Below are 125,845 nucleotides of genomic sequence, written 5' to 3' on the forward strand. Positions count from 1 at the left end.
CAGCACAAACACAATGCGCAGCTCTTTATTGACAACCTCAGAAGCTTGCAGAAGGAGTGAATGGACCTTTATGCTGCCAAAAGAACAAAAGCCCAGTCACAAAAGACCGTCCCTTCTGTCTAAAAACTGTCACACAGCACATTAAAAATTCAACGTGTCTACATTCACCTCTACCTCAAAATATGGTTCTGCCTTTAAAGTAAAAACCTAACTACCAAAATAATGAAATACTAAACACCAGTTGAATAATATTTCCCAAGGCAGAAAGTGTGGGTGTTCATGATTACCTAGAGATTTTCTGCACAATCTAGTGAGACCTTCTATTAACCAGAGACCTTCTGCTTCTGCCCCTTGTACAAACCATGCACTTGTACAAACCTGATGATTTTTGAGTGTTCCTTTAGGCTACAGGTGCACACCTGTGGACCTTGAGTCTTCTATGTGCTGTAGAAGCCAAAGAATGCAGAGGGCAAAGAGCAGGAGTCACACTGTTTTACATTCTTGGTGGTGTCCTTGATCTGGAGCCAAGCACACACCTGGATGTACTGAAGATCTCAGGCAGCACTCTGACCTTGTCTTCCTTCCTGACTTCTGAGTGTTCCCTCAGGTAGTCATTGGATTACCTGAATCTCGCCCATTTCTTGTTCTTTCACAGAGTTCGCTCCTGTAGAACAGGGACCACATCCTACAACATCTAAGGGAAACAACACCTAGGTAAGGAAGAATATGATGAAATTTGGCAGGAATAAAAAGAACAGAGCAAGAACTGGGTACCCAGCTCCAGAGGCCAGAGGTCAAAGTTTATAAGGACCAATTACAGATGCAGCCCAGTTTCCATTCTGGCCACTTAAAATAAAAGATGACCTGAATCCAAGGAGGAATACCCTGGTGAGAGATTTAGAAGTAGAGATGGGAGAGAACAGACTTGTCCAAATCAGAGACAGGACTTGCTGGGAGCTTGCCAGTCCCCAAGAACAAGCAGAGGTGGAGTCATGGCAGAAAGGGGCTGTTAGACCCAGAGCCTGGACTGATGGGTTGAGCACCCTGAACCTTCAAGTGTGTTGGTAAAAATCTGAACTAAAGTATGTAAAACAGCTGACTTGTCAACTGACACTGTTCAGGTTATTATTGACCCCACAAGGTCATCATTCGCTTTTTCCCCTTCAGATTTATTTTGTTTGAACATTTACTATCTGAAGCTACATTGTGTCCTCTTCAAACAGCAACTCCATTATACTCATCTTCCTTAAGAAGTTTTATAAGATATCCATGAAAAATAGAATAGAGTTAATTTAGATTAAGTAGAGGGGAGGGAAGGAAGAGGAGGGGATATGGGGATAGGAAGGACAGTAGAATGAAACAGATATCATTATCTTATATACATATATGACTGCGTGACCCGTGTGGTTCTGCGTGTACAATCAGAAAAATGAGAAATTTTATCCCATTTATGTATGATATATCGAAGTGCATAAATGCATTCTACTGTCATGTATAATTAATTAAAACAAATAAAAATTTTAAAAAAGAATTCTTACAAGATATTGATGGATTACTATATGACTTTTTACTAGGGAATTTCATGGTGAATCTCACATTTCTCCAACACGTGTAACTGAAACCACTGTGAATTTAAAATGTGTTACTTATTCAATGGTGCTGCAATTTTGCTTTGTTTTATTGATAAGTTCTCCTCTCTTCTCTCTCTCTCTCTCTCTCTCTCTCTCTCTCTCTCTCTCCATCTCTCTCTCTTTCTGGATATACCTCCTCAGTCTCCTTTCTTAAGAGGCTTTTCTTTCTCCATTCAATCTTTAACCCTTAGAATTCCAACACTAATTCCCCTCACTCTGCAGAGTTGGGTCATACTATCTTATCAGAGGCTTAATGAAGTTCTTAAATATTATTATTCCTTCAGTTGCTAAATATCCAGAAGGAACAATTTCCAATGGCTTTGCTACTAACACACTGATGTAATTAATAGTAACTATGATTTTTCTATAAATGTACAAAAATGTGACACATAAATATATTTTATTAGTGTATGATATAGAACAAAGAGGTACATTTATAGAATGAATAATCCTACTAAAAATTAATGTCTAATGAGAAGTACATAAGAAACAAACATCCTTTTAAATGTTGTCATACTTACACAAAAGACATGTACATTTCAGGGAAGCTTAGAAAAGATAAACAGGTGGAAATTTCTTTACTTTTGTTGTGTTGTTTTTTTTTTTGAGAGAGAGAGAGAATTTTTTTATTTTTTTATTTTTTAGTTTTAGGTGGGCACAATATCTTTTTTTAATAGATGGAAACAAACATTTATTTTATTTATTTATTTTTATGCAGAGCTGAGAATCAAACCTAGTGCCTCACACATGCTAGGCAAGCGCTCTACCACTGAGCTACAACCCCAGTCCTACATCAACTTTTTGAATTACCATTTACATAAACTTTGTTAACTTACTCTACAATGTAGTAAATTTTGGCAAAGATACAAACATTGTCAGTACTTTATAGAATTCCCTTGTACCTTCTGTAGTCAATCTCTCAATCTGTTCCCTGCTCAGAGTAACCATTGTTCTGCATTCTGTCTCACAGTTTTCTAGTAGATAATTTCATGTAAATTAATTTTTTTTATTTTTTTTCGGCGGACACAACATCTTTGTATGTGGTGCTGAGGATTGAACCCGGCTCCACGCATGGGCAAGCATGCTACCGCTTGAGCCACATCCCCAGCCCCACTTTGTTGTGTTTTTATTTTGAATTTCAAATAATTGATTCCATGTAGAAATTTAAGGATCAATGATTTTAAAATGCACTCTGTGACATAATCATTCAATAATACTGTAAATTTAGCAATGCAGATTACTTCAGATGTATAATTGCATTAATGTTCTACCAGACTAATCATACCTTTGCCATTTTAAAAAATAATACTTAAGAATTTTAATTTATTATAACTCCTTTGTCTCAAATTTTGTTGTTGTCCCAGATGACATATGTGTGAGCCAGCTTTTGCCAGGCAGAACTATGGCTACCAGAGATATAAGCACATTATCCAGATGTCAGGACTGAGATCAAGTTCTGCCTTAACAATAATTCTTTTATCACTAATACTTATTGTTGGTAGTAAATATTTATACTTCCAAAAAGAAAAGAGCCAGCAGGAATTTGAGGTTAGAAATGGATTTTCAGGTTCTAGAGTTTTGGGTTAAAAATGTATAGCATTGTCTTAAGAAAGTAATGCGGGCTGGAATTGTGGCTCAGTGGTAGAGCACTTGCCTGGTATGTGTGAGGCCCTGGGTTCAATCCTCAGCACCACAATAAATAAATGAATAAAATAATGATTCATTGACAAATTTAAAAAATTCTTTTTAAAGTCATGAATACTTGCATTTCAAATGCTGAAAAAAGTGACTATTATGGTTTCGATGAGGGTGTCCCCCAAAATCTCACGTGTAAGATGATGCAAAAAGGTTTAGATGTGTAATGATGTGGTTACGGGAGCCTTAACCCAATCAGGGTATTAATCTCCTAATAGGGATCAAGTGAGTGGTAACTAAAGGCGAGAAGGAAATGGCTGGAGGGGGCAGTCACTGGGGGTATGCCTTAGGAGTATACATTTTATCATTAGTGAGTAGGGTCTTTTTTTCTCTACTTTCTGGTATAACATCCTGAGCCTCTTTCCTTTATTAAACCCTTCCAAACCATGATGTTCTGCCTCACCTTGGGCTCTGAGGAATGGACTGAGACCTCTGAAACTGTGAATCCCCAAATCAACATTTCCTCTTTAAAATTGTACTTGTCAGGTATTTTGGTCTCAGCAGTGACTAAAACAGTGACCAATGTGATTTGGTTATTATACATGGAGAAAAAGTAATAAGAAAGATGTAGACATAAAAGATTATATTTATTGCATAGATTAAAAAATATCCTTACAATTGCTCATGACATTTGTTTCCAAAGAGCAATCCAATTTCTGATTTCTACATGGTTGGTTGGATTGTCTTTTATTGCTGCTTCTGAACGGTCCACAGTTACCCTTCATGCTGTGAAATTGTTATTTAGTGTTCTTAATGTGTTCCGTCTGCATCTCTTGCATTCACTTCATTTAAGTTTTATACACTGCAAATGCTTAGTGTTCTCATCACATAGCTCTTACATCTTTAAGAACCATTAAGAACTTCACTTTTTTAAAAAAATAATTTTTATGTGACTTGTTGAAGCTATGAATTTTGGAATCAGAAGGCTGAGAAGACCCAACTTTGCCACTTATCCGCTTTGTAAGCAGAAACAAATTATGTCGTCTTTGGATCTCTGTTTCTTCATCTATAAAATTACCTCTCCTTTACTTATCCAGTCTCCACTGGTGACTAGTTGTCTGACTTTGGCACATTATTTAATCTCTTGGTGCCTCTATTTCTTCTTTTACAAAATAAGGGTAATAATAGTTATCTATTTTTGTAAGACTATTTAAGGATTAAATGAGATAGTAAGAACATATCAAATGTGTAAAACAAGTACATATTAAGTGTTCCCAAATGTCATATCTTGCTATTGCCAAAAGGATCAAATGAGTTATTGTGCATAGCTGAGATAGTGGAAAGAGTCCAGAATTCAACAAATTTGGGTTCAAATCATGCTCTGCCTTTTATTGACTGTGACATCTTATATAAGTTACTCCACCTCTTCGAGCCTTTGTTACTTGAATTGTAAAGTCAAAATTATGAAGAATAGCTTGTGTAAAGATCAGAGTGTGTATTCAATGTATGGTGGCTATTATGAGTATTAGTGCTAAAGTAAATTGAAAAAAAATCACCATTCAAAGAGCACTTATGCGGGAGTAGAAATCAAAGAAGCTCCTGTCCAGACCTTACCAGAAAAAGGAAGAAGAAAGCATATTCTAGAGAAACAGAAAAACAACAGTAATGAAATAGAACAATATACAACCACAACAAAATATTTTAATGAGTACATCAAAAATTCACAAAATAGAGAGAAAGGTCATTGGATTCATAGCTACAGTCTTCTGCTTGGTAGGTTTGTCAAACAACAACTATATAAGATTTCCTTCTAAGAAACCAGACTTCTTTAATCACCGGCATCGAGCATCATCATGACAAACACAATTCATCATCCAGTACTAAAAAAGGGTTATGTATCTGTATATGTATAAAGTGTATAATATATAAAAGCTAATGCATATACATAATCTAGCCCCCCAAAACCAAAATGGTAACCCCTTATTGTTGACCTAGTTTGACAGTTTAGGCTCAGAAGGAGAGTCTATTAAGAGACATCCAAACCAGTATGGTGTAATGAAGTTGATAGAAGTAGGGTCTCACTTTAGAGATGCCACCTTGATCAGTCCCTGGATGGTACTCATGGCAACATGAGAAGCTCATGATCATCATCACTGATACTAGTATTAAAACCAAATGCACAGTACTCACTATCACATGATATTTTCTAAAACAATTTTCATAATTTAAATATAGGAAGTAAGGAAAATACACAAATATATATTAAACATAATATGGAGAATACCTTTGTACTAATGCACATGATATACACATTTTTCAGTGTTTTATATGTATGAGGAGAAATGAAGAAATGTATTTGAACTATTGAGTAAGTGCAATCATCCCTCAGCATGGGGTGGGGGGGGGCATTAGTTCCAGATGCCAAAATCCACAGATGTTCAAGTCCCCTATACAAAAGGGCATAACACTTGCATCTAATTTAGCACATCTCCTGTGTACTTTGAACAATCCCTGGATTATTTAGAATTCGTAATACAATGTAAATGCTATGTAAATAGCTGTTTACTGTGTTGCTTAGGGATTAATGACAAGTTAAAAAAAAAAACAGTATTCGTTCACTTCAGACACACTTTGTTTGAATGTGTTCAATCTATCCCTGCAGATATGGAGAGACAATTACATTTTCAACATGTATGGCTATAGTATCAATGATCTTGGACCAAACTTGCTCTAGCAGTTGAAAACCTATCTGGTTACCTTGGTTCCTGTTTCTGAAGTCAACCCCATTCATGCACATTAGAAGAATAAAACTCATGTTAAGTAGCAAATTGCACCAGCAGTGTGTCAGACTGGCTATCGGTGGGCATATTCTTTGCTCACCATTGCTGCTTCTACATAACTCTGATTCTCATTTCTTCAAACCATTATGATTAATTTTATGTGTCAACTTGGCTAGGCCATGATACCCAGTTATTTGGTCAAATATCAGTCTATATGCTGCTTTCATCTATTTCTTCATGAGAATTATATTTAAATCAGTAGACTTTGGCTAAAGCAGATTATCCTACATAGTGTAGGTGGGCCTCATCTAATCAGTTGAAAGCCTTAAAAGCAAAGACTAAAAGCTCCTCTAAGAAGAGGGAATTCTGACTCCAGACTTTCAGACTTTCAGACCCGAGTTTCCAAATCAGTTCCTCCCTGGTCTTTAGCCTTCCAGCCTGCCCTCAAGATTCCAGACTGGCTAGCCCCCACAATTGCATGGATCAATTCTTTAAAAAAATCTCAATATCATTCTCTCTCACATACACATGAACTTAAAGGCACTAGGAAGATAAGAGTAGAAAAGGAAGTGAAAGTGGTAACCGGGGGCACAGAAGGAAGGTACAGATCAAGGAGAAGCTTGTATAACTTGAAATGACTTTAGTTTTTTCTCAGAGTGAGTTAGGAAGCCCTTGGACATTTTGAAGTAGGTGTGACATGATTTGACATGTTTTTAAAAATTCACTCTGCCAGCTGGTTGAGAATAAATCACTACTGAAAATCATTGAATTTCTCTGTGCTATTTGTAAAACCAGTAGGCTAGATCCTTTTAGGCTGCATTCAACTTTTAAGAAATCATAAAAATATATGTGGAAAAGATTTTTTAAATCCATTGTTTATTTAAACATTTAGTGACTGATGACAAATAATAAATCAATTTCTTGACAACATTTTTTTAATAATAAATGCTTGGCAATACTTAATCCATTCTGATCTAGGCTGCTCATCAAAGTGCCCTTCAGATTGTCAGCTTCCCCCTAGTTGCTTTGGCCTCCCAGATATTTTCATGTGTCCCTCTGAGAATTTGGCTTAAAGATCTTTAGAAAGGAAAAATGGCAGGGATTCAGCAGATGCAATATTTATTATGACTCAAATTTAGACAAAACTAATCAAGTCTTGGCATGAGAAATTGAAGTACAATATTCTGAGATGTGTCGTTTTTCTAATAACAATTAAAAAAAGAAATTTGAATGCTACTAGCATAACTAGATCAAGCTACTTGAAATATTGACAATTTTTCTGCATCTGATTGGTTCTCAGTAAGAAAACAGGCCATGTGTATTAGTCAGGGGTTTCCAGATAAACAGAACTAAGGAGGAAGGAAGGAAGGAAGATGATAGATAGATAGATAGATAGATAGATAGATAGATAGATAAAAGATGATTGATGATAGAGATTTACTTTTAAAAAAAGAACTGCCCCCTGTGTAGGTAAGTCTGCAATTTGTAGGGCAGGAAATTCAGACAAGAGTTACTTTTGCAGCCCTGAGTCCAAATTCCACCACAGGGCAATAGAATGAAAATCCAGGGAGGGTCTTCATGGTGCTAAGATATTGAGATTTCCTTCTTTGGGAAACCTGTTCTGTGCTCCTAAAACCTTCTACTGCTTGAACAAAGCTCACTCACGTTATGGAGGGTAATTTGCTTTACTCAAAGTCTACAAACTTAAATATTAGTTATATTTTTTAAATACCCACACAGCAACATCTATACAGGTCTTCGATCAAATAACAGGGCATCATAATCTAGTGAAAGTGAAATATAACATTAAACCATCTCATCATCTCAACCTTCAATTCAAAGCTCTTTCACATAGTAGGGTGCCAGTAAGTGGTAAATTGAATAATATTAATTAATCTTAATTCTCAAACAGCATAAATTATCCCATTCATCTGAAATTCTGTATGACATTCTAGTTATATTTTCACTGTTCTTCACTTTTCTCTTTTTGCTGGATATAAAAACAAGAGCCATGATTCAAAGTTCTATTGTTAAATTTATTGCAATTCGTGAGAACGATTAGGTTTTTTCTTGTTTCTGTTTTCCATTTTGTTGTTCAGGTACTAGGAATTGAACCGAGGGCACTGTTCCACTGAGTGATATCCCCAGCCCTTTTTATTTTGAGACAGTTCTAAATTTCCCAGGCTGCCCTCAAACTTGTGATCCTCCTGCCTAAAGTTTCCCAAGTTGCTGAGATTCACCTGGATAATAATTCTTAATATTAATAAGGAAGCAAAGAGAAAAAGGTTTTCTAATTCTTTCTCCATCTTTATGATGCTAACTCTAAGCTATACTTGAGAATTATTTGTGTAAAATCCCTAGATTACACAGACAAAATGTTTGTGTATTCTTAAAATCCATGTGTTAAATCCTGACCTCCATGTAATAATACTGGGAGGTGGAGCCTTTGAGAAGTAATTAGGCCTTGAAGGCAAAGCCCTTGTGAATATTATTAATGCTCTTATAAAAGGGAACCCAGAGATATCCTTGTCCCCTTCCATCGTGAGAGGTTACAGAAAAGCTAGCTGACCATGAATCAGGAAGCAGGTCCTCACCAGAAAGTGTATCTGCCAGCATATTGATCTTATTTCTGATAGAAATAAATTGTTTATAAGCCACCTAGTTTAGGGTATTTTTGTTATAGCAGCCTGAATAGACTAAGACATCTGTTAAATGTGAAAAGTCACCTGATAATGCACAAAAGTATTTTGAGCAAATTTGGGTCTGGAATGTCAGAAGTGACTCAATGTGCTCTTCTAGACTTGAAGCCTTTTTCTCCTCACAGCTAGAGCCATCAAATTCCTAGTTTCTTAGAAAAGTCTCCCCCTTAAGAATGTTCTGTCCTAGCATCTTAGAACACACCATTATTTTACTTTGCTTCTATCAGCTCTGACCTCGTGCCCAGTACCAGGAATCTCTCTTGCTCTAAAACTGAACTACCTATCTTGAAATCTATTCTAATTCAAGGCTGATTATCTATTTTTGACCCAATTGGTTTCTCAGTCTTTCTGGGATTGGAGCCCTGTCTTGCTCTTGGTAGATGTTTCATCTTCTTAGGGACCCGGCACCTGTCTCTGGATTGAAAATGAATGAATGATATTCCAGTTTCCTGGGTTCGCTACCTACCTGGATCACCAGGTTCCAACCGACTGGCCTTCTAGAAACAGCTATGTGCTCTCTATACATCCATTGGGGTATTCCTGCCACCTCAGCCCTTCATGTGCCCTGCTCCTCCTGTGAAAATGGGCTTCTTTCCTTCCCCATCTCCACCTGAGTGTGGAGGTCCAGTTCTAGGCCCCATTTCTCCCCAAATGCCTGGCCCTCAACAGAATTTACAAAGTTTTACTACCTTGGCATGAATGAGCTGATTTTCTCCCCTATAAAATGAGGAGATTGGACTAGAGATGACCCTTTCAGCTCTGGCAGTCTTATGATTCTATAAATGCCTCTTCTACTTAATGGCCCTAGACATCACCTCAGAGGAAATAAGATCACACCAGGTCCTGAGTAAATTATTTCCACTCCAACATTTCTGTGCCTAGCTCTCTTTTCTGATGATAAAATTCTCATCATTCCTTTGAGTAATGTTTCTATTTCTTAGTGTTTTCCCTTAACTCCTATAGTTATTATCAGTTCACTTAACCTATAGTCTGTCCAGATCATTAAGGGATGTACTTAAGATTTTTTTCTTCTGCATTTCTTATATGAGTTGAACTTTAATGGAAAGCATTGCTAATCAACAAGTTTCTACCCTTCAGGTGCTTGTCACTGTGTTTTCTGGCCAGGTCCCAAGCAGTCCTCTGGAACTAGGCATTTGCTGGTTTGGATATCTTTGGGCTGGTACGCTTCCTCCTCTCTTTTAGAAAGCATATTTTTACCCAATGCATTTATTAGGAACTTTGTTCCCTGAGGCTTAAGTGTAAATAGAGGATTAAGAGCATAACTAATTTACGTGAGATACAAAACATTCATGAAAGCATAACACATTATAAATGATACACTGAACAAAAATTAATATAGTTTTCCATTGCATATCAGAGTAGGAAAATCCTTTTTTCATCTATTTTGCTTTAAAAAATAAAGTTCATAATGGAATTTTTTACTCACTGAGCTATTCTTTCTTGCTAATCAGTGAACTTCAGCAAAAAAAAAATGTTGTAGGAAACATGATATTTTTACTGCATGCATAAACTGAATCTTAAAAAATGATTAATGAGATTGTTTTCCTTCCCTAAACCGAATTAAATAAAAAGCATGATCAAACAACTTGGCTATACAGAAGTCAGTCATTAATTTTGCTTAAAAATTTTAATAGGAAACAGCTGATTCGGGAAACATAGATATATGTGGCCTCTGTAGAGTTGAGCTTGTCTGTCCTGAGCCATTTTTGAAGTTATTCCAATAGCTCCAAGCAAAACAGTGACAGAGTAATTGGCATTAAACAAGATAAAGGATGTGTGTTCTTTGGCTATTATGTTAGCAACTAAGTACATTGAAATACTATCAGCCAAAAATATAATTTCCAAAAAGAACATTACGGATGCAATAAATGTTTGTGACCTTTAAGTCTTTTAAAGGTTTAGTATGGTGGTGGGAGGAAAAAATCAGACATTCTTACACTGACTTATCTTCCTCCTCAGGCAAGGATTGCCTTGTGGGAAGAGCAATCTCAGAGGGGCAGTGGGAAACTTCCCTGACCCCAAATCTCTCCCTGAAATTCCACCCTGAAACTTCCACTAACAATCTGTTCAGTTATAAATACTCGGGGAGAGAGACCATATTTGGCTTCAAGATGAATTTGCTTATAAAGTTCTTTCCCTGAGAATCATTGCTAATGGAGGAAAGCCGAGGGTGAGAAAAACATAAACCTGTCAGAAAGCTGAAGTCAGAGGAAGAGAATGTAAGCAAAGCTGGGGAGAGGATAGGAGGAGAGGATAGGAGGAGAGGAAAGGAACCATTGGATGGTGAAGACAAATTCATGTACGTCATTGTTGTGTCCAGGATCCATCCTGAACAAAATGCTGTAGGAAACACAGGATGGGAAAGAGAGGTGGGAAGGGATGGAGAGAAAGGGAGACTGGGAAGGAGGGGGAGGGAGGGAGGGAGGTAGTGGAGGAGGGGAAGAGAGAGAGAAAGGGAGGGAGTGGGGGGAGAATATGCTTGATGAGATAAGAAAAGAATATATAGGTCACCCAGAATTCAGCTTTGATCTAAATTAAAGGCCACACAGGTTTCTGCAGGAGCCTTCAGATACGCATGCTAGACTTTCTTGTAGGCAATTCTGTTGGTTCCTCTCCACATCTTGACCTTTTATTTCTAGAGTTCTGTGACACTGATTTGCCTTATTTCTCCTCCTTCTCAAAATTCCCTTTGCTTGGTTTCTGTGATCCTAGGTTTTCTGTCTCTCTTTCTTCTTACTAACTGGCCACTCCCTCTCGTTCTCCTCTTACCACTGGCTCTTTTCCCTTGCCCCTAAAAGACAGATGCTTTCTTTATATTCTCTAAGGGCAAATTTATTCTGTCTAGAGGTAATCATTAATGCCAGTAGTTTTCTACCTTGTGCTCATTTTGCTCCTCTGGTATATCAACTGCCTACTGGATTTGTCACCTGAATGTGTTGGCACAGTGAGACTCCTCATTTTCTCTGTCTTTTCTCCCCTCCTGGATTCCCCCCCCCCCATATTTCCCATCAGAGGAGAAACTGCTACCATCCAGGTACTTAACCAAGAAATCTGGAGTTGCAGATTCTGTCTTCCATACAACTCTTCAGTGTGTTATCTACTCTGTCTTCACACTGCTCTACACATTGACTGGCCTGTTGCCTCTCCTTAGGACAGTATCATCCTCCTGCTGGTCTCCAGATTTCCTCCCCTCCCATTTCAGCCTCCCTCATAAATGAAGTCCTTTGCTCAACATTCTTTTGAGGCTCCCCATCTCCCTAATTGTACAAAAGAAAACTACAAACCAGGCATGGTGGCACACACCTGTAATCCCAGCCACTGGGGAGGCTGAGGCAGGAGGATTGTGAGTTCAAAGCCAGCCGCAGCAACTTATCCAGGCTCTAAGTAGCTCAGTGAGACCCTGTCTCTAAATAAAATATAAGAAAGAGGCTGGGGATGTGTCTCAGTGGTTAAGTGTCCCTGGGTTCAATCTCTGGTACAAAAAAAAAAAGAAAGAAAAAGAAAACTACAATCATTAGCATGTTATTTACCACCTTTTATGAGGTAATTTCTAATTATCTGTGAATTTCCTCTTTCCCCATCTACCTCTCCTCCCTCTTGCTCTCCCACCCTCTTCCTCCCCACTCCACCCGCCTCCATTCCCAGAATACACTCTGTTCTCCTTTCCTATCTCCACTTGTTCCTCTGCCTGGAAGACTTTCCCATTATCCCTTGCATATTTCCTTCTTTATTAGTAATCCCCTATTCATCCTTCATTTTTCTGTTTTTCCTCTATGAGGCTTTCTCTAATTCTCCCCTGTGGTTCTGGTGTCTTATACCTCTAGCATGGCAGTTTCCTTATGTGTTTACTGAGCAGGTCCAACACTTGGAACAATGATTTGTACTTAACAAGTGCTTGATAAATATTTTTCATTGCATGTGTTATGCATATATACTGATATGTTTCCCACTAGACTATATAAACTCCTTTGTATTTACAATAACTAGCCTGACAGAGTAGGACTTCTACTGCTAAGTGAATGAGACAGGTAATGTCTTCGACCACTGCAGTGTCTATAATCTTCAGCATATTTCAAATATTCAAAAATATGAAGTGAATTATTACAAAATGTCAACAGTATTCCAGCTAATTTATAGAGAATTGATGCTATTTTGCTGAACAATCAACTTTAGCAGTTCCATGTTAATGGAGAGAAGGCAATATTGATAATAACAAATGATGAGCAGTACAGATAATTTACTTTGAGGTTTTGAAGTTGGGAAGTGTTCTTTGTACTTAACACTTTAATATAATAGTGACTGATGGCCCAGAAATTCATAATATATTAGCATTCTTCAATGTGTTCTGCAAAGATCTGGCCATCTAGGTTTCCTTATCTGCTCTGTGATCCTGACTTTGTACTGGATATTAATTTCATCATCTCAGACTGATGCTAAGGAACAGCTTAACATCATAAACAATAGAATTGGAACCTTTCTGCACACCTGGAACAAGGTATTAGTTCATAGCTTGCGGAAGGAAGATGTTGAGAATAGCCTTTTTTTACGGGTTACTGCAGGGGTAGAGAACAAATGTCCTACTTATTTTAATAATCAATAAAATAGTGTCTAACTTACAGATCGTATAAGGATAGCCGAGGCCATAAAAAGCCCATTTTACCTAGTGCAATAAAAACATTAAACATTAATAATAAAATTAAAGAAAACTATGGCTTCAATGCTAGAATATTTTTTGAAACCTCATTAAACAATATCTTGAATATCGGTGCACAAGAATATATGTGCTTTGTCCTGCAGTGAAGTTTATTGACTCTTCCTAAGAACAACCATCACTCCTTTCTGCTTTGGCTCCAGAGCTACCAGGGCACTAATATTAGGACAAGTCTCTATCTTCTCTTCCTCTCTCTCTCTTCTATATTAACACTGTCTAACGTCTTTGCTTTTCATTTTCCCCAGGGAGTTATTTCATTCTTGAGTTCCTTTATATATTCACTCAATAAATGTTTATCAAGCATCTGTTGGTGACAGGCCTTCATAAAGGTGCTAAGGATTCAGTAATGAACAAAACAGATAAAAGACCCTGTCTCTTTGGAACTTCCTCTCCTTCTCATCTTCCTTCTTTCTCAATGAAGATGGGAGAATCGGAATATTCTAAGTCTGTTCTCCAGATTAGCAAATGCACCAGGCTGTAGGCTATAGATGGGATTTGGCATGCAGAGCATTTCTTTGTTCAGAGAGGGCTGTGAATCAATTCTTAATATGGTCTTTTCCAAGTTAATAAGGGATGTCCATGAAGTGGCTTGCCAGAACAGTTCTGAAAGCTGTCCTAAGAGGCTCCTGGGGAAACCTTTATCCTGACAAGGGTGGACAACAATGTGAAAAGGTATATCTTGAAAGACATCATCCACTGAATAGGAAGGTGGGATAGAAGTGGAGAATAACAAGTGTGCATGGTAGGCAGCCTGGCTCCCTGCTTCTGCTGAGAAGCAATGATAAAAGGGCAAAATGTCCAGAGAAACTTTATTCCCATAAGTCTTGGTCTCCATAGTACTGAAGGTTAGAGCTGTTGGGAATCCAAGCCAGGAGCTGTCAGCACAGCTGCTCTGGAACTTTGCCCTTTCCTCTCATTCACAGGACAGCTGAGGTAGCCTCCTTGGTCTCTACCTGCTAATTACCATGAACTGCCTTAAGCCATGCATTTAAAGGACAAAAAGTATTTGTGAAATTTTGTATATATAAGTATTTATAAACTGGGGTTACCATCTCGGGAGTGTTTGGATTTAAGCAGAGCTAGTAATAATGTGACTATATTTAAGTGCCTTGGTGTCTAGAAGGAGCTGACAAATGTTCTAAAGTGCTTAACATTTTTTTAGTTACTTAGTTCATTTGAGTATGAAAATAAAATTTTTATGTTGAAATGCTTCTGATACAATTTCTTTCACGTTCCCTGCTGTGCAAGGGAGGCCACGGACTACGGGAATCCAAAGGCTTAGACTGTTCTTTTCCATCACAGCTGGTACATATTCAAAATGCAAACCCGCCTGGGTATTTCCAAGGAGAATATTCTTTTCATGATGAAGCTGGAGTAATCTATTCTTTAGTAGAAATGACCTCTGTTTTCATGGCCTGGTAACTGAGCAGTTTCATATGATTTGATATATTCTTTGAGATCAGAAAAATCTGTCATAGATCTTCTCTGAAGATTAGAGCAATAAGCAACCTAGGGTTCTCTGATCTTCAAAGAAACTATAAATAATGACTCCAAGGTCACTGGAAAAAAATTTAGTACAAGCGACAAAAAGCCAGACAGATGCTTTATTTAATTGTTACTTGATGTTTTCCCAAATTCAAGGAAATAAAACTTTAAAAGCAGGCTTTTCTCTTAAAAATTTTTTTCTAAAAAAGGTATATGCCTATTTAATTTAAACAGAACACAAGGTAGTATTGGCTACTTCTGGAAATAAAAGAGAAAGTAATTGTATTTTATTTTGAATTATTTGATATTAGATAATAAGAACTGTTTTGCTTTAAATCTCTATGGGTTTAATAGGTGCAGCTGCCATTTACTGAGTACCTAGTAAGAGCCTGGTATTGTAAGTGCATTACATACAACACAATAGAACGATTAAGTATGCATGCTGGGATTCAGACTTACCTGAGCTTAAATGTTGGCCATGTATCTCTGTGTGACCTAGATAAAATTAAAAATAAGGATAATAATAGTATTTATGTCAAAGGATTATTTGAGAATTAAATGCGTAGCATATCATAGACACTCAATATATATTAACAATTATTGTTATTTCACTTAAAGCATATCATCAAATGAGGCCTCATCACCCCCTCCCACATTTTATAGGATGAAATATGAGATACAAGCAGTTAGGTTCTTACAAAGGTCAAACACATGATCAAATGAAGCCCTGTTAAACTCTTCAGATCTATTCCTTTACCCACTACAGTATACTATACAAAATGCCAAATATACTAGGTAACCTCAAGTTCTTTTTGAATTTGAGCATGTTACAAATAAATGAGTTGTATGCACCTGAAATTAGTAATATTTCCCTAGAAAAAACCATTCAGTTGCCATCATAATTGCCAAATTCACTGCTAACGGGCTCATGGGAACTTGGGATGAATTTCCGTCCTATAAGCATTTCCAGTTCATATCCTCAATCTGTTACAAGAAGAGCTTAAAAACAAATTGTGCATTTTGAAAATTAACGTTAAGCAACAACAAAGAGTCTTAAGTGTTGCTTTTTCACTACCAATTTCTATAATTGATTCTCGCTTCCTTTCTTTTTCTTGGTGGGAACAAGAGGTAAGTTGTATTACTATTGTTAAGTTCATGCAAGCTCTTTGGTCTAGTTTTACAGTTAAGAAGTTGGGTTTATGAGGGCAAAACTAAATCTCTGTGGACTTGAACTATTTAATTTAGAGCCAGAATTATGCCTTGTCTACTTGGTACAATGCTGGTATGCTGTCAGAGCACAGAACATAATAAATAATAATCACAATAAATGTGCTAGAGAACTGGTATAGATGTTGCCTAGATTGATGGACCTCATTTACTACCCGATGTTATTCAACTCCAATGGAAATTACAATTTGCTTGTAAAGAAATCTTATTTAACTACCATCTTTACAAGAATTTTTCTTTCCCTTTTAGTTATTTACATGTGTTATTTGTTTTTCTTTTTTTAAAAAATAACATTCCTTTGAGGGTTAGTTAAAAGACTTAGCTTTGTTTGGTAGCATGCCAAGTAGAAAATCCAGTATCATCATTTTTTTTTCCAATAAAAGATGGTAGACAAATTCCCAGTCTCAGCTCATAGTGTAGATGATATTTTCAAATGCTAATAAATGGAGCAGGGTCTACACTGGGCTGGAATGAATTTTTATGGGTGACAAGAGTAGAAATTTAACCACTATATAAGATGATAAACAAGGGAGAAGTAGAAAATTTCAAAATCAAACACAAAGATTTGGGGCATACCACCATAAAGTGGAGAGGACTGTGAGATTTTCCCAACATGCTAAGGGAGAAAGAAGCAGTCTGTGTACTACTTCACTCCCAATTACAGGTTCTTGAGAAGTTGAAGATCCACTGGAGAAACAACTGAAAAAGTTGCATTACTAAATTTTTCTTAAACATGTTTTTACTGGTTGACATGGTTTTTCATCTACTGAAAATAATCTTCTCCCTATAAAAGTACATGAATACACAACTATAATACAATCTTGGAAAGCATAGGAGACTCTCTGTAGTTCACCTATGGATCTGTGGTATGGTGGCTCTGGTTGTAATCCCAGCGGCACATGAGGCTAAGGCGGGAGGATCACAAATTCAAGGCCCACTTCAGCAATTTAGCAAGAATCAGTCTCAAAATAAAAATTTTAATATAAGGGTTGTGGGGATTGGGGTTGTAGCTCAGTGAGAGACTACCATGGATTAAATCTTCAGTAACACAAGCCTGTGGGTGCACACACACAAAGAACCACATGGGTCCCAGGGACATGATTTATGCTCTATTTATAGGTTGCAGATCAGAAGACTGTCCAAACAAAATCAGTAGTCTAACTACAGGGGAACTGTTACCAATACAAACCACTTTACAGTTAGTTTTAATGGATTTTGGTTTCCTCAGATGAAGTACTTGATCTAATAGCCTAGATACCCAGTAGGTAGATGAGGTGATAAAAAGGTTGTACTTATTCCATACCATTTTCCTTACCAATGTCTGATTTTCTATTAGAATTATTTTTACGTAAATAAAAGAGATTCCTCCATGAAACATCCTTGTATCTACTTACTGCATCCTTTCCAATAAACAACAAAGAACTCGGGTTTTAAAGATGTTAAGATAGACAAATAATTTTTTAAATTGGTTGAGTATCGCTTATCTGAAATGCTTGGGGCCAGAAGTTTCATATTTCAGTTTTTTAGATTTTGGAAAATGTGCGTAGAATTTACTAGTTGAGCATCTCTAATTTAAATATCTGAAATTTAAAGTGCTCCAAATTCTGAAACTTATTGACCCTCAGAGCTCAATGTTTTGGAGCATTTCAGATTTTCAGATTAAGGATACTTAGCCTATATTTGGTGGGATTGGCCCTGAGACTGTATTTCAAATGTTACACGAAGTCCTTCCTTTGCCAATTTATATATCTCTGTGAGTCTTTTCTTTATATACTTCAACCAAAACCACATATTGAAACAGATTGGATGCATATGAGAAAACAGCTGTCTTAAACCAGATTAAGATTTATGAAGATAGAAAACAATGCCACTCTTCTGATTTTTAAGAAAATAGCAATGTAAACGTGTAACACATTTTTATTATGAAATAATTTACAAATACTTAAAATTTGTTTTAATTTCTGAATAGTAAATTTCAATGGATATGACCCAAACAAAAGCTCTTTAGACCTAAATTTTAAGATTGTTAAAGGAGCCTGCTTACCAAAGTTTTGAGAACCTGACAAGTTTAAGGTAAATGAGAAAGTGTAGGAGTAGAAGGGGTGTTAATGCAGGGATAGTAAGGGTCTGATGAGGACATCCATCCTGTGTCTTGTATTGGGGACATGGATGCTGGAATGGTACTGAAAGTGGTGTGGAGGATGGGATGCAGCCCAGTCTACTTCTTTGCTTTGTAAGCGACCCCACCAAAACACAGCACAATTTATAAGATCTCAAGAAACAAGCAAGTGGAGGGTAGGATCCTAAAACCAGAAAAATCTGCAGGTTGTGGGTGAGCACTGAAGTTGCTTCCTTTTCTCCAGAGAATGGAAAACATTTTTGGAGTTCTGATCATTTGTTTATTTTGCCAGATGATACAAGATTTCTTAATTATAATTTTGAAACATTTATTTTCTCCTTTTTCCGGGGGAGGATCTTAAAGCAGACAAATCAGGAGCAGATACAGGGAAAGTCTTATATGTATTCACCAAAAGGATATCTTAAAATTTAACATTTACTATGCCCTAAGCATTGTGCTTGGGTTTGCAGTGGCACAGGGAAAATAATCTTGATTTGGGAATGAGAAAAACTGTTTCAAGCGATTTCTTTGCTATCTTTTAGGGTAATTTAATCTCTATGAGTCATATTTTCTTATCTATAAAATATGATTAATATTTATGTCACAAGATCGTTATGGACTAAAGAGAGATAACCAGTAGGACAGTATATAATAAAATAATTTATCGTTGCTTATAAAGGCTACTGATAAATCTAACAAGAGATAAGACCCTGGACAAGAATTTGAAAAAAACAAGGCAGACGGTGTGCTGCACCAGTGTCACTACAGACATGTTTACAAGTGTCAAGGGGTTCTAAGGGAAGAAGGGTCACATTTGTTGGGAGCTGAGGTGTGGGAGGGGGTGCTAGGGAAATTAGGGAGTACCCAAGGATCCCTCTTTCCAGCATCCGACCCCAAGGTCCGCTCCAACCCAGCGCTGGAGTCCTGCAGACACCCGCCCCCGCCGCGAGATGTCACACAGCTTCCCCGCCCGACTGGAACTGCTCCACACTAACCTAGCTCTGCTCATCCCCCGCACCTTAAGCGTGGGCGTCAGATCCAGCTCCCCAGCCCGCGTTCACTTCCACCCACCACCTATCCGCGACCCTTTGCCCGGTGACACCCTCAGCCCGCGCCGATCCCAAAGCCGGGACAGGACGGGGTGGCGAGTAGGGAAAGGAACTCCCAAGTTCCCAGCCTCCAACCACCTACTCTTCCCCCACACGTGGTCACCTTCACCCTCCCAACTCCGCCCCGCCCCACCCGGGTGGCCCGCGAGGTGGGCTCCGACAGCGACGGAGCTCCGCTCAGGGGCCCGCTTTCCAGCTCCGGGGAAACCAGCCACCGGCGTTCGCGCGCTCGCTCATCGATTGGCACTGCCTCACTCCTCGGGCTCCAGTCGCGGGGAAAACGGACCGGGACTCGTAAAGTCCAGCGGAGCGCGGGGCGGGAACCAAGGCAGGCGGGCCAGGGGATTGCCGATTGCACGGATGAGCGCGGGTGCCGACTCGCGCTCCGTCTGGCGGGAGGCGGCGCCCGCTACCCAGTGCGGCTCGAGGCCCGAGCCCGGTGATCGCCGCCCCCTCGCCTCGCGCCAGCGAGCGCGCTGCCTGCCCCTGCCCCGGGGAAGGGTGCTCCTCGCGGGGATCTCCCGCCGCCCGGGGTGCGAACGGGCGCGCGGCTTAGGGAGGGAGCGCGCGCGGGCGGCTACAGCCCCTCCTCCCCTCCCCCTCCCGCCGCCGCGGAGAGCGCAGGGAGCAGCCCGGGGCTCGGCGGCGGCAGCGGCGTCTGGCCCCAGCTCCTCCTCCTCCTCCATCTCCTGGCTCCCTCCATCTGCCGTGGTTATGGCCCGTCGCTGGAGCACAAAAGAGTCTCCGCGGTGGAGGTCTGCGTTGGTCTGGCTGTTCCTCGCTGGGGTGTATGGTAAGTGTCCGCGTCCCTCGTTCCGTGTTGACCGAACAAAGCTGGGGCGACCCGGGGCCCCGAGGCCTCCAAGACGGGGTTTTCCCGGGAGACCCGCGGGGAGACCCCGGCCGCTGGCAGGACAAAGACCGGAGACGGGGGACGGAAGGGGGGGATGCGGCGCGAGGGCTGTCCCCGCACGGAGATGCTTTCGCCTACCTCGAGCCCCTCGGGGTGTGGGCCAGGGGCTGGGGGTCCCGGCCAGGGGGCCTGGTGGAGTCAGGGGGGGCGGCGGACCTGCCGACCTGAGCAGGAGGGCCCCGGCGCCGGCTCCTCGCGCGCTCGCAGCCGCGGCACAGTCCACACACACAAAGATGTACGACTGTGAGAAAGAAGGGGAGGTCGCCGCCGGCGGGACGGTCCTGCCACCCCCTGCCCTTCCTGGGTCTGGAAGTTCTCTCCCCGGAGATGTTGCCACCCCACCGATTCCTTTGGGGTCTCTGGAAAAGCAAGCACCCGGCTGCTTTCTTCCTGCCCCTCCACCTCGAGGGCCCGAGGCTCCGTGGGTCCCGGGCGTGTAGGATCCTGTGGGTTCGCCGGGAGGAGCACGCGGGAGAAGGCCAGAAAATAGTTTCCAGCCCCTTCTCAGTCTTTCCCTCTTAGGGCGTGCAAGTCTGCGGAGTCGTAGCACAATTGTCATTTCATCCGTCATCGTCCGCTACTGTTGTCACTGCCTTGTTCTAGTCTTGTAGATCCGTGGAGTTAGGGATACCCTTTCAGGTTAAGCGAGGGCTGAACTGTGAAGTCCTGATGTGTGTCAGGACTGTGTTTTACATGGCGTTGGGGGTCAGAACAAGATCCAAATGGAATTAACTGGAGAGGACATTCTTCGGTTGAGAGATTTGAGTTCCACCTCTGACTTCACTGTCCTTAGTTCATCAGTTAAACGCGTTGATAGGCAGTTTCAGAGAAAACAGTCAACCTTTTCTTTTTGGAGTATCGCTTTGACTTCTCCAGAAGAAAATAATTATGTTACCATTTTTTTTTTTTTTGGTAAATTTTACTTATAAAAAGTCTAAGTTTGGGCTGGGGTTATAGCTCAGCTTGCATAGCATGCGTGAGACTCTGAGTTCCATCCCCAGCACCACATAAAAATAAAAACATAAAGTCATTATGTTCGTCTACAACTAAAAAAAATTTTTTTAAGTTTTTTGCCATAAACTAATTCCACTACTATAGTGGTGGTGGTGAAGGGGTTCGGTCGATATGTATTTCAGGAGCAAGTATCATCTCTTTTGAAAGCATTTATCTGTGGCATTGAATGTGTTGATAACTTTTAAAACCTGAGAAATTACACTACGGGAAAAAAAAAATGTGGTGAACCTAAATTGGAGCCAACAAATAGTCTTTTCAGTATAATTCACGATGTGTTTTTTCCCTTTCCCGAGTCATATATTATTTTTGTTTCTGGGAAGAAGGTAGTTTGGTCCACATATGATGTAGTAATTGTTAATGATGTGCTTTTGTGGGTCCAGAAAACCCAGTGTATGACTTTGGATTGTTAGTTGCATGAAGTAGCTGTAATCTCTGCTTGCCTGGTGACTTGTGGGTTTGGGTCTACACCAGAGATCAATAAGCTATTATTTTGCTTCTTCTAGCCTGAAGGTGGGTATAGATGTGTTCTAAGTTTGGAGTAATGGCCCAGGAGATAGAAGAAAGTGAATGGAATCTTTAATCTAGGGTGATTAGGAATGTCCAGCTGTCTATGTGCTGCACTATAATCAGAAGTGAATTCCTGTGATGTTTGATCAGACTAGATAAATAAATGGGCTCTTCTTTTAATAAAACCTGCATCATTACTGTTTGAACTAAAAGTCTTTTGCCTCTATGGATAAGAGGTTGTGAACCCTATAATTTGTCTTGATGCGTTTTTTATACTTGCATACAAAGTGGCTTTCTGGTAGATGATTCTCAGAGGTTTATCATTTGGGAATTTGTGTTGAGTGAGGAATGGTTAATAGTCAAAGACTGAAACTCCTTATTCCAATAGTGTGGGACCACATAATTACACTAGCAGGTTATGTTAAAGGTTGATGTCTCAAGCCACAATAAATTTCAAAGTATAAGTAAAAAGGAGGTATTGAGCCAGATAGAACTTTGTATCAGCAGAGATTAAAGGAATCCTTCATCTGCAACTGAGGAAATTCTCTGTTTAACTCTCTGTGTATTTTGTCTCCAACCAAATGTGGATTTATATCAATAAAAAAGTTACAATAATATAACAGTAGTAGGAGATATGCTTCCATAACAATAATAAGATTTGAGTGACTGGAATATGTAGTTGTGATGAATAATAGATGCATCCTGAAAAAGAGTCACCACCTTAAGCCTCTTAGAACAGATGTTAGCTGTGACTTTTGAAAGCCCCCTTATACAGTTAGAAAGTGTTTTTGTTTTTTAAAGTGACTTCAAAAATAATTAGGAAATGCTGTCAAAACGAGGAATATTCCGTGTCATTCTTAATGTAGATCTGGTGAAGAAAAGGAGGTTTATTGGCTAGTGTTAGGGAATTTCAATATTAATTTTTTACAGTGTGATTAATATTTATTAACTGCAACATTAAAGTTTACAATTTGGTGCCTTGAAACTTTGAATCATTTTATGTATCTTTATAAAAAGTATCCTTATTTGGAGTTTTTACTCTTCATATAACCATCTTTCACTATGATATGTGACTAGTATGTTTTAAAATTATATTTCTGGATTCCAAAATCTTATTTGAAACTCTAAATTGTGTGAATTGCACTATGTAGTTTTTACAATAGCCTACAGTTAATGTTTTCTAGGAGTAATTGTCCAAGTACCAGCAATTATCTTTTGGGAACTTATATAGCTTCACTGCATTGAAAGTGCCTAAGAGGAGGAGAAAGTGAAGGTTGACCTCTGCAGCAGTTCAAAGTTTGAAGGGATAAAAGTAGTGGCGACTGTGAGCTGGGCATTGTCCTAGGCCTACCATCAGAGGAGAGAGTAGTTTTTTTGTGACTTCCAGTCATGAGAAACTGTTGGTCTTGCTCATCTCCCAAACCACAATTTAGTTGTGGCAGTTGCTTTGCTTTATTCTTTCTGCTTCTCTTTGTCTCCCAAATCAATGTTTTCTGACTTTGACTTTGACTAAAACCCACTCTTAGAATACAATTTACATTGTTTTTGATATATATATATATATATATATATATAGAGAGAGAGAGAGAGAGAGAGAGAGAGAGAGAGAACAAAACAAAGTTTATGAAAATAATACCTATACTACCAGTGATACACCCAGATATTTTCTATATATTCTACCTCCCTCCCACTGTTCCTTTCCTTATTTGCTTGTTTGGATTCACTAATTTTGGACCCACTAATAAATTATAATCCTTAGTTTGATGAAAACTGCCCTACATGAAGTCTTAAGATGTAATTTAGAGGGCTGGGAATGTGGTTCAGGCGGTAGCGTGTGTGCGGCCTGGGTTCGAGCCTCAGCACCACATACCAACAAAGATGTTGTGTCCGCCGAGAACTAAAAAATAAATATTAAAAATTCTCTCTCTCTCTCTCTCTCTCTCTCTCTCTCTCTCTCTCCTCTCTCACTCTCTCTTAAAAAAATGTAATTTAGAAAGTTTGTTTTGGTTTTACAATATCTCTGAAGAGTTGCAGATGGTTAGTTTTTAGTTATCTGTTGCCAAAGCATTCTGTAGCGGTCAGAACTCTTCCTGATGTACACTGACTGACCCATGATAAAATTCATTTTTTAACTGATTTTCAACTTATTGTAACTAAGAGTTTTTATTGCACTGTTCTAGGTGTTGTGGTAATATTCAGTATTCTTTTTCTCTTGCATTCTGTGTCTAATGGATGAATCTTTTCCCATGAATTGTGTGGAACATTCAGCAGCACTTTAAAAATTTCTAATTGAAAGACTAGAAGTTCCAATTTTAGAAAGGTTGTAGAAATAACTGGAACAAAAGAAAAAAAGTCTAAGCCAGATAGCAATTACTTCTAAAGAAGTCAAACTTGACTACATAAAATATGTTGAATAAAACTGAATTAATTGCTTAACATAAACTCTTCCTTGAGTTCAGAATCTAAATTATATCCATATCCTAGTGAGAATACAAAGGGAGACAGTATGTTCCACAACATTCAAGGTGGTTATCAGGCAAAAAGTGTTGAATGACCACTTTTAGAGAGCTAGTAATATTCCAGGAAGAGTACGGAGGAGATTTGAATGAATTAGGGTAAATGATTTGGAAGGTTCCTAGAAAGTAAAATTGGTGAAGAAAGCATAAGAAGGATGTTAAACTGAAAAGTGAACAGCAGTTGAAGAAAATATTGATTTTAATTTTTGTACATAGAAATTTAAAGTGTATCAAGAATTTAAGGGATTGGGGAGAACTGTTGTTTCTGATCCGATGTGTTTTATTATTGCTTTTTGTGCTTATTGTATTTTGTTGTTGTTTTTTTCTTAAATTTTATCAGTGATATTAACAATTTAAAGAAAAAAGTAAAAAAGGAGGCCAATATATTAAAAGTTGGATGAGATTTATATAAGTTTAAGCAAATAGAAAATGTTTTGACTTTAGATTTTTAGATTATTGTTCCTCATCTTGGTGCAAGTCTTTATTTGTATGAAGGTTGTTCTAAATTTAGGAATTGAAGTAAACTTGATGATCTCTAATTTCTAAGGTTACCTTTCCATTCTGTTTCTTTCCTTTTTTCCTCAACCCACATTCCTCCCTTTTTAAGAGAGAGACGTAAATAGATGTACATTACTTATCCCCATTTTCTAAGATTTAGGATTAGATTTTGTAAATACATGTTATCAATCTGTTCAGGTGCATGTCATTCTTTTTTAAGTAGATGCAAATATATATATATAGTTTCCACACAGGAATAACTTAGGGAATTCTCATTAAGCTATAGAAGGGAGAAAAGGCACCTAACATTTATTAAGTTTATTATAGCATTTACCAAGTTACTGTACTCAGTCTTTATTTATCGATAATTTTCAGTAGGTCTCATTTAGCAATCGTAGGGGCATTTACTCCTTTTTAATAAAAGAGAAAATGGAAACTCAGAAAAGTTGTGGCTTATCTGAGATCAAACCTCTAGGAAGTACTAGAGTCAGTATTACAACCTAATCCTGTCTCTTCACTATTAATCCATTTAACAAATACTGGCTGAGCATTTGCTTTTGTGTGGTACTGTGTTAGGTACACAACGATGGACATATGTTATGGTTTGGATGTGAGATGCCCCCCTCCCCAAAGCTCATTTGTGAGACAATCCAAGATGGGTCAGAGGAAAAATGATTGGGTTGTGAGAGTCTTAACCCAATCAGTGAATTAATCCCCTAAAGTGGTAGGGTGTGGCTGGAGGAGGTGGGAATTAGGATGTGGCTTTGACATTGGTATTTGTATCTGAAGGGTGTAAGGTAACCTGTCCCAAGGATTGTCCCTCCCTACAGGGAGTTGTTAATTAAGTCCACTGTCCTGCCCAGTTCACTCCACCTTGGCTCCTCCAGCCCATCTACTTCTCACCTTTCCGACTGAGCATCTCCTGGGCCTAGTTATGTACACAGAAAGGAGAGACATAAGGGGGAAGAGAACAGTAGAACAAAGGAAGCCTAGAAAATGTGAAGAGGCAGAACACCCTCACTGCTTGGGATACCAGGATACCAGCTGTGGCCCCTTCTCCCTTCTGGGAGAAGTCTGTGTTACCCTTTTTTAAATAAACCTTGCTTTATATGCTTTAAAAAAAAAAAAAAAAAGGCGGAGTCCCTCTCTGCTGCCTGATCACCATGACATGAGGCTCCTTCCCTCTGTCACACTGTTGGGCCACATTCAGCCTCGCCTGGAGAAATGGAGCTGGCCTTCTATGGACTTAGACCTCGGAAACTGTGAGCCCTCAAATAAACTCTTCCTCCTCTACAGTTGTTCTGGTCAGATCCTACAGCAAAAATGCTGACTAAAACAACATAGTTTCTGTCCTCGTGATGCTTACAGTCCAGTCAGTGAGTTGTAATAAATTCTCTAGCAGAAACAAAGAGCAGACAGTAAATAATAGTAATTAGGAGAAGACTTCTTTGCCAGCATACATTTATAAGACCTAAAGGACACCTAACCATGTTAGAGTTGGAGTAAGAGAAACTTGCATAAGATTTGAAAGGCCCAGGATCAGCAAAGAACTGATGAAAGAGCTGGTGTGTTACCAATAAATTAATAAAATCTCTGTACCTGGATAATACTGGTCCTTAAGGGACAGGATGAGGTCAGAATGCTGTGCAGAAACTGAGGGCTTTGAAAATCATGGTAGAATTTGGATTTTATTTTAAGTATTAACTATTGAAGAGGTTGAGGTGATATATTGTGATTTGTGTTTTGAAATACATTTATTGTTATGGTGTAGAATATTGTGAAATAGGCAAGAGTAGGAAAGGCATAGTTAGGAAATTTTGTTTGTAATCCAGGAGTTTGGACCAAGGATTTGCTCTATTGATAGGGAAAAAAGATACTTCCTCTTTGTCACAGGAGGGAAAGAGGGAAATATTTGTGTAAGTGTCCTTAGGTCTGGGGTTGGGAAGGTGGATATTACATCTGATAGTTCTATTTCCTCAAAGTAATGTGACATGAGATGACTTGTTGAGAGTGAGGAAGAGAACTGAGAGGTTGAGGGAGATTTTGTGTGTGTGTGTGTGTGTGTGTGTGTGTGCGCGCGCGCGTGCGCGTCTTCAGTATAGTAGAAAAGTTTGGAACCTTAGAAGCTAAGTTTCTGTTATTTATTCGAGAAAAGAAAAGATTAAGAAAACCTAATGCAAGAAGGGATAGCATGGTGAGTAGTTGTACAACAGATAACAAGAAGGTATGAGGAGTTAAGGTACAGGAAGAGAAACTGAGAAGGGTCCTGGGGGAACTTAACTCTCATAGCACTATACTTTTTGTCTGCTTGAGGAATGTCTCTGGTAAGAAGCAAAGGGGAGAACAAAAAACTAGATTTCAGGAATATTTTTGCCCAAGTTGAATGCTTTGAACTATTTGGCCAATAAAAATTGCTTCATGTTTTTGGAAGTCAAGAATATATTAGTAGAAAAGTGAATTTCAGAACACATTTAGAAGAACAAAGTGACCTTTTACATTTTTTTTAACCTGGATTGTGTACCTTTTAGAAGATAGAACTTTAGAAGGTCTCAAAACTTAAATGAATCTGACATAATAGTTTTCTAGTTTTCCTCTTAAATATTTGATAACTTGCTTCTCCACTAGTACTAGTGTGAAGAAGTGAACTTGTTTTACACTGATGTACTTACCACGAAGGAGAGACTACCTTTAATTCATTTACATTTTAGTTTTTAGAAACGAAAAATAGTGTTAATATTTTAATATTAGAATTAAGTGGAACATGTAAAATGTTTAGTAACTGGAATTTACCTTTTCAAATATGAGGAAGAGTAAGCCTTTCATCTGACAGCTTCATCAATAGTTAAAGCATCTTTCAGGTTTTAAGTGCCTATGTCAGAGAAAATATGCAGAAAAATAAGATGAATCTTTGTATCTGAAACATTCTGAAATATAATCCAATTTCTTTTTTTAAATATATTTTTTAGTTGTTAATGGATCTTTTATTTTTTATTTATATGTGGCACTGAGGATCAAACTCAGCCACACGCATGCCAGGCAAACAGTGTACCACTGAGCCAAAACTTCAGCCCTCAATTTCTTGGAATTGTTACTATCTGTTCTCATGACACTAAAATTTTTACTAATAGTTAGAATACAGAATGTCTTTCCAAAATAATGCTGTGATTAATCCTCAAAATAAATGTGAAGTGTAGGTATTTTTAGAAGAAACCGAATCTTTGAGAGTAATGATTTTGTGTACAGTTCTTACCTCTTCTGCTTCCTCTTCTTGTAGAAGGCCATTGTTGTGGGGTTTTTTGTTTTGTTGTTTTCTCGTCATTGTTGTGATGGCTGCTAAACTAGTCTTGTCTCTAGTCTTGGACTGATTCAGTCACCTCATACCTAACAGCAGCCAGGCAACATCTAAAGTATAATTCTGATTTTGTAGCTTTCTTTGGTAAAAGCCAACAGTAGTTTCCTATTCTTAAAATACCAATATAACTCACCAGAGCCTTCATGATTGTCAGGCTTTTACTTTTCTGTCTTATCTTGTGTCACTGCCCTTCATAGCTCTCATAGCTTTCTTTCCTCCTCCCTAACACAACCTTCCTGCTATACTGTAGGGTTCTCCTGACTCCTGGCCTTTGCACACACTGTGTCCTCTGCCTGGTTTATCTTCCTTTCTGCATTACTTTCTTCACTAGGCTAACTCCTGTCGATCACTTGGCTTTCCTTCAAATGTTGCCCCCTTGGAAAAGTCTTTCTTGGTTACTCAAAGCTAGGGAAACATCTGTTTAATAATGTAAGCCTCAAATGTAAATCATTACCTTTAGTTTTAAATTTTCCAATAGCCATACTAAAAACACAAATGAAATTAATTTAATAATATATTTAACCCAGAATATCTAAACTACTATCATTTTAACATGCAATCAATAGAAAATAATTATTAATGACATATTCTGAATTAAGTTTTTCATGCTGAGTCTTCACAATCTTGTGTAAATTTTATACTTACAGCTCATCTTAATTAAAATAGTCATGTTTTGAATGATCTGTAGTCACTTTGAAAAGCAGTGTCTATTAAAGCTGAATAACAACCCTGGTGTCCCAACAGTGCTGCTTCTAGGTATGCACTCTGCAGAAGAAGGTATGCAGTGTGGGTACCAAATGATATGTACAAGAATATTCTAGCCTCAACTATTTGTTGTATACCCGGACTAGAAACAACCCATGATGTACATCAGTGGTAGAATGGATAAATAAATTATGGTATGTTAGCATAAAGGAATATAGTACAGCAGTATTTCAAACTGGTAGATCTCAGGATTCCACAATTGTTGGGGAATCCAAAAAATGTTTTTTTGTTTTTTTTTTTTAATGGGGGATATATGTGCATTGACAAGATCAGAAATTAAAATTGAGAAATTGTTAAGATATTAATTCATCTAAAATGACAGTAAGAAACCCATTACATGTTACTATAAATAACATGTTAAATAAAAATTATAAAATGAAAAATAGTTATATTTTCCAAAACAAACCAAAAAAAATCTCATGAGTAGAATTGTTTTACATTTATGCACCTTACTGTAGAGCTAGAGTTATGTGTGTGAAACATATACCTATGCCAGATAATACTTATTGAATAAGTAGATTCATTTACCCATAACTGGCATAAATTACATTCATGTGATTCGTAGTGTTGAAACATTTTTGATTTTATGAAAGTTCCAAACCAAGATGGTAATGATACATTTGAATCAGCTAGATACATTTACTAATATTTGTTAGACTTTGAATTTATATTGATGAGATCAGTTTATAGTCAGTTTTGTTGTTGATTTTGGTGATTAGGAGCAGTATAAAAGATTTTAGTGTTCTCTATTATTAGTAGTAAAAGAGTTGTGTTTGTTCGTGAATAGTGTAAATACTATAGTAGGAAAATAAAGATGAATAGTTTTGTATTAATAAGAGCTGATGAGAGAAATGTTCTCATTCCTAGTGTGGTTAAACTATTTCACTGAGTGCAGTAATAGAGATGAGCCTTCAATAAGTAGATCCTTACCTGTGAACAGGCCTTAGGAATATATTAATAAGACAGTAAATACCTTAGTGGAGATGGCTTGGTCCCATGGTAAGTGAAACTCACATATGAAAGGCAGGAACTGTTGGGTGGGGAATGGAAATACTAAATGTGAATTGAACTCAAGTCAGGGAGTTAAAAGTCTCTTAAATCACCTCAGTGTACCTGTTTTATATATTTGATGCTGAATGGCACACTTTCCTTAAGTATAAAACATCCAGTTTTCTCTCTAGCATTAGTATAGAGGTTTCTTTGAGCACCAGATAAGATGGTTGGCTGTAGTTAGGACCCGTAAGAAAAATACAAATGAGTATAGATAAATTTGAAGAGATTTGTTTAGAATTCAATTTCACATTACTTTTTCCCTCAAATTATAATGAGGAATGTTTGATTTTTTTAAGTAAATTGTATATATACAATTGTATAATTGTATATATTTATAGGATACAGTGATAATCTAATGATTAAATCAAGGTAATTAACATTTTCATTTCCTTAAAACATTTGTCATTTCTTTGTGTTGGAACCTACAAACTCTTTTAGTTCTTTACAAAATATATAATAAACTCTTGTGAATTGTAGTCACCTTTCTGTGCTATAGAGTACTAGATCTTCTTTCTTCTATATAACTAAATTTTGGTACCGTTATCCAACCTCTCTCTAGAGTATTTTATTTGATTGGTGTTTATAGGTGGATTAGAGAGAATTAGAATCAGAGTGCTTGATTTAGCTCTGCTTTGTATTTTATTGTTTTATTTTTATTCTCTGATTTAAGTACGGATCTAATTAGCTATAGTAAATATATGATGTTATGTTTCTTGAAGGTTTAGAAGAACTCTAAAAGTTTAGTATATGTGCATGATGACTTTGGAGGAATAACTATTTTTTCAGATTCTTCTTTGAGTCAATTTCGTTAATTTATGTTTTCCTAGAATGTTCTTAATTCACCTGTATTTCTATATTTGCTTTAAAGCTATAAATAATAGTATCTTTAAAATATTTTCTACATCTATCTTTCCTTTGCCATTCTTTATACCCATCTGTTTTTTTCTTCAAAAGACTTATCACAGGTTTCTCTATTTTAGATGTTTTCAGAGAACCAGTTCTTGGTTCAGTTACATGGTGTATTGATTTCCTTGTTTCCTATTAACTTCTGTTACTCTTTTAAGCTTTTAAGTTGATTCTTAAAAATGTTTGTTTAAAAATTTTACAGAAACTTGACTTTTTTACCCTTTTAATGTAAAGTTCTGTTGATGTTAACACTTATACAGATTCACGTAGTTACCACCAAATTCAAGATACAAAACAGCTCAGAAATGTTCCTCCTGCTATTCCTTTATGATTAATTACATCCTCTACCTACCCAAAGTAATCCTTGATAATCACTGATGGGTTTATTACCATAGTTTTTTGTCTTTTTGAGGATGTCGTATAAATAGAATTGCATAATATATAATTATTTGAGACTGGAGCTTTTACTCAGTGTAATGTCTTTGAGATTCATCCACATTGTTGCTTAACTCAATAGTTTATTCCTTTTGGTTGTTAAACAATATGCCATTGTATGAGTGTACCTCAGTTTTACTAGTTCATTTCATAGATATTTGAGTTGTTTTCAGTTTGGGACTATTATATATAAATCTGCTGTAAACATTCGTGTACAGGTTTGTGAGTGGAAAGTTTTTATTTCTGTAGGTTAAATACTTAGAAGTAGAATTGCTGTGTCCTAAGTTTTATGTATGGATTGCTTTTAGAAGACACTACCAAACTGTTTTCCAGAGTGGTTGTTAACAGTTTGCATTCTTACCAGCAATGTGTGAGAGTTCCACTTGCTGTGGATCTTCACCAACTCTTGGTATTCTCAATATTTTTTTTGTCATTCTAAAATTTATGTAGTGATACTTCCTGAATTGAATTTGCATTTTAAAAAATGAACAATAATATTAAATGTCTTTTCACATACATTTTGCCCTCTTAACTGAAGTGTTCACGTTCATTACCCATCTTTAATTGGGTTGTTTTTTACTGTTGAGTTTTGAGAAGACTTAAATGTTTTTTTCCTCTCTTAATCTATATCTTAACTTTTTTTTTCTAGATATACCTGCGGAGAAGAAAATTGATAAAGTTGATAAAGTTGAACTTAACAGATTTTTTTTGAATTATGGTTTTTGGTGTTATTTCTAAGAACTGTATGCTTAACCCCAGATTGGAAAGTTATTTTTTAAAATTTTTTCCAAAAAGTTTCAGAATTTTATGCTATACATTTAGATCTAAGGTCCATTTTTATTTATCTTTTTGTAGGGTGTGTGGTTTATTGTAAAGGCTCTGTTTTTGCATATTCATACTATTTGTTGACATGATTAATTATCCTTTCTCCATTGAGCTGCCTCTGTTCCTTTGTCAAAGAGCAAGTAGCCATATTGCGTGGGCCTATTTCTGGGCTCCCCATTCAGTTCTGTTGTTCTGTATGAATCACTTTGCCATTACCATAGTCTTCATTTTTGTAGTTTTATACTAAGTCTTTAAATTGGGTATTATAATCTCTTTAATTTCATTCTTTGTCCGAATTTCCTAACTATTCTAATTCCTTTCCTTTCTGTATACATTTTAGAATCAGCTTGTCTTTATCTGAAAACTCAAGCTGGGATTTTGAATGGTATTGTGTTTTACAGGTGACTTTGAGAAGAATCAACATCTTCATTATGTTATGTTTTCTAATCCATGAATGCAAGATTGATCTCTTCAAGCTTTTAATTTCTTTTATTAGTGTTTTATAGTTTTGTCATATAGATCCTCTGTGTGTGTTTGTATACATCTATGTATTTACATATATATTCATTTCTTTTGGGGGCAGATATTGAAAATGATGTTACATTAAAATTTTGGTTTTCAGTTGTTCTTTTCTTGTATATATGAAATGTGATAGCTCACTTACTAATTCTGTGAGTTTTTGTTTAAATTTCTCTGGGATTTCCTGTATAGTTATTTCATCCATTAATATGAACAGTGCTGTTTTTGTCTTTCCAAACTATATGCCTGCTGGCCTGGCTGCCCTCTCTCTCTTTGTTTTTCCACATATAGCCTTGGCTAAGACTTTTTAAATGCTAAGTGAAGTTGGAGTGGTGAGAATGCTTACCTGTTTTCCACCATGGGGGTATGGGATTCAATTTCTACCATTAAGTATATTAGTTGCAGGGTTTTCATAGATGCCCTTCATCAAGTTGAAGAAGTTCCTTCCTATACCTAGTGTGTTGAAAGTTTTTATCATAAGCAAATGTTGTATTTTGAAAAGTTTTTTTTCCTATGTCTACTGATGTCATTATGTGACTTTTCTTTTTAGATTGTTACATAGTGAATTGCATTGATTGATTTTTTTAAATATTTAACTTTTCATTCTCAGGATAAGCCAATTGGTTATGGTGTAATATCCTTTCTTTAAAAAGTATAAAAACTTTGTACATTGAACTTCAACTTTTAAAATTGTACAATTAAGTTGATTTTAGTATATCCAGATTTGTTCAACCATCACAACTAATTTTAGAATATTTGCCTCAGCACAAAAGGAAACCCTATATGTGGCATAGTGACTCTGTTCTCTCCCTCTAGCCCTTGGCAATCAGGAATCAACTTTGTGATGCTATAATATAAATGCCTGTTTTAGACATTTCTTATCAATGTAATCATATAATATGCGGTCTTTTGTGTCTGACTTCTTTACCTGGCATAATATTTACATATTTCATTCATATTATAGTATAATTCAGTACATCATTCTTCTATTGGCCTAATAATATTCCAATCTCTGGCAAAGGCACATTTTACCTGTTCATCAATTGACAGGCATTTGGGTAGTTTCTACTTTTTAGCTAACGTTGTTGTGAATATTTATGTACCAAGATTTTTGTGTCAGCTTATAATTTCATTTGTCTTTGGTATATACAGGGCAGTGGAATTCCTAATTCATAGGGTAACTTTTATGTTTACCTTTTGGAAGAATTCCAAACTTTTCCAAATGTAACAGTATTATTTTACATTCTACCTAGCAGTGTGTTGAAGGTTATGTTTCTTCACATCCTTACTAACGCTTTGTTTTCTCTTTTTTATTATATTCATCCTAAAGGGTATGAAGTGGTATGGCATTGTGGTTTTGATTTGCATTTCCCTAATATATAATGATGTTGAGGTTTTTTACAAGTGTTGTTTGACTCTGTGTGTGTGTGTGTGTGTGTGTGTGTGTGTGTGTGTATTCTTTAGAAAAATATTCATTCAAATCATTTGCTCATTTCTTCACTGGTTAAATTGTCTTTTTGTTATTGAGTTGTGAGAGTCGTACAGATGTGTGTGTACACTGGAGTTTTTTTGTTTGTTTTGGTACTGGGGATTGAACCCAGGAGTACTTTGTACTTTACCACTTTGCTGCATCCCAAGTTCTTTTTATTTTTTATGTTGAGACAGGGTCTCATCTCATTGAGTTGGTTAGGGTCTCACTAAGATGATGAGGCTGTCCTCAAAGTTGGGATCCTCCTGCCCCAGCTTCCTGAGTTGCTGGGGTTATAGGCATGTGCCACTATGCCTAGCTGAGCTGTAGATATCAATCCTTTTCTCCTGTTCTGGAGTTTTCCTTTTCATTCTTGATGGTGTCCTTCAAGGCACAAGTGTTTTCAATTTTGATATAATTACAATTTATCTGTATTTTATTTTGTTCCTTGTACTTTTTGTGCCATATCTTAAGAATTCATTTTCTAGTCCAAAGTCAGGAAGATTTTCTCCTGTTTTCTTTTTAAGAGTTTTATAATTTAGCCCTTATATTAGGTCTACAATCCATTTTGATCTATTTCTTAAAATATGGTGTGAGATAGGGGTCAACTTATTGGTTTGTATGTGACTTCCTGTTGTTCCATTATTTGTTGAAAATTATTCCACATTTAATTTTCCTGATACTTTTGTTGAAAAATCAACTGACTGTAATTGTGAAAGTTTAACTTCCAGCTGTCAATTTTATTTCATTGAGATAGATATCTATATAGAGATTATATGCATCTTTCTCTCTTTCTTTCTTTCTTTCATTTACTTATCAAATTAAATATCTCTCTCTCTCTCATTTACTTATCATAACAACGTCAGCATAGATACTACTATTATATCCGCTTTACAGATATGAAAACTGAGGCACAGAGAAGTTAGTATCTTAGCCTCAGTCAAATAATGAGTAAATAAATGGGAGAACGATGATTTGAACCCATGTGGCATGGTCCCAGAATCTATGCTCTTAATCATAATGCCATACTGCTTGTAGCAATGCAGCTTTATAAGCAAGCTGATTCATTCCTTCTGCATTTACTTTGTTTTTAATTTGTTACTAGAACTTATCTTCTGATGATACTTCTGATATATGAGCCAGATTATTAATGTTTTTCTGAATTAAATCTGGTTTGCTATTAATTGGGATTTCTAAATGGCAAGATGCTGAGTTATTGAATTTTACATTACCTACCCTTAAGGTTTGTTGTAAGGCTATTAAATAACTTATGCAAATACTTTCAGCATCAAATATTAATTTTATTCCTTGCTCAGTAGATGGACAAAAGGCAATTTATAGAAATAGTAATTGGAGAGCTAATAAAATTAGAAACAAAGATTAACTGCAAAAGCAGTCAGAAAAATGCAAATAAATGCCACCTACCAGTTTAGTAAAGATGTAAAAATCAAACTGTTATATCAAATGTTCAAAAATGATTAATAAAGACATATAAATAAAACTGGCTTGGGCTCAAGGAAATGAGCATTTATACTTGACTAGTAGAAATGATAATCTTTGGTTCATGAGCTTTTTGGTGTATTTAACCTAGCTTGGGCATTTTCCCATATCACTTTCTCTCTATAAATATTTTTCTGATGTTGAATATTAGATTGTTTTCTTACAGTTTTTTCTAGCTGCAGATGGACACAATATTTTTATTTATACATTTATTTTTTACGTGGTGCTGAGGATCGAAGCCAGTGTATCATATGTGTGAGGCAAGCAGTCTACCACTGAGTCCCAGCCCCAGCCCCTTCTTACAATTTTTCACATTCATAAATAATTCTATAATTAGCAAACTTGTATTAATTTTTATTACTTTCCCTATGATTGCATTGTAAAGTAGCATCACTGAATCAAAGGTTGGAATATTTTCAGAGTTCTCAATAAAAATAAAATGATGCCTAATTTTAATTGTGTACTTCTCATATGTTAATTATTGCTCTAAATGCTGTGTTTTTTTTTTTATCAAAACTATGAAAGGGAACCCTATTTTAACTCCCATTTAAATGGGACTTAGTGGACTCCTATTTAAGTACAAGGAATTAAATGATTTTCATATGATCAGAGCTAGGATTTGCTTTCCAGAAAGACTATATTACATATAAGCCTTTGACCATAGATTAAGATGACATATCTTTTTAGCTGGGCATGGTGGCGAATACCTGTAATTCCTGTAGCTTGGGAGGCTGAGGCAGGAGGATTGTGAGTTCAAAGCCAGCCTCAGCAACTTAACAAGGCCCTAAACAACTCAGCAAGACCCTGTCTCTTAATAAAATATAAAAAAGGACTGGTAGCTCAGTGGTTATGCGCCCAGGTTAAATTCCTGGTACCGGAAAAAAATAAAACAAAACAAAAAAGCCACATATCTTTTTATGGCCTCCCCAGTGAAATGTTGCAGTAATAGCACTACAGAGCAGTGAGCACTAGAACAATAAGTATGGTCTCTAAATACCACTTCTTACTGATATGGTTCAAGGTTCATTAGATGAATCACTGATTCTAGTCTGAGATAGAAAATGCAAAAGATGAAGCTGAATATTCTGTTGTTTCATAAAACAAAGAAGCTACTACCAAAGACAAGTAGTTTATGCCAAAAGGATTCAGGGGCCAAAATAAAGGAGTTGTTTGCCAAAGATGAAAGAACAGTCGACTGAAATACATAAATACATAAAAACTCCTTGGTTCCTAATGGTAGACTTCAATAAGATACATAACATTTTAACAACAAATCACTGGATACCAGTGGGTACAATCAATTCATACTCTGAAAATAAGCAGTTATGAGGAAAGAATTGAGTATTTACCCTCCCTTTCTCTGTATGAACTCTGTTTTAGGGTAAGCAAATAACATTGTTAAGGCAAAGTTTTAAAATAAATTTTATTGAAACAGCCACTCTCATTTTTGTATTGTTTAGGACTGTGGTGGTAGAGTTGAGTGATTAAAACAAATTATTTGGCCCATGGAGCTAAAATATTCCTGATCTTGTCCATTTACAGAAGAGGTTTGCTGATGAACAAAGTGAAGTGACACCAAAAGGAAGTGGCATCATAAAAAATGGGCAGCTTTTATAGGAATGATCATCTGACTTTCTGTAACAAGTCAGTGGCATGGAAAATAAGAGCATCATTTGAGAGAAAGAGAGACTTAAACATACCAACCAAATGTAGTGTTGAGATTTTGAGTCTTGTTTCAAATTAGCAAACTCTAAAAAGACATTTTATGAGATGATCAGGAAAATGTGATGATAGGCTGACTATATTAAAAGATACCAAGAATTATTGACTTTAAAGTAATAGCTTTAGGGAAAGGTAAATATATATAGTGAGGTAGGTAAAATGAGATGTGGCATTTACTTTAACATAATTCACCAAAAAAAAAAAAAAAGGCTGAGGATGTGGCTCAAGCGGTAGTGCACTCGCCTGGCATGTGCAGAGCACTGGGTTCAATCCTCAGCACCATATAAAAATAAAATAAAGATGTTATGTCCACCGAAAACTGAAATATAAATATTAAAAAATTCTCTCCCCCCTCCTCCCTCCCTCCCTCCCCCCCCTCTTAAAAAAAAAAGAGCAAAAGTACAAGTCAAACCCAAAACTCATAGAGTTTTTGTACCATCATGTCATCATGTACTGTTTATAGTAGATTTCAGTATTCTCTCCTAGGTTGCTTTCAACAGTAATTACCAACACCACCAACCTATCTTTTGAAAATGCCCTCAACCTTTGGATTCTTTGTCATTGTAAGTATACCACTGCTTCTTTCCTATTCCACTGTGTCTGTGTACATCATTAGCAGAGGAGCATCTATCAAGGGTGGGTCTTTATCTTCTGCTCTTGGTGGCAGAAGAGCCTTGTATTTTATACTTGATTCTATTCCTTAGTAACTATTAGATTTAGTCTTGTCAGTTTAATTGCTGCATCTCAACTTCCAGGGCCTTAAAATCAGAATTTTAGTTATTCCTGGAATTGTTTTAAGATAAAAGGATATATTAGGAAGTATTTTATAAATGAGGAAATCATTAGCCAAAATAAGACCTATTTATATTTTGGAAGGTACAGTGAGGGAATTTAGTGTATGGTCTTTGGAATAAGACCAACCTATGCTTGGATATCAGTTTCTGTTTGTTAGTTGTGTCACCTTCAGCAAGTTACTACTATAAATTTCTTAAGTTTTAAACTGGTGATAATACCTATGTTAAGTATTTATGCTCATAATTAAGCAATTTTGAAAGTAGGTATTATGCCAACAAATACAGAGTAAAGAGCTAAGTAATTTTTCCTCTCTTTTCACCTGGGAAAGTACACCTAAATAGCAGAGGTAGTTATATTTACATTAGATCATTTAAAAAAGTTATATGACAAAGGGTAATCCTCAACCTCACATGTGATACTTACATAGGATAATACTAAATTGTCGGGATGAACTGCAAGACACTATTTTAAGGATGTGTGAAAGAGTAGCTAAGTTATGAGGTGAGCTTTAGTAAAGATAAATGGAAAACTAGCTATTGGCTGAGAGGAAAAAGTAGTCATTTAAACATAGTTATTAGGTCGATAGGCTTTTGAGCTCTTAAGAACTCGGGAGTCAAAAATGATAAAAACATGCCTTTTCCTTGGTGTCTTCCTTCCCTGCCCTAAACCAACACATGCTAAACCTAATGCAATGCAGAGTCCTTTACAGTCTAAAGACGGAAGCTGTTCAAGAACTTTAGTCATGTGCAAACTATTTTACATTTTGAAGGACAGTGATAAGAAATCACTCTCTAAAGCCTCTAATGAAAGGGAAGAGTTGGACCTGGATTCTCTTCCCCCTTGTGGCTTTCTAACTTTATTCACTAATAAAGAATGTCTATCTTCTTCTTACACTTGTATCCTTTTCCTTCTGTCCCTTTCCCATCCTAATGAACAATGGCATGAAACCAAATTTTTAATTGTGCAGGGAATGTTTCATGCCCTATTTCAAAATCTGATAATTTGAATCATTAAATCAAAAAATGTTTACTGAGATCTCAATCAGAAACTGGAAAATAGTTGCTGGGGAATAGCAAGAAAAGGAGAAAGTAAAAAAGAGAAGAAAAGAGTGAACAAAGAAAGGGAAGAGACCTCCTTTGCCCTTATGGCATTCAAAATTTGTTGTGGGAGACTAGCAATTAAATTAAATTAATAACTCAAAAAGATAGCAAGGACTGTGGTAAGTTATATGTTCACAGTTTAGTACTACTATGAATTACTGTGGAAACAAGGAGGACCCTAACTTACCTTGACATGTAGAGATATCTATTTCCTAAGTGCATTAGACTGCTCCAAGCAGAGAGAACATCATGCTCAAAAAATCAGAATTTCAGAAATTGTACTTCAGCAGTGCTAAACTGGAATATGTACCTGTAAGGGAAAAGAGTAACAAAAGTTAAGGTGATGAGATAATAAAGAGCCTGGTCATGGATGTCTTCAGGTTCTTATGCATAAAATGAGTTGAAACAGTTTGTTTTTTAAGATTAACACCAGATGTGCCTTTTAAAAACATCTTTAGTAGCTATGCAAAGAATGAGAAGATTCATGAGAGAGCAGTGAAAAGATCAGACCTGCAAAATCAAAAGCAGAAAAACCAACTTGTAAGCTAGTTTATTTACTCTTACATTCAGGAAATATTTCTTACCTGTATGATATGAACCAGGCATTATTCTGTGCTTCTGTCCTTTTGGAGCTTACATTTAATGCAAGATACAGGAAAGAAATATCAGGAACATGATGATTAACGAAGTAGCAGGAGGACTAAAAAGAATAAAGAGAACTAAACGTATAGAGCTCGAGGGGAAGGAAGAGATGGTAAAGAAGAAATGTGGAGCTGGGCATGGTGGTGCACACCTGTAATGCCAGTAGCTCAGGAGGCTGAGGCAAGAGGATCAAAAGTTCAAAGTCAGCCTCAGCAACTAAGCAAGACCTTGTCTCAAAATAAAAAATAAAAGGGCTAGGATGGCTCAGTGGTTAAGTGCCCTTGGGTTTAATCCCTAGTCTAAAAAAGAAAAAAAAAGGAGAAATCTAAATGACATCTACTTTGACAACTGGGAAATGTTGGCATCATTCACCAAGGTTAGGAAATCAAGAGAAGCAGACTTGCACATAATAAGTTTGATAGGGCTAAAAGTTAAGACTTGCACATAATAATTTTGATAGAGTAGGTAATACTAAGGCAAAAAATACAGTAAGAAGTTAAAAAGAAGTCTTTAGAAATAATAATAGCAGCTCCTTCATAGGGAATTTGTGAAGATGAAATGTACTGAAGCATGGAAATTGCTTAGAACATCATCTGGCATATAGTGTATTGTCATGTTAGCTGCTATTATTATTAATTCAAGATTATGAGTTTTGAACTAGAAAAAAGTTGGACTAAATCTTGCCAGTACCGCTTACCAATTGTATGGCTTTGAACAAGTTTCTTACTTTAAGTCTTACTTTCTCTGCATATAAAATGAAGATAGCATCTGTTTTACAGTGATTCTGTAAGGATTAGTAATAGTAAATGGAAAGTACCAACTATGATGATTGCCTCAAGGTAAATGCACAATGAATGCTGGGAGTCAGAAATTTGTACCTCTGGAGAAAGGTTTGGATTATAAGTAGAATTTTAAGTAATGTCAACATAGAGAATTGGAACATTTAAACATATGCAATGAAAAAAGAGAGTTTCTAGAAATGGAAAAAAGACAGTATGCCTAAAGATCCTGAATAGTTGGTAAGGGAGGTAATTCACTGAGTATTGGTAGAGGAAGTCAGTTAGAGGCTACAATAGAGTAATGGAAGACTGATTTTTCAAGAAAATTATAATTGAATAGACTTTATTAAAAAATTAGCAGCATTGAGCATCCAAGTGAATTCTTTTTTTTTCTTTTTTTAATATTTATTTTTTAGTTGTAAGTGGATACAATATTTTACATTTATGTGGTGCTGAGGATTGAACTCAGTGCCTCAAGCATGCCAGGTGAGCACTCTACCACTGAGCCACAATACCAGCCCCAACATTTTCAATTCTTTTTTTAAAAATTTTTTTATTAGTTGTTTAAAACATTACATAGCTTGACATATCATACTTCATACATTTGATTCAAGTGGGTTATGAACTCCCATTTTTACCCCATATACAGATTGCAGAATCACATCGGTTACACATCCACGTTTTTACATACTGCCATACTAGTGTCTGTTGTATTCTGTTGCCTTTCCTATCCTCTACTATCCTCCCTCCCCTTTCCTCCCCTCCCATCTTCTCTCTCTACTCCATCTACTGTAATTCATTTCTCTCCCTTGTTTTTTTTCCCCTTTCTCCTCACTTGCTCTTATATGTAATTTTGTATAGCAGTGAGGGTCTCCTTCCATTTCTATGCAATTTCCCTTCTCTCTCCCTTTCCCTCCACCTCTTGTCCCTGTTTAATGTTAATCCTCTTCTCATGCTCTTCCTCCCTGCCCTGTTCTTAGTTGCTCTCCTTATATCAAAGAAGACATTTGGCATGTATGTTTTAGGGATTGGCTAGCTTCACTTAGCATAATCTGCTCTAATGCCATCTATTTCCCTACAAATGCCATGATTTTATCATTTTTTAGTGCTGAGTAATACTCCATTGTGTATAAATGTCACATTTTTTTTATCCATTCATCTATTGAAAGGCATCTAGGTTGGTTCCACAGTCTAGCTATTGTGAATTGTGCTGCTATGAACATCGATGTAGCAGTATCTCTATAGTACGCTCTTTTAATGTCTTTAGGGAATAGTCCAAGAAGGGGAATAGCTGGGTCAAATGGTGGTTCCATTCCCAGCTTTCCCAGGAATCTCCATACTGCTTTCCAAATTGGCCACACCAATTTGCAATCCCACCAGCAGTGTACAAGTGTGCCCTTTTCCCCACATCCTCACCAGCACTTGTTGTTGTTTGACTTCATAATGGCTGCCAATCTTACTGGAGTGAGATGGTATCTTAGGGTGGTTTTGATTTGCATTTCTCTGACTGCTAGAGATGGTGAGCATTTTTTCATGTACTTGTTGATTGATTGTGTGTCCTCCTCTGAGAAGTGTCTGTTCAGGTCCTTGGCCCATTTATTGATTGGGTTATTTGTTTTCTTATTGTTTAATTTTTTTGAGTTCTTTGTATACTCTGGATATTAGGGCTCTATCTGAAGTGTGAGGAGTAAAAATTTGTTCCCAGGATGTAGGCTCCCTACTTACCTCCTTTATTGTTTCTCTTGCTGAGAAAAAACTTTTTAGTTTGAGTAAGTCCTATTTGTTGATTCTTGTTTTTAACTCTTGTGCTATGCGTGTCCTATTAAGGAGTTTGGAGCCCAAACCCACAGTATGTAGATTGGAGCCAAATTTTTCTTCTATCAGACACAGAGTCTCTGATTTGATATCAAGCTCCTTGATCCATTTTGAGTTAACTTTTGTGCATGGCGAGAGAAAGGGATTCAGATTCATTTCGTTGCATATGGATTTCCAGTTCTCCCAGCACCATTTGTTGAAGATGCAATCCTTTCTCTATTGCATGCTTTTGGCACCTTTGTCTAATATAAGGTAGTTGTAATTTTGTGGATTTGTCTCTGTGTCCTCTATTCTGTACCATAGGTCTACCTGCCTGTTTTGGTACTAGTACCATGCTGTTTTTGTTACTATTGCTCTGTAGTATAGTTTAAAATCTGGTATCGCTATACCACCAGTTTCACTCTTCCTGTTTAGAATTGCTTTTGCTATTCTGGGTCTTTTATTTTTCCAGATGAATTTCATGATTTCTTTTTCTGTTTCTGCGAGGAATGCTGTTGGGATTTTGATTGGCATTGCATTAAACCTATAGAGTACTTTTGGTAATATGGCCATTTTAATGATATTAGTTCTGCCTATCCATGAACAAGGTATATCTTTCCACCTTCTAAGGTCTTCTTCTATTTCTCTTTAGGGTTCTGTAGTTTTTATTGTATAGTTCTTTCACCTCTTTTGTTAGGTTGATTCCCAAGTATTTTATTTTATTTTTTTGAGGATATTGTGAATGGGGTGGTTGTTCTCATTACCATTTCAGAGGATTTGTCACTGATATACAGGAATGCCTTTGATTTATGCGTGTTGATTTTATATCCTGCCACTTTGCTGAATTCATTTACTAGCTCTAAAAGTTTCTTGGTGGAACCTTTTGGGTCTGCTAGGTATAGGATCATGTCATCCACAAATAGTGATAATTTAAGTTCTTCTTTTCCTATCTTTATGCCTTTAATTTCTTTCTTCTGTCTAATTGCTCTGGCCAGTGTTTCGAGAACTATGTTGAACAGAAGTGGTGAGAGAGGGCATCCCTGTCTTGTTCCAGATTTTAGAGGGAATGCCTTCAATTTTTCTTCGTTCAGAATGATGCTAGCCTGAGGCTTGGTATAGATAGCTTTTACAATATTGAGATAAGTTCCTGTAATCCCTAGTTTTTCTAGTGTTTTGAACATAAAGGGATGCTGTACTTTGTCGAATGCTTTTTCTGTGTCTATCGAGATGATCATATGGTTCTTATCTTTAAGTCTATTGATGTAGTGAATAACATTTATTGATTTTCGTATGTTGAACCAGCCTTGCATCCCAGGGATGAATCCTACTTGATCATGATGCACTATCTTTTTGATATGTTTCTGTATCCGATTTGCCAGAATTTTATTGAGGATTTTTGCATCTATGTTCATTAGAGATATTGGTCTGTAGTTTTCTTTCTTTGAAGTGTCTTTGTCTGGTTTAGGAATCAGGGTGATGTTGGCCTCCTAGAATGAATTTGGAAGTTCTCCCTCTTTTTCTATTTCCTGAAATAGCTTGAAAAGTATTGGTATTAGTTCTTCTTTAAAGGTTTTGTAAAACTCTGCTGTATTCCCATCTGATCCTGGGCTTTTCTTTGTTGGTAGTCTTTTGATGGCTTCTTCTATTTCCTCAATTGATATTGGTCTGTTTAGGTTGTGTATATCCTCCTGACTCAATCTGAGCAGATCATATGACTTAAGAAATTTATCGATGCCTTCACTATCTTCTATTTTATTGGAGTATAAGGATTCAAATAATTTCTAATTATCTTCTGTATTTCTGTAGTGTCTGTTGTGATATTGCCTTTTTCATCCCTTATGCTAGTAATTTGAGTTCTCTCTCTTCTTCGTTAGCATGGCTAAGGGTCTATCGATCTTATTTATTTTTTCAAAGAACCAGCTTTTAGTTTTGTCAATTTTTTCAATTGTTTCTTTTGTTTCAATTTCATTGATTTCAGCTCTGATTTTAATTATTTCTTGCCTTCTACTACTTTTGCTGTTGTTTTTCTCTTCTTTTTCTACTGTTTTGAGATGAAGTGTGAGATCATTTATTTGTTGGTTTTTTCTTTTTTGAAGGAATGAACTCCAAGCAACGAATTTTCCTCTTAGAACTGCTTTCATTGTGTCCCATAGATTCTGATATGTTGTGTCTGTGTTTTCATTTATCTCCAAGAATTTTTTAATTTCCTCCTTGATGTCTTCTATAACCCATTGATCATTCAGTAACATATTGTTCATTTTCCAAGTGATGCAGGATTTTTCCTTCCTTCTTTTAACGTTGATTTCTAGTTTCATTCCATTATGATCAGATAGGATGCATGGTATTATCTCTACTCCTTTATAATTTCTAAGAGTTGCCCTATGACATAATATATGGTCTATTTTTGAGAAGGATCCATGTGCTGCTGAGAAAAAAGTGTAACCGCTTGATGTTGGGTGGTATATTCTATATATGTTAATTAAGTCTAGGTTATTAATTGTATTATTGAGTTCTATAGTTTCTTTATTCAACTTTTGTTTGGAAGATCTGTCCAGTGGTGAGAGAGGTGTGTTGAAGTCTCCCATAATTATTGTAATGAGGTCTATTTGACTCTTGAACTTGAAGAGTTTTGTTTGATGAACATAGCTGCACCATTGTTTGGGGCATATATATTTATGATTGTTATGTCTTGTTGGTGTATGATTCCCTTGAGCAGTATGTAGTGTCCTTCTTTATCCTTTTGATTAACTTTGGCTTGAAGTCTATTTTATTAGATATGAGTATGGACACTCCTGCTTGCTTCCGCAGTCCATATGAGTGATATGATTTTTCCCAACCTTTCACCTTCAGTCTGTGTGTGTCTTTCCTACCAAATGCGTCTCCTATAGGCAACATATTGTTGGATCTTTTTTTTTTTTATCCATTCTACTAGCCTGTGTCTCTTGATTGGTGAGTTTAAGCCATGAACATTTAGGGTTACTATTGAGATATGGTTGTACTTCCAGCCATATTTATTTATTTATGTTACTTAACATGATTTGTTTTTCCTCTTTGTTTATTTTTTCCTTTACTGTACTATCTCCCGCTGTTGGTTTTCATTGTTATTTTTCATTTCCTGTTCCTGTAATGTTTTGCCAAGGATGTTTTGAAGAGCTGGTTTTCTAGCTGCAAATTCTTGTAACTTTTGTTTATCATGGAAGGTTTTAATTTCATCTTCCATCCTGAATCTTAATTTTGCTGGATACACGATTCTTGGTTGGAACCCATTTTCTTTCAGCGTTTGAAATATGTTGTTCCAGGATCTTCTAGCTTTCAGAGTCTGTGTTGAAAGATCAGCTGTTATCCTGATTGGTTTACCCCTAAATGTAATCTGCTTCCTTTCTCTTGTAGCCTTAAAAATTCTCTCCTTATTCTGTATGTTGGGCATCTTCATTATAATGTGTCTTGGTGTGGATCTCTTATGATTTTGCACACACATTTGGCGTGCTGTAGGCTTCTAGGATTTGGAATTCTGTTTCATTGTCAAGTCTGGGAAGTTTTCTCGTATTATTTCATTGAACAGATTGCTCATTCCTTTGGTTTGGATCTCTATACCTTCCTGTATCCCAACAACTCTTATGTTTGGTCTCTTTATGTTATCCCATTATTTCTTGGATGTTCTGCTCATGGTTTCTTCAAGTTCTTTTCAAGTTGAAATACTTTGTCTTCATTGTCTGATGTTCTGTCTTCTAATTGTTCTACTCTGCTGGTAATACTCTCTTTTGAGTTTTTAATTTGGTTTATTGCTTCCTGCATTTCCAGGATTTTTTTTTTTTTATAACCTCTATCTCCCTGTATAGTTGATCTTTTGCTTCTTGGATTTGTTTATGTAATTCATTGTCAAAGTGATCTTTCATTGTCTGATTTTGCTGTCTAATGTCTTCCTTGAGACTCCAGATCATCTGAAGCATGTATATCCTGAATTCTTTATCTGACATTCCATCTGCTGCAGATATTACCTCTTCTAAAGTTGAGTTGACCTGCATTGCTTGTGGTCCTTTCTTTCCTTGTCTTTTCATACTGCTCACGTTTCTTTCTGCTTTGTGAGACTGTTGTGTTATTGATTTTCCCCCTATATATTTATATTGCCCTTGTATAGTTCCAAAGCCTCCCTTTTGTGGAGAAAGACAATGTTAAGAGTTCCCAATATCAATAGTACATCATCTAAGCACACATTTTCCTTATTACTACATTTATAGCTAGACTCTATGTCTACAAATGTTGGTTTTGATTATCATTTACAAATATAGTCATTAGTTTCATGAAAGGCATACCGTTTCTGGTAGCATGAAGAAAACTGTATTTCAGGTGTAGGATGTTATGTTTAGGGGGAAAGGAGTGAGGGTATGGGGTTAATCTAACTTAGTAACTTTGGAGAGCTCTAACCAATAGATGGGTAATTTATGGAAGAATGAATAGATTCAAACTCCTATCTGTATTTATAAGATTAGCCTACTTATAAATAGTAAAATTTAGGGGGGTTGCAAGTGGGATAGAGGGAATAAGAAGGAGAAAAACAAATAACAAGGTAAGAAAGAGAAAAAAGAGAGCGGGAAAAAGAAAATAAGAGAAAAAAGAAAAGAAATAAAAGGGGGGAGGGAGATGGAGATATGCAATTCCTCTATATTATATTATTCTGGTGATTCAGTTGTTAACGACCTTTTTCATGCACAATTCTTGGTTTCACATATGTTGAGGTTGTGAGGACCAGAGGGGGAATGGTACAGGAGACTGGTTGAATGGATGAAAAGAGAGAGAGAAGAGGAAAAAAAGAAAAAAAAAAAAGGAAAAAAAATGTCTCTCAGAACTCTGTTTTCTTTTCTTCCAGTAGGTGGCGTTGTCTATTCCTAGCTTGAGTCTCTGCGTTCAGGGTGGTGGTGGTAGCCAGGGTGAGAGGAATTGAGCTTCCACCTGTGGCCTCTGTACTCTTACTCTGAGCTGTAAACCAGGCGCCTGATCCGCTGCAGAACCGAGCTGGTAGCCACGCCCACTGGTTGATGGGTTTTAAGGGTTGGTGGGATTTTCCAAGATGAATTCCATCAGTTTTTCTCATAAGATGTTTGATGAGGTGGGGGGTGTTGGGGAGACCTTATGTTTATCCAGAGCTCAGTCCGGTAACCGCACAGGCAGGCGGCTGGGCCCCTCCTCCAGTTGGGGTGGTCTGCCTACCACACTGACAGGTGGCTGGGCCCCTTCTCCGGGTCATGTGGTCTGCCTACCACGCAGGCGATGGCTGGGCCCCTCCTCCAGGTGTGGTGGTCTGTCTACCACACAGGCAGGTGGCTGTGCCCCCTCTCCGGGCCATATGGTCTGCTACCGTGCAGGCGGGAGGCTGGGCTCCCATCCAAGTGAATTTATAGTGACATGATTCTCATAGCCTATGGTTTTCTCCAACTATTAGGAACTAGTTTCAGAATTGCTATTTCTGAGGATAAAATGTTTAAATCTGAAAAATGAGAAATTATACCCCATTTGATTCAAATGTATGAATTGTCAAGATCGTTGTACTGTAGCTAATAAAAAAATGTTTCATAGGGAGGTTATTGGTAACCTTTGCTACTTAAGTTTCAGAAATTTGCTAGGGATAAAAGCTAGAATAAGGAGAGTTCAGGAGTAAGGTAGGTTAGGAAGCTCCATTAGTGAATGTGAATTCCTTCAAAAACTATCTAAAAATAAAAGAATAAACAAAATTTGGGCAGAGAATGGAAAAACCAAGATAGGAAAGGAGGTACATTGACAAGAAAGAAATTTTGTTTTGTTTTGTTGTAATGAACAAGAAATACTTAAGAGGAGACAGAGGAACCAGAAGAGAGGGAAGGTCTTAAGATGAAGTACAAGAGGGAACAATGAATGACTCCACGATCCAGGACTGCGTTGGTAGAGTGCTCATCTAACAGGTGCAAAGTCACGTGCTGATCCCTACCAGTGCAAACACCAACAAAACTCCAAAAAATAAAACTAAAAAGAGCTATTTTTATGCATTCTAATAAATTTAACAATCACTTGGCTTTGTTATTACAAAATCTAACACTGTTTCTATTTGTTTGCGTTAATTTTTGTACAAATGTTGTAGTGTTATTAGTGATGTCAATAAGAATAGGAAAGATTCAGCCTCTTACTAGTCTTCTCATTGAATCTCATGAGAAAGAACATTTTAAAAAGTGACCTGTCACTAATATTTTTTTTAAAAAGTATCACCTACAATTACGTTTTACAATGTTATATTAAGAAAAACAAACTTGCACAGCCACAGAACTTTATGTTGTTTTTTCTCCAGAAAACAGCATTCTAGTCATGTAATACTTTCTGATATTTAAAATAATACATGTACTTTAACAAGTCAAACATTATAGAATTGTATCAAGAATAAAAACTAATTGTTTTTGTCCCTTCTTTCTGTCTTGGGGATGGCAGTAAGGGGCTGGTTAAAGTGTTTGCAGTTTAATGTAAATCCTTCCACATATTTTTTACACGTTTAATTGGAGTTGTATATGTGTGTATTTTTTTTAATTTAAAAAAATGAACTCCAAAATACATCAAGGGCCACACATTCAAATGCTGATAGAAGCCAAGAAAGTAACACAAATGTATGAAAAGAGCATGGTGTCAGTGCCAGAATAACAGAAAGTGGTGGTCATTGGGCACCTAAGAATTGTGTCCTTCTGATAGAAGTCAGCCACAGATGAGCTCAGTAGGTATACTGAAATAAATAAATAAATATGTATACACACACATAAACATTGAAAAACATTTTTTTTTAAAAAAAAAGTTAGTGATACAGCATTTTTAGGTGAAAACTGTTTCTATTATTGAAATTAGGTAGATGTGGATTTTACTCTGTCTGTACCACTTACCAGCTGAAGAGTCTTGGATGAGTGACTTAGCCTGGGTCCGTTTCCTCGTTCATGACTTGGGAATAATGATATCTATTCTTATATCTTCAGGGGGAAGACTCAGTAATTCATCTCTAGTTCAGAACCATGTATCGTGCTTATAGAGTGTTGAATGGGGATTGACTGCAAAGGGGCATCAGTGAACTTTCAGTGATAGAAATGTTATGTCCTGATTGTAGACATGGTTGTAGGACTGTGTATGTTTGTTTGAACTCATCAAACTTTACTCTGGAAATCATGAACTTTTTGCATAAAAATCGTATCTCAGCAAAGCTTATTTCTAAAAAGGTAACTGCCTTTGCCTTTTCTCTGTACTTCAAGTTTATCAACTATTAATAAAATAGAGTTGTTGTCAAAGGTTCCCAGCATTTTTTTTCACCAGAATTCTGTTACTGTGTCTTCTCAACCCTAGTCACAGACCCCAGTGAAAGATTGTGCCTGTAGGGAAGAAAGTAAGGAAAAATCATCTTTATTTGTCCATGACACTTTCCTTCTGACTAAACTGATTATATGCCAGATTTATCAGTTTGGGTACTGTGCTTGATATATAATGTGAGCAAAGCAGCCACTAGCCACTTTCCAGAAATGTCATAGGATAATCAACAAGCTTATTACCTACTGTTCAACGGTAAGCTATGAAGTTTTAGCTTATTAAAGCAAGAAGAAAATAAGCCAAGAAGAATATTTAGAAGAAAAACAGCATACTTAAACATATGCTTACAAACTCATTTCCTTAAATAAGAATAAAATGTATAAGTAACAGCACCCAGTTTGTGATACACACATGTATGAACACATACACACACACACACACACACACACACACACACACACAATCTTTAACCAACTTTTTCCAATTCATTCCATGAAGCCATTTTTAGCCCTGAAACCAAAAAAGAAAGCACAGATCAATTTCCCTTATTTATGTAGGTGCAAAAATCATGTAATAAAATACCAGCAAGCCAAATTTAGTAATACAGTATAAATATCATTATGAACTATGACCAAAGCATGAGCAACAAAAGAAAAATTAGGTACATTGGATTGTCTCAAAATACTTGAGCTTCAAAAGATAACATCAAGAAAGTAAAAAGTTTATAGAAGTGAAAAAAATATTTGCAAATCATGTATCTGGTAAAGGAATTAGCATTCACAGTATATATAGAACCTTTATAACTCAACAATATGAAAAGACAAGCCAACCAACTAAAAAGGGCAAAGGATTTGGATGAATATTTCGTGAGAGAATATATACAAGTGGCCATAAACATATGAAAAGAACTTCTGCATCATAATCTATTAGGAAAATGCAAACCAAAACTATGAAATATCACTTAATCCTCTCTACAATGACTAAAATAAACAAGATGTACAGTAACCTCAAAAGATCACACATCCTATGAGTGTGTATATTTAAAACAACCAAAATAGACAACTCCACAGAGACTGAAACCAGATTAGCCGTTGGTAGGGGCAGGAGGGAAGGTTGAAAAGGGGAGTAATAGGTACAAGCTTTCTTTCTGCGGGTGAAGAGAAAATATTTAGGTACTAGTGTTAATGGTTATACAACTTCTTGATAGTACTAAAAATAACTGGATTATATACTTTAAAAAGATGAATATTATGATATACAAAATTATCTTGATAAAGTAATTAATAATTATGGGTCTATACTTTTTCTGGAATTTTTAATCCCTTCATATCTTTATATATTGTTCTTCTAAGCCACTAGAATCAGAGGTAGGACTCATTAAATTCATATAGTCTTAAAATTCTTTTTCTAGTTTATGTCATGAGCTCTTATACCAGTGGTTCAAACTAATCTTATAAAAAAAGAAAATTATTTCCTTTGCATAAGCACATACTTAGTTGCTTAGCCATGGGAATCATAAGGATCTTTACATGTTATTTAAAGGGTATGAAACATTCTCTAAATACTAGGAGCCTGTGTTTGTATAATTTTTATACTTGAATAGCTCGTTGTCATACTATCTTTATCTTCTAAGAATTTCAAAAATAAAATCTTACTGACATAATACTACAGGAAGTCTAAACATATAAAAAACATTGAGATCCTAAATGTCCATTGAGAATGTGGTTTAAAATTATGTGTTTTTCCATAAAAAATACTGCTATAAATAATTATTCCTATAATTTTAGGCAACTGGTACATTTCAGGTCAGTTCATAAAAATCTGTAATGGATGACTGCAATTAAAAATCTATAGAATTAATAATTTATAATTCTAGTAATTAAATGAAGTTGGAAAATGCAATTATATCTCCCAGAGGTTTCTTAATCTTTTTTTTTTAATGGAACATTTCCTTATAGATATTCATTAGATACTATGGAGCCTTTCCTCAAAAGAATGTACTAAATTCTTCATACTCTTTCAAAGGATTCAGCCGTACCTAGGAGAAGTGTAGGTATATATGTGTTTGGAACATTATAAGAATATCACAGACTGAGTGATTTAAAGAACAGAAATTAATTTTCTCACAGTTCTGGAGGCTGGAAGTTCGAGATATAGCTGCCATCAGGGTTGTTTTCTGATGAGAATTCTTCTTCTGACTTGCAGGGTCTTTCTTACTGTATTTTCTCTTCTTTGCATCAAGAGGTACTCTTGATGTCTCTTCCTCTTAAAAGGACACCAGCTTTTTTTGATTAGGACACCAACACACAGGACCTTATTTAACAGGGCCAAGCATCAGAAATGAGAAAGCACATTTTGATACTAGATCTTAAGCCTGTGGTCATGTAACTGAGGCAAAATGAGCCCTCCATTATCTGTTTCTAGCAGATAGTATTAGGGTTTGGAGGATAAGAGCCTCATTGGTAGTTAAAAAAAAAAAATTGCTTGGCTTAGTTTTCTGCATGTGTGTGTATCTATGCGCACACACACAATATATATATATATCTTTATAAATAAAAGGTAATGGTCAGGCTATATATAGCATTTCAGAGGGTTTAAGGACTTGGGTTTTGAGCCCTCCTTCCTTGTGTTTTTATCTTCTCCCATAGTGTTGTTTGTTTGGGGCTTTTTGTTTGTATTGGTACTAGGGATTGAAGCTAGGATACTTTATCATTAAGCTGCATCCACAGTCCTTTATATTTTTTTATATTGAGACAGGGTCTTTCTAAGTTATTAACACTGGCAACTTTCAATCCTCCTGTCTCACCCTCCTGAGTTGCTAGGATTATAGAAATGCACTACCATGCCTGACTTCTCACATAGTTTAACATGAATTGTCTATAAATGTCTTCACAGTGCTGTAGAGAACAGTAAAATGAAGTTTATGATAAATGATCAGAAATGTTTTATTTTGTTTAATTTACATGTTTAATATACTAGATTAAGATACTAAAGGGGCCAGGGGAAGTGGCACTCACCTGTAATCCCAGTGGCTGGGGAGGCTGAGGCAGGAGGATCAAGAGTTCAGATCCAGCCTCAGCAAAAGCGAGGCACTAAGCAACTAAGTGAGACCCTATCTAAACAAAATTACAAAACACGACTGGGTATGTGGCTCAGTGGTCGAGTGCCCCTGAGTTCAATCCTAGGTATCCGCCACCCAAAAAAAGATACTAAAGGGAATGAAACAATGCATATGAAATAAAACCTGATCATAGGACATCTATGTGTTTTAGGATTCATTTGCCATTTGCACAAATCTATAATATAGAGCATTTTGTATGCCATGTAAATAGTATATTGGAGTATGCTCATAATAGTTTCAGAGTTCTTTTTTTCACTTATTATATTGCTTGTGATCAAAGATTTCAAATATTTGTGTGAAGGTAGATAGAATAATGAACCCCCTCATGCACCCCAATCATATGCCCTTACAACCATTAACCCAGAGCTAATCTCCTGTCCCATTCATTGCCCTATGACATTCTTCCTCCCTCATACTTTTTGAAGAAAACATCAGACATTGTTTTCACCTATTAGTATTTTAGAGTGCATCTCTAAAAAACAAGGATGCTCTTTTTTATAATGTTTGATGTGATTTTCTCAGAGAATATTGTTTTTCTTCATTTCAATAAAAAACCTAGTTAAATTCAAATTTACAGTCTTCTCATAAATGTCATAAATATTTGTTTATGAATTAGAATCCAAGTAATCTCCACACTTTGTAATTATTTGATATTTCTTTTAAGCCTTTTTCAAACTGTGACTTTCTTCACAACCTTTAAAAAAATTTTGTTGAAGAAAGTTTTCTTTAGAATTTTTCAGTCTGGCACTTGCTGATTGTATCTCCATATAGTATGATTTGTTGTTGTTTTTACTAGAGCTAATATTAATTATACAAAATAATGAGTCTCTGTGTGACATTTTCATAATGTATTTTGATCATATTCACCCTTCTAGTTATCCTTTCTTATTCCTTCTCCCTCTAATCCCCTTCCTCTCCTCTTTAATTCCCCTTCTACTTATATGTCATATTTTTTTTCTCTTAGATACCACCTATGAGAGAAAACATGCAATACCTGTCTTTCTAACAAGTCTGATTTAGTTCACTTGGCATGATGATCCGTCTTCCTGTGAATGACATGATTTCCTCTTTCTTTATGTCTGATCAATACTATATCGTGCATGTATACAACCACAGTTCCTTTATCCATAAGCCATTGATGGGCAGCAAGGTTGATTACATAACTTGGCTGTTGTGAGTAGTGCTGCAGTAAATGTAGGTTTGCAGATATCTCCATTGTATGCCAACTTTGACTTCTTAAGTTATATACCCATTGGTGGTATAGTTGTATCTCATGGTAGCTAATTTAGTTTTTTTGAGGAACCTCCATATTGCCTTTCATAAGTATTATACTAATTTACATTCCTGCATCCTCATGAGCATTTGTTCTTTTTTGTTTTTTTGCTAACAGCCATTCTGACTGGGTGAGATGGAATTTATAAGTAGTTTTGAACCTCAGTTTCCTAATGACTAAAGATGTTGACCATTTTTCATATATTTATTGGCCATTTATTCTTCTTTTAAGAAGTGTCTGTTAAGCTCATTGGCACATGTATTGATTGGATTCCTTGTTCTTTTGGTATTAACTTTTTTGATTCTTTATATATTCTGGAGATTAATAGTTCATCTGATGAATAGCTGGCAAAGATTTATCTCCCATTCTGTAGGCTGTCTTCACTGTTGTTTCCTTTGTTGTGCAGAAGCTTTTTAAATTTGATATAATATTGCCCTTTGTCAGTTTTTGCTAATAGTTAATGAGCTATTGGAGTCCTGTTCAGTAAACTGTTGCCTATACTGATATCTTGAAGTATTTCCCCTGTTTTCCTCTGTCAGTTTCAATTTCAAGCCTTACATTAAGATCTCTGATCTATTTCAGGTTGATTTTATACAGAGTGAGAGGGATCGGTTTTCATCTTCTACATAATATCATATGGTCTTCCTAGCCCCATTTGTTGAAGAGACTGCTTGTTTATTCCTGGGTCCTGTATCTTATTCCATATTTCAATAAGCTTATTGTTATGCTAGTATTACCCTGGCTCTTAATATATTTTGAAATCACCTATCATGATGCCTTCAGCATTGTTTTGTTTTTGTTGGGGATTGCTTTGGGTATTTGGGACCTTTTGTGCTTCCATATGAATTTTAGGATTGTATATTCTAGTTATGTAAAGAATGTCATTGGTATTTTGATGGAGATTGCATTGAACTGTAGATTGCTTTTGTTGCTATGGCTATTATAATTATATTAATTTTCCCAATCCATGAACATGGGATGTCTTTTCAAATTCTAGTGTCATCTTCAGTTTCTTTCTTCATTGTTTTATAATTTTCATTGGAGAGGTCTTTTGCCTCTTTGGTTAGTTTTATTCCTAGATGATTTAAGTATTTTTGAGGCTATTCTAAATGGGATTGTTTTCCTGATTTCTTTCTCAGCAAGCTCATTTTTGGTATATAGGAAAGTACTGAGTTGCAAATTGATTTTGCATTCTGCTACTTTGGTGAGTTGGTTTATCTATTCTTTTGGTGGACTATAGGGTTTTCTAAATATAGAACCATCATCAGCAAACAGGGATAATTGAGCTTACTTCCATTTTGTATCCCTTTTATTTCCTTCTCTTGCCTTATTCTGGCTAAAGTTTCCAGCACTAAGTTGATTAAGCTAATGGTAAGAGTGGGCATCCTTGACTCACTCCTGTTTTGGAGGAAATACTTTCTGGTTTTCCCTATTCAGTATGATATTGCCTCTAAGTTTTTCAGTTATGGCCTTTATTATGTTGAGCTATGATCCTTTTATACCTAGTTTATACAGTGTTTTCATTTTGAAAATGTGTTGAATTTTATCAAACTTTTTCTGGGTCTGTTGAGATGATCATGATTTTTATCCTTGATTCTACTTATGTAGTGAATTACATTTATTGATTTGTATATGTTGAACTAACTTTGCATTCCTGGAATGAAACCAACTTAATCATGCTGTATGATCTTTTCTTAATGTGAGGTTGAAATCAGTTAGCAAGAACTTTGTTAAGGATTTTTGCATCTATGTTCATTCAGGATATTGGTCTACGATGTTCTTTTCTGTGGGGTCCTTATCAGGTTTTGGTAACAAGTAATAATACTGGCTTCATAGAATGAGTTTGGAAGGATTCCTTCCCTTTTGTTTTATGGAATATTTTGAGGAGAATTGGTGTTGGCTTTTCAAAACTGGTAAAATTCAGCAATGAATCCATCTAATCCTGGATTTTTCTTTGTTGGAACTGCATTACTACTTCTGTCACATTGCTTGATATTCATCTGCTTAAGAGTTTTATGGCTTCTTGGTTCAAATTTTGGCAAGTCAGAAATGTTTTTAGAACTTTGTCCATTTCTGGATTTTCCAATTTATGGGCACATACTTTTTCAAAATATTCACTAACTTCTCTGGATTTCAGTGGTATCTGTTTTAATGTCCCCCTTTTCATCTCTTTTCTCCCTCTATCTTTTGGTTAGTTTACTAAAGGTTTGTCATTTTTTTTTCAAAAAACCAACTGTTTCATTGGTCCTCTGTATTCTTTTTTATATATACTTCATTTATTTCTGCTCTGATCTTTGTTATTTCTTCTACTGATTTTGTGTTTGGCTTGTTCTTTTCTTTTTTTAATGTTTATTTTTTAGTTTTAGGTGGACACAATATCTTTATTTTTATGTGGTGTTGAGGATAGAACCAGTGCCCCACGCATGCCAGCTGAGCGCGCTACCGCTTGAGCCACATCCCCAGCCCTTCTTTTCTTTTTATCTTCCCCTAAGACCTTGAACTGTATCATTAGGTTATTTATTTTGAGATTTTTGTTTTTCTATTATACTCACTTATAGCTATGAACTGTTCTTTCTGCCCTCGAATTTCTTGTAGGTTGTGTTTTCATTTCCACTTGATTGTAAAATTTTTTAAAAAGTTCGTCCAATTTCGGCTCATTCAGAAGTGTATCATTTATGTGTTTGTATATTTTCTGCAGTTTTGCTTGTTGATGATTTCTAGTTTCATTCTGTTATGGTCTGATAAGGTACAAGAAATTATGATTATGATTATTTTGTTATTTGTAAAGAAATGCTTTATGGACTAAATGCTTTATGGACTAACACAATGCAGAAAGCCATGTGTTTTGATGAAAAGAATGTGTATTCTGCAGATATTCATTGTTCATTTGGTCTATAATGTAATTGAACTCTGATGTTTCATTGTTGAGTTTTTTTCCTGGAAGATCCTCCTATCGCTGAGAATGGTATATTGAAGGTACCCACTTTGTCACATGGTGCCTGTGTCTCCCTTTACATTATATTGTTTCTGTTTTATGAAGTTGGGTGGTCTGATATTCAATGTATATATATTTACAGTTGTTATACATTGAATTATTCTCTTTTCAATATGTTAGGGACCTTTGTTTCTTCTGATTTTGGCTTGAAGTCTGTTATGTTGAACTCAAGTATGGTTACTCCTACTTGCTTTCAGATTCCATTGATTGAAATATTCTCCATCTATTCACTTTTAGTGTGTGTATGTTTTGCTAATGAAATGTGTTTCTTGCAGGTAACCAACAGTTAGTCTTGCTTCCTAATTTATCAGCGGATTGTGTGTTTTACTTGGAAAATTCAGACCATTTAACTTCACCCGAGGGTTATTGTTGACAGATAGGAACTACTTCTTGTCATTCTGTTGTTTTCTTTTGGTTGTTTTTGAATGATCGGTGTTCATTTTTTTCTCATTTATCTTAGAGGTTCGATGGTTTACTGAACTAATCACGCATGTACCAAGATGTACATATCCTTTACCTGGATGTACATATCTTTTTCAAGATCTGGGAAATTTTATGCTATCATTTCACATAATAGGTTTTCTTTGTCCTTAGCATGTAGCTCTACTCCCTCCTCTAATCCTGGGTGAGTCATAATCTTGGTCTTTTAAAGTTGTTCCAGAGCTCTTGTATGTCCTGATAGTAGTTGCTCCCTTTTTTCTTTATTACTGTCTGAATGTGCAAGTTTGTCTGCAAGCCCTGATAATCTTTTGCTTGATTTGGTTTGTTGGTGAGGCTTTCATCTGAGTTTGTTTGTGGGTTTTTTTTTTTTTTTTGGGGGGGGTCTTATTGTACTTTTTATTTCCAGAATTTCTGTTCTTTATTGAATTCCTCTTTCATATTCTGCATTGTTGTCCTCAATTCATTTAGCTGTTTATTTGTATCTGTGAATTTGTTGATCATTTTAGCAACCAACCTTTTGAATTCTTTAGCATTTCAACTACTTTGATATCTTTGGAATCAGTTTCTAGAGTTATTTTTTGCTTTGAGAGGAAACATGTTGTTTTTTCATTTTTCTTGGGTTTCTGTGTTGAGATTTTTGCATCTTTGGGATGGATATCTCTTCTACTTTTATGTGATTGCCTTAGTGAGCAGCTGTCTTTTGAGGGCTTGGTCCCCAATACTTCTCAGAAGAAAGCAAATAGTAACACAAAGACAAACTGGATATGGAAACACAGTAAAAAACACTTAAAACCAACAATTATACTACCAATAAAAAGGAAAAGGGTGAAAATAATAAACTGAAAACTCAAAAATTAGGGTGGAAGTAATAATAAAATGAGAATAAAAGGGGGATAGGAAAGGGAAAAAAGAAAGAAGCAGCAATACTTAAAAAGGAGAAGAATGATAAAGAGGAGAGAAAATGGAAAAGGGGAAAAATAAATCTAATTAAAGATTAAAATTTGTTTTTAAAAGGAGGCAGATTTTTTTTTAATATTTATTTTACAGTTTTCGGTGGACACAACAAATTTATTTTATGTGGTGCTGAGGATCGAACCCAGCGCCCCGTGCATGCCACGCGAGCACGCTACCACTTGAGCAACATCCCCAACCCAAGACTAAAAATTAAGTTAATTAAAATTTTATAACAGTAAGGGGGAAAAAAGAAAAGATGGGCAGAGGAGAAATAAGTCCAAATCATTTCTCCTAGTCCCAGTGCTTATATTGGAGAAGTTTCTTTCTAGGTGCTCTAATAATGGAGTCCATGGGTTAGAGGAGGTGTGCAGATCATTAGAGCTGGAACTTGTTGAAATTCCTCTCTGGTCCCACTAAACAGGTTGGTGCTGTATAACTAAGGTTTGCCCTGAATTTCCTACCAGACTTTTTTTTTTTTTTTTTTGGTGCTTCCAGAATCTTTGCTGACTTTAACTAGCTTTGCTATATGTGGGACCAATAAGTGCTCACTTACTTCCAAGGCCCTTCAGTCTGTGCACTTCAGGGGCGTGCACGCCAAGGCATATCCCCAAATGCCTCTGAGAGTGAGGGAAGCCAAATAAACTCTCAGTTGTGCACTGGAGTGGGCAGCTGTGAGAATTAAGCAACCTCCTGACCTCAATTTTGGTGCACTAAGACTTGTATCCTAGGTAAACTGCATGAAATGGGTTTCACTGCTCACTTCAGATAGTGATGCCACTGACACCATGCCCTTCACAACCTGAGCTCCCCACTGCTTAAACTTATCAGTGGGTCTGTGACTGATCCCTCTCTTCTCTTGGGAGAAGGGTTGGATTGTCTCCTCGTCATCTGTTGTGGGTTAGATGTGAGTGTCCCCCAAAAGCTCATGTGTGAGACAATGCAAGAAGATTTAGAGGGGCATTGATTATGAGCCTTAACCCAATCTGTGAATGAATCCCCTGATTGGGATTAACTGAATGGTAACCAGAAATAGGTAGGGTGTGACTGGAGGAGGTGGGTTATTGGAGGCATAACTTTGAGGGTTATATTTTGTCTTGGTCAGAAAAGCTGTCTCCGCTTCTTGGTGCAATGCCCTAAGCTACTTTCCTCACCTTCACCCTTCCGCCATGATGTCCTACCTCACCTTGGGCCCCAAGGAATGGAGTCAGTGGAGACCTCTGAAACTGTGTTCCTCAAATAAACTTCCTCTTAATTGTTCCTGTCAGGTCCTTTGGTCAGAGCATCAGAAAAGCTAAAACATTATCTCTTATCCAGTCATGGTGTTCTGTCATGAGCTCATCCTGGCATGGTGTCCTCAGCAACTCTGAATTGTGACCATTTCATGTTTTCTGATGCACAAAGTAGCTCATTCCCAAATAGCCCCCCCCCCCCATACACACAACATGGCTCTTGGTTATAGCCCTTAAAGAAATGGTGGGTGCTACAGTGGTTTTCTCCCTTGAAGCTAGCCTGCCAAGCCGTCTATATTCTCATGCTGAATTTAAAGTTTGCAAGAATCGGGTTTCTCCTGCAGTTAGGACTGCTGGTTCTCTATTTATCCTTGGGGCTGTCTGCATTCTCTGGCTTTACCTTGTGCTTGTAATGTAGAGTCCGTCCACCACCATCTGGAGTTTGAATTGCATACCCTTCATACTTTTCTCTGAGTTGCCTTTCTATTTCTCTGTGCTCTTTAGCTTTCCTGCCACCTCTTTTTCTTCATTCCCAGAGCTCTTCCTCCCTTTATTTCTTCACAGTGTTGTTTCTTTTCACATGCAAAGTCATTCCAAGGAAACCTGTATTCCACCATCTATTCCACCTCTGTTCCACCCAGAAGTCCCATAGTTGATTGAAAATGCTCCTGCCTTTCCTATACATTGGTAATTGGACTTAGAGTTATAAGTCTAATAGGTCTCCACTATCCATATAAGCTATTTTAATCTTAAAGTTGAATTATTAAAATTAAATAAAATTAACTCATTTGCGGAGGTATACTAGACTCATTTCAAGTGATCAATAGCCACATATGGCTAATGGTTATCATATTAGTGCATCTGTAGTGCATTTCCATTATTACAGTAAATTTTGTTGAACAGAACTGCCTTAGGTAGAGATTGATCAAATACGATTTTCTTTTCTCTGTGTGTTTATCCATTTGAAGGCACACAATGTCTCATGGTCTTTTTTCTTTCTGATTTTAGTAGCTGTTGATGGTCAATGCCTGGGTCTATTCATTCATTAAAAGGATGCAAAATGCTGACCATAGGAGTTTTAAATAGTCCCTTCTCAGTGGCGTGATTCCCAGAAGCTTCACAGCTGAGTTAACATTTAATTGAGCCTTGACTTTCTCTAAAAATTTGAGAAGAGATTTTGTTGTTGTTGTTATTGTCTTAATCAGAAGGTGGAAGAAGAATGTTTTTGCTATCAAAGGAATAGAAGATGTTAAAATTGAAAGGGATGTTTGGAGCCTAGACTGTAGATCCTGAATACAAGGATAAGGAGTTGGACTTCATTTGGAAGTAAAAATGCTATCATCCAATTAATTTCCTTTTCTTTTTTTTAACAACATCTCACTCCTAGTCATTGTTGAGTCTTATTAAATTTTTATTTCCTTGACAAAGATGGGCATGTGACCTTAGTGTTTCAAATGGAATGAGCATGAAGGCTTTTGGTTGCAAATGATGATCTCAGATATTCTCTTCCTGTTGATTCAGCTAGAACACCTGCATCCATTTTGTTAGGTTGATAAAAGAAGCCAGCATATAGCCAACAGAATCAGAGAGAAAGGAAACTAGATCTCGGAATCAAATCATGTGTGAATATCACTTGTCTACCTCTTGATTTAATTTTTTAAAATCAGCTTTATTGAGATATAGCATTCATACAATAAAATGTACCCATTTTGAGGTGACATTTTGGTGAATTTTGACAAACTTCTACAACCATATAACATAACCCAATCAAAATACAGAACATTTTGACCATAGATTAGTGTTTTCCTGTTCTAGAACTTTCTGTGATGGAATCATGCAGTGTGAAATCTTTTGTCTTTGGTTTCTTTTGGTCTTTATGTATTTAGGATTCCTTTTTGTCTTTTTTCATATGTTTTTGTTTCTTCTTCCTAGGTGTGGAATTGTTAGGTGATACAAACATGTTCATCTTGACAAAAAACTATTTCTGGGCGGTGCACATCTGTAATCCTAACAACTCAGCAGACTGAGGCTGGAGGATCTCAAGTTTGAGACCACCCTCAGTAACTTAGTGAGGCCCTAAGCAACTTACTGAGACTCTGTCTCAAAGTAAAAAATAGAAAGGTATGAGAATGTAGTCCAGTGTTAAAGCACCTCTGGGTTCAATCCCCAGTACCCCAAAATAAAACAAAACAAACAGACAAAACCCTATTTACCTATTTTCTAAACTTCTTGCACTCTTTTATACTCCCATCAGCAAGTTATTTATTGTGTGTTCTAGATGAAACTTGTTTTAAAGCATTGTTAGGGCAAGTTATGGAGTAGCATTTAGTCTAGAGCTAACTTAGCACTACCCATAAGGGAACCACACTAATCTGCTAGTAATGCCCAGGTATTCATCAGGGGCTCTTCACTTGAGCATTCTTTCACTCCTTCTGGTCAGAACTTCAACATCTTCCAATTTAGTGAGATGGAAGAGTGTACGCTTCCAGATTCCAGTAGTTTGTGTTCATGAAATCTCACCTTACATATGTGTAGCTTAGCATGCAGCCTAAGACTAGGACTGTGATGCATATTTTTGAAGTTCTGTCTCTGCCCCTCAAGGTTCTCTTCTCCCTAGTACTCTGAACATTTCAGCTGCTTTAGCCTCTGTCAACTCAAATCTCTGTCTCTTCAGTTTAGCCTGATCTCCATCCTTTGCTTGGGTTCCCCTCAATGTGCCGGGTTCTGGGATAACTCCAGGAAGAAAGCGAATGTAATAATAGAGGTCATCTTGATTTGTTTTCCTTTTCTCAGGAATCATAATCTTATATAACCTGTTGTCCTGTATCTGAATTTTATTCATGTATTTTTCCAAGCTTTTTAAGTTCACAGCAGATTTGCTGGTCTATTACCAATTACTGTGATATGAGCAGCAGCAAGAGTCCTAAATCTTGAGTTCTATTTTTAATCTTTTGTTGCTACCAAAATAGGGTCTTTATTTCTGTTTGATTTGTGTATGCTTATTCCATATTCTGTTACTTTATTATTGTTTATAGTTCTTCTGTTATTGAATGTTTTTCATCTTCCAAATAGATATATAGTTGTATCATCTGCAAATAAACACTTTTATATTGTTGTGTTTTTTTGTTGTTATTTTGTTTTTGCAATTCATATGCCCATAGTTGTTTTCACATTTATTAGCATTGGCTAATACTGTAGTGGGCATCCCTATCTTCCATTTCTATTTTAGTAGAAAAGTCTCTAAGTTTGTTAATTTTATTTCGTTTTGTATTCATTATTTATAATTCATGTATTTTCATTTATTTTCTCAGCAGATTGTTAACTGTTTGGGATCAGGGGCTATGAATACCTCTTACTTACATATCAACTTAATCATTAATTTATTTGAGTTGATACCGACTAAATGTCCCTATCATGTATAACTTTCTGTATTTGTCACTAGGGCTGCAAAACAACAAAATGCAATTGTATTCCTGTCCCACTCCTTCTTCCTTTCCCTGTCCACCCCAAAATAGAACCTCTAGAGAATTACAGGTATTACATAGATTACACAGATGTGATAAATTTTCAGAAAGTGATAGTAGTAGATGCCTTAGTAGCCTACCAGAATGACCTCACCCAGTGTGTCAGCTTTGCATCACTGTGATCAGTGTACATGACAAGAACAACTTAGAGGTGGAAACAGTATTTTGGCCAGTTGTTTCAGAGGTTTGGCCCATGGTCAGCTGACGTTATTGCTCTGGGCCTAACGTGAGACAGAACATCATGGTGGACGGGCATGGCAGATGAAAGCAGCTCAAACTATAGCAACTAGTAAGCAGAGAGTGCTTGAATGCAAGGAGCTAGGGATACTATAATCCCCAAGGATATATCCCCAGTGATTAATTCTTCCAGTCATGTCCTTTCTACCTACAGTTCACCACCTGTTAATCCATTCAAATTAACATGGCAAATGAATCAATCTACTGATTAGCTCACAACTCTCTTAATCTAAGCATTTCATTTCTGAGAATTCCTGCATTGTGTCAAACATAAGCTTTCAGGGGATGCATCATATCCAAACCATAACATTCCACTTCTGGTCCCCAAAAGCTCATATCCATCTCACAATGCAAAATACATTTAGTCCGTTTCCAAGACTTCCTGTAGTCTTAACAGTTTTTTCATTGCCCAAAAGTTCCAAGTTCAAAATCATATCTGGGACTCAAGGCAAACTTTTGGCTGTGAGCCCCTATAAAGGTTAAAAGCAAGTCGCATACATTCAATATATAATGGCACAGAGAAACTATTTCCATCCAAAAAAGAGAAATAGGGGCATATAAATAAAGGAGAGGACCAAAGCAAGAATAAAATCCAACTGGGAAAACCAGTTCTGTAGCTCCACATTCAGCCTCTGAGGTACATGGCCTTGTGATCTTCTCTCCAAAGGGCTTATGTAATAAGTTCTGCCCCTATGGCCTTTCTGGCTGCCCCTGGCTGCAGCTCACATGGCCTCTCTCCGCTTGTTTCTGCGGCTTTCCTCAGAAGTGTCGTTACTGTTACTGGCTTCTCTTAGTTTTGGTGATCTCCACTGCAGCTTTGACTTCCTTCTCCTATCTTTACTCATCACCCTCTTGGGCTATGTGTATGGATTTTGACCCTGTGCACTTTGCCTGGTCTCCAAGTCTTCCTTTGAAATCATGGGGGGAGGCTTCCATGAATCCCTAACTCCCGCATCCTGTTTTCCTGCAGAACTAGCACCATGTAGACAACTCCAAGATCTGCCTCCATCTCAAACAGGCTTCCTGGGGCGACAACTGCAGCAGCTTCTATGGATCTGTGAGGCTGAACACAGTGAAACAACTTTCTAGGCTCCCCTGTACTAGCAGGGTTTCCCCATGATCTCTTATCAAAGGAATTTTTACTTTTACACTCTGATCCTAAAATGGGTGTGGTCTTGTTAATTCCTGAAATTCTCTCAAGACATCTTTCCTATTGTCTCTGTATAAACTATGTAGCATCTCTGTAGTGACTATAATCTCTTCATCAACCCACACCTTTCTTGGACCATTTTATATCCTCTTTTTTGACCAGATTACAAGTTTTAAATCTTCTGTGGTTTCTGCTTCCAGTTATCTCAGTAAACTTAGCTAATAGCCACCAGAAATATCTATATCACTGCCTGAATGCCATATTGCCTTGAAATTCTTCTTCCATAAGGTTATGGATTATTTAGTCCATCACCTTAAAATTCAGCCTCACAGAAATTCTCAGGGCATGGGCAAAATGTAGACAATTTCTTTGCCAGAATACAACATGAATGACCTCTGGTCCAGTTTCCAATAGAGTCCTCCTCCTCCTCATCCCATTCTTTAGTCTACAGTCTTACTGACATTCTGATCTTCTCAGCTCCCACTAGAATTGCCCATTTAGATCTGCTTTTCTAAGGCTTTTCCAGTCTGCATCTCCAGACTTTTGAAAACTCCTCCCACAAACCAGTTCTGAATGCTTCTGAACCATATGGTCAGGTTAGTCACAACATTATCCCCACTTCGGGTACCAATTTCTGTGTTAGTTGGCTTTGCATTTTTGTGGCTAATATAAGCAATAAGAACAAATTAAAGGATAAAAAGTTTATTATGAGTCATGGTTTCAAAGGTTCAGTCCATGATCAGCTGACTCCATTGCTCTGGGCCCAAAGTGAGGCAGAACATCATGGCAGAAGGTTGTGGTAGAGGAACATGGCAATCAGTAAGCAAAGAGATTGAGGTCAAGGAGCCAGGGATAATATAATCCCCAAGATTATATTATTACACTCCCAGCGACCTGCTTTCTCCAGCCATGCCCTGCCTGTCTACAGGTACCATTCATTAATCCATTCAAATTATTAATCTATCAAATGGATTACTCCACTGATTAGGTTATAGCTCTCATAATTATTTCACTTCTGAACATCTTGTATTGTCTCATACATAAGCTTTGGGGGATACCTCATATCCAAACCATAATACCTGCAATGGAGGAGTCAAGAGATGCCTCCCCAAAGAAATGATATTAAAGTTCAAAGGCAAGAGAGAAGGCTTACATTTTTCCAAAAGAAATTTATTATTATTCTAAACAGGAGATAGAATGGAAAAGTATACAATGAGAGAGAGTTTTAGAAATGGTTAAAAGAACCAGACTCTGGAGAATTTGGCAAATCCTATTAGGATTTTAGACTTTTTCCTTGAATACAATAAAATAGGAAGAATTGTTGCTTTTTTGGTTTATGTGTATATGCTTTTATGTGTGACTGCGCCCATTGCATAGTAGAGAAGAAATTGTATAATGCTGAACAAGTTCATTAGTTATAGCTATCATTTAACTTTTTAACTAATTTTTACTTCCAAATTTAAATAGTTGTGGCAGGTGGGTTTTAGTGCTGAGAGCTAAGCACTATTTCTTTTACAAACAAGAACTATAATTATGTCCAAATATTTTTTTTAAAGTAAAAAACACAGATTTCTTAATGCTGTGGAAATCGGTATAGAATTATTCTTAAGAAGAAGCACAAACTTTTCATTTGATTACTAGCACTTTGAAAAAATAACCAAACTATGAGAATCTTCAGTTTTCTCATTTGTAAAATGGAACATTATTTAAAGGATTGGCTGAGGGAATTCTTGTATAGGTAAGTATCTATCAAATCTTAGGTGTATTTATTAGCTATTTCTTAGGAATTTTAGGCCATAAATAAAAAAGGAACAAATAAATAAAACAAAGAAAAATACAACAAGAATGCAAAGACTATAAATGTATGCAGTCTTTCATGTTGACATCCCCATTATACAAGTGAGTATATCAGATCTTAGGAAAAGTTGTTTGTTTTTTGGTAGCGGGGATTGAACTCAGAGGTACTCAGCCACTATGCCATATCCCCAGCCCTATTTTGTATTTTATTTAGAGACAGGGTCTCATTGAGTGCTTAGTGCCTCGCCATTGCTGAGGCTGGCTTAGAACTTGCAATTCTCCTGCCTCAGCCTCCCGAGCAGCTGGGATTACAGGCCTGTACCACCATGTCTGGCAGAAAAGTTGTTTAAGTAAGGTTTGTGAGTAAACACAGTAGAGCTGGGGTTTGATTACAAGGAGTCCAGTGCACACTCTGTCACTGCTCTATGGCTTACTTAACTCCTAAAGAATCATCTCTTTGAATCGATTCTCTCTCATATTACACTCAAACTCCAGAGGAATAATAATTGAGGAGTTGATCATCTCTTTGTATATGTAGTTAGTGGGACTAGAATAAAAAAGAATTATGTTTTATATGATTTAGATAGTGAATGAAAGTTTTTCTTACTTGAAAACTGGATTTTAGAAGTTTTCTACTTAATCAGCTGATTTATAAGTCAGCTGTTAATATATACTTATAGTAGTAATGTTTTATTAGACTATATATTTTCCTAGCACTTGCTGCCTTTAAGGTGACTTTTCTAAGACTATCTTGAAAGTGCATGTGAACTTTGTAGTTGTAGTAAGATGGGTGAGGTGTGTTCATAGTCATATATCTGAAGTGTTATTTTCCTGGGATTTAGAAGAGGGGCATTAGGGAGAATTTTTGTTTTTTAGCATCACAGCAGTTTTCTTTGGGCTATTTGCTGATAAAATGGAAATAATCATATTATGTAACTGACATAATTTGTACACTTTTTTAGAATAGGCGTATTGCTAAATTACATATAGCCTACTTCAAGTTATGTTCAGAATCAGAAACATTTAATGAAACAGCAAAAAAATTGATATTAATAGAAGTTATCATTTTTTTAAACTTCTGAATAGGACTGTGTTTAAGTTATAGTAAATATATGGGAAATTAATAGTAAATAGTACCATTTTTATATATTAAGGTGTTACCAGTTTTTAAAGTTATTAAGACTTTTCTGATATTATAATATTTAGCACAGTATTTATCAGATTTTTGTTTATCTAGAATTATCTGATCACCTTTTTTCCCCTTTTTTTAATAATACTAAGAAGAAATTTAAAGATCTGTGCTTTTGTAACAAAATTCAGTCTTAAAGTATACAAGTCTTTTTAATTCTTGTTACAGAGAATTTTCTCCATGGTTTATATATGCCTTTACATTCATCCATGTTTAAGTAAATACATATATGTATGTGTGTATATGTATATATGACTCACATATACAGATAACATGTATTATAAACTGTACATACATAGTTTTGGAGTTAAATTTAGATTATATTCTAACTCTGCTCTGTAACATTTTTTATTTGTATATCTACCCATAAGCACATAGAGATTATTTTATTCAATGAAATATTTTATAAGGCTGTACTGTGTACTTATTTGCATGTCAATGTAGGTTTGGATGAATTTTTTTTTATATTACAAAGAATTTCACTAGCCCTATAAGGTGGAAATGAAATTGAGGAACAGAAAGGTAAGTTAGCTTGACCTAAATTGCAGACAAAGTATTTGAGGTGGAATTAGAATTCTATCAATCTAGTCCAGAATTCACAATCTTAAATACTACATTATGCTGCCTTTATTCTGTTTATTGAATTGGGAAAAAGATTTAATATATAAATTTAATATATAAAATGCACCTAATATTAAAACTAATAGTTTTATATGTACTTAATCTCCCAAGAATCCCAGAGCTGTTGTACTTGTGAGTGGCAAGTATTTATACCGATCTTCGAACAACTTTGGTAGGTGTTTCGTTGAATTTGTGTTGTATTTTGTTTCTGCTACCTATTTTTATAACTGGTATATAATAAAGAATTGGACGTGCTCTTTCTAGTAGTTTCAGTTCTATACATGTAGCATTTAACATTGCTGGGAAAATGACATTGTGCCTCATGTGGTATTAAAACACAGTACTTAAGTAACGGTAATCAGTATACTTAATCTAGTATACACACCTCTTTTACCTGTTGTACTATATTATTCTTCTTTTCATTGAATTATATAGTTATAGTTGACTTAAAATGTGGTTTTGTTACTGTTATTTTTTCTTTAGTAATGGTAATTTACTTTACACAGTTAATAAAAATGAATACCTGTTCAGTGTTGTTTGCCAAATACTGTATTTAGTGCTTAATGGGTATGATTTCATTTTAATTGCATAATTATCATGACATCCTCATTTATACATCCATCAACTATTTGAGCATCCTTTCTGTTCTGGAGCTGTGCATTTAGTGGTGTGCCAAATAAACACAGGCTCTGTTCTCCTGCAACTTAGTGCAGTGGAGCATGCTCTGCAATAACCAAGCAATCATAATCAAGCAAGTGTGGTAGTTGTAAAAGAAAAGTTGTTAGTTAACAATATTTGCTACTTTTTTCACTTTATACCAGGAAAGATAATTCTGCTTTTGCCATCTAAGCTTATTCCAGCTAGCTTTCTCCCCAACCCCACTCCAAGGAAAATTATTTTTATGTGTTGTGTTCCTGAACTGTTGGGATGACAGGTGCAGCTAATAGGTAGGGAGAGGCAAAACTTTAGAAATGATGAGGAATTTGTACCCCCCCCCCAAAAAAAAAAGTAGATAAAAATACATTATTTTGTTTTGTTTTGGTTTTGGATGAGCCATATTCATGCCCCCTGCCTTTTTTGTTTGTTTGTTTGAAACAGGGTCTCACTAAGTTGCTTAGGGCCTCTCTAAGTTGCTAAGGCTAGCCTTGAACTTGTATTCTCCTGCCTCAGCCTCCAGAGTCACTGGGAATATAGGTATGCACCACCACACTCAGTTGAAAATGTTGTTTAATAAAATTAAAATATTTTTTAAAAATAAATACCCAAAGGGATACTCTTCACATTACTTTGAGAGAGGAAATATTCTCTGTACATTAAATGGGAGTCTTTTAAAGCCATGCTTTAATTTTATTAGGTAGCATACGGTAAGTTATTTGAATGCTTCTATTTGTCCAACTCTGAAATGCGGTTTAGAAAAATCAGGGGCTTCCAAAGTAAGATACAGCTCTTACTCTGCTCTTAAGACTACTAGAATTATTGGTGAGGAAAGGTTGAAAGATTTCTAAGGCAATTCAAGCTATAGAACATAAAAAGAAGTTACCAACATATATGGCCCTACCAGTCATCACATGGTAACCTGTGGCTAATTAGACACTCTGAGAGGAAGGCTGTTTTTAAAAAGTGATGTTTTCCTCTTTCCTACTAGTACCCTTTTGATTATTAGTTGATAGAAAAATTATTTCTGGTGTTAATCATATTTACATATTTGACTTTTATTATTACACTATACTGTTGTAATTTCCAAAATATTTTATTTTCCCTACTATTATGACATGAGGCTTGTTAGTATTGTTTTGAAGATTACTTTAAAAAATTTTAGTTTCTGAATATTAAGAACAGCTCTGTGTAGTTGTTTCTGCTGTAAAGAGGATCTGAAATTTTTTATAAATTTTATCTTGGAAATTAGTTTATTTATTATGTTTAATTTTAGGAAATGGTGCTCTTGCAGAACATTCTGAAAATGTGCATATTTCAGGAGTGTCAACTGGTAAGTCATTTTTTGTAATGTTTAAATTTCATGCATGACTTATATAGTAAATATTGAAAGGTACCTGGTATCTTACAAAGTGATATTTGGCTATAAAAATTATTACTGCTTTTTGCAGCATGTAATAAGGAATGAAGTAACTGGAACATGGAGAAATTCTCATAAGATAAAAATGATACTTGCATGTCCTGGATTGATTATACTTTTCCAAACAGAGTACATAATTATTTTTTCATATAAACATTAAACCAGAGAAAAGTTAGCTCAATTTGAATTAGTATTTTCTTTCTATGAAAGTTATGTGAAATGAAATTTATTAAAATGTAATTTTGAATGTTATTTCTAGGATTTAGAGTCTTAGAAATTAAGCATTTTGCTTCATTTTTATGTTAGAGTACTACTCCACATAAAATTATTGTACTTGAATACACAATTTATTTTCTGTTAAAAGTAAACCACCAATATAATGTGTGTCTATGAAATTCAGAAACTTACTGATATACCTTTTTTCATTCATCTAAGCTTTTATAACTTAATTATGTAAAATTTCTTCCTATCAAAATTTTCATTTTTTTAAGTGACTTCCACAACTTTGTTACCATTTGTGCTACATCAACTCCACTTATGAATGGGAACAGAAATATTTACCTTTGCATATACTAAAATAGGTTTTCTTACTGTTAATAACCGTTACCAATTTATTATCCCCCTATACTCTTGATAAGTTTACATGGTTAAAAAAATTGCACATAGTTGCCAGGCACAGTGGCACACACCTGTAATTCCAGTGTCTTAGGAGGCTGAGGCAGAAGGATCATAAATTCAAAGTCAGCCTCAGCAACTTAGCAAGGCCCTGTCTTTAAATACAAAAATGTAAAAAAAAAAAAAAAAAAAAAAAAGTTTGGGTTGGGGGCGGTGCTGGGGATGTGGCTCAATGGTTATGTGTACCTGGGTTCAATCTCTAGTACCAAAAAAAAAAAAAAATTGTATTTATTTATTGATTCAGTTACAAATCCTGTAATTTCTTTTTTTTTTTCCTGACTTGAAACAAAAACTTAAGGTTTGATGTTTTGCTTTGTATATGACTTTGTATCTATATAAAGTTAATAGACTCATCACCTACTCAGGATTAGTTTGCACTCATCAAACACATCAACAAGCCAGCTTTCCTGAAATGAAAAGTGAGTGCCTCAGTAGCCAGCATTAATTCTTTCACATGTTGTTTCACTTTTTTCTTATGCTTTTAAATGATGTAATTACATTACATACTTCAAGTAAAAATAACATTATTTTAAAGATGACTTTGTTTTCCTTTTCCTATTTTGAATAACTGAAAATTATTACTTTTCTGGGTTATAACTATGAAATAATATTATTTACAAGCATTTTAGTTTATACAACCAGTGTTTATTGACTAATTTATTGGTTGTCAAAACTTTTGGTCTCAGGACTACTTGTAAAGAAAAAAAAATAGGACCATTAATTCGTTCAGCTGCTATAACAATATTACTGGATGGTTTAAATAGCATATAATAATTTTCTCATAGTTCTGGAGGCTGGAAGTCCAAGATCAGGGTGCTGGCAGGGTTGGTTCCTGGTAAGGCTTCTCTTCCTGACTTTCAGATGGCTACTTTCTCACTGTCGCCTCACTGACCTTTCTTCTGTGAGTGCTCCAAAGAAAAGAGGTCTTTACTGTTCCTTTTCCTAGAAGAACACCAGTCCTATTGGATTGAAGCCCACTGTCATTTAGCCTCAGTTACCACCTTAAAGACTACGTCTCCACATACAGTCACATTGGGAGTTAGGTAGTCAACAAATTTGTTTTGAGAGGAGCTGAATTCAGTTCATGATAAAGACTTTGAAGATTTTTTATTTATGTAAGCAGTCACTACCAATATTTACTATATTAGAAATTAAAACTGAGGAAAACATAAATTCAGTTTAAAATTAACAGTAATGAACCTGCTGTAGGTTTATATCAGTAATTAACTTTTTGAAAAATACATCTTTTAAAATGAAAATATCAATAAGAATAGCATTGTTTTGTAATTTTGTAAAATTTCCTGTCTTTCTGCATTCAGTCTTTTGCAACATGATGTTGTTTGACACATGTGAAGACAATTCAGCTGATGTGTAACTGGAAAAGAAAGGCTTGTTTTAATAATCTTGCAGATAATTGTGAATATTCTGATATTCTACCAAAATTCAACAAGTAGTAGTTTCTTAAAGGTTAGTTACAATATAGAATCTGAAGCCATATCAGTAAACTTTTTGTTCTATTAAAAGCCATTAGGCATTTATAAACCCTCTGAGTGAATTTTTTTCTTTTTACCACCTGTGATTTTACAGTATACATTAGTCATTTGCAAAATATTGATTTGCTGAGTCATGCAGATTAATAAAGAGTGTGAGGAGCTAGAAATTTGGACAGATCTAGTATCAACTCTTGAAGATTCGATTATACCTTTTCTTTTTATCTGTTTGTTTGAGATCAGATTATTCCTAGGTTTTTGTTGAGCACAGATATTGCTCTTAAATTCCTATTTGAAAATATCAGCAGAAACTCAGCACTTCAAACTGTGTTGAAGATGTTTTTATATATTTTAATCTTATTTTCTAATAGTAGTTTTTCAGGCATGTATTTAGAAATATGTATTACCTTACTAGGGCTGCGGGTGTATTTATACATCAATAAAATGTACCATTTCAGTGTTGCAGATTATGTATGACTCAGTGGTAGAGCTACTGCGTAGTTGTGAGGAAGGGGGCAGTTTTGATCCCTGGTACCAACAAAAACAAAAACAAACAAAAAAAAAACTTCAAAGGTTGGCAAAACCTTATTTAATGAGGGTTTTTTTCTGATTTTATAAAATCATTTTTCTGTGGCATGAGATGAAACAGCATATGAAATCTGCTCCAGATATACCATTAAACAAAAAATGGATGTTGTTTCAAAGGTGCTTTGGGGTACACAGATTCACTGCATTTTTTTCTTTGGCCAGTGTGGAGCTATAGATGTAATGTTTAATGTAATATTTTAGATTATCCCTTTTCCAAAATGCTTGGGACCAGAAGTCGTTCAGATTTTGAATGTTTATGGAATATTTATGTAGAATTTACTGAGTGAGCATTTCTAATTGAAAAATTTTAAATCCAAAATGCTTCAAAATCTGAAAGTTTTTGAATGCTGACATGATTCTTAATAAATTTTGTATTTGGAGCATTTTTAATTTTTGGATGAGGGGAGCTCAACCTGAGTAAGCTTTCTGAAGTTTTTGCACTTCCAGTGAAATGTAGGGCCCCTTCAATACAATTTTAAATGGAGAACTAGCCTTTGAAGAATATCAGAATGTAGGAAATGCTTTCTCTTGAGACTAGTAGCAACAGAAATGGTGAGCTCCCTTATTAGTCCTTGGTACTGCCTATTTCTGCTCATTACCTGCTCTTTCACCTCTGCTACTCTTCTGGTGCTCAGTGACCTATTCCAGTGGTTTGCACTTTGGAAAATCTGCTGACAATTTTAGAATTTTATCTGCAGTTAGTATAGTCATCAAGTAATTTATTGTCTACATTAGGATACTTTGAAATTGAGGATTTGCTACTTTTTAATTATACTGTCACCACTGACAAAACCAGTACTCTTCTAGAGGATACTCTCCTGGGTGTATAGTCTACTTCTCTGTAATTAATTAATTTTATTCTGCATACAAGAAAGCACATGATGTGGACCTTTTGCCAAGAAGGGTGGGATTAAGCAATGAGTAAAATTCTTGTCTTGAGGATATTTTTTTTTTTTTTTGCATCTGTGATTGAACCCAGGGGTGCTTAACCCCAGAGCCACATCTCCAGCCCCTCTTTATATTTTATTTAGAGAAAGGATCTCACTGAGTTGCTTAGGGCCTTGGTAAATTGCTGGAGCTGGTTTTGAACTCAATATCCTCCTGCCTCATCCTCCTACCAATGGGATTACAGGCATGAACCACCGTGCCCAGTTTCAGGAACCTTTTTAAGGAAGGAAGTAAACATGTGCAAAATGGCTTTAATATGGTAAATCCTATGGCAAATAATGGTCATATTAAACTAGATAATGATTTATAAATGTCCTTGTATAATGTTTGGTGAAAAGTAAATGACTTAATATCAATAGTTTTTTTAATAATTAAGAATAGTACCATGTGCTTAGATTTGTGTATTTATGCAATTTGGGGGGGAACTGATTTTTGATAATTTATTTTTGGTTCCCATACTTGAAACATTTTGTTTGTATTTCTAATATTCTGTTCATTTCTGTCTTTTTCCTCCTAAAATCCTTGCCAAGAAAGAGAAGTCTTTGTCCTCTTACTGGTTCTATAGGTTTCCATAAGATAACCTAATTAGATTATCAAAAATACATATCTAGTGATCATGTAATGGAAAAGAATTACTAAAAAAAAATCGTGCTTTTATGCTTTTTTTTCCCCCTTTTAACTAAGAACTTTTCATAGGCCAGAATCTTACATCTTTCTTTAGATATAAAATAGAGAAAGGAGAAAAAGACAAACAATATTTTTATGCCTAATAATATGTGAAAATCATGATATGATATCATAGAAACTACCAAATAATTTAAATGTAGATAGAGGAGAGAACTGTTTTAATGTTGTTTTAAACAAAGATGCCTAAATTATATCTCATGTTCTTTTTCAAATGTGTAATTTTTTGAATATCTATATTAATTTTTTCTAAAATGTATACATTTTATAAACCCAAGCTTTTTTACAATACACACAAAAAGAAAATTCAGGCATTGCAGTAGATATAGAGTTAAGAGTAAATAATAAATAAGTTATTAGACAAGTATAACCAAGTAAATTGGAAGGCTAATAAAATTGGTATTTCTACATTAAACCCATCATTAATTATATTAAATAACTACATATTGCTCATAGAATGAGATTTATTTTAGGTCAGGTTGATTTATAGCAAGTCCTTTTGTATACATTAAACAAATATATTTTATTTTTAAGTTATCTACTTCAAATTGTATTTTGCTCTGTAATTTGAGATAATGACTTGAATCCAATAGTATTTGATTGTGCTCTTCCTACTCTTGATTACTTCTAAATCAAGTTTGTTTTTACAAATTCTATTTATTTATTATAGGTTTCATTAAAACATTTAGAAAAAAAATGAAAGCAAAAATTAAGACTAAACCTACTCTTCTTTCTGTGTGCATCTTGAAAATAATTGCATAGGCATTTGAATTATGACTAATTTTATCTCCTGCCCTTTCTATTTAATAGTTATAGAATATGATTTATTTTTATATTAGTGTTTATACCCATTATTTTAATAAATAAATAAAATTTCATCACATGGCTACATTGTAATTATTTTTATAAACATATCAACGGGTTCTTTCCAATAAGTCTTTCCTCATTTGGATTGTGCCAAGGCATACAGTGATAAAACCTATACTTTATATTTCTAAGAATATATCCTTAGTATAAATTTCTAGAAATAGAATTACTGTATCAAAAGTCATAAATACCTTAATGACTCTAGAAACCTTTTGACAGATTGCTTTCAGAACAGGTTGAACTTATTTAGACAGCTATTTACTGTGTATAGGGGGCATTTACATTGGGTATGATCATGTTTTTCTCATTTAACTGTTTTCCTTCCAGCCTTTTATTTCCACCACTCTGTTAAAAAAGAAAAAGTAACTATTTAGTTCTATTTTTGATTTGTCGCCTGAAGTTGGGAGATTGCAAAGAAAAAGAATGTAATCGTCTTTCCTTGTTATGAACAAACTAGCCTGAAATTTAAAGAGAGTGTGTGTGTGTGTGTGTGTGTGTGTGTGTGTGTGTGTGTGTATTTGTTAATAGGAACTGGTATCGGGGCTTGCTACTTTTTCAGGTAGAAGGTTTTTTGTTTTTTGTTTTAACATATAAGGATTAACATGTTATTCCCAATTCACCAGTTACATAGCTTCTAAATGTTCCTACCTTTTAACATCTCTAGTTGAAAGCTCTGAATTTAGCTTATTCTTGAGTCTACTGTACAGTTGACTTGGAATCTTTTGTCTTTCTGAGCTGAGGGGGGAAAATTATATATACGTATTAGAGAGCGAGCTCGCATGCACATAAGAATTTCTTTAATTCTTGTTCATATTAATAAAATTATCAGAGTATATAAAATGGACTTCAAGTAGTTTCAAAACATTGTTCTTTGTTCAAATTTTATTCTGTTGAAATTATCATTCTTTCTTGCATTTATGTATTTGATTTTATAGTTCCTATTCCAGTACTGAAAGGCCTAATGCACTGCTGAACCTTATAAGCCTTTTACAACAATAATTTAGTTGTGGCTTTTTTTTACATTGGGACATGTTATTTTCTAAATTGTAATTGATTTGTTTTCAGATTACATTGTTTTGTAGTAGTGTAGAGCACTGTAGTAAAATATAAATATTACAATATTTAAGCTTTAAGTTTAAATATTGTAATATTTATATGGGAAGTTTTCTTGGAAGAATATCTATTCTGATAAAATCTTTAATATTCTAGAATTCTTAAGATCTTCTAAATAAAGAATCTGAAAGGAAATAAAGCTTAACCTGTAATTACTTGGTAGCAGTTTATAGTTATGTTTTAGATATAGAAATGTTACCTGAGTAAGCAGCAGTCAAATGCTCTGTTGCACCTTTCCAATGGAATTTTAATATTATTTTCCAATTCAATCAGGGATCTAGACCCCTTCCTAGAGTTACTAAGAAGAATTTTGCTGATTGTTTTGACCAGTGTTACATAGTGTCTTTTACCCATGTTCAAATGAAGAAAGGAAAGAGAGCTTATTTAAGGCGATAATCCATTAAGGTTTTTAGGATTTCACAATACAAAGGTAGAACTTAGTGTGAACCCAAGAAACTCTCCTTCATTTTAGGAAGTGGTGAATACAAGACAGTTCATTTAACACACACACACATACACACACATTTAGTATAGGATGCAATTAATTTTTTAAGTCGTGACCTACCTTCAGAGAGTTTATTCATGAAACACTTTAGCTTTTGGCTCCCTTCAAGTTTTAGAAAGGAATTCAGTAGTAGTATTATAATTTTCATATTATATACTATATAGTTTAATCTTACAATCTTTTACTATACAATAATATATTTTATGGGAAACATTTTATTCCATAATCAATGTTTATTATGTTAGCAAGTATTTATTGAACAATTATATTTTTAACAAACTATATGTACTTTTATGTTATTAAAATGACAGTAAATAGACTCAGTATTAGAAGGGTACATATGAGTACCTGGACTGTAGACAAAGCAGGTTGTATTCTGACAGCTTGTGTGATGCTACATGGTGAAAGTTAAATTGTTCTTGATGTGTGCATTCATTCCACTGAGTGGGCCAGACACAGTAAAGGCATAAACCTAAGTTGTTTAATATTTTCCTTTCCACTCTACCACTTTAAACACAATTCTTCAAAGTGTGTTGTATATTAGCTATATGTAATTTTGCTAAGGCATGAATTTGAGTTGGAAGTATTTTGCATCTGTTGTACAAAAAATAGTCACTTAATAGCTACTATAGTTTAGATAAAAAGTGCCTCAAAGGTCCTTGTGTTAAAGACCTGGTCCTCAGGATAGTGCATAGGAAGTGGTGTAGCCTTCAAGAGATGAGGGCTGGTGGGAGTTCTTTGAGTCATTGGAGGCATACCCTCAAGGGAGATTATTGGATTCCAGTCCCTTTCTCTTTCTCTCTTTGCACCATGGCTCCTGTTAAGGTGAGCATTTTTACTATATCACAGCCTCCTACCATGATGTGCTGCCTGGCCGTAATCCCAAAACAAGGGGCCAACAGATCATAGACTGAAATCTGCAGAACTATGAGAAGTTAAAATAAACCTTTTTCTCTTTATAAGTTAGTTATTTTGTTATAGTAGCAGAAAATGGACTAAATCTGCTGATGAGCAAACTGAACTTTGGATTTCAGGTAACTACTATTGCCCCAATATAATTAAGAAGCCAGTTTGAACATGAACTTTAGTAATAGAAATATAGTATTCAGAACAAAGCAGATGGTGATTTTCCTTTTTCCTCATGTAAACACACTCTCTGTAGTATATTTATTTCTGGGTATAGTCCTTGACAAAGAATGCAATGGCTGGAACACTCCTAGAAGATGTGAATATACTAAAACCAACAGAGATGGCTTAGAAAGTCATGAGTTCCAAGACCAGTTTGTTTGCTCACATATTGATATTTGCTTTACCTCTTTTGTGCTTCTAGCAAGAGTCACAGTAAACTTCAAAAATTAGTAGTTTTTCCCATTCAGAAAATAAAAGCAGTAGCATGCTTAGCATTTTAGTCTTATGGGATGAATAAATTATAAAATTCAGAACTATATCAATAGTTTGTATGCCCTTGTTGGGGAGGCCCTCTTATGCCTGTAAAAAAGGATCATAAAAAGGATGAATCCTTCCTGTTTATCACTTAGCTTATGCTTTGCTAGCAAAATTCAATATTATCTTTACTACTTAGGAATTTTGGGGTGAATGGTTAGATAGTTTCTTTTTAGGGTAGATATATTCACTTTCTTTGCTCTCATTAGATTGTGCTGTGGTACTGTTTTATTTTTTTTTCCTCCTCCTCTCTTTATATTTTGTGCCTCCTCTGACTTTATGTTTTGTTTCATTGCCATTTGACCTTTTAGTTTTGTGTGTTGGGCACATAATGACCTTAAAAAAAAAAAAAAGAATTACCTGCCTTGATTGAAGCTAAAGGCCAAGTAAAATATTTTAGTCCTTAAAAGTAGTCATTTAGAATAATAGGAATGATTATATTGTTGCATTCATCCTTAAGTGTCTGTACTAATACAGAGGATATGCATGTATATTATAAACATCTGGATGTAGGATTTCCTACTTGCTATAGGAATGTGTGATTTCTAGTAATTGGTTTGAGAGAATAAGAGTCCTGAGTGGGAATAATAGATTAATATCTTTTTTGTTGTATTAATTATTACTTTATATATTTTTGTTGTATTAATTATTACTATATAACAGATAATTAAAAATTAAAAGTTTTTCCATCTCAGACTAGTAAATATTGCTGTTACAATGCTAGTGATGATTTCCATAAAGGGAAGAGTTCAGGTTTTTGTGGTTTTGTTTTTATTTTTGTTTTTGCTTATGGTGCTGGAAATTTCCTGGATGCTAGGCAGAGGTTCTACCACTTGGCTATACTGCAGCCCTCTGACTTCTACTCATGTCCAATCTCTGTCCCTTCAAACTCTTTTCTGTTCTCCGTGTGTTGGTGATGTAGCATTTCTGTTATGACAGAGCTCTGCTCAGGTATCACATGGTCAGAAAACTCATTTAAGGAATATAGAATAACAATGGTCAGATAAATCAAGACACTAATATGGACAACAAACCCAGTCAAGTTGAAAGAAGAGGATTTTCAAACTGAAGTTATTTAGGGTTGGGGATGTAGCTCAGTCATGGAACTCTTGCTTACCTTGTACAAGGCCCTGGATTCAATCCCCAGTACTGGAAGAAGGGAGGAAGGGACGGAGGGAGAGTTCAAACAAACAAACTGAAGTCTTTTCTTCCTAGCTTTAACTTTTTATGTTTCCTGCTCAGTTTACAAGGCTTACTTGTCTTACAATGACGTTCTGACAAAAGGCTGCAATGATACTTAGTTCATCTTTTTAGATACCAGTACTCAGTTGGTCACTTCTCTGTGTTTTCTGTAGGCTGTAGACTACATTCAACATGCTTGCTTTTCAAACTGTTCATCTCATATTAACATATTTGAGAATGCTACCTGTTTTCCCCTATTTTATTCATGTCTCTTTAAAAAAAAAAAAAACTTTCTTAGCCACCCGTTAGTCCCCTTTATTGCTATTCTAGTTTGAACTATGAGCATCTTGCTCATAATTAGTTACATGTACATTCTATCATTGAATGTAGGTTCTAGGATGCTGTGTTAGCTTTCCATTGATCAAAAAAAATGAGTTAATCAACTGATGAAGAAAGATTTATTTTGGCTCATGGTTTCAGTCTGTTGTCACTTGACTCTGTTGCTTTGAGACTGAAGTGAGGCAGTAAGTGCATCATGGCAAAAGCGCACAGTGGAGAAAATGACTTTCCTCAAAGTGTCTGGGAAACATAATGAAAGAGAAGGAAGGGTTAGGGTCCCAATATCCCCTTCAAGGGCACATCCCTAATAACCTAATTTTCTTCTACTAGGCCCCACCTCCTAAAGATTCCACTACCTTCCAGTAGTGCCACAGGCCAGTGACCAGGCTTTTAACACATGAACCTTTGGGGAATATTCAAGAGTAGAACTGTAACAGATGCTGTTCATAAAGTCTTTTTTCAGTCCCAAAAGCATAGGAAGCACTTTTGTAATGCCTACCGTCCCTAAGTAGATTTTTATCAAATAGGAAACAGTCTTTGGAAGCTGCTGTGTATACCCTTTTTCTTTTTTAATTGTAGATTCTACATATCACTTCTCTTCAGGTTAATATAGGACCAATAGATTTTTTTTAAATATAGATCACTTTTATTTTTATTGAAATTCTTTAGAGCAGCTCTGCTCCATGCCCTTCACTGCACACAATAATTCCATGCATCATAGGGAGCTCCTTAGTGGTTAGGCATGTGCCTCACTTGTTAAGGGTATAGTTTTTGCAGCCTTGTGCCCAGATTCCCAGCTATGACACTAGCTTTTTTGTGACCTTAGAAAAATTACTTATTTCTCTGTTCCTCCAATTTTTCCATCTGTTAAATAGAGATGATAATGATAAGAAGAAATGAGAAAAGACATGAGCAAGGAAGTACCTGACAAGAAAGAAAGAACTCAGAAATGTCAGCTCATTTTTAACATTATCATCAGTCATGGAATCTACAGCCTTAACTACTCTCACTTTGATGATATTCACAAGTCTTGAACTTATGAACCATAAACTTTTAACTTGCAACAGAAATCTCATCCTCAGCACTTTCTGCCATACCTGTTAAGTTTTCAAACCGCTAATGTAATTAATTCTAAGTTAACAGTGGGTCAGTAGGTATTTGATTTTCATTCTAATCATTCAAATACATTATGATTTTTCCATGTTTTAGTGCTTTGTGTTGTTCTCATGGGCACAGTACTTTCCATGCATTGTGTGATTCACCTTATTCTCAACCCGTGTGACCATTCGGTAGTCACCATTTGCCTACGAATTTTTTCAGAGGTGATATTTTTTCCCTTCTTACTAATATTTCAAACAACTGGGATTGCTTTTGTATTCATTAGCAATTATGAAGTTAATAATATTGATAATATTCTAAACTCTGAAAAATTAAGATGGCCAAATGAAAATGACCACCATAACCTGTCAGTGCTGTTCTTTGCTTATGAGCAGAGTGAGCATTTTTTTTTAACTCCATGGTAAAATTTTTGTAAAGTAAAATTCTTTAAAAACAGGAGCTTCTATATTTTCTTTTTAGCTAATCTCTGCCTCACGAGTTTCTCTTCCCACAGGTTATAATACTGCAAAGTAATCTTTGTAAATTTATTTGGATCACATCTCTACTTTTCGTAGTTAAGTCCTCCTTGGTTTCACTAGTTTCTGTGGAATTGGGTCATTAAATTTTTCTAACTAGCTTGGAATGTGCCTCTTTACTCTAGCTATATCTACTTCTGTTCTATAAAAGAAATCCTTTGTTCATAGTCAAGAATAACCCTCCCTATTCTGTACTTACGTAATTAAATTTTTTTGGTAAGCTTTTTTTTCTGTTTGATAATACCACATGTTTAACTTTACATGTGACATTTTATTTAAAATTGCTTGCTGCGTTTTATCATTTAGTACTATACTATGTTGTCTTGTGTGCTCTTATACTATTAAGTATTTTTTGGATTCAATTAATCATCATGCATCATTGTAATAAAACTGTGATTTTTCAGGAAAATATGCACTCGATTTACTGCTTTTCTGCCCTTCGCATTTGCCTTATGAAGTTAGGTGGTCAGTGAGCAAAGCTGATTTTTACTTGTATTTCAGCTTTGTGATTTATTAAAACCAAAGGCACACAGATTTCATGTCACTTTTAGTCTCTGCTTTTCATCATAAAGTGTCAACCCTTGTCAGTTTTGAAAAGAAACCCAGTTTTTCATCTTTTGAACAGGAAATTGTACTTTTTCTTTACAAGTAGTTCAGCTGTAATCATAGATTTCTTTGCCTACTTATTTATTTTTTTCTGGGGGAGCCTTTAAAAACTATGAAATCTCAAATTGAAGGGCAGTTTATTTGACAGTATTTTGAAGTGATCCTCTCCTCTCATGTTTGCACTTAATAGGTCATTTGAACACTTCCAGTTTTTTTAATGATTGCTGTGAAAAATAGGCATGATATATTAATCTAGTTTTAAAACCATAGTTCCATACTTTACTGTGGAATTATTGAACTGTTATAAACATGTATAAGTCTTGAATATTTCTTGATCCATTTGTTTTACACTGTTTTCTAAATATTTTATGAGACCTTTGTATTTTAAAACCAGAAACTATTATCAAAATCTTACTAAGAAATCCATCAAAGAATCTCTACCTGTTTTATTCTTCAGTAAACTCAGTCTTCTTTAATTTACACTGTACACAATAAATAAAAACAGCATATATTTAGAATAGTCTTTAGTGTAACTTAGCCACTAACATTGTAATAATGTCACTGTCTCCTAGTTTGGATCCCAGAGGTCCTACACACTAGATTCACTATCAATTAAATAAAAAAGCTTTTGGGAGCCGTTAATCAGATAATGTAATCACCATGCCTACAAAGAAGATTCTGTCCAAGTTGAAGGTTGCTGTCATTTTTTTTTTTAAAAGAGAGAGTGAGAGAGAATGTTTAATATTTATTTTTTAGTTCTCGGCGGACACAACATCTTTGTTTGTATGTGGTGCTGAGGATCGAACCCGGGCCGCACGCATGCCAGGCAAGCACGCTACCGCTTGAGCCACATCCCCAGCCCATGGTTGCTGTCATTTTAATGAACATTTACAACCTCTTATTTGGAGGGTTTCTTTCTGAAGCTAATAGGAAATTTATATAAAAAGTGTAGATATATATCATCATCTAAAATGCTTAAATTTTTGTTTCTATCTGAAAATACTGACCAAAATCAATTAAATAGACTTTTTTGAGATGTGTCTGTTCCAAGAACACATACTTGGTACTGGTAAATAAGAGATGTATTAAGGAAGCAAAATGAACACAGACTAAAAACAGTCATTTCTGACATGACATGTGTTCCTGGAAGCCTTATGTTTTGCAAAATCATCATTAAGATGACAGGGCGTTTGAGAAAAGTAGTGTTAACACAGATCATTTAAACAGCTCTTAACTTTTCAAACACAGCAGTAACAAAATAAGATTCACAGACATTTATACCTAGAATTAATCCATTCTGCAGTTGTGTGTGCTCTGGTTCATGCTTCCTTTTAAATATGTTTACTTTTAACAGAGACTCATACAATCAACTCAAAACAAAAAACGTAATTCAGACATTCTATATCAGTAAGGTGTTTTGTTTTGTTTTCATATGGAATAATGTCTTCATGTCTCCATCTGTGCTTACAGCTGCCCATATAGAAGAAAGACAAGCAATTCCTAAGCCAATAAAGTAGCCACTTCTTGCAATGAGGCAGGCACTTAGGTAGGGTTTTTGTATTTTTTTTTAACTATGAAAACTCCTAGCTCTGGCTATTTCAAATCATTAGCATGCTGGGAATAAAAACCTATATAATTTTGGTTTATACTGACAAGATTCCTCTGTTTGCCAATTACATATAAACTAATTCTTGTTGAAGAATTAACCAGACCATAGCTAAAATAATTATGTATTAGCAGTAGAGAAGACATGGATAGAATGAATGTAGGTAAAAGAAGGTCAGGTTAATAGTAACATAAATTGGAAGTTATTGTCAAAATCTAGAAAGGTTTGAAATTCAACCCAGCAAAGCCATATAAACATTTTAGTTTAAAACAAAAAAGAAATTATTTCCCCAAGTTTTGTGATTACATGTCCTAACCCATCTTTAAATGAGTCAATCATAGCATAATTTTTTATTCTTTCTAGAGCATAATGGTGACCAACATGTATTAAATAATCACTTCCCTCTTTCCCATGGATCCCAAACCCAGCCTTAGTGACTAGCTACCAATCTCTTTTGGCAGATCATTTGATATTATTTATTGACATTTTGCTGTAATCCAAATAGTGTATTATAGTCCTTTACAAAAATAATTTTAATCTTTCAATATCCTCTGTGCTGGTAGTGTTTTAATCCCTATTGATAAGTGAGGAAATGGAAGCTTTAGTTTTATCAAATTGATCACAGTAAGCCACTTCAATTTTTTTAAAAAATAGATGAAATAAAAAAGAGAGATGGGTGTATCCCGTTAGGAACTAAACAGCCCACCTTTATCCTATTTTGGTGAAGAACATTCTGTGGAAGGCCTTTGATGTTTCCCAGTATAAATAAAGCAGGCACAGGCTCCATCTTTGTTCAGAAGCTCCATCTATCTGATCAGCCTAACCAGCCTGCCCCTGCTTTTGGAAAAAAAAAAAAGATAAAATGATTAACAAATGTATAGTCATAATAAACTAAGAAAAAATAAAATTACAACTGAAGTTAGGTGCTGTAGCAAAAGTATGATGATGAGTTGGGATTAGATGGTCAACTATAATGCACTGAAATAATGGGAAAAAAAATAGAGGACCGGGGTCCTTGAGTCTCTTTAAGAGGTGGGGAAAATCAAGCTCGGTTTCTGACTTTGAAGTCTCCAGATTTTGTTATTTTGAGGTTTTAGTTCCTGTCCTTAAAATGTGGAGAATGCCTGTGGTATTCTTAAAGTAAATTTCCTTCTTACTTTTTTTTTTTTTTAACTTAACTGCCTATTTTCTCAGCTAAATGATGCATAAGACAGTGAAGATTCAGAATACAGAATGAAAGAAGGTTTTAGGAAATACACAGTTCTCATCATGCTGAATTTGAGGTTGGAATGAATGTCTAGTGGTCATTTGACTTTTGCAGTCTCTGGGTTAGAGATTTTAAGCCCATTACCTGTAGATTACAGTTGAAATTGTAGGTGTAGACAAGGTGTTCTATCAGAAATGAAAAGAGGAGAGGGCTTGGGAAGAAACCGTGATTACCACCATGTCAGGAGTTGGCTGAGAGGAGGATGTAGTGCTAGAGTAGCATAGAGCAGTCAGGAGTAGGACCAAATGACATGACATGTTGTCAGCCAGGTAGTATCCAGTATCAACAGAAAGTCAGTGTTGAATGCCCTAGAAAGATCAAATACCTTAGCGACTGAGGGCCCTTTGGATTTGGTGATGAGGTTAGGGTGGCCTTTGCTGCTATCTGGTTTCTTTGGAAATAGGGTAAGAATTGGTAGTTGATTTCAGTGGGTCAGACACAAAATGCAAAATGAGGAAATGAGAAGTGTATTGGTGCCTCCTGATGAGCTTTTGGAAATAAAGTGAAAATACATAATGATGAGGAGGGAAAGAGGTACATGATTGGGGGCTATATTAAAATAGTAACTCCTTATTTTTAACATTGAAGAAACTAAGATCCAATAAGTTTTGGTAGTTTACACTGTGGCAAAGCCACTGAGTAGCAAGTGAAACAGACAGCATTTAGCTCTTGTGATTCTACATCTACCAGTATATACAGGCAAACTCTTAACCCAAAAGGGAGAGTAAAAACTTTTTAATGTTTTCTTTTAGCAATTGAACTTACTTTTTCTTAGATACAGAAGAGAATAAGTTATGGTTGTGCTAGAGCATATTTATATGCATACCTCTATATTGTAGTTGCAGAAATGTGTTGATTAAAAAGCCACTGGTTTACTATAAAGAAATGAAAAATATTTGAGAACATGGTTTGTTTAACTTGATTTAAACATTTTGCAGTGTATACATATATCAAAACATTACATGGTGTCCTACTAATATGTAAAAAAAGTTTTTATGTATCAAAAAATACCTTTTTAAAAAGTCATTGAACAAAATGCCAAATTCAGTCATGTTACAAATGTGCAAAACTAAGGCAATGTATATATTCATAACAAATTCAGGGAAAAGCTGACTTTTTTATCAGGGAAATTATTAATATTTTAAAATAGTTTTAATAAAAGAACACATGGAACTAGAAATATAAAGTAGTGAATCTTAACCATTATTTATGATGGTATATCCTATTCTTGTGCAGTTGTGTGAAAGTAAAATATTTACCTGTATTTTTGAGTAATTAGTTTTTGGTGTAAGAGCACCACCTATGGGTTTCTCATGTATTTAGAAATTTTTTCTTAAAACCTAATAGAACAAAAGCTAACAAAATTCTTTCTAGTTTTTCCCTGTAATTAGTATATATTTTGTAAGAAGGTTAGTAGGTTTCTGCTTTGTCACAAAATACTCCCACCTAGTTTTGGCTATATGAAAATGTTAAATCAGCTAATAAGAATGTGAGTACTTTTATGCCAGTGTGGTATTATAATTCTAAATTAAATGTAACTTAACTCAGAATTGTATTATTCACTTTAATGTAAATTAATCTGTTAATGAAAATGAATAATTGCCCATACCTAGGGAAATAATTATCCATACTTTTTTTTTTTGCCTGTTTATTTGTTTTTGTTTGTTTCCAGTACTAAGGATTGTACCCACGGTCTTGATCTTGCTAGGCAAGTTCTCTTTCACTGAGCTATATCCCCAGCCCTTTGCCTGTTTATTTGCATATTTATTCATATCTTCATAAACTTAAGAATTAATTTAGTATACTAATGCAGAATGCTTTGTAAGAGATCATGAAAAAGAAGGTCTTATATTTGACTTTAAGAATTTTTATTAAATTATTGTGGTGATAACTCAACAAAGTGGAAGCAAAACTGGCACTTTGTTATTAATAAGCTTATGACATAAAATTACATTCAGAGAAATTTAGTCATTTTTTAAAACAGTATTCATTAAAATTAAAAGTGTTCTTCTAAGGGAAATTTACTCTTACTGAAACAATAGAAGTAACAACAACAAAACTCTGGAAACTTTGTGCCTGGGTAATGAGTGCTAAGCACTTGATAGATTGTATATTCTGTGCCATGAATCTCCATGTTCTGAAAATGATTTAAAATGGGATCTTTTTTTAACTTTTTTTTTTTTTTTTAGTTTTTGATAGACCTTTATTTTTATTTATTTATATGTGGTGCTGAGAATTGAACCCAGTGCCTCACACATGCCAGGCAAGTGTGTTACCACTAAGCCCCAGCCCCAGCCCCAAAATGGGATCTTTTTGATAATATATCCTAATTCCTGAGTAGACCCCTTTTCAGCCTGAACATTTTTTCCTGCAGTATAATACACTTTTAAAGCCTTGATTGCCTGTTTTCTTCAGAGAACTACTTATTCTACTGGAATAAAGATTGACTGATTAAATCAATAGAGCTTACTTTGTTTCAGTCATTATGGATAAAGTTTTTTTAAATTACATAGTATGTTTCCTAGTATTCTTCTCCTTAATTGATTAGACTATATAACACTATTACAAAAAAAAGCCATTTTCTTCAGTTTACAGTTGTGATAGGATATTTGGCTATCTATAAATTGGATTACTTGACTCTCAATGTAACAGCAGGACTCAAAAAGTATGAGTTCAGGTACTTGTCTTTGATTCATTTACACAGAATCAGAAACTCTTATAGGCATGAATATGAATTAATTAACTAATTTTCTGATATAACAGCTTTTTCTTACCATTTGGAAGTTAGGCAGGTATGTTCATATTTTGAGTACAGTATGATTTTTAAGTTCAATATACAGTTTTGATTATTTTTCTGAAATTATCCCAGCACTTCTGATAACTCTGTATGTACCCCTGTCAGCTACTCTTCCCCACTTCTCGTTTGCTGCTTTTATAACTGTTGTTACTTCAAAACTCAGATAGTCTAATTTGTTGAAACTGTATTAAATAAGAGGTTGCAGGATTTGAGATTCTGCTAAAGATTTCAACATAGATCTGTGTTATTTTTGTTTTTAGCTTAGTGACTATTTTTAGTTGAGAGAATAAGTTGTCAGATTATCAGCTAAATTCTATATAGGTAAAATGTTAACTGTATAATGTGAGTTCAAGACAATTCAACGAGAGTGACCTGAGAAAGTATTGCCATTACTTTAATTATTTTACACGCATGTTTTTTTCTATGATATTCAGATATCAAATCACATTGTGATATTTTAAAACATTGTTTCAAAATTGTGTTCTTCTAATCATTTAGGAATCATTCATGATCCTGTAATAAAGTTTGGGGTATTAATGGAATAAATCAAAGAAGTACTTTGCAGTAATTTTAAATGCTTTGCTGTCTTTATCCAATCATCTACTAACAAAAAATCCAGAATATGATTATGTTTATTTAAATTGCCCTAAGAGCAGCAAAATGGTCCTAAGAATCAAAACATAGTATTTCAGTAAATTGAACTTTAGGTAATTTATAATAAAGAAAACAAAAATATATTTGAAAGAAGATAGATGACTGGATCAATTGATCTGTATGACTAAATACAGTAATCCTGACTTTTGAATGATAGAACTTAAAAACTTCTTAATCTACCCAAAACATGTACTTAATTAGGATAAGGTTCTTTTCTTTAAAAAAGGAAGAAATTAAAATACCACACTGAAATAATAGACATTTGATAATACCACATCTTACTGTGTGTGATTTGATATCTGAAGTGTTGTTTTTTAAAAATAAATGCTAATTTACTTAATGGTGTGTTCTAAAGTATAATAATTAGCTAAGATTGCTTTGGGTATCTTCCAGCTTGTGGAGAGACTCCAGAACAAATTCGAGCACAAAGTGGTATAATCACAAGTCCGGGCTGGCCTTCTGAGTATCCTGCCAAAATCAACTGTAGCTGGCTCATAAGGGCAAATCCAGGGGAAATTATTACTATAAGGTAATTCTGATACCTTTTTGTATGATTATAATATTTAACTACAAAATATAAATTTGATTTCCAAGTATCATTGCCTAACATGCAGTAATAATTAAAAGATTTTTCAGAAGATATAAGTTGTAGCCATCAGAACCATCTTAAGGTAATGACCCATCCAATTGTGTTATGAATGTTTTCTAATATTGGCAATGTATTTACAGTAAGTTATCTATATTCTTTAAAGCTACTTTTTAACAAAAGATACACATTCGCTAAACAGTTTATTTCAAGAGTAATATTTGGCAATGGGACAAACAAATCTACTTTGAGTTCTGGCCCATAACCTTGATCTCATTAGTTGAGTCTTCTACCTAAAGGAGTTAAAGCCTGATTTGAGGTAAGTAGGGGTTTGTGTGTGTAAAACTTGAAATATGCTGATAATGAATAAATACATCTGTAAAAATCTTTCTCTTTTTTTATAACAAAAGTACATTTAAGAATACACAGTGAAATAAAAAACATAAACTTCTAGAAATAAAAACATAAATCCTAAACTCAGCTCATTATTTCTAGAAGTTTGCAAGTTTTTGTTTATTTTGTACTTTTTTAGATGAGTACAAATAGGTGCAAATAAACAGAGTTCTTCATCTCAGTCCAGCAAAAAATAAAAAAATAAAATAAATAAAAAGAAACAACAAAAAAAAAGAATACACAGTGAAAGGTATTCTTAGGTGAAATGATAAGTTTAAGATTCTAACAGTAAATAAATATATAAATAAGAAAGGTTTTGATTAATTTCTAAAACATTTAGTTAATTACAGAGAGAAACAGTGTGAGAATAAGATATTAAGCAGTGAATATTCAATAGACTGTGTGTTGCTTGCTTAAGGAAATTATAGCAAAGCTATTAGGTTAAAAAAAATACTGGCCCAAAACAGGTGGGGGGTGGGGGAGGGAAACAGTGTGCCTAAACAAAGAATTGCATTGGAGCTGAGACACTAACAAGAATGACAGTCCCATCACAGAGACAGTGTCCTGCTACAGCCCAAAGACATCTTTGACATCATTTCATGTATTACATTTTTACAGGTAGGAACTTTGGTATATTAGATTTAGAAGGGACTTTGCAGACATAGACTCAAGCTCCTTCATATTACATTTTTAAAAATAGGTTCATAAATTTGGCCTACTTTTCATCTTTTTCTATCTTCTCTTTTTATATTTTTGAGTAAGAGAACCAGTCTCCCTTAAAAAAATAACTATTTCCCTATCTCCATTTCTCTGTGGAAGCTATAAATGAGCCCCGCAGTTTGTAGTTTGTTTTCCTTTTACTCTCCTCCACTCCAGGTTACATATTCTGGCACACTATATCTTCTTTTGTGGAAAGTGAGATTCTCTTGCCTGAATGATCAGCAGGATGCACCATTGAGGTACTTTCTGCATCAGTACTAGTACTGGAGTCTGAACAATGTGCCTATTTTCAGTTACTTGTTGATATGACTAAATATAAATGTGCTTATAAAATAATACCTTTGCCAAATATTGTACTTTTTAACATAAAACTGGAATTTATTATAGAAATTTTAATCTTTTCACCTAAAAACTAAGCTTGCAGTTTACCCAACTGAGTTATATAAAACTTGGAAATTTCTTGCCAGCACAGAATTACATGGATATGCCATCTGGTTTCCATCATATGTTAGACCCTTGAAATTTCACAAAGTAAGATACACTGAAAATCAAGTGTAATACTGAAATGTAGAACAAAATTGATGGTGAACCTGTATCTAGAGGGATACTTCCTAAATACTTAAAGGAGCTAATGATTTGAATTTACACAGATAAAAAAGCAACTTTTAGACATAAATTTATTATTATGTAATACCAAAACGTTTTAAAAATGACACATATAATGTACACAAAGACAAATTTCTCATGTTATTATTGGTATAAAATCTTAAATATTTAGAAGACTCTTATACCATAATCCAGGGCAGCTCATGAAGACATGCAAATGAGTTAGTGTTTGAAAAGTTTAAATTGATTTACTTTCTTAATAAGACAAAAGTATATTATTTAGAATAGATAGATGCTTTATAATATTTTGATTAAACCTGGATTTAGAATTAAAATCCTTAGTAAATTGGAATTAGAAACATGGTTTTTAAAACAATTTGGATAAGCCCGGGTGCAGTGGTACATACCTGTAATCCCAGTGGCTCAGGAGGCCAAGGCAGGAGGATTGGGAGTTCAAAGCCAACATTTGCATTTTAGCAAGGCCTTAAGCAACTCAGTAAGACCCTCTCTCGAAATAAGATATAAAAAGATCTGGGGAGGTGGCTCAGTGGTTCAGTGCACCTAGATTCCATCCCCAGTACCAATAAAAGATAGATAAATAGATAGATAGATAGATAGATAGATAGATAGATAGATAGATAGATAGATAAAATTTAAAAATTTGGACAGAAGAGGAAAACAGAATTTACAAAGTACCAACATACAATCCTGAGACCTCTAAAACCGGGTGAAGATGATGATTAAGGCATTTTTACTTTACTCCTCTTCCTCGAAACCCACCCAAATCAACAAAGGCCAGCTTAGCCCTAGGAGATAACAAGTGTTTGAAATCTAGCATCCTTCTTGAAGCCAAGGACTAGGGTCAAGCTGTTTTGCTCAAGAAAACAGTTTTTAAGACTTCCACTAATCACTGCCTGAACTTACTTGGGGTTGAGGGCTTAGTGTGAGGACAGACCCTGACAAATATGAAGGACTTTGCTACCTACAGTTCCATGGCAGGATCTAGACTACTATAAACCACTATTTAAGACTAGGTGTGGCATGGAGACCCAGGTGGGGGAGCATGCAGGGAGAGAGGATTTAAAAAAGAGAGAACCAAAAACCTTCCCCAGAATAAGCCCACAATCTGAAAATTCCTGAATGTATGAGAAAATTTAATGCTAAGAAAAATAGCCCCCCCCCAAAAAATTAACCTGGAATACAAATTTACCCCAGACGTTATGTTGTAAGACTTCAGGGATTCTTTCTTCACCTTTTTTTTTTTGTGCTAAAGATGCTTGGTAGTATAATAAAATCCATGAATTCTTCCCCAGAATAATTCACAAAACATGTAGTGTTACAAAATGCAATTATATTAAAATAACAGCTATCAGGTATTTTCAATAGTAATATATCCTTATGAACACATTGACCAAAGCAAGTGACAGTTCTAATAACTACTATAATTTCAAAGTAATTTTGTGCATAAATAGTATTTTAGATGTCTATAAAAATGGAATTGTAATATAAAAACATCTGTTTAGTAGTAATGAAATGATAGGTACTATAAATATTATCATGGTTTGTTTATAAGTAAAGGGAAATGTTAATATATTTCAGTTAGGTTAGTGGAAATAAAAGTTACTTATTATTTCTACCCAATTTGTGGATTTGAAGGGAGAATCAAAATAGTGAATACTCTTACTTGGCCTTGTTGGGGCAAACATGTGTTTTAGAATTTGAATTAAAATATCTGAAGATAACTATTGAAAAAAATTAGAATGACACTTTTGAATATTCATTAGAGGAATAGAAAAGTTTAAGAGATTTTATTAATAAAAAAAGAAAGAAGGAAATTGAGAACTTTCCCTCAAATTATTAAACAAACACAAATGTATTGACTCAAACCTTTAAAAGACAGATAATATTGGTTAGTTGTTTTGTATGATCCTGCTATAGAGAGCTTGCTTGTAAGAACATACCTAAAACAAAACTAATACAGAAAATTTAAAAAGAGGAGGTACATTAGCTTTATTAGAGTTACTAACCATGAGAAAGCTGGAAAAAGAAGAGTAGCATGAGATATAATGTCACTTAAGGCACAAATATTAGTGATAAATGTTATGGTCCACCAGGAAAATACAATAGTAGTAAATTTTATGTACCTAAAAACACATCCTAAAGCAAAGCAAAATGTAGAGAATTAGAAAGCAAATTTGACTAGTCCACAGTTACAATAGAAGATTTTAAACACACCTTTAATGCTTATGCCTCTTTCAACAGAAAATCCATACCTTTTTGCAGGCATATAAAATATTTGTTTTTAAAATGATTATGTATTGAGGGTTAGGGTTGTAGCTCAGTGGTAGAACACTTGCCTAGCTATGTGTGAGGCCCTGGGTTTGATCCTCAGCACCACATAAAAATAAATAAAGATATTGTGTACATCTACAACTAAAATTTTTTAAACTTATTATGTATTGAATAACAAAGGAATTCTTAATGCATTTCCACAGTTGATTTAAAATAAAGGGAAAAGAAGTTTCATATGTTTGGAAACATGTTCCTAATAAATAGCTCCTGAATTAAAGAAAAAAATCACAGTAGGACTAAATAATTTAAAAATAATCTTAGTGATGTTACATGTTAAAACTGTTGGAACACATTGAAAGACTAAAGAAATGTTTACAGATTTTAATGCATTAATTTAAAAATTAGTAAGATGGAAAATAAATAAGCTTAGCATTTAACTCAATGGTTGTCAGTAATAGGGTGTTTTTTTACATAGAAAATCCAAATATACTTAAAGACTATAGAAATGAAAAATATTTAAATCATATAAAAATATTGAGTACAGTTTTATAGAAATAAATTTTGCCAAGATAAAATGAATAATTTCTAAGAGAACTTCAGTGATCAAAACTGACTCAGAAAAGTTTAGGAAAAGCTGATTAAATTTAAAAAGTATGAAAAAATTAAAACTTGCAACCCTAAAACTATATTCTAAAGTGTTACAAGACACAGATGTGTCCAGCAGTGCTTTTTCAGGTAAAATATTATAAAGCATAAAGAAAGCTGAAAACTAATCCACATATGAATACATTTTAAAAATTCTAAATGAATTATTAGCAATCTAAATCCAGTAGAGTATACATAAACAGATATTATTTCTCATTCTGGACAATGTTCCTGCTTTAACGCATCTTAATTGTATTACCTAGTTTGAATTGGACTAGCCCTCCCTTATACAATAGTTACCAATTCTGGGTAAAATACAAAACAAAAACCAAAAATTGAAGTCAGTGAAGAGTAATGAAACACTGACAGAAACTGGAGAGGATTTCACCTTTGAAAGAAGAAACTGCACTAGTCAAGAGAGGCTTATTTTCCACCAGCTTCCTGAAGATTCTTGGTAGTCTGTGCAGTTTAGAGTAACCAGAACTCTAGCAGATTGCCATGGTCTTGTCACATAGAGTTGGGACTGCTGAAATGGCTGAAAACTAAAGGCAAATCCCTGGAAAGGAGAGAGCTGAAAAGCAGGAGGCCATTATATATGCATATAAATTCTCCTCAAGTCCTTGGCTGATCCATGAACCTTGCTTAAAGCAAACTCAAAGGAATGCTGTGGAAGCTAAAAGGTGAAGGCTGAAAAGACTGTGCAAGGATTTTTGGCATGCGTGTGCACAGCTGAGGAGAAGTTCAAAGTTTGAATCCTGTCCATTGTAGGGGATACAGAGTTTAGAGTTTGAAAGTTGCTGTCATAGAGGGGCTTCCTATTAGTCACCTTAGCATCGCTCTGCTATGACCAGAATACCTGACAAGAATGACTTAGAGGAGGAAGAGTTTATTTTGGCTCAGTGGTTTCAGAGATTTTTGTCAGTGGTCGGCCTATTCCATTACTTTGAGCCTAAGGTGGGGCAGAACATCATGGCAGAAGGGCGGTGGCATTGGAGGAAAACTGTTCCATCAATGAAAGCCAGTAAACAGAGCTGGAGGAAGGGGCCTCAGGTAGGGTGTGCCCTTCCAGGGTATACCCCCAGTAACCAACCTCCTCCAACTATACCCTGCCTGCCTACAGTTAGGATGGACTGTTTAGGTTACACCTCTCATAATCCATTCATTTTGCCTCTGAACATTCAACAAAGGAGCTTTTGGGGGGCACCCCATATCCAAACCATAACAGACTTTATAAAATACCTTGGAATTTTTATCAAAACTCTGGAAGTACTATACTTTTTCAAGTAAAGACAATGTCTTAAAACTAAGAATTTACTGAAGATTTAAGATTGAAGCAGGAATTAACCTACTCAAACACAATGTAAAACTGAATTCTATAAGTTGAGGATGATCAGATAGTAATTTAACTGTGATAAAACAAAAACTTGTACTGTATATTATGTGTTCTACATAAATATAAGAGTAATGGAAAGAATCTCAACCCCTACTTGAGGACACACAGAAGTTAATTCAAGATAAGCCATAGCTTTAAATATAAAAGTTACAATTCTAAAGTGTAAAAGAAAAACATTGTGAGTACCTTTGAGACCTTGGGGTAAACAAAAGTATCTTAAAGGGAAGACACTAAAAGCACTAAATACAGACGAAAAAATAATGAATTAAACTTTGTCAAAAACAAAATTGAAAACTTCTGTGTATTAAATGATTTCATTAAGAAAATGAAAAAGCAAACCACAGACTAGAGGAGTATTAGTAATATACATATCTAATAGAGAACTTTAATCCAGAATATCAAAAGAATTTTTATAAGTAAAAAAAAAACTAAATTTTTTAAATGGCTAAAAGACTTGGACAGAAGTGTCTTAGAAGAAATATGAAAGGCCAATAAATCCATGAAAAGATGTTCAGTGTAGTTAGTCTTAAGGAAAGTGCACAATAGAACCATAACGAGGGCTGCCATCATACCGGCTATTGGAAAGAATATGAATGTGGGTGAATGAACACATCTCATAAATGTATTTTACAGTTGAACATGTTTATAATGTGTAAAGAATTCTTAAATAAGAAAAAATTTCGTAGATGAAGGCATATAGCAAGTCAGTACATAGGAAAAGATAGAAATTGCCAATAAACATAGGGAAAAGTATTTCTTAGTAAACGGCTTTCTCTGTGTGTACTTCTATTCATCAGATTACAGAGTAGCACTTCTGGTTCAAACTTAGAACAATTTAGAAAATCCTGAATTAGATGTTAGTTTTTCCAAATATGCACACAGAAGGGGGATAAAAGCTACAAGCTATCATCTGTTCTTTAGCATTGTTTGGGGATTTTGTATTATTTATGAAGAAGTGCTATTCTGGAGTCTGGGGAAAAGATATAAATATTAAGAACATAGAAGCAGTATTTCTTGCTGTTAATTTGGTTATCTACCTGGAATCAGTGAATATATAGAGGTTTATAATAAAGTTTTCAGTTACTTTGTATTATGAAACTTTTCTGACTTTTTTTTTTTTTTGTAGTTTTCAGGATTTTGATATTCAAGGGTCCAGGAGATGCAGTTTGGACTGGTTGACAATAGAAACATACAAAAATATTGAAAGTTACAGAGCTTGTGGTTCCACAATTCCACCTCCATATATCTCTTCACAAGACCATGTCTGGATAAGGTTCCATTCAGATGACAGTGTCTCTAGAAAAGGTTTCAGACTGGCATATTTTTCAGGTGTGTTTTTAAAAACAAGAAAGATATCAAACCATATTCTGAGTATTATCTGCTCAGTGACTTTCAAGGCTAATCTTCTGAATAATGTTCATTTAATTATGAGTAGATCCTCAAGGTAGCCAAGGTTGAAGATAAGAAGCTAAAATACCTTAGAACTAGGTCTCCAAAAGGTGTTTTGTATCTTAATAATGAAATGAGCATTTTATAAACTGAAGTCCATTTTCTTTTTAAAGGTCTTAAATATATTTATTTTAAAAATATCTTATTAAGTAACTTCCCATGTTTTGCAAAAGTTACTTCAGAATATTTTTGTGTCTATGTGAATTACCAGTTTTTTTACACTTTCAAGAAAAGAGGACTGGTTTCACAATTGTAGTTGTCTTTAAAGAAAAGTCTTTTGCTTTTTTTTTTTAAACTGGATTCAAAAATAGTGACCAGATATCATAGAAATGTGAAAAATTCATAGCATTAGAGTTAAGTATATTTTTTGCTGCAAATTATTTTACATATTTGAATTTATTTTACATGCTTTTTATATTTTTTCTTAAAAAGTTAGTCTTTGTAATATTCATTTAGCTTTTGAAGCACATTTTCTGTCACCCGTGTGCCAGTGAATAAGTTGTGAGTTGGACAAATACATATTAGTCCAAAATTGTCACTTTGGGGACTATGGAAATCTGCTGTCATTAAATACCTTAGGATGATATATTAAGATAACTAGAATTTTATAGGCACCTCAAATTTTTTTTGTTCTCGGTTTATTTTGATAAATAAATTTGTATCTTTAGCTTAAATATGTGCAGAATTTTGCAGTTTAAAAAATTAAAATTATTGTTATGATTACATTGAGCATTATAAACAGTTTCAGATTAATCTTACAATAATCATAGCAAAACTTTGAGTCTCTAATGAATCTGCAAGATATGCTATAATGTACGTGGTAAAATATTTGTGTATAAAGATAAGAACTAGAGAAGAATATGAAAAAATATTTGAAAAGGTGATTATTTTAGATTAATTTTTTATTTAAAAATTTTATCACAGTTTTAATGTTTATATAATGTTGCTTAAAATTCTTAGGCAGTGTATCCTATTGGCTCATGTATCTTACATCATTTTTCTAAGTTCTATAATAAAATAGCTGTCCGCAAAACAGAATTGATCCCTTCTCTCTTTAGATCAAGATACAAAGAGCTTTATGGAAAAAATAGTAGGCAGTTAGTAAACTGAATTATTGAATAATTAGTGCCTGTACTATTTTGTCATTATAACTTAACCTGTTTTTTATAAGATTTTTTAAAAACCCTTATAACTTAGGATTAATCAAAATTTGTTATAAAAAATACTTACTATATACCTTTTGACAAATACGTTTTTTTCTTTCCCCTTATTAATTTCCCCCTACCTATATCCTACCAGGAAAATCTGAGGAGCCAAACTGTGCTTGTGATCAGTTTCGTTGTGGTAATGGAAAGTGTATACCAGAAGCCTGGAAATGTAATAACATGGATGAATGTGGAGATAGTTCCGATGAAGAGATCTGTGCCAAAGAAGCTAATCCTCCAACAGCTGCTTCCTTTCAACCCTGTGCTTACAACCAATTCCAGTGTCTGTCCCGTTTTACCAAAGTTTACACTTGCCTCCCTGAGTCTTTAAAATGTGATGGGAACATTGACTGCCTTGACCTAGGAGATGAGATCGACTGTGATGTGCCAACCTGTGGGCAATGGTTGAAATATTTTTATGGCACTTTTAATTCTCCCAATTATCCAGACTTTTATCCTCCTGGAAGCAATTGCACCTGGTTAATAGACACTGGTGATCATCGTAAAGTCATTTTACGCTTTACTGACTTTAAACTTGATGGTACTGGTTATGGTGATTATGTCAAAATATATGATGGATTAGAGGAGAATCCACACAAACTTTTACGTGTATTAACTGCTTTTGATTCTCATGCACCTCTTACAGTTGTTTCTTCTTCTGGACAGATAAGGGTACATTTTTGTGCTGATAAAGTAAATGCCGCCAGGGGATTTAATGCTACTTACCAAGTAGATGGCTTCTGTTTGCCATGGGAAATACCCTGTGGAGGTAACTGGGGGTGTTACACTGAGCAGCAACGATGTGATGGGTATTGGCATTGTCCAAATGGAAGAGATGAGATCAATTGTACCATGTGCCAGAAGGAAGAATTTCCATGTTCCCGAAATGGTGTTTGTTATCCTCGTTCTGATCGCTGCAACTACCAAAACCATTGCCCAAATGGTTCAGATGAAAAAAACTGCTTTTTTTGCCAGCCAGGAAATTTTCATTGTAAAAACAACCGCTGTGTATTTGAAAGCTGGGTGTGTGATTCTCAAGATGACTGTGGTGATGGCAGTGATGAAGAGAATTGCCCTGTAATTGTGCCTACCAGAGTCATAACTGCAGCCGTCATAGGGAGCCTTATCTGTGGCCTGTTACTCGTCATTGCATTGGGATGTACTTGTAAGCTTTATTCTTTGAGAATGTTTGAACGAAGGTCAGTATCAAGACAGAACTATAGTGATTACGCTCTGTGCAATAAAAACATTGATCAAATGTATGCCACAAGTCCTTGAATAGGATTAACAATACATTTTTGTTTTGTGTTAGATTAGGGATGTATAACTATTATAACTTATAAAATCCATGTGAAAAACCTAAGACTGAAGGCACAAACTACTAAATACTTAAGTTATGAGATGAGGAAAGCCAGTCTGTATTTACCAGCTTCTGTTTTCAAAAGCAATCAGAAATTTTGCAAGCTCTACCTCTCAGATATAATTTTTAACCTGTTTTTTATGTATTAATTCAATAATTCTACATATTTGAGAACCTACTACATTCACTCTACAAGTGAAAAGAAAACAAATAAGGCATAATCTCAAGCAGTTTATAGTTAGGAAGACATTGGTGTATGGAATAAGACAGCGAAAACAGAAGTGCTGTAAGAGCTGTGAAACCTTGGTATCAAAGTTGGAAACATGTAGTCTGATAGGGAGATGTGGAAGCTTTTCACATGACACATTTAGGTGCCATTTTAAATATGTAAGTAGAATGTAGATGGAGAAGGGTGCTGGGGCTCAACCAAAGCCTGGGCAGCAGAATGCCCAGCACTGCTTGGAGAATGAGCATATGATCAGAGCATAAATAAATATGCAGTAGGTAAGAATGGGACAGACACAAGGATGTTTATTGAGAGCTTCAGAGTTCTCAGTTCGGTGAGAAATGGTTAAGCATTAAAGGGCGACCCTCCAGGGGGAGTGGTTTTCGTTGTGGTGCAGGATAAATTGAACCTCAGAATTTAATGGCAGAGAGGTCCTCTATGAGGTTATTGTGTAAACAATGATCTTCAGACCCAGGAGAATTACAAATAATAGATTTAACAAAGAGCATACCAGACAGCCAAGTTAACAGATGTCACACTGATGCATAGTGTCATAATAGCCACTACTGCAACTTCTCTTTGATTAAGTATAAATGTCCAGAAAACTCCTTATCACTTTGTAACAAAAGAGCACAGTGAAGAGTCAGGTTCTCAGTTCAAGATCCAGCTATTCCAGATAGTGTGTTGACTCATTTCACTCTTATCTGAAAAGAAATGTAAAAATGTAAAAACTTAATGAAGTGTTCCCTGAGACCTTTCAAATAACGTTACCTTATATCTAGAACTACCTGCTTGCTTTGGGTTTAAAAAATCTACTATTTTTATTTTTCCTTTTATGTTTTATAGGCTTTTCAATGTATTAAAACATGGGGATCCCAGCTTCTACTAGTGTAAAACCCCCTGTGGACACATTGCCCACTACATCTTTGTATTCCCAGTGTAGGGATTATATGTATTTTCAGTATGACTAAGCTTTACAAATAATCAAATATGCTCATATTCAGATTGTTTTAATTACTGACAATAGAAATTTTCTACTTTGACCTGCCTTTTTATAAACACTTTTTATCCCTGTCTTCTCTCAAAGATCATTTGAAACCCAGTTGTCAAGAGTGGAAGCAGAATTGTTAAGAAGAGAAGCTCCTCCCTCTTATGGACAGTTGATTGCTCAGGGGTTAATTCCACCAGTGGAAGATTTTCCTGTTTGTTCACCTAATCAGGTATATTGTACTTTCTGGTTTCTATTTCAGTGTCTCTTGAAATAAAATCCATACCTGTATATATGGTAAAGCAAGCTCCCTTGACTATTAGGATTTTGTAATAAAGTCAAGGATTAAATATATGGAGAATTAAATTTTAACATTTTTTTTCATTATATTTAAAAAATACTACAAAATTCAAAAATATAATTTTTACTCTTTTGATTTGGTTGTATGTTTTTAAGGCATTTTACTGTTTAGGATAATTTAGTGCACTGAAATTTCAGGGTAACTTTAGCAAATTATTTTCTACTTGAACATTTAACTGTTTTGAGTTTAACCCATTTCCTTTATATAGTAACTCATTCTTTATTAATCTTTCTTAATTTTTAAAATTTCTCATCAGATTTTTAAGTTTTTCTTTTCCAATGCTTAAAAATGTACCTGAGTTCATTTTGAACATAAGAGTTTATGTTTATGTAAACTGTAAATTTATCCAGTGTATAAATGTATAAATTATATGAATACAAATTATCCTCAAAATTCAAAAAAAAATGTTAAATATTATTTGAGGTAATTTTGTTCAAAATGGAAAAGCATCCCACTTTCCATGCATGAAATTTCTGATTAGTCCCTCTCACCTTACTTAAGTCCTCTAGGAAGTTCTTGGTGAGAATTTGTGCTTTTCAAATGTTTCTCCAGAGATAATTTATAATTCACAAGTTCCACTCTTTGAAATTCTGTAGGCAAAATAGAAAAAAAAAATCTAGGTTGTGGTTTCTTTATATTATTGGTCCTACCATGGGGAAGATTTCTTTATAGGTAAGAATCCACCCCGTTCACCATCAATCATGCTGCCCCTGAACCCTGGGGAGTTACAGGGATCACAACCAATAAAAGGCTGCCCTCATTCCTGATATCAATTACAAGCTCACAGGGTTCCCCAAACCATCCTCATGTTTTATAATTCACTAGAGAGACTCAACTCACCAGAAGCTTACTCATGATTGCAAGTTATTACTAGGAAAAAGATACAAATTATAATCTGCTAAGGGAAGAGATGCATAAGACAGAGTTCAGAAGGGCACTAAACTTGGACCTCCCAGTTGTCTTTTCACCACATGAGACAGAAGAGTGTTGTTCTGTTGACAAAGATGTGTGACTCTGTTGACAGCTGTGTGACAATATGCAGGGAATATTACCAGCCTGGGAAGGCTCACCTAATTAAAACCCCTTCTAACTAAAGCCCCCACCCTACATCACATCGTTGGTATGATTCAGCCACAACCCTAAGCCACAGTGTTGCTCTCTGGCTGGGCCAAGGCCTTCAGGAAAGAACACTTTTACCAGGCATGGCATTCCATGGGTTTAGAGATCACAGACACCAAGGACAAATGACTTTGGGTAAAATTACATTACTTAACTACATACTATCCTATCCTCTAGGCTGTGATTTACCCTTGTGAGAGAATTCTACTCCAACAGCACTTTAAATAAAATACTTTCATTAATGATCAGGTAGATTTTATTCGCATAATGAGATTAATAATTAAACTTGTTAGAAATTTTTTGTATACAGTTATCAGATTTCCATGGCAGCTTTTTTTTAAGTTCAGAACTTTATTTTTTTATTGATTTAAAAAAAATAAATGACAGCAGAATGCATTACAATTCTTATTACATGTATACAGCACAATTTTTCATATCTCTGGTTGTATATAAAATATGTTGACACCAATTGGTGTCTTCATACATGTACTTTTTTTGTAGTTGTAGGTGAACAGAATGCCTTTATTTTATTTGTTTATTTGTATGTGGTGCTGAGGATCAAACCCAGTGCCTCACGCATGCTAGGCAAGCACTGTGCCACTGATCTACAGCCCCAGCCCTCCATAGCAGCTTTTAAAAAGAAAAACAACCAAGGGAAAGAAATATGGAATGAACTTAACCATCTCGTGTGTATGTGTATTTGTGTGTGTGTATGTGTATATCAAAAAGAATTTCACCTGTGTGTATATACAGAAAATACCATCCAAAGATAAATTAATAAAGGAAATCAGTGGAAGAGAGGAGAGAAAGGAAGGGAAGGGAGGAGTGGGAAGGAGGAAGGAAGGAAAGAGGGGAAATGGAGATTAAAAACCAATTTCTTGCATGTTTTATTTTGTCAGAATGAATATAATACATAATACATATAATTATAGTGCTCTCATAAAAATATGACGTTGTAATTTACTATCTCATTTAAAATGAAATACTTTCTGAGGGATGTTTGCTGCTTCTAAGCTAAAAGAGCATAGAAAATTAGAATGTCCATGAGATCCCCTTATAGAATCTGCTGTTAGATTGGCAATTTTTTAATTAAACAGACTTTTAACTAAGGGGAGAATTTCACCTAATGTTGAAGTCATTATTAAAGTATGCTGATGACTTTGTTTATCTTAATGGGTGACAGCTGAGAACACAAGAGGCTAGAACTGAAGGAAGAAACTTTTGTTTGTTCCTGAATATCTTAACCTTTTATACAGACAGCACTCAACTTGAATGCTAGATGTTGAGGATGCTACATCTATGGAGAAATGCATTATGGATGTGAATCACTATTTTTATTTAAGTTAACATTTATATCACCTCAATTGGTGAAAAAAATCTGACCCATTTGTACTATAGTCCATGTATGTTGATATTCAAATTTGTTAATGACAGTCTGTGCTTTACTAAAACTAGACCATGAAATGTTCCTATGACAGTAGTTTCTTTGCTTGCTATGAATTATGTTCTCAGTACTATGGAATGACCTATGTAGAAATCACAAATAAATTCAATGCCTATCACAAAGACAAATGGAGAACATAAGTTATCACATCTTCCTTCTTTGCGTTCTTTCTTTTCTCTATTAGAGGAGAGGCAACATATAGTTTTGACAGGGAAACAGATTCTCATTTGAAGGAGGAGTATATTAACTCACCATTATTTTCTAGAAATACTATATTGTAAATGCTACATGCCAGCTTGATAAAAGCTGTTTGTTCTGTTTGAATACTCTTTTTATAACCACTAGGTGGAGCTTAAAGACTATTTAAATGTTGTGCATTTAAAAAAATAATCTAGCTCATTTATCTAGAAAAAAAGAATTGATTTTCTTTCCTTTGAACAATGTACCTACTTTCCACATGTACTAACTAAAAATTACCAGTTTTTCAAAGTATAATATGATTTAAGCTTAATACTAAACTGTAGAAAGTAAAACTTAATCCTTAAAGATTGAGAAAGAATCCAGATGTCTAGATATCTTTGTGGAATGCTATAAACAAGTTAATTTCTTTATCTTTTCTTATTGTTTTTGTTGTTTTCTGTGTTTTAATATAAGTATGTTAATTCCTTTATTTGTGACAATATAATTAAATCCTTAGTATTCATTCATTCAACAAATTGTTGAGAACCAGCTCTGTGAATAGAGTAATTCTCACCATGTTTAGGAAAAGTTTCAGCCATGTAAATCAAGTCTAACTTATACTTTATTTCAAAAAACCAAAAAGCACATAGGGCACAGTAGGTCACTTATTGAAATATGGTAGAAATTTATGTTGCTAGTTGTAGAAGTATCAATTTTATTTTCTACCTTTGGTATACTTTTAGGAATTGGCTACTATATGAGTTTTTAAACAAAATAACTTATCAATTGACATTAAATATCACTGTAAATAAGGTTGATTGTATAAAATTAAGTATCAAGGAAGTTTTTTATACAGAAAGCAATGATTCAAGTTATAGATTAGATTTTATAGAGGGGTGAATGAATAAGAATGAGGTAATTTAATTCATCCTCCTTAGACTCTAGTAACAGTGGTAGTAGGATTTTAGCCACAATAGTTTCTGAAGACTGTTTTTCATTTCAATACTTTATTGTTAGCTGTCTTAAAATCTTTCTTATTTTTGTAGGCTTCTGTTTTGGAAAACCTGAGGCTAGCTGTACGATCTCAGCTTGGATTTACTTCAATCAGGCTTCCTATGGCAGGCAGATCCAGCAACATTTGGAATCGTATTTTTAATTTTGCAAGATCACGTCATTCAGGGTCCTTGGCTTTGGTTTCAGCAGATGGAGATGAGGTTGTCCCTAGTCAGAGTAACAGTAGAGAACCTGAAAGAAACCATACTCACAGAAGTTTGTTTTCTGTGGAGTCTGATGACACAGACACAGAAAATGAGAGAAGAGATACAGCAGGAGCATCTGGTGGAGTTGCAGCTGCTTTGCCCCAAAAAGTTCCTCCCACAACAGCAGTAGAAGCCACAGTGGGAGCAGGTGGAAGTTCTTCAACTCAGAACACCCGAGCTGGTCATACAGATAATGGAAGGGATGTGACAAGTGTGGAACCCCCAGGTGTAAGTCCAGCACGTCACCAGCTTACAAGTGCATTAAGTCGTATGACTCAGGGGCTACGTTGGGTACGGTTTACATTAGGACGCTCAAGTTCCGTAAATCAGAACCAAAGTCCTTTGAGACAACTTGATAATGGGGTAAATGGAAGAGAAGAAGAAGATGATGTTGAAATGCTAATTCCAATTTCTGATGGAGCTTCAGACATTGATGTCAATGACTGCTCAAGACCACTTCTTGATCTTTCCTCAGAACAAGGACAAGGGTTTAGACAACCGTACAGTGCAACAAACCCTGGAGTGAGGCCAAGTAATCGAGATGGCCCCTGTGAGCGCTGTGGTATTGTCCACACTGCCCAGATACCGGACACTTGCTTAGAAGCAACACTGAAGAATGAAACAAGCGATGATGAGGCTTTGTTACTTTGTTAGGTACAAATGACATAAGGGAGATTGTATACAAGTTGGAGCAATATCCATTCATTGTTTTCTAACTTTAAAATTAAACTAGTTTTAGTTTAAAAAGAGAAAAAACAAGATGCAGGGTGATTTCTTATTATTATATGTTAGCCTGCATGGTTAAATTAAACAACTTGCAACTCTATGAACTTAGAGTTTACTAATTTAGCAGCTAAAATTGCATTATGTATTCATATTGTTCAGTAATGTTGTTCCATTTGTTTCTAATTGTTTTTATCCTGGTACTGTAGTTCATAGTAGAAATATGGCTGCTTAAACTCATTTGACTGTCATTTTATCTATCCTACGTTAAAAGGTTTGTACAAAATAATACCTTCTTTTAATTGAATCTTTTATGCTGTTGCCAATACATCTTGTAACTTAATATACTAAATGTGAAGGTTGTTAATGTACAAAAAGAAAACAAACCCTCACACTCTTTTGTTTGTATAACATTTGTCTGTTATTGGAGTTCATCACAATTATCAATTTGTCAAAGGGAAAAAAATATTCCTCAAAATTTTTCTCTTACGTTTAACATACAGTGATGTGGAATTGGTAGAATTAGATAAACTAATTGCAAAAACAAAACTCTTTTATAGATTTTCTATTGTTGATTTTAATACTCTAATATGGTACAAACCAAATGATAAAATCCCAAGTCATTTCTGTTTTCATCTCTATTTAGGAACAGAATTAAGCGGATGAAGATATTCTACTATGCATTAAATCTTGAACTTTATAAAATATGTACAAAAATTGTACATGATAAGTTCCAACTGAAAATGTCTTTCCCTAATATAGGGTTATGCTCGTGTTGGACCCTAGGGATTTGCACTAAAATCGTTTCAAGGTCTCAGATGAGTTCAGTGCACAAGCACTATCACTTTAAATACTATTATTTGCTACCACAGTGACTATATATTTCCATAGCTTTTGGGGATTGGGGGAACATTTTTATTACAACTTGATATTGCTTTGCAAGTTTCATATTTATTTGTTGTATTTAAAAACTGCATTATTGTACGAGTGATTTTTTTTCAATATATTTTATTCTCTGGGGGGGGTCGTGTTATAATCTTGAAGAAAAGCAAATTAAGAAATCACTCGGATTGTGCCCCCCTTTTTAAAGTAGAGTGAATTGCAAAACTCCATTTATTTTTTTTATTGTCAGTTCCTGTTTATTTATTCTTTAGCCGTTTGTTTTAGTAGCTTAATGATTGAGTATGAAAAATGTATTTGTGTGTGATTATTGCTATTTATTAAATTTTTAAATACTTTGCTGAATGTCATTTTAAAGCATGTTTGAGGTCTTGTGTATTTGTCGTGTTATGCTGTCAGGAAGAACTGACTAAAATGTTTTAATATGTATCAGAAATTAAAATGATTTTTTTTATTGCCTTGAGGTACTTTTTAAATCAAATTTGCTATTTATTTTTGTTGAATTTTGGTGCATATACAGATTCAGTCCATAAAATATGTAATACATCTGGGGAGAAAAATGAAAGGAAGTATATTCTGTTTCACCACTTTGTAGTAATGTAGTAGCTTACACCCATACCGAATGTAAAATTCCCTAAGGACCTGAATATCACTGCCTTTAAGAAAACCGCCTCCTAATTGTTTTATCTTGTATAATTATTCAATCCATTCTCTCTTCATATTATTTTCGTATATATTTCAGACTCCTATAGAATAATGGCAGAATTTGGATTAGCACATTCTAACCCAAATTAATCTTCTTCTAGTTCTACCAACTGTCAACTCTCAGGTTTTTGGTTTTCTGGAGTATGTTTTAACTTATTTTTTTAATTGACTAATACATCTACCTGGTTCAGAGAGTAACTACTGCTGACATAGAGATACTTACCAACACCAGATTCTTATATATTCCTCCAGAAATATCATAATGTATAAATGTATTCATATGCATATGAATACCATATATCATAATGCAAATTATGCTGCACATTTTTCTACAACTCCTCAAGGGGAGATTTTTATGTTTCTGTTTTGTTTTTGTTGTTTTGTTTTGTTTTTGTTGTTTCTGGGGAATGAATCCAGGGCCTCCTACATGCTAGGCAGGTACTCTTCCACTGATCCCATCCATAGCCCTTATTTTTAATTAGTGATCACTCCTAAATTTATGCCACTATTTTGTTTTGTTTTTTTTCCTAGGAGTCTAATTAGTTTTCCCAAAACTACTTATTAAATAATAAATCTTCTTTACTAATTTAAAATAGAAATTTATATAGTAAATTTCCACAGTATTAATAATGTTCATAGACAATTCTGTTCTCTTCAGTTGATCTGCCTCTTTTTGTACTAATAATACATTGTTTTAATAACCATCATTTAAAAATGTTTAATCTGTTCTTGCTTATTTTTACATATAAACTTTAGAATCAACTTCCTGAATTCCAAAAAACTTATTATTTTTGTGGGGAGGGACCAGTTTTAATTTTACAAGTTAACTTAGAGAATTTGACAACACTTATCATGTTAAAACTTTTTATCTAAATCATAGTGCCCTCCTTACAAATGGCACCTATTTATTTAATGCTTTTTTGTTGTTGTTGTTTCTTTCATTTGTATCTTACTTTACAGAGATCTTATGTTTTTAAGAGTTTATTCTTATAGATTTCATCATTTTATTACCATTATTAATGTGATCCTTTCCATTTATAATTTAGACTAATTTTGGTATATGTAAAGGCTGAGGACTTACTGTGTTAATTTTCTACCTAGCCACCAGATACCTTTTTTTTAGTCTGTAATAGTATTTCAATTAACTTATTTGAGTTTTTTCAGCTACACAATCATGTCATTTGCAACCATTGATAAGTAACCTTTGTTCCAGTGTGCACTTTGTGTCTTGTTTGGATTGTCTCATACTTCTAGACTAATGTTAAATAACAATGGCTATAATGAAATGGGTTGAAATACATATATTTAATCATATTAGGGTCTGTCCATTGATCCCAATTTTAAACAGGTTTTAAGGCTGCATGTTGAATTTTATCACGTCTTTTCAGCAGCTGTGGGGGTACTCATCATTCTCCTCCTCCAGTCCTAATATGATGCATTTTGTTAATATAGTTTGTAATATTAAACCATCCTCATCCTTGCATTCCTGAGATAAACTCTACTTGGCCATGTGTATTTTTTAATTTGTGGCAAGATTATGTTTACCATTTTATTTGAGATATTTGTATTTGTCAGTGAAATAAGTTTATAGATGTGTGTCTGTGTGTGCACAAGTTATATTTGAGAAAATTGGTATTAATGTTATCTAGTGGCATAAAATTTTCCCGCTTTGCCATGATTCAGAACATTTTAAACAGGTTTGGCATTTTCTGGTTCTTAAAGTTTCAGTGAAATTATCTAGTTTTGATAGATAGTTGGCAAATAGCTCTTCAACAAATCCTTGTTATTTCCTGTGGTAATTGGTCTGTGTAGTTTTTGTATCTTATCAGGAACCACCCTTTTCACCATTTTCACCCTTTTCACCCATTTCATATTTATTTGGCTATTGTTGAGCAAAGTTATCCTCTGTATATGACTCTTTCCTCCTCGTGTATTATGATTTCTCCTCCATTGCTTGGCTGAAATAACTAAGTTAGCCAGGTGTGGTGACACATACCATTAGATCCAGTTACTTAGGAGACAGGTGAAGATTGCTTGAGCCCAAGGCCTGGGCAACGTAGCAAGACCCTATCTCGAACAACTAACAAGGGACACAAGAAATGTGTGTATGTGTGTGTACATGGTGTGTTGTTTCCGTTAAGCGTCCATTTCTTGTATGTCACTATTTTTTTTCTTTTTAATTAGTTGATTTCCACTTCAATAAATTTCCTACTTTTTTGCTTTTGTTAGCCTATTTTGTTGCTTTTTTCCTAACTCTTTTCAATTAGCAATTCATTTATTTCTTCTTACTTATTTATATGAAATTTAAAGCATGGACTTAATTCTGAGTACTGCATAAGCTAAACCATTTAGATGCATTAGTGTTGTCATTTTAATTATTAATAAAATAATTAGCTATTATTTTCTAGATTTTTTTTAATTTCAGGATTTGTTGTTTCTCAGTTCTGGGGATTAAATCCATGGTCTTGTGTGTGCTAAGCAAGCCTCTACCACAGGGCTATATTCCCAGCCCTTAGGTTTCAATTTTTATTTATTCTTTAACCCAAAAGTTTTTTGTTGTTGTTGTTGTTCTTTTTGTTTTTTTAAATCCCCCCTCACTATTTTCCCCAAATAATGGGATTATTTTGATGTGGCTGATAGTTTTGTTTTCTGATTTTCTTTTATTTTTATTTTTATGGCAATATAAAATATGCTTTTAGAAGTATATTGTCTTGAATTTTTAAAATATTCCAAGATTCCAAGATAACTTTTTAAAAGTGCATTCTCTTTTTACAGGATATACATGTTAGTAGATGTTACCCAAATTTGTTGTTCAGGTCTTTTGTGCAGTAAATTGGTCTTCTAGTCTGTCAGTCAGAGTCACTAGTGTTAGTGAGAAGGAAGAGGAAAGAAGCAAAAGAGCTGTTTCGGAGGTGTGCTGTAGGCAAGTGGCTCATGCCTTATCTCTGTAAGCTGTTGAGGATTTGCTTACTACTGCTTCCTTTCATCCACTGTAAGCTGGAAATAAATAGGTAAGACAGGTTAAAGAATAAATGAAGAATGCATGCATTCAATTTATGAGGTATATATTGAGTACCTTCTGCAGACCCAGTAATGTTTACAGCTGTTTAGCTCTTTGCTGCCCTCTATCCAATATGCCTCATCGTTCTCCTCAGTCCCTTTCCTCTGAATTCAAAGTGAGATGACAGCAACATGACGGGACCTGTTTTACTCAGGCAGAACCCATTTTCAAAAACTGGTAGAAGCAGGCAGTGAGGGGAATGTCTTTACTCAGTACATTTGAGCTATTGTTCAGGAATAGCATATAGATTATAAATTGAATATGGACAGTGCATCAGTTGAAAATTGACTGTGATTGTTTTTTTTTTTTCCCCCTATGGTACTCAACACTCAAGATGGTAGAAGGACGCAAAGTAAAATTTACAAAGTTTTGGGGTTGAAATCTTTTAAAATGAGGAAGTAACAATAGCTGATTATTGAGAAACTTTCTAGACTTTCTGTAAATCTGTTATATACCCAAGTTACATATACACACTTGTAAATATAAGAGGTATATGCACACATGGTTTACCGTCTTGTAATATAGGATTTTCTTCCTTAGAATTATTTTTTATATATTTTTAATATAATTTTCTTCCTTAGACTTTTTTTTAAATATTACCTGCCCCTAAATGTGAGAATATATTCAGTGTTGTAAGTGTATATTCCATTCTTAAAGACAATTTCTCAGAGCCTTTCTCAGAGCCTTTTACCACTATCTGCTCTGTACTTGTGGGAAAGAATTTTACAAGCAGATAATATTTACATTGTTGAGTCCCTGTCATCATCACAGTCCTTTATATGTCTTTGGAATCTTCACAACTCTATGGAACATAAACTTGCTTCTATTTATCCAAGAACAGAACTAAGATTTAATGTCGGTCATGTTTCCCTCAACAGCTGTCTTGTGAGTAGCATGGATCATAAAGTGAAGTGAAATTTATCAATCAGGAGAAATACCCATTGACATTGGAGCTGATTGATGTACCTGGATTATCATGCAAGCTCACTGAGACTCGGGTTCTTCTCTGAGTATGGTAGCTACTGATATAAGGCAGATGAGGCTGGAATTTTCAGGAAGCAGATTTATTTTTAGCTGCAAGTGGTCCCTAGGGGCTAACCCCTAAAAATCTCTGGACCTCAAGTCTGAAAATTCTTTTAGATTTATACTCAGTGAAATGTTACTCCTTGTCTTAGGCTAGATAGAGGTTTCATGTTTTGTCTGCAAACCTGGCATTTATAGGTAAGGGGAAACTTCAAACCAGAATGCTCTCTGCAGAAATTTTTTGCCAATACCTGTTGACACCCTTTGTAAAAATCTTTCTGACAAGAAGAAAAGCTAAATTATGACAAGGGTCTTTGGGTGGGGGTACTTGGTCTGCTTCACCACTTCATAAGATTATTGTGAGAAATAAGAGAACATTGGTGAAGGCCTTAGCACATGTCCTGGTCATCTATTGCTGCATAACAAACTACCCCCAAACTTTTATGTGTAAAGCAATCTTAGCCACTACAAAACAGTAATACAAGCAGAGCTTAGTGGAATTGGTTCATCCTGCTCTGCATCAGCTTGGTAGGAGGATATGTTCCTAAAAGAGCTGACCTACATGGCTGGCTGCTGTGACCTCGGACGGGAGCCTTGGGTTCTCCAGGTGGGCCTCTCCTGGGTACTTGTGTTTCCTTAGAGCGTAGAAGCTGTGATCCAGGAGTGTTTCATTACACCTCTGCAGAAACTGTAAAGCTTCTTTTGACTGAGACTCAGAAGTCCTAGAATATTACTTCTACCACAATTGTCAGATCACTAAGGCCAATCGAGATTCAGTGGGGAAAGAAAGAGATTCCACTCTTGACAACAGCAACAGTTGCAAAGAACTTGTGATATCTTCCATCCAGCACGGTACCTGATTCCTAAGAAACACTAGTTGCCATAGTTAATATTTTAAGGATAAAAATTTACTGTTTTCATTAGGAATTTATTTGTTAATAGCATATCAGCTTCTCAGTCATATGCCAACTGTGTTAATTATGTCTTATATTTGTTTATTACAAGTATCGGTAAAATAATTTGCCTTAGCACATTCAGTCAGAAGTCATAGCATTTAAATATACATTTCAGCAGGTAAGTGTTTAGCAATTAGAAGTAATTTTTCAACTACATTTAAAATAGCTTCTGTTGCAGCATGATGTTATCATAACCTATAAAATATTTACTTTAAATTTTATTAGGGACAACAGTGTAGTGGGCAAAAGTGTGAAGCCAGATTACCTGAATTTTAATTCTCTCCTTACTAGCATGTGACCTTCAGCAAGTAACTTAATCACTGTTGACTCAGTTCTTTTTGTCTCAGATGGAGATAATAATAGGACTATTGGAGAATTAAGTAATTAAAATATGGAATGCTCTTGGAACAGCACCTGGCTCATAGTGCTTTGTAACAGCTTGCTATTAGTATCACCATTGTTTAAATCTTATAAAGAAAACATCTCTGAAGTTTGAATATAGAAGATATATTGAATATAAAAGATATGTGGAAAGTCCTAAAATAACAGTAGTTTCTGAAGATAAATGGAAACGTGAAAGTGCTTACTCTTGGAATCCTGGAAGGGAATTGCAACCCAGAACAGAAGTCAGAAAGAGCAAGAAAGGGGAGAACGGGATGTAACTGCCCATTTTTAATGAGTCCAGTGGAATTCCAAGGCTAAGGACACACAGGATCCTCTAGAGCCCAGGGCCAGAGGAAATTTCCCAGTGAGGGTGAACCTCAAGCGAGTTCTTTACAGGACTGTGGAACCTAGTAATTGTCAGATGACTTAGTCCCTTCATTGTAGCAAATATTGCTAGTTGCATACTCAATAGCTGTGAGAAGAGCCTCATTTTAAGGGTAGAAGAAAAGGATGAAAAAAAGCCTGATATTGCTGAGCAGCTACATCAGTGTTGGTCTGGCTACCTCTGCACTGTTAGTTGCATTAAAAAATAATAAACTCCTGCATATTTATGCAGTTATGATAGGCTTCTCAATTACAGAGGAACATCCTCAACCAATCTACTGATTCTTAATATAGGATCATAATAGTAGTTTAGAGGAGTTAATGGACACTGTCCATAAGGCAGAGCAGTGATGGGTAAGTACACATGTAAATGCTCAATAAACAAGGCTACAGTTAGAGTGGGAATGTTGGTAAACTGTTCAACCTTAATATTTTCTAACAGTGATTATATTTGTATATTGGACTTCCCCCGATGATTTTATTTGAACAAAGGGTCTTGAGGATTAATAAAATTTGGAAACCAGTTCTAGCATATTACAGGATAAAGTCACCCTGTGTTAATGTAGGACACAAGATTTATTAATAATGAAATACCCTTCAAAAAGAATTTGATAAGATTGTTTTCAAGTAAAGATGCTAGTACATCAGTTAGGGTGGTTTCCCCATGTGTTGGAAGGAAGCTGAAGCTTAAAGAAGGTTAATATCCTCCTAAAAGCTTTATTTTAGGAGAAATAATATAGAACAGTGAGAAAAGTAGGGCCTTTGGAGTTAGGCACGTGGCAATTTGAATTCTGGTTCTACTACAAAGAGTCAAGTCTTATTGTCTCATCTGAAAAATGGATAACACCTATCCTTTAAGGGTTCCCAAAACGATCAAAGGAAAGAAAAACAGAGCTATGCAGATGTCTTTCTACATTTTAATTGTCAATATTACAAATTAATTTTCAAAATGCAAATGCACTCTTCAGAGCTATCTCCATTTGTACTGTGCTTATGTGTCACCTGAGCTTCCTGAAGGGTGATTTTCTTACTATAGTCACTGTCTGCTCTCTTGATTACGAGGCAACTTATGATTGTTTCTCAATGAAAAAATAGGTTTACTAAGTAAAAGTGGATCTTGGCACAGACCTTTTTACTATGAAGAAGTCAAATGAAGGACTTCCGTGGAGCCTCAGAACAGGAAAGACATGACTACCTCCTATGGATGTCGCATGTTGGGCTAATATAAATAAGAAATTACGGAAGCTATTTCCATTCAGAAATGTGATTTAAAAGCAGCCTATAAACAATACTCAATACTGTTCTTGATTTCAATACAGTGGAATCAACTTTTACAATAATATTTACATGTTTCAATCTTATCTGCTGAGCCTATTTCAGGTAAACAGAAATTGCTTACCTAATTTAGTTTATAGATTTAGTTTTCTACTTCAATGTAAATTTTACATGTTATATTCCATTTTGTGAATTTCAACTGCATTCAATTCCTATTTCCTTTGTTCCGACTTAGCACTTTTGCCATATTTACTTGATATTTTTACTACCCAACATAATTTCCATTTCCCTATCCCCATTTCCTTGGTTTAGAGTGAAAGCAAACATTTATTTGTACCAACCACAACATAACATGGCTTAAGTACTTCACTTCTAATCCTCAGAACAAGTATGTGACAGCTGTTATTATCCATTCAGACCTCACATAGCATTAATAAGTGACTTTGCCTTTGGGATTGGAAGCAATGTAACTTTTGGAACTTTAATTACCATATTTTCATTTATGCAATTGTAGAGGAATTTTATTTTCTATTTAAAAATTTAATGGCTTTATTTTAGTAAGGTTTTCTTTATTTTATAACCATATATGTTTTCTAAAACACATAAAGATTGAAAAATTATGACTTCACAATCACTAGGATGCTCTAGTCAAATAGCCAGTAAGTGTTGGCAGGGATGTATATGAATTGGATATCTCATACATCATGATGTAAAACAAGCCAGCCACTTTGTAAAAACAGTCTGGCAGTGCCTCAAAAATTAAATATAGAGTTATCAAATGACCCAGAAATTCTACTTCTAGAGATATACACAAGAGAAATAAGAATATGCTCATACAAAAACTTACACATAAATGTTCAAAGCAATTTTATTCCTAACAGGCAAGAAGTGGGAAAATGCCAAATGTTCATCACCTGATAAATGGATAATCAGCAACAACCACAAAAAACACAAATTGTATGATCCCATTTATATGCAAGTCACAGATTTCTGGCACATCTGTGGAGACATAAAATAGAGTAGTGGTTGCTTAGGGTTGAAGAAAGGGGAAAGGAATTTGAGAGGAGGTGGATGTCAAAGAAAAGTTGTGCTAGAGAGAGGTGAATAGGCAAGATTGTTGCAACAGAGGAGAGCCAACTGGCTCTACTGAAACAAAAGGTAGGGGACCTTTTCGGGCTGGGCAAGCTAGCAGAGAGGTACTGGAGGACAGGAGAGGGAGGCCACTTAGTGTGATTATGTCATCTGCATTTGTGAAATTGTCTTCTTATTTGAGGTTAAGCTCCTATCCTTCCACAGAGGCGGGAGCTGATGACACCATCTTCCTTAATAATTACTTTAAGTCCTTGAAAAAGCATTTCTAGATTATAAAGCGGGCAAGACATCAGGAGAAATTGCACCTGCTTTCCGAACGGGCAAAGAAATAATTTGCAATTAAAGAGGTTTTCTGAATTAAATGCTCTTAAGAAAAGGCTGGTGGGGAGCTATAGTTAGGAAGTCATCCTATGAAGTTTAGTGAAGTTGGGGAACATTAAGACTGTCTTAGTCAATGACACAAAAAACTTTTGGAGGACAGTGAGAATTTTGTAAGGTTAGACTGAAAGTTGCAAAACTATTAAAAACCACTGAATTGTGTACTTCAAGTGGGTCAACTATTGTAGGTAAATTGTATCTCAATAAAGCTGTTTCTAAAAGATCAGAGAACAAAATTACAAATAACATTCTTTTTTTTCCCAGTTTGCTTTTAGAATTAAATCATAGTTATTCCTCTGTATATAACCTTGCTTATTCTGCAGGAGAAAAGTAGTTGCTTTGCCAAGTTAAAAACAGAAAATACTGCTCATTTTCATTTGTTTAGTCAACAATGTAGAGGGTACCATTGGCCTAAAATTCTGATCAACGTAACTATATTACTTTGGCTGTTAACCCATTTGAGCCATAGTTTGTACATCTGTAAAATGGAAGCAATGTTTCTTACCCCAATGAGTTTTTGAAGAAATGAGATAATACGTGCGAGGGCTTAAATCCAATGACTTGCCTATTCAAACTCATCAACTATTCCATAAATATTTATGGAGGGACTAGTTTTGTTCCAACTAGTTCTACCCTTGACCTGACACCCTGAACCCTGCCTTAGAAGGTTCTCCTGGTTCTCCTCTAACGTGTCCCTAAAGGGCAAGGAATCCACAGGGTCAGGGAGACATGATAGCCCCGACCAGCTTCTAAACCACATTTTTAATACTCAGAATCCCACAATTTCCTGTCCAAATGGCCTAAGCCCACATGTAGGGTCTGCCTGGCTCTTCTCTGGATCTGTCTTCCCAGGGTGGAGCTGCCACAGCTGGGGTGCCCAGGTGCATGGAAGACCACAAGGCCTCGCACAGGACAGGATGGAGTTGAGGTGGGAGGAAAAGGGGTGAGAGTTCTGTGCATACCCTCGCCCTGGCACTACAAATGTTAGGAGCAGGGCTCATCCTGACAGGCATGAAACGGTATCCAAAACAAATTTGAATCCTATTAAGAACATTAGATTATTTTTACTAATTGAAAGACTAATTATAATCCATTTAACTTTTTTTCCTCCTTTTATAAACCATTTAGCTCAAAGTACACTGCTGTAACTCCGAAAGTTCATCTTTCCTGTTGAATACTGGTTTGTTTAAATTACAGTAAATGAAAGATTATTGCCTTTAGTACTTGTGTATATTTATTTTATTTCTAGTATTTTTTATTGTTCCTTTGAAGACTCGTTGTAAAGAAAATCCAGGGTTTTTTATTATGACAATAAAAATGCTTTACATTTTAAGTCATCTATGCAGATTTCCAATGTATAATATGCAATACACAATAATCTTTTCCTAGGTAAAAAAGGTAAATAGGAATAAATTAATTCAAAAAATAAACACATGGGATGGAAGAATGAGAGAATAATTTTAGAGATGTTTCAAAATTAGAGACTGATGGAATAACTTTCTCTGCTCCCGCCTCCGCCTTTAAACAAATGTGGTTTCTTGTTACTTTGTTGTATGTGGCATTAACATTTTGAGATTTCCCCAAGCGTTCAAGTACACATTAAGTATACTTGATATATTCAAGTACAGCTGAAGTGAAAGTTAAATACCTGACTATGGGGTTATGTAAGTCAAATGTATGTGGACTACATAATATTGAAATGCAAGACAGAGCTTATTAAATAAAGAATTCCCATAACAAATCTTGTTAAGTGAATAATCATGCTCAGATATGGGTTCTTTAAATGAAAACTTGAAAACTTTGCTTAATGTGAAAAATACATTGATTGTATAAATCTGGAAAGTTGTAAACCTATATTATCAAACTGGACTTGTAACTTATAGATGTCCATAAAAGGATGTGTTAAGTCATTTAAGGCAACAAAGAAATGGGTCATATTCCTTTTTTATTTTGAAGATAGAATAACAACTATATATCATTACACTTATCAGTTCCCCAGGAGTGACACCATTGTTTGTTTTTTCTTATGATCATCTTTTTTTAATTTGTTCTAATTAGTTATACATGATAGTAGAATGCATTTTGACACATCATACATAAGAAGAGTGTAACTTCTCATTCTTCTGCTTATATGTGATGTAGAATCACACTGCTCGTGTAATCATATATGTACATAGGGTAATACTAACTGATTCATTCTACTATCTTTCCTACCCCTATACCCCCTCCCCTCCTTCAATCCCCTCTGCCTAATCCAAAGTACCTCTATTTTTTCCTAGCTGCCCACTCCCCCCCATTGTGAATTAGCATCCTCATATCAGAGAAAACATTCAGCTTTGGTTTTTTGGGATTGGCTTATTTCGCTTAGCATGATATTCTCCAGCTCCATCCATTCACCGACAAATGCCATAATTTCATTTTTATTTACAACTAAGTAATATTCCATTGTGTTTATATACCACATTTTCTTTATCTATTCATCTGTTGAAAGTCATCTAAGTTGGTTCCATAGTCTGGCTAATTTAGCTGCTATAAAGGTTGATGAGGGTATGTCACTGTAGTATGCTGGTTTGGAGTCCTTTGGGTATAAACTGAGTGGGATAACTGGGACAAATGGTGGAGTGAGGAATCTCCATGCTGTTTTCCATAACAGTTGCACCAATTTGCAGTCCCACCAGCAATGTAAGACTATGCCTTTTTCTCCAGATCCTCACCAACATTTGTTGTTGCTTATATTCTTGATACTTGCACTTCTGACCTGAGATGAAATCTTAAGAGTAGTTTTGATTTCTCTAATTGCTAGAGATGTTGAACATTTTTTCATGTATTTGTTGATTGATTGTATTTCTTCTTTTTGTCAAGTTTCTGTTCAGTACCCTACCTTATTTATTGATTGGGTTATTTTGGTTTTTTGGTATTGCATTTTTTTCAGTTCTTTATATACCTCCAGTGGAGATTAATGCTCTATCTGAGGTGCATATGGTAAAGATTTTAACCCATTCTGTAGGCTCTCTCTTCATGTTATTGAGCATTTCTTTGCTAAGAAGAAGCTTTTTAGTTTGAATCCATCCCATTTATTGACTCTTGATTTCACTTCTTGCACTTTAGGAGTCTTGTTAAAGAAGTCGATTCTTAAGCCAACATGGTGAAGATCTGGGCATACTTTTTCTTCTATTAGGTGGAGGGTCTCTATTCTAGTGCCTAAGTCTTTGATCCACTTTGAGTTCATTTTTATTCAGGGTGAGAGAGAGGGGTTTTGTTTCATCTTATTACCTATGGATTTCCAGTTTTCCAAGCACCATTTGTTAAAGAGGCTATCTTTTCTCCAATAAATGTTTTGGTGCCTTTGTCCTCTATGAAATAACTGTATTCATGTGGGTTTGTCTCTGTGTCTTCTATTATGTACCATTGGTCTACATGTCTGTTTTGGTGCTAATATCATGCTATTTTTGTTATTATGGCTCTGTAGTTTGTTTGTGCCAATTTGCAGTCCCACCAGCAATGTAAGACTATACCTTTTTGGTCGTGTGATGCCTCCTGCTTCACTTTTCTTGCTAAAGATGGCTTTGGCTATTCTGGGTCTCTTATTTTTCCAAATGAATTTCATGATTTTTTTCTATTTATATGAAGAATGTTATTGGGGGTTTAATAGGAATTGCATTAAATCTGTATAATGCTTTTGATTATATGGCCATTTTGACAATATTAATTCTGCCTACCCCAGAGCATGGGAGATCTTTCCATCTTCTAAGGTCTTCTTCAGTTTCTTTCTTTAGTGTTCTTTAGTTTTCATTATGGAGGTCTTTCACCTCTTTTGTTAGACTGATTCCCCAATTTTTTTGAGGCTATTACTAATGGAGTAGTTTTCCTAATTTCTCTTTCAGTGGATTTATCACTGATGTATAGGAACATGTTTGATTGATGGTTGTTGATTTTATATCCTGCTACTTTGCTGAATTCATTTATTAGTTTTAGAAGTTTTCTGGTGGAATTTTTGGATCTTCTAAATATAGATCATGTCATTGGCAAATAGTGACAGTTTGAGTTCTTCTTTTCCTGTTTGTATCCCTTTAGTTTCTTTCATCCGTCTAATTGCTCTGGCTAGAGTTTCCAGGGCAATGTTGAATAGAAGTGGTGAAAGAAAGCATCCTTGTCTTGTTCCAGTTTTTAGAGGGGGTGCTTTCAATTTTTCTCCATTTAGAATGCATTGGTCTTGAGTTTAGCATAGATAGCTTTTACAATGTTGAAGTATGTTCTTACTATCCCTAGTTTTCCTAGTGTTTTTAACATAAAGTGGTTCTGTATTTTGTCAAATGCTTTATCTGCATCTATTGAGATGGTCATATGATTCTTGTCTTCAAGTCTATTGAATAACAATAAACAATGAATTATGTTTATTGATTTCTGTATGTTGAACCAATCCTGCATCCCTGGAATGAACCCAACTTGGTAGTGGTGCACTATCTTTTTAATATGTTTTTGGGTGCAATTTGCCAAGATTTTAGTGAGAATTTTTGCATCTATGTTCATCAGGGATATTGGTCTGAAGTCTTCTTTCATTAATGTGACTTTGTCTGGTTTTTGTGTCAGGGTGATACTAGCCTTATAGAATAAGTTTGGAAGGGTTCCCTCCTTTTCTATTTCATGAAATAATTTGATGAGTATTGGTGTTAATTCTTCTTTGAAGATCTTGTAGAACTCGACTGAGAATCCATCTGGTCCTGGGCTTTTTTTTGATTGGTAGGATTTTGATGACATCTTCTATTTCATTGCTTGAAATTGATCTGTTTAAATTTATATATGTCTTCCTGATTCAGTTTGGATAGGTCATATTTGTCAATGGCTTCTAGATTTCCTATTTTATTTAAGAATAAATTTTTAAAGTAATTTTTAATTATCTTCTGTATTTCAGTAATATCCATTGTGATATTTACTTTTTCATAACAAATTTTAGTAATTCGAGTTTTCTTTCTATTTCTCCTCATTAGCGTGGCTAAGGGTTTATCAATTTTATTTCTTTTTTTTTCAAAGAACTGACTTTTTGTCAATTTTTTTCAATTGTTTGTTTCAATTTCAGATTTCAGCTCTGATTTTAATTATTTCCTATCTTCTGCTTTTGGTATTGATTTGTTGTTCTTTTTCTAGGGTTTTGGGGTGTAATGTTAGGTCATTTATTCATTGACTTTCTATTCTTTTAATGAATGAACTCAATGCAATGAACTTTCTTCTTAGCACTGCCTTCATAGTGCCTAAGAGATTTTGATATGTTGTATCAGATCTCATTTACCTCTAAGAATTTTTTTATCTAATTCCTGATTTCTTTTGCTATCTAGTCATCATTCAGTAGTATATTATTTAGCCTCCAGGTGTTAAAGTAGCTTCTATTTTTTATTTTATTGCTGATTTCTAATTTTATTCCACTATGATCTGATAGAATGGGGGTAGTATCTCTATTTTTTTTGTATTTGCTAAGAGTTTCTTTGTGGCATAACATATGGTCTCTTTTAGAGAAGGATCCATGTGCTGCTGAGAAGAAAGTGTATTCTCTCCTTCATGGATAAAATATTTCATATATGTTCATTAGGTCTAAATTATTGATTGTACTATTTAGTTGTATAGTTTCTTTGTTCAGTTTTTGTTTGGAAGATCTATCCAGTAGTGAGAGAGGTGTGTTAAAGTCACACAATATTATTGTGTTGTGGTCTGTTTGATTCTTGAAATTGAGAAGAATTTGATGTACATAGATGCTTCATTTGGGGGGGGGGCATAAATATTTATGATTATTGTGTCTTGTTGATGTGTAATTCCCTTAAGCAGTAAGAAATGTCCTTCTTGGTCCCTTCCGACCAACTTTGGCTTTAAGTCACTTTCTCTGATATGAGGATGGGCATCCCTGCTTGTTTACACAATCCATGTGAGTGGTATGTTTTTTCCCAATCCTTTCATCTTCAGGGTGTGGATGCCTTTGCCTGTGAGGTCAGTCTCTTGTAGGCAGCATATTGTTGGGTCTTGTTTTTTAATCCAATCTGCCAGTCTATGTCTTTTGATGGGTGAGTTTAGGTCGTTAACATTCAGGGTTATTATTGAAATACGATTTATATTCCCATTTATTTTGGTTTATTTCTGGTTCTTAATTTGACTTAGTTTCTCCTTTTATTGTCTTTTCCTTTAGTGTAGTTTCTCCCTTTTATTGTTTTTACTTTTTATTTTTTCATTTCCTCCTCATGTAATATTTTGCTGACAACGTTCTTTAGTGCAGACTTTCTAGTTATGAATTCTTTTAACTTTTGTTTATCATGAAAGGTTTTTATTCCCTCTTCAAATCTGAAGCTTAATTTTGCTAGATATAAAATTCTTTATTGGCATCCCTTTTCTTTCAGAGCTTGGTATATGTTGTTCTAGGACCTCTTAGCTTTGAGGGTCTGGGTTGAGAAATCAGCTGAGATCCGAATTGGTTTTCCCCTGTATATAATCTGGAACTTTTCTCTTTTGTCCTTTAAAATTCTGTCCTTATTTTGTATGCTAGGCATGTTCATTATAATGTGTCTTGGTGTGGGTCTGTTGTAATTTCGTATATTTGAGGTCCTTTAAGCCCCTTGTATTTGATTTTCCATTTCATTCTTCAGGTTTGGGAAATTTTCTGATATTATTTCATTAAAAAAGATTGTGCATTCCTTTGGTTTGTATCTCCATACCTTCTTCTATCCCAATAAATCTTAAATTTGGTCTTTTCATGTTATCCCATAATTCTTGAAAGTTTTATTCATGGTTTCTTACTATCTTCTCTGTGTGAACAACTTTATTTTCAAGATTATATATTTTGTCTTCATTGACTTAGGTTCTGTCTTTCAAGTGGTCTAGTCTGTTGGTGATACTTTCCATTGAATTTTTAATTTGGTTTATTAATTCCTTCATTTTGGGGATTTTTTGCTTGATTTCTTTTCAGAATATCTATCTCTTTATTGAATTGATCTTTCACCTCCTGAAATTTATCTCTAATTTCACTCCTTACATCATCCTTTATGTCAAGTATCAGTATATATATGTACATTCAGAACTCCTTCTCTGACACTTATTCTACTGTGTTGTCAATGAATTCTATTATTGGAGCATCTTGGTTTTGGGGGATGCTTTGTTCCCTTGTTTTTCATGTTGTCCATGTGTCTTCCCATCTAGCAGTGTGGATCTAAGGCAATACAGTTTCTACACTGTAGACTTATAGTGTCCCTAAAGGTTTCCACTACCACATGTTTAAGGGGGAGATCAATATTAACACCAATGCAAAAAAATATATATAGCCTTAAAGCAAGTAGCTCCTATTAAAACATCAAGCACTTCTCTCACTGGCAGACCCTAGGGCTGAGTGCCAGGACCTGTGCACCTGTCTTAGAAAGCTATCCTGTATGGGACAGATCAGGACCAGGCACTGAGAGCTGAAGGCTGGCCACATAGCTGTTCAGGCTGGGCTGGATTCATGCTAGGGAGGAGTTGGGAAACAGGAGACCAGGAAGCTGGAGGGTCCTGCCAGGTGCCCTTCTGATGTCAGACCTGGCGGGACAAGGAGATTAGTAGATGTCCACTGGGGAGAGAATCAGGGACTGGCCTGGTGCTGGGGCCCAGCATATGCTGGCTGGAGTGGGCCCCAGGAACCCAGTGGAGTGCTGGACCAGCTGGCTGGGCGAACTGAGAGATGCCCTCATACCCTCCTTCAACCCTTCAATTCGCTGTAGCTCACACCTCAGGACTTGTGGAGCTGGGGAGAGTCTGGCTCTCTCCCACCTCTGCATCAAGATGGTGGCTATCAGCACACCCAGCAGGAGGACCCTAAGTTCAACCAAAGCTACAGGCACCTAGACAATGGACCTCTTAGGACCTGGCTAGTGTCCCCAAATGGAGGAGGCCACATTTGGAGATGGGGCAGTGGGTGGGTGGCACAGCAGTGCAGCAGCCCCACGGTTAGTTTTTTGTTGTGTTGTGTTGTGTTGTGTTTTCCATGGCAAATTGCCTGGCAAGCCAAAGAAACAGTTGTTCTTTTCAAGAAGCCATCTACTGGTTTATTTCAGCATTACAATTATTTCTCTCTCAACACAATTAGTTCAATAACTTGTTTTTCTTAACATTCAAATGAATTACCTTGAAGTCAAAAGTTGAATTAAAAAGAAATGATGCTAAAGGTAAGTTTGGAGATCCAGAGAAGTTTTCAAGAGATTTTTAACTGTGTCTTTATTAATACAGACCAAACACTAAAGGCCCACCAGAGTAAAGACAAGTTGGACAAGGTGAAATTGAGGTTAGTGAGCTCTTCTTACACACCACTGAGCTCTGCAGTAGGTCTTGGAATCCAAAAGTATATCTGATACAGATTTTGTTTTCCAGAACTTCACAGACTGGTTTCCTTAAGTACACGGTTATGTAAGAGTTGGATAGCCAGGTGTTATTCTTGATCTACAACAAAATCACCTTACTTCCCATGTCTGGTTCTAAATGAGTACCTCCTGCAACAAAAGAGAAATTTTACCCTAGAATTATTTGTTTAATGAGAACAACATTTTTAGTGATGAAGATACACAGCTCCATCACCTTCAATTTATATCAGAGAAAAACAAAAATAGTAAAATTAGATGGCACAGACAGTGCAGAGAGAGAAGGGGTCTGACCTCAGAGGAAGTGGGAGGAAGTGCAGGTGAAAGGAACCACACCTCACTCCCCTTGCTGTACCCTGTGGTCTGGCTTCTTTACATTGAGGTTATCAGCGTCCTAACAACATCATGTCTACAATCTCTAATAAAGTGTTGAGGGCTCTGAAGTCGCACCTGCTCTCCTTGCTCCAGCCAGAGCCTCCCAGGATTCCTGGAAATGTAGTAATAAATCCCAGAAAGTTCTACCTTTGGCTTTGGACCTTGACATCATGGAATTTTGTTATATTTGCAGGAATAGGAACAGCACTTACAAGTTACAAATGGCTTTTAAAACAAAAAGTAAATATTGGTAAACATTTGGCTTTGGAGTGTGGTGTTACTTAAGGCATAAATTACAGGTTCCAGAATGAAAGGCTTGCCTCCAACTTTTGCTGCTGTGTGACCTCAAGTAAATCATCTGATCTCAAAAGGATTATCTGTTAAAGAGAGAAGTAGTACCTAGCTCAAAGAGTTATTGTATGGATTAAGTAAAATAACAGGTAAAGACTTTGGCCCAATACTGTCAATGTGAGTGCTCAATAAATCTTAGCAATTAGCTGAGCACTGTAGCACACACCTGGAACAACTAGGGAGGCTGAGGTAGGAGGATCACAAATTCCAACCCAAACTCAATAACCTAATGAGGTTCTGCCTCTCTCTCTCTCTCTCTCTCTCTCTCTATATATATATATATATATATATATATGACTTGGGATGTATCTCAGTGGTAACGCACCCCAGGTACAATCCACAGAACCAACCAAACAACAACAAAAAAAAAAAAAAAAAAAAAACAACAAAGCTATTGCTGTATTGTTTTTCAGGACAACCATTTTCTCCTGCCCAGGTGCAGTGCTTAAGGGATGATTGCACTCTGGAGTTGCACATTGGACCAGCTCTCTCAACAGATCTACAGAATCAGCGTCACCATTCCCGCCTATCTTTTCACATATCACTGAGCAGTGATAAAAATGTCCCTATTCATTTTTACAGCTTTAAAGCCAGTCCTATTGTGTTAGTCCTGTGCTGCTGTAACAAAATACCTGAGACTGAGTAATTTACAAGCAACAGAAATTTATTTTTCACACAGTACTTTCCAAGATCAAGAGGCTGGAAGGTTCTGGTGAGGGCTGCTTCCAAGATGGAATCTTGTTGCTACATCTTCTGGAGGGGACAAACATTGTGTCTGCTCATGGTGGAAGGGAGTAAGGGCAAAGAGCCAAATACCATAT

General features: G+C 35.2%; 1 protein-coding gene across 2 annotated transcripts; it reads left to right on the forward strand.

The window, feature by feature from the left end:
- Positions 1-19,934: 19,934 nt before the first annotated feature.
- On the forward strand, positions 19,935-107,223 carry Lrp12 (LDL receptor related protein 12). 2 transcript variants are annotated; one of them, XM_026384554.2, is made up of 7 exons: positions 19,935-20,210; positions 70,287-70,343; positions 89,222-89,357; positions 96,590-96,792; positions 98,212-99,316; positions 100,791-100,923; positions 104,842-107,223. In XM_026384554.2, exons 1-7 carry the CDS (start codon positions 20,132-20,134, stop codon positions 105,706-105,708), a joined length of 2,580 nt encoding a protein of 859 aa, XP_026240339.1. In that variant the 5' UTR covers positions 19,935-20,131; the 3' UTR covers positions 105,709-107,223. The 2 variants fall into 2 exon arrangements, with proteins under 2 accessions (XP_026240339.1, XP_026240340.1); XM_026384555.2 differs by lacking the exon at positions 70,287-70,343.
- Positions 107,224-125,845: the final 18,622 nt, after the last annotated feature.

This window comes from Urocitellus parryii, chromosome 7 (assembly GCF_045843805.1).
Source record: "Urocitellus parryii isolate mUroPar1 chromosome 7, mUroPar1.hap1, whole genome shotgun sequence".
Taxonomy (NCBI): domain Eukaryota; kingdom Metazoa; phylum Chordata; class Mammalia; order Rodentia; family Sciuridae; genus Urocitellus; species Urocitellus parryii.

What these genes read in the sequence shown, in the direction of transcription:
- Lrp12 (XM_026384554.2), top strand. Translation starts at nt 20,132, where the DNA reads ATGGCCCGTCGCTGGAGCACAAAAGAGTCTCCGCGGTGGAGGTCTGCG. An exon ending in CAGACTGGCATATTTTTCAG is followed by an intron (nt 96,793 to 98,211) that starts GTGTGTTTTTAA and finishes ATATCCTACCAG; the next exon opens with GAAAATCTGAGGAGCCAAAC. An exon ending in TTGAGAATGTTTGAACGAAG is followed by an intron (nt 99,317 to 100,790) that starts GTCAGTATCAAG and finishes CTTCTCTCAAAG; the next exon opens with ATCATTTGAAACCCAGTTGT.